Below are 144,179 nucleotides of genomic sequence, written 5' to 3'. Positions count from 1 at the left end.
TCAAGCTCGGACGAGTACGTTCGCTCATCTCTAATACCAAACATACAACTTAAATCATGGAAGAAAAAAGGCATAACATACGTATCTAATCTCTTCAATGGGAATGCCCTGATTACTTTTAAGACATTATTATCTAAACATAGCCTGCCTGAAACTGAGGCATTTAGATATATACAAGTATCATCCTTCCTACAGCTCTATAACTTGCAAGATCTAAAGGCCCCAGATTTAATTCTCTCCTTTCTGAATACTCTAAATAAAAAATTCCCTAGGCTTTTCTACGACGAGCTCACAGGGAACCTAAGAAACACGGGAAAATGTCACCTTATCGATTGGGAAAAGGATCTAAACTCAAAAATCCCCACGTCTGAATGGCTTAAAGCCTTCAAATGGGCGGGCCAATCATCACAAGGAGTTAGTCTGATAGAAACCCACCTAAAACTATTGACACGGTGGTATTATACTCCATCGATACTTGCCAGGAGAAACCTGATCTCTAACATAGAAGGCAGTTCTTTACTGTAAGAGCAGTGAGACTGTGGAACTCTCTGCCTGAAGACGTGGTGATGGCAAAACCCATGGAGGAGTTTAAGAGGGAACTAGACATTTTTTTAAAGCGTTATTTAAATAACATTTAACATTAAATAACCAGCGGGTTGTTGATCTAGGTCTTGGAGTCAGGTAGGAACTTTCAAACCTTGATCCAGGGATTATTCTGACTGCCATTATGGAGTCAGGAAGGAATTCCCCCCCACCCCACCGCAAAAAAAAATGCTAAATTGGCTTTTGTCTCATTGGGGTTTTTTGCCTTCCTCTGGATCAACGATGGGGGGACACAGGCTGAAATTGATGAACATTGTCTACTTACAGCCTAACATACTATATAATGCAGGACTGCAGAATGCCCGGCAGAGCTCCAGAGAGCATCGGGAGGAACCGGAGCAAGCATTTTAGGTAAGTATTCCCCTTTTTTTAGAGTGCAGCTAGGACTTAGTTTTGGATTAGAGCTTATTTCTATAATGTTAAAGTCGCATTGCACAAAAATGCAATTTTATGCGTTGCAATGTGACAAAAACAAAAGCTCCATAGGGAAATATGGGCTACAGAACATTGCAAATCGTGACAATATAGAGCATGCTGCGAGTTTTAAAATCCACACACAGGGCAAGAAAGCGTGTAGTGTAAAAGCAAAATGCTTTATTCAATGACACATGCAAAAATTTGGAATAAAGAATGCAATGTCCATAATGTTGGTAGGTCTGAAGGCTGGTTAAAAAAAAACATATACTGGTATGGCTTCTGTGTTGGCTGAATGTGGTGACGGTGCTTATTTGCACTGGATTCATGTTATTTACCTTTCTATCCATTGATTATGATTAGAGATGAGCAAGTAAACTCGCTAAAGGCAATTGCTCGAGCGAGCATTGCCTTTAGCGAGTACCTGACCGCTCAAGACAAAAGGTTCGGGTGCCGGCGGTGGGCAGGGAGCTGCAGAGGAGAGCGGGCAGGAACAGAGGGGAGATCTCTTACTCACTCTCTCCCCCCCCCCCCCCCCGCTCCCTCCTGCTGACTGCCGCTACTCACCGCTCCCCCGCGCCGGCACCCGAACCTTTCGTCTCGAGCGGGCAGGTACTCGCTAAAGGCAATGCCTTTAGCGAGTATACTCGCTCATCTCTAATTATGATAGATAACTGATATATATGTTTTGGTAATCAGTAGAGATGAGCGAGCACCAAAATGCTCGGATGCTCGTTACTCGGGACGAAATTTTCGCAATGCTCGAGGGTTCGTTTCGAGTAACGAACCCCATTGAAGTCAATGGGCGACCCGAGCATTTTTGTATATCGCCGATGCTCGCTAAGGTTTTCATTTGTGAAAATCTGGACAATTCTACAAAGTGATGGGAACGACACAGCAACGGATAGGGCAGGCGAGGGGCTACATGGTGGGCTGCATCTCAAGTTCCCAGGTCCCACTATTAAGCCACAATAGCGGCAAGAGTGCCCCCCCCCCGCACTGTCAGCGTAAAGATCGTTCTCCTCTGCCATAGCTATAACAGCTGTGGCAGAAAAGAACGATGTTTGCCCATTGAATTCAATGGAGCCAGCAATACAGCAGGTTCCACTGAAAGCAATGGGCTGCCGGCGATCGCAGGATGAATTGTCGGGAAGGGGTTAAATATATAACCCCTTCCCTGCAATTCATCCAGAAATGTGTTACAATAAAAATATATACCGGCGTATAAGGCGACGGGGCGTATAAGACGACCCCCCAACTGTCACCTTATACGCCGGCAATACAGTGGAGCAAAGAATAAAAATCATTACTTACTTCTTCTGACGTTCTGCGGCGCTCCTGCAGGCTGTTGCTCCCTCCTGGTCCACGGCAGAGTATTGCTTTCTGGAGGCAGGGCTTGAAATCCCCGCCTCCAGAAACACAGCCAATCACAGCCATTCAATGACATCATTGTCATTGGCTGTGATTGGCTGAAGGCACGTGTGTTTCTGGAGGCGGGGATTTAAAGCCCTTCGTAGAGAAATCAATGCTCTGCCGGGAACCAGGAGGGAGCAACAGCCTGCAGGAGCACCGCAGAACACCAGGAGGGAGTGACAGCCTGCAAGAGCGCCGCAGAACGTCAGAAGAAGTAAGTAATGATTTTTTTTCTTTGCTCCACTGTATTGCCGGCGTATAAGGTGACAGTTGGGGGGTCGTCTTATACGCCCGGTCGCCTTATACGCCGGTATATATTTTTATTGTAACACATTTCTGGATGAATTGCAGGGAAGGGGTTATATATTTAACCCCTTCCCGACAATTCATCCTGCGATCGCCGGCAGCCCATTGCTTTCAGTGGAACCTGCTGTATTGCTGGCTCCATTGAATTCAATGGGCAAACATCGTTCTTCTTTGCCACAGCTGTTACAGCTGTGGCAGAGAAGAAGGATTTGTCGTCTATATGTTCTCAATGGGGTCGGCGCTGCTGCCGCCGGCCCCATTGAGCACATATAGAGAAGATTTATGGCCTTAAGAAGGACCGTTGGGGTTCTTGAAACCTAAAATACTCCTAACACTCTCCCTATAGCAGCTCCAACACGATAGCACTTTCCCTGAACTAATGTCAGAATGCATCCGTAGCGAGCCGCGGGAGGGGCAGATTTCAATACTCGGGTGACACCTAATCTCGCCAGCCACTCACTGCAGGGGGGTGGTATAGGGCTTGAACGTTGCAGGGGGAAGTTGTAATGCCTTCCCTGTCTTTCTATTGGCCAGAAAAGCGCGCAAATTTCTCAGGGAAGAAAGTGAAAGTAACTCGAACATCACGTGGTGCTCGTTACGAGTAACGAGCATCTCGAACACCCTAATACTCGAACGAGTATCAAGCTCGGACGAGTATGCTCGCTCATCTCTAGTAATCAGCCTTCAGACATATCTACATTAAAGATTTTGCATTCTGTATATCAAATAAAGTTTTTTTATTTTTTTGCCCTGTGTGTGGATTTTATCCGGTGCTATATTTGTATGTACAGGGGCAAGTTATAACCATATGCTGGCGGTTCTTGTTGGTACAAGTATATGCGAACATACTAGTAGATATGATTATGCTACTATTCCCAATATTGCATGTGTTCATGGATACTTCAAAAGGAAATAGCGAGATCTCATATGTAACCCTATTTCTTTCAAAAGTAATAACTACAACCATATACTTATATTACTGCATGCAATACGTTGGCACTGGATTCTGGATTTACCTTCATTGTAAGTTTCCTTTCCTTGACTGAATGCCTTCCCATTGATTTGATTTTTTTTTATAATTTATTTTTTATTGAGATTTGCATAAGATAATAATCACAGGTTACATCAATTCTGGTATATAGATATATCAATATTTTAATTACTATTATCCTTATTTTTATATTTTACACTAAGATAAAGTTTGAACAAAGGAACTAGTTTGGAAAGGGAGCAACTGAGGGGGTAAGGGGTAAAACAGGGGGGGGGGGGGAATATTCATGTAGGAAAATGGGTAGTCCATGGGTTCCACATATTATTGTATTTTGAGATTGCATTGTTACAGATGGCTAAAATCTTTTCATATATACTGTGATACTCTGATATAAACCTAATCAATTCAGTCTTTGTTGGTGGGTTATGTGATTTCCAGAGTCTTGTGATGAGGAGCTTGGCAGCCATTACAATATGGGCCAGCAGCTCCTTTTGATGCGAAGAGATGCCGTTCATATCCAGAAGTAGCAACATATATTTTAGGTTGTGTGGTGCCCGCACACCCAGAATACACCTTATAAGTGATAGAACCTCATTCAAGTATATCCTCAGAATGGGACAGGAGCAGAAAACATGCAGAAAAGTTCCACTTGTCCCACAGCCTCTCCAGCATGCATCACTCTGACCCAGCCCTCATCTCGCTAATTCAGATGTGGTCAGGTACCATCTTGTCACTAATTTTATATGAGTTTCTATTAGGTTTGCAGCTCCAGAAGCCCGAGCAGCCTTCCCATGAAAATTGCTTCTCCTAGATCTCTATCCCAGTTAAGCAAATTAACTTTCTTTGCTAGTTTCAGATTACTCACCAAGTTATCATAGTAGAATCTCCTCCTTCTACTCAATGACTCATCTAAAAGACCTAGACAATGGGCTATCAACTCGGCTATAGAGATTGTATGGATTCAAGTAGCTATTAACATTGACCATATCTGACAATTTCTGATAAATTCAGAATGATCTAGGTTAAATTCTTCTTTCAAGGAGGCAAAGGACTTAGGGGAATCATCCTTTAAAAGATTCAAGATGTTTTTAATACCCCTGCCCACCCATGTGTTCATATTAAGATCAGAAATAAAATATTCCAATACTTCCAGGGGAATATACCCAAGTTGGTGTGAAGAGTCTCTATTAACGCAAGAGCACCACTTTTTCCAGGCGCCCAGGGGCGCCTCTATAGTGGGTGGAACTTTAAGTACCACCAAAAGCGATTTCAAGGAATCAGATTCTACTGCTAAAGTCACCGCAATCAAAAGCGACCTAAGGGATGTGAAGTTAATGGATTCCGATTCCATGGTAGGCCAACTAGTGGCAGGAGATTTCCTGATCCATGCTTTAATTTGGTTAAGTATTGCTGACACTCGGTAACCTTTTAGATTCAGCACATGTGCTCTTCCCTGAGTGTGGCAGAGAGACAATATTGGGAGGGTGGTCCTAGGTTTTCTGCCTTCCCAGACATAATCTGAGAGTTGTTTCTGGAATTTAGAAACTGTCACTATTTATTTTTTTTTAGACGTTTTGCAATTAGAGCTAAATTAATAAAAACATATTGAAAAGAAAAATAAAAGGAAATAGTAAAAGAAGGAAATATTATTATTACGGTGTGTTAAATGTTTAACTCGGTTAATACCGGTACTAAGTGCTAAGCCGGACAACGGTCAAGGCAGGACAACCAAAGTAATGTAATAATTATACCTGCGTGTTGTCTGTGTCCGGGTCCAGAACCTTCCTGACGATGTGACATGTATTTAGTGCGACTGGTTTCTGCAGTAACGTGAATATGTCTGAGTTCATATGTAAACTCTCTAGACTTTTGTGTAGTGTATGTGGTCCAACCCCGGAGATAGGAAGGATGACCGCCACAATAAGTACCCCGTCCATTCCCCACCGGCATCTTACCCCCTGCACCAGTTCAGTGTATGTAGTGATTTTCTCAGTGTATGTATTGTGGGTGTTGTGGGTGTTTGGGATGGATATGATGGATGTGGTTGTGTTATGTTAGTCAGTGACTGTGATGTCTGGTCTGTTGTGGTGGGTTGTGTTGTCTGTGATTGTGGCTGTCGTAGTACAATGTGTGCCTGCTAGGATGTCTATGGGGTGTATTTGTAGGATGGGATATGAGGGTCTGATAGTTTGTACATGTCTACCAGCTCTTGGTGGATTAGATTTGCTATCTGATTATGTCTGTAAACAATCTGTGCCGGAGGTGATGTGTTGTATGGTTTCTGCCACCATGGGGCATTTACTTGCTCATGTTATGAGTAAGGCCGCCTGCACAAGAACGGATTTGCATTGGGGAATCTGAGATCGGCATCTGTACTGTGGATCTGCAGCAAATACTATTCACTACATGCTATGGAAAAGTGCTTCATGCTGCACACTTGCAGAAACGAATTGTGATTTCTGCAAGTGGCGGAAAAATCACAGCATGTTCCATTTTAGTGCAGCTGCCGCACAGCCGGCTTCCATTGAAGTCAATGGCAGCCATCTGACCTGCAGCCCTTCCGCAATTCACATTGCAGAAAGGTTGCGGATTGTGTTGGAAAAATAAACATTTTTAAAAAATCTATACTGCACATGTCTGACGCCGGCTTGTCATGACCATCTGCAGTAGAGATAAAAGAAGAAAAAGACAGGTACGCTCAGACGCTGGCTGCTGTCAGGGTTGGATTCGTCTAGGGGCTTTCTCATGCGGAATCCGACTCGTTCATGTGCAGGCCGCCTAGGTGTGGTGACTGTTAGGATTTGTTTTCTGTAGGTTTTGTGTTATGACTCGATCCTGTATGGCAATCAGTTTGCTCAAAGAAGTTACCGCGAGGCAGCCAGCAGTTTGGTCAATGGCATGCCTACCATGGAGCTCCTTCTCAGCCCATGATTGCTTTAGGACGTTGGTGTTTTTCATGTGTACAATACAGGGATGTAAGTTTAGTGTGGTGCGGCTTCTGTCTGCTGGAGTTACTGCTTTATGTAGCTGGGATGTCTCTTGGTTTCTGTAAGAGAACTCTCGCATTGCCTGTATGTGTTTGTAGGATAAGTTTATTATGTCGACAAGCCTCGTTCATCCTCTTTACAAGGGAGAATTAGCCTCTCTATTATTATTAGTAGTATTGTTTTATGTTCAGTTCAGTCAGTGAACAGTTAATCACATAGACGTTCTTTCTCCATTCCGGAGCTCTATGTATACTCCCTATGGTTTTATTACAAAGTTGTAATAAAGAAATGACTTCATCAGTTCATTAGTGATAATTGGAAACAAAATAAAGTAATTAGCGATATCTAAATGTTCAGCCACAGGCCTGATGGGATACTTACCTTTATATTGAGCAATGCATTGTTAGTACTTATGGATCTATTTAGTGATCATATTAATAACATGTAAATAAAACATATTAACACAATGTAATAGAATGTAATACAATCTAACAGTAAATTCTCTGTGTGATCTGATGTAACTATTTCCCTCTATTACACTATTACATGGTACATTGTTTCTATCTATGTAATTCTCTGCCGTCTAATTAAACTTCTGGGGATTTCCCAGCATCACATTTGTTATTTCTGATTTCTCTAACCTGTAACTCTTCTGTCCCCATGAGGGAGACATGAATTTAGCAGTTCTGCTACACATAGAAAATCATAGAATCAATTATCTGTCCCTCAGCTGATAATTAGCGCTCTGCGTGTTTGTACTATTACTGTAAAGATGAAGCAACTTTGTTTTAGTTTATGTGAAGAATTTCATGTCCGTTCATTATAGTGAAGGCAAAAACATTCCACAAGTATTCTGATACATTGTATATTAAACACGGAGTGTAATAAGGTGCCTAATGTGAATTACAGTAATAAAGTAAGGATTTTAGAATAATGTGATTGTTCCCAGCAAGAGAAAGAAAGTAATCTTGTAGATATGATAACTTTTAATGTCTTACAAAAATACATGATGTTATAACAAGCTTTCGAACCTCTCAGGATTCTTCCTCAGGCATAATGAAATAAATCCAAAAAATGAATATATATATATATATATATATATATATATATATATATATATATATATATATACACATATATATATATATATATATATATATATATACACACACATGCTTATGCCCAGGCACAGACATGGATGTGATTAATTAGCACTTAAAAGAATATCACAACAGGGTGAGTAGAGAACTAATTAAATACTTAAATAATCCACTGATAAAGATGCAAAGGTTTTATGGTCCCTGAATTAGTGTTAGGGGGTCACCAGGCCTGTGTGTTATCTGTGCTACAGATGTCTCATACTTTCCATTCACGCATGAATCCTCTTGAACAATTTAACACTCTGTTGAAAGTGTCAAAAGCTGTTATAAATTTGTACTCCCAAATTCTTCTATGGTGTTGTGATTTGAAATTGCCTTTAAGTATAATAACTTTCATGTGTTCTATGTTGTGTTCGTGACTAGAGATGAGCGAGTTTACTCGTCCGAGCTTGATGCTCGTTCGAGTATTAGGGTACTCGAGATGCTCGTTATTTGAGGCGAGCACCATGCGGTACTCGAGTCAATTCCATTTCCTTCCCTGAAAGTTTTGCACCATTTTCGGGCCAATAGACATGCAGGGAAGGCATTACAACTTCCTCCTGTGACATTCCAGCCCTATCTCCCCCATGCAGTGAGTGGCTGGTGAGATCAAGTGACCGCCAAGTATATAAAGTAGGCTGCCCGCGGCTCGCCTCAGACACACGCTGGCAGAGATTAGGGAAGGTGCTGTTGCTCATTCAGGGATAGTGTTAGCGTCTACATGAACCCCAACAGTCCTTCTTAGGGCCACATCTTACCGTGTGCATTACTGTTGTGGCTGCTAGTTTTGCACCAACTTTTTTTTTTCATCTTGGGCTATGCAGACTATTGAGTTCTCAGTCTGCAGCCAATTATACAGAGTATAGGGGAAGTATTGGTGAGGCAGGGACAGTGGTAGTGTAGAATCCTGTCAACAAGTACCCCAAAAAAGCTCCTGCTTAGGGCTACTTGTGCGCGTGTGCATTACTGTTGTGGCAGCTGGGAGGTGTAGTGGCTCACTATTAGCCAGCTTGGCCTTTCTGCAGGCAAGCGTATAATTTTTTCGGCCTACAGTGTGCGTTACAGTACTGCTGTCAGCCTCCAAGTGCAGGCTAATAATTGCCTAATTTTTTACACCGCTCTGTGCGTCCCGTCAACTTCCCGCACAGCATACGCCCACCGCCACTGATAAAGGGAAAGACATATACACGCTATCTAGGCTGCTGTTTTTTTTTCAAAAACATCTGAAAAAAAAAATCCTCCTTAGGGCTACCTGTGTGCGTCTGCAGTTTATTGCGTGGCACCTAGGAGTTGTAGTGGCTCACTATTAGCCAGCTTGGCCTTCCTGCAGGCAAGCGTATAACTTTTTCGGCCTACAGTGTGCGTTACAGTACTGCTGTCAGCCTCCAAGTGCAGGCCAATAATCGCCTAATTTTTTACACCGCTCTGTGCATCCCGTCAACTTCCCGCACAGCATACGGCCACCGCCGCTGATGGAGGAAAAGACATATACATGCTATCCAGGCTGCTGTTTTTTTTTCAAAAACATCAGAAGAAAAAAAAAAACCTGCTTAGGGCTACTTGTGCGTGTGTGCATTACTGTTGTGGTGGCTGGGAGTTGTAGTGGCTCACTATTGACCACCTTGGCCTTTCTGCAGGCAAGCGTATAATTTTTTTGGCCTACAGTGTGTGTTACAGTACCGCTGTCAGCCTCCAAGTGCAGGCCAATAATCGCCAATTTTTTTACAATGCTCTGTGCCTGCTGTATTCGAAATACACCATGCTGAGGGGTAGGGGGAGGACATGACCGTGGACGCGGGCGAGGACGCGGAGGTCCAAGTGAGGGTGTGGGCACAGGCCGAGTTCCTGGTCCAGGTCCATCGCAGCTGCTGCGGGATTAGGAGAGAGGCAAGTTTCTGGGGTCCCCAGCTTCATATCACAATGTTGGGGTCCACGTGGTAGACCTTTATTACAAAATGAGCAGTGTGAGCAGGTCCTGTCGTGGATAGCAGAAAATGCATTCAGCAAGGTATCAACCACCCAGTCTTCTTTGCTGTCCACTGCTGCAACTCTGAATCTTCTCGCTGCTGCTGCTCCTTCCTCCCAGCCTCCCCACTCCATGAAAATGACACATTCTGTTGAGCAGGCAGACTCTGCTGTCCTCGACCCCATCCAGCAATGTCTCTCAGCGCAGCATCCAGCTGTCAGTAGCGCAAGCGCAAATACGCCGCCATGCACCCGCATGCTCAAGCATTAAAAGTGCACATTGCCAAATTGATCAGCCTGGAGATGCTGCCGTACAGGCTTGTGGAAACGGAGGCTTTCAAAAACATGATGGCGGCGGCGGTCCCACGCTACTCAGTCCCCAGTCGCCACTATTTTTCCCGGTGTGCCATCCCAGCCCTACACCAGCACATCTCCCGCAACATCAATCGTGCCCTCACCAATGCGGTTACTGGGAAGGTCCACTTAATCACGGACACGTAGACAAGTACTGGCGAGCAGGGCCACTATATCTACCTGACGGCACATTGGGTGAATTTGGTGGAGGCTGGGACCGAGTCAGAGCCTGGGACCGCACACGTCCTACCCACACCCAGAATTGGGGGTCCTTCCTCTGTTCTGGTATCTGCGGCGGTCTATGCCACCTTCTCTAAACCCTCCCCTTTCTCCTCCTCCTCCAACAATGAAAACATTCTTGGCAAATGCTTTCGCTTTGGTTCGTCTTGCGCCGCTCCAAGAATTTCACCTCTACCGGCACAATACGAATGCCCCTGGCAGTCCCTCTTAATCATGGCCACAGTTCGAAAACCAACAAAATGCAACCGTGGTCCTATTCCATTATTCCTAGCTGAAGCATTCAGCCGACCGGTGGAGCAATAGTGGCTTCCATCTTGTTGGTACTGATAATAGTTAAATATTTTAGTGTACAGCTGAGGTAGGAATAGAGTCGACTATAGAACACAGCATCCCTGTGTTGCAGCCATTCTGAGGCCTGGACCTTGCTTACAGGCCAGACCAGGTTTTGGGTGTGCCCTTGCTTCTCCGGGAGCTGAGGGGTGTGGTAGCTGCAGGAGTAATGCCAGTCAGCACGTGGTGCTGAGTAGCCTGGCTCCTACCTAAACAGTGCCAGCATTATCTCCTATGCTGGTCAATACTTCAGTTGCCTTTGGACAGCGACGGAGGAACACATCTTGGCTAAAGCTCTCCATGCTAGCTAAGTTTTTTTCTCTTTTGGGTTTTCTGTTTCCCCTTTCTTTTGTGCTAGGGCTCCCTGATAGGGACTAGTCAGTGGCCTAGGCACGCTCGCGGGCTTGCACTTGTCAGAGAAATCGGTCCACCGAATAGGCAGGGCCCCCTCCCGGGTTAGGGGACTATAGGGAGAGAATTCCCCCTAGTTTTATGTTTCCTTTGCACAGTTGTGCCTTTTGTTTGTGTTATTGAGGCTGCACGTCCTGAGGACGCAACACCCTGCAGGGCTGGGGACAGAGTAGCAGCAGGCACATATCCTTGGTGGAAGCAGGCCAGCTGAGATCCACATACTCCCGGACTGATTTTGGACTGATTGATGAGGCCTTTACTTGTGATCGTCTTTGGTAATTCCTGACAAAGATGAGTGGTATAGCCAGAAACTTGCATTGCTAACACTTTGAAATGGTCAACAGAAAACATATGAATGAAGCCTTTCCATATTTCTGATTGAGATGAGGAGGAGTTCAGACTTTTAGTACCTAGAATATCCTTTTCATTGCTATCAAATTCCCCTCTTTTCTCAGAAAATACTAGCTTTTCCGCATATGTGTTGTCGCTTCCACATTTGTTCTGTGGCTTTACCTTTGTCCATTGGCTCTTATTCGTATCTGAAGGTTTGATTTTGCCCATGGAGGCAAAGTTCAAGGTGAAGGCGCGGAACCGAGCCTGACCCTGGGCCCGCTAACGTGCTTCCCACACAGACTATAGCGGGTCCTGGGCATGGTGTCTTGGCCTTGTAATGCCACCTCCTCCTCCCTCTTGGGGTCAGGGGATCAGCAATGCGCATCATGTATTTTCTTTCGTGTTACCACAGTTATCGGAGAAACTTGTTTGGACCAAAGGAGAGGAGCGTAACTGCATTAATGTTACAGGGGTCTGCCTATACTTTAGCTGTGGAAATGTTACAGGGCTCTGCCAATACTGCTGCTACTGAAATGTTACTGGGCTCTGCCTATACTGCTGCTACTGAAATGTTACTGGGGTCTGTCTATACTGTTACTACTGAAATGTTACTAATACTGGGCTCTGCCTATACTGCTGCTACGGAAATGTTCCCTGGGTCTGTCTATACTGTTACCACTGAAATGTTACTAATATTGGGCTCTGCCCATACTACTGCTATTAAAATGTTACTGGGCTCTGCCTATACTGCTGCTACGGAAATGTTACTGGGGTCTGTCTATACTGTAACTACAGAAATGTTACTGGGGTCTACCTAGACTTCTGCAACATAACTGTTAGTGGGGTCAGCTTATACCTTTGCTACAGGAATATTACAGGGGTCTGTGCATAGTATGGGTGCACTAAGTTTTCCCATCGTAGTGTTCTACTTATCTGCCCCCCCCAAAAAAAACAGCCTGACAACGGCAAGCAGTGTGGGCCGAAACCAACCTTTTATCTCACGTTAGCTCAGCTATCCAGGGCACTGCAATAGGATTTATTAATGTACCGTCGGTGGCTTCCTGGGACCCACCCATGCTGTGGGTCCACACAGACTTCCCATAGCGGAGTTGTACCTGCCTGGCACTATGAAAAAACCCAGACTGACTAGGGCATGCAGTGTGGGCCGAAGCCAACCTGTATTTTATCTCACGTTAGCTCAGCTATCGGGGGCACTGCAATGGGATTTATTTATGTACCGTCGGTGGATTCCAGGGAGCCACCCATGTTGTGGGTGCACAAAGACTTCCCAAAGCAGAGTTGTACCTGCCTGTGACTATTTATAAAAAAAACCCAGTCTGACTGGGGCATGCAGTGTGGGCCGAAGCAAACCTGTACTTTATCTCACATTAGCTCAGCTATCCGGGGCACTGCAATGGGATTTATTTATGTACCGTCGGTGGGTTCCAGGGAGCCACCCATGCTGTGGGTGCACACAGACTTCCCATAGCGCAGTTGTACCTGCCTGTGACTATTAATAAAAAAAACCCAGTCTGACTAGGGCATGCAGTGTGGGCCAAAGCCAACCTGTATTTTATCTCACATTTGCTCAGCTATCCAGGGCACTGCAATGGGATTTATTAATGTACTGTTGGGGGCTTCCTGGGACTCACCCATGCTGTGGGTCCACACAGACTTCCCATAGCGGAGTTGTACCTGCCTGGCACTATGAAAAAAAATGAGACTGACAAGGGTATGCAGTGTGGGCCGAAGCCAACCTGTACTTTATCTCACGTTACCTCAGCTATCCGGGGCACTGCAATGGGATTTATTTATGTACCGTCGTTGGGTTCCAGGGAGCCACCCATGCTGTGGGTGCACACAGACTTCCCATACCAGAGTTGTACCTGCCTGCGACTATAAAAAAAAGGCCAGACTGACTAGGGAATGCAGTGTAGGCCAAAGCCAACCTGTATTTTATCTCACATTACCTCAGCTATCCGGGGCACTGCAATGGGATTCATTAATGTACCGTCGGGGGCTTCCTGGGACCCACCCATGCTGTGGGTCCACACAGACTTCCCATAGCGGAGTTGTACCTGCCTGTGACTATGAAAAAAGGCCAGACTGACCATGGCATGCAGTGTGGGCCAAAGCCAACCTGTAGTTTATCTCACGTTACCCAGTTATCCGGGGCACGGCAATGGCATTTATTAATGTACCGTCGGTGGCTTCCTGGGACCCACCCATGCTGTGGGTCCACACAGACTTCCCATACCGGAGTTGTACCTGCCTGGCACTATGAAAATAACCACAGACTGACTAGGGCATGGAGTGTGGGCCGAAGCCAACCTGTATTTTATCTCACGTTACCGCAGCTATCCGGGGCACTGCATTGGGACAAACAAGAGGAGCGATACAGCGCTAATGAGATGTTCACAGCTACGCTAGCATTGGAGTCCGCTCTAGGCCCGCGATTGCTAAGGGTTTGTGCAGAGGCCTATGTCCTGGGTGCAGTGAAAGTCCACTTCCTGCCTACGATTGCTGAAGCTTTTGGCCGAGGCCTATCTCCCGGGGGAACTGCAACTGCGCCAGGTTGGGGCTGTGCAACTTTTTCCTGGCTAATCCAGTCATTGGAACGGGGAAAGAAAATGTAACTGATTTACTGAGCCCGTCGCAGATGAACTAGCTTCAAAGTTCGCTGCATGCCTGCGTTTGCTGAGTGTGTGGGCTGAGGCCTATGTCCCGGGGGAAGTGCTAGTACGCCAGGTTGAGGCTGTGGAGCTTTTTCCTGCTAATCCAGTCATTGGAGCGATGAAAGGAAAGGTAACTGATTTAATGAGCCCGTCGCAGATGAACTAGCATCGAAGTTCGCTTCATGCCTACGATTGCTGAAGCTGTGGGCCAAGGCCTATGTCGTCGGCGCGGTCTAAGTCTGCTATGTTTGGCCGCTCTGATTTATTTATTGCTCATGTCTTGGGTTGCCTAGGACCCACCTATGCTGTTGGCGCACACTTAGTTCCCATCGCGGTGTTTGACCTGTCTGGCACAAAGACACTGACTGACTTGGGTAGGGGGCTGAATGCAGATGGCTTTCCCCTTGCGGTGTCAATTGAGCTATGCGACACCTAGACAGAATGAATACTGTGTGGCACATGGATTCCCCATAGCTATGTAACTCATGCCCACGTTTGCAGCTTCTGACAGAGGTGGCACAGGAGCACAGGAAGATCGAACGTCAATTTCTCATTGATTCTCTACAGCATTGTGAGCTATCGCCCCGCCCCTTTTAAAGAGGGTCGCTGCCTGGCCCTGCCAACCCTCTGCAGTGTGTGCCTCCGGTTCCTCCTCATGGCAGACGCACTTATAAATAGACATGAGGGTGGTGTGGCTATGAGGCCAGCGTGTGGAATGAGGGCAGCTTAAGGCTGTGCAGGGACACTTTTGTGTGCGCTGCAGATGCAGGGTCGTGCGGAGGGTTGGGCAGCATGTAACCCAGGAGAAGAGGCAGCGGTGTGTCCCGCAGGCTGTGATTGTGCTTTGTTTAAGGTAGTGTGGTGCTTAGCTAAGGTGTGCCTTGCTAATGAGGGTTTGTCCGAAGTAAAAATTGTTAGGGGGGGAGGGGGGGCACTCTTGCCACTATTATGGCTTAACAGTGGGATCTGGGAACCTGAGATGCATCCCTGCATGTTGCCCCTCGCCTGCCCTATCCGTTTCTGTGTCGTTTCCATCACTTTCTTGGGTTTTCCAGATTTTCACAAATGAAAACCTTAGCGGAGCATCGGTCATATACAAAAGTGCTCGAGTCGCCCATTGACTTCAATGGGGTTCGTTACTCAAAACGAACCCTCGAGCATCGCGGAAAGTTTGACTCGAGCAACGAGCACCCGAGCATTTTGGTGCTCGCTCATCTCTATTCGTGACTAAAAAAGTGCTTGGCCACAGATAATTCTGTCTTTCTCTCTTTAATTGTGTGGCGATGAGATCTTATCCTCACTTTTAATTTTTGTCCCATTTCTTCAACATAAAGACCACTAACAGGTCATTTACTGCACCGGATGAGGTACACAGCATTGGACATGGAACATGTGAATGCCTCTCTGGGATCTTATAGTTCTGTTATATGTTGGGCATTTGTATCCTGTCCTTGATCAGTACATGTGAGCAGGTCTGTCATTTCCTTTTTGTTTGTTGAAGGGCACTGCAATATGATGTTCAGACGGTCATCCTTGTGTAGTGTATGATAGGTTTTTTTTGTGGTTTTTCTTAGTACCTTTAACTGTGAATTGTAGGTCACTACCAGAGGTACACAATCGTTCCCTTCTTTCTCCTTGTATTGGAGTAGTTGATTTCTGGGTATCCTGGTGGCTCTGAGGATTTGGTCATCAATTGAGGTGGGATGGTAGCCCTGATTTAAAATGTCCTTTTAAGATGGTATAAATGTTCCTCTCTGAATGTAGACAATTGACTTTTTGATGTTTTAGGATGGAAACTGTCGCATCCTAAACACTTCAAAAAGTCCATTCGATTGCTAGATGGAGACCGGAGCAGTCACATATCTCTGAGCTCCGTGGAACCCGGCAATCTAAAGCGACCAAAAGCGACAGAAAGAGGAGAGACACAGCGATATAACCCCCAGAAGAAGCCTGATCCGGATGGCAGCACGGAGGAGGGCAAAAACGGGGCCCCAGAGGCTTACCTCGTTCTTCACAGCCCGACCGAGTGAAGGAGGATGAGGACAGGGAGATGCTGACAAGCGGGAGCAGCGGACCTCGACCGGAGCGGCGACCGGAGCGGCACCTGGAGGAAGCGTCTCTCAGAGAGGAAAAGGTAAGGGATCCCCCACCACTATCCCACCAATACATCCCCAGAAAAGAGCTGTGGAGGAGCGGGCAGCGCTATCCAAGATGGTGCCTGAAACGCCTGCATTAAATAAAGTTCCCGCGCCCCAGAAACAAAACCAGCAAGGGGTAGCAGAAGCAAACGCCCATAACATAATGTCACCAGTAGAGCTAGAGCCTCAAATCACTCACAATGCTGAAATAACATCAGCAGCTGTAGAAACTGACAATCCAATACTAAGCATGAGCTGCACAGAGCAAGCAGCATCAGAAATATTTATAAAACAAATGATAGTGGCATTAAGGGGGTCCCTACAAAAGGACTTAGTGTCTGCAACAGCAGCCCTTAACTCCTCAATAAATGATCTGGGCACAAGAGTGGATCATATGGAAAATAAATTTGATGAAATCACCTCTTCTCACAACGACTTGATAGACGCACACTATGGTTTGGAAGAGGAACTTGAAGCCCTTAAAAGTAAAGTAGCAGATATTGAGGACAGGAACCGGCGAAATAACTTAAAAATCCGAGGAATCGCTGAAACAGTTCCACAATCTGAGTTTAAAGGGTATGTCCAGAAGTTAATAAAACATATCCTACCAAACACCTCAGAGGAAGAAAGAATTATTGACAGGGCGCATAGACTTCTTTGCCCGAAAGCAATCCCAGACCACCTGCCCAGAGATGTAATTATAAGAATCCACTTCTTCCATGTAAAAGAAGCCCTGCTCTACGAAGCAAGGAAGAATGCAACCCTCCCTGCGCCCTATGAACATATAAAGCTGTTTATAGACCTCTCCCAAGCCACCTTGCAAAATAGGAGGAAGTATAGAAACATCACACAACTATTGAGAGACAACAAGATCCTATATAAATGGGGCTTCCCGACTAAACTAATCATCACAAGAAATGGGAAAACCTATGTAGTGCAAAAAACAGAAGAAGGACAGCAACTACTGAGCAGATGGGGTCTCATATCAGATAACCCGAACCCACCAGCGCAGCTAAGCACAGAGTGGGAAAAAGTAACCAAGCGCTGAATTAACAACAACCGATCCTTTCATATAAATCAGAAGCCGGAAAAGCCTCAAAAGATTTGTTCGTAACCTCTTCAATTTTCAGAATCTCTCTTCTAGCCAACACGACGGAAGCCGAAATTCCACATTGGCTGGACTGTTTCCCACCACAAGAAGTATCGGCCCCCTGACGTGGACAAAGATGGGTCCAGGAGGGGCAGCCGTTGCTCTAACCATCTTGAGTTTGTTTCTTTCCCCTTTGTTCAGGTTACCCCCCTTTTTCCCCCTTCAAGATAAAACAGTTGTGGTAAAAAAGAAACACAGCACCTCCGGACCCCCAGTTTCCCCCCCCCCCCCCTTCCCCCCTTCCTCTAAACACCTCCCTTACATCCCCGCCCACCCCCCCCCCCCCCCACTTCCTTCCCCAATTCTTTCCCCGCAGTTTACAAAAAAAATGCACAATGTTAAGGTAGATAACTAAGTTTAGGTTGTAATCCAACATACAGAGTACAAGCGGGATGTGTGGATACACAGGCGGTGGAAATGCAACCCAATGTTTTATGTACATTAAATGTATGAAGAAATACATGTCAGTTAAATGTAATCCAACTTTCTCTGTACAAACAATGTGTGAAGATATGTATGTATATATGTAACTACCAAGGTGCATAATAAAAATTATTGAAATTAAAAAGTCCATTCGATTGATCAGTACACATACCGTATATTCCGGCGTATAAGGCGACAGGGCGTATAAGACGACCCCCCAACTGTCACCTTATACGCCGGGAATACAGTGGAGCAAAAAAAAAAATCATTACTCACCTTCCCCGGCGTTCTGCGGTGCTGCTGCAGGCTGTCGCTCCCTCCTGGTCCCCGGCAGAGCATTGGTTTCTGGACGCAGGGCCGTCAGCCAATCACAGCCATTCAATGACATCATTGAATGGCTGTGATTGGCTAAAACACACGTGCCTTCAGTCAATCACAGCCATTCAATGATGTCATTGAATGGCTATGATTGGCTGACAGCGTGTGCTAGCCAATCACAGTATTAGCTTTCTGGAGGCGGGGATTTCAAGCCCTGCGTCCAGAAAGCAATGCTCTGCCGGGGACCAGGAGGGAGCGACAGCCTGCAGCAGCGCTGCAGAACGCCGGGGGAGGTAAGTACTGATTTTTTTGTTTTTGACACTTTCTTTTTTTTGTATTACCGGCGTATAAGACGACCGCCGAATTCAGAGCAGATTTTTCGGAGTTCAAACGTCGTCTTATACGCCAGTATATACGGTACCTCAGATGGAATATTTAAGTATTGATTTATTTCTCTATTCATCTTGTTGAGGTATACTTTTAAGTGCAAATTAATCACACTCATGTCTGTGCCTTGTCATAAGTATGTGTATATATATGCATGCCTCTTCGGATCTAGTTCGTTATGCTTGAGGAAGAACCCTGAGAGGATCAAAAGCTGCTGGATCATCATGTATTTTTTTTAGCGATGAAAAGGTATCATATCTACAAGATTATGTGGTTTCTCCTGCTGGGAACAATCAGATTTTGCTCTACTGGCTAACACGGTACCAAACATTTTTTATTGATTTTAGTGTAATAACTAGAGATGAGCGAGCACACGCAGTAAAAGCAGATACTCGAGCGAGCATCGCTCTTCTCGAGTATCTGCCTACTCGTCCGAACAAATGCGGGGGGAGAGGGGGCGGCGGGGGAGAGCGTGGGGTAGCAGGTGGGGGAGAGTGAGAGAGATGCCCCCCACTCACCCCCGCTGTCCTCCGCATTTGTTCAGACGAGTAGGCAGATACTCGAGAAGAGCGATGCTCGCTTGAGTATCTGCCTTTATGTTATGATGTTAAACATTTTATGTTAAACAGGACATCACATAATTGTGCCTCTCTACAACAATACATTTGACCACATTAACCCCGCCTGCTGCAGCCTTTTTTTGTTTTCTGGTTTTCATTTTTTCCTCCCCACTTTCAAAAAAATCATATTTTTTATTTTTCTGGTGATATTGCTGCATGAGGGCTTGTCTTTTGTGGAATAAGTTGTATTTTTCAATTTACCTTATTATGTACCAAAAAACTTTTAAAAATGCCTAAGGGCTCAGTCACATGGGCGTTTGTACGCCCGTATGATAGCTGCGTTTGCGATCCGCATCTATAGAGACCAAATGCTTTGCAATGGGAGCGGTCACATGTGCAAATTTTTCATGCTCACAAACACATGGGGCAAAAATTATAGGACACAATGATTTGAAGAATGCATGTAACTGCATTCTGCGGCAAATCGTTGTGTTCTGCGTATGTGCGCTCAATAGGGCCGGTGGCCCCATGAATGGGTGAGTGCTGCCTCTGATTGGTTGAATGCTGGGACCAATCAGAGGCAGCTCTCATCTGTCATTCAATAGCTGAGAGCAGCCTCTGATTGGTCACGTGCATAGCCAATCAGAGGCAGCCAATTCAGCAGGTGGGGATTTTAAATCCCCGGCTGCTGAATAATACTGAAAGCAGTTCAGGAAAAGAGCCAGTTGGATGCGGCTGAGCCCGGGCAGCTGCTGAGAGGTGAGTATAGATTTTTTTTTATGTTTTACACTTTTTTAGGATGGTATTCAAGGAAGGGCTTATATTTGAAGCCCTTCCCTGAAAATTACTACAGCGCTTGCCGGCAGCCCATTGCTTTCAATGGAGCCGACTGTATTGCCGGCTCCATTGAATTCAGTAGGAGAACATCACGCAGCTGTGGTAGAGGATAGCAGCCAGCGCTCTTTTTGAGCGTACAAACGCCCGTGTGACTGAGCCCTTTCAGTGGATAGATGCTGCTAGCCGTGCCGCCCGCTTTGGTCACATGATTTTTTGAGCACATCAGTTATGCGCACAAAAAATCATGAAACAAAACGCCTGTACGACTGAGCCCTGAGTGGGGAGAAATGGGAAAAAAATGCAACTGCACAACTTTTGGTGAGCAATTGTACTAACAACTTTCATGATACATTTAAACTTTTTAAATCATTTCTTCTTTCGTGTTAAGTTTGTAATTGTTTGATGGCTTCTACGGTATAATGTAATGTTATAGCATTATAAACTGCGCTCTGACAGGCAGTCTGTCAAGATATGCCGCAGGCATGCCTCGAAGGGCAGTCATTGTTGGTAGCCCTGGGTCCTTCAGAAGCCCCCAGGATGCATGGCAACTGAACGGCAACACCTGATTGCACTGTCAGGACACCTTTTTCTTTTGCAGTGATGCAGCGAGTGTCACATGAGAATAGTACATGCAGAAGTGGGGACAAGTGTCCGTGTTCTGTGTGGTGTGAGTCGACCTGAAAATGTCAGGCGTGACTCGCACTCATCTGCGTGAATCCACCCTAAGGGCTTATTCAGATGAACGTATATTGGCCGGGTATTCACGACGGCCTATATACGGCGTCTCTCTCTGCAGGGGGAAGAGGCTGGAAGAGCCGGGAGCAGTGTACTGAGCTCCCGCCCCCTCTCCGCCCCTCGACACTATTTGCAATGAGAGGAGGTGGGCAGGGGCGGAGCCAAGTCCCAGAGGGAGTTGGCTCCACCCCTGCCCCCACCCCCTTCCATTGCAAATAGTGTCGAAGGGCGGAGAGTAGGCAGAGAGGGGGCAAGAGCTCAGAGCACTGCTCCCGGCTCTTCCAGCCTCCTCCCCCTGCAGAGCGGGATGCCATATATCGGTCGTCTGAATAACCCCTTAAAGAAAGGACACATCTGTAGCCACTGTGATGACTCAGTCACCTGTCGGAGATTTACTGTGATTACCAGCCATTGGAGGGATTTACACAGACAAGTAAATTGCACAAGTTCTGTGCGGACGATGTATTAACCCATTGTTTGCAATTTGCTGTAAGATGAAAAAACAGGAGCATGTTCCATTTTTCATGAAGATCACTGAAAACTCGCCATTATTTGCTATGGGCCAGTTATAAATTGAGTTACACTTACATGATATGCACACGTGCATAGAAGTTACATACAAGTGAGATGCAACTTTTTATTTTTTCCTATTGAAGCAGCTTGAGATTTTAACGTGTGATACGTGCGTGACCGTAATGCAATAAAATGGGATTTTCTCACAAAAGCGCAGCACTCTTGCATAGAAATCATGGGTTAACCATGTGATATTGGTCCAGGTAAATGTGTCCTTAGGGCTGTTTTCACACGGGTGATCCTCTGGCATGGCTGAAAGGATGGGCAAGTGTTTCCTATTGTTTTCAATGGAAAACCTTGCATCGCACTCCAGTACACTTCAAAAACAATGGGTGAAGTGTTCCGAGGGAACCGGCTAAAATTAGGATGTACTGTGATCTTTTTCGCACAGCGTTGCAGAAAAACAGTCACTCGTGTATATGAATGTATTCAAAGAGATGGGGGTTATATTCCTGTGTCTCGCATTGTCCAAAACTCACGTGATTTCCACTGCTTTGCAAAAGTAGCCTTAGACTAAACCTACACATCCATTTTTGGCAGCAACAGGTGTTGCGGGATAAAAATTGCAGCTTGCTACAACCTTGACATTGCAGTCATAAAAAAAACCTGATACATTTTTTGCAACATTGCGGTCGCGGCAATCTGCTGCAACCCACCAACGATTTGCACTGCGACTCCATTGAATTCAACAGTTATGTGATTTTGCTATGCTACCCAATAGTTATAGTTCTATGACATTCATCATAGCCAAAATAACCATGCAGCGCTAGCCTTAGGCTGCCTATCCATGGGCGTTACTGCATTGCGTTATCCGCGGCAATAATCCGGCCACGGATAATGCAGTGCATGCTTTCCACAGCATTGCTATGGAAAGCGCAGCCCCCTGTCCACGAGCGGAGAACCATAGCGATTCTCCACTCGTGGGATTCAAGTCGCAGTATGCCGCGATTTGCTGTGATTCTCCGCAGTGAGCCTACCTGTCAGATAGACTTACCCCGGAGAACTGACAGGTCTCTCCCCTGCTCCTGGGCGGCAGAATACCGCTAGTGATATTCCGCAATGCCCGTGGACATGTAGCCTTACTCATGTATTAAAGGGTTTGTGCCAACATTCAGAAGGGCCAGCAGCTAATGACGATGGATCCTTCACTTAAGACCTCTCAGCAAGCAACTCCCAGTAGTGAGAATGTAGCATTACAGGACGACTGTTCACATGAATGGCCATCCTGTAATATAAAGACAACAAGAGTTACATATGTATAAGAGACGTTCTAAGGACGATGTCACACGAGAATATGGAAGAATCCAGCTCACAAAACGCGAAGAATACAATCTATTGATTTCAATAGGTCCATTCTCATTTCATTTTTTTTTTTTGCGGCTGTGGTTCTTGCAGGCACAAAAAATAGAGTTTGCGCTAAATTGTGCACATTTGTGTACCAAAGAGGCCAATAGAGGTCTATGGGAGGTGCACAAATTATTTACAACTGTACCTGTGAACACAAGCACCTTGTTTGGCTTAATAGCCATTTAAATCAGGGAGGAGCGATTCCTCAACCTGTTTGAACTAACAGTCCCTGTGCAAATATGATTGTTCTCTGCGTAAAAAGCTTTCCTCACAGAAAGGTTCCACTATCTGGCTTAGGGCATAACCATACGAGCCCATTTGCATGCGCAAAATATGTGCATGCTTTGCACAGGGAATAGAACCCGTTGTTTTCAGTGGGTTCATCCTCACTTTTGCTTTAGTGTGCGTATTTTACATTATGTACGCATTATCACATTTTGTCTGCTCACTTAGAGCACCATAGTAGTCTGTGGGGAAATCGATAATGTCTAATTTAGACACAATGATTATCTTGAGATGTCATTTGAGCGATAATCGTTGTCTGCATATACACGGCAAGATGACCGCTCAAAATTCGCTCAAACTTCGGTTTGAGTGACAGTTTTAGACGTTTACTTTGCTTAAGTGTGTATGCAGAAGACAAGCGGGACTGCTATTTTCTGCATGCAGGTGTTGTCTTCTCGGAGCGCTCAGCTGCTATTCAGCTGAGCGCTCTGTACGGGGTATGCAGAAGACAAGCTGGAACACTTGTCTTCTGTATACAACGGTTTTCTTCTCAGAGCGCTCAGCTGGTATACAACTGAACGCTCCAAGCGGGGTATGCAAAACACAGGCAACCCTGCAGTGATTTTCAGGGAAGGGCTTTAAATATAAGCCCTTCCCTGAAAATCATCCACAGCATGTGTAAAAATTAAAACAAAATGTATACTCACCTCACCGCCGCTGTCGGGTTCAGCCATGTGTAGCCGCAGCTTCTTCCTACACTGCTCTGATGTTCATTCATCATGCAGGGATTTAAAATCCCCCCTGCTGAAAGAGCTGTATCTGATTAGCTGAGTGCTCAGCCAATCACAGGCATTAGTCAGCCATTCAATGAATGACAGATGAGCGCTGCCTGTGATTGGTCCCTGCACCCAGCCAATCACAGGCAGCACACAGCCATCGGCAGAGAGGTGAGTATATATATATATATATATATATATATATATATATATATATATATATATTTACACTAGGCTTATATTTAAAGCCCTTCCCCTGAAATCACTGCGAGGGTGCTGGCATCCTATACTCCTGCTTTGTTCATAGAGCACATAGCTGATATACAGCTGAGTGCTCAGAGCAGGGTGGGCAGAACACAGCTGGACCGCTGCCTTCTTCATACTCCGGCTGTGTTCTCCGAGCGGGATACCAGCTGAAACAATAGTATCAGCAGTATCCCAAAGAGAACTCTGTGTGTGGCACTGAGAAGGCTCATTGTTCTCTTTCAGCTTGCTGAAAGAGAACGATGAATGACTCGTTAATGCAATCTACACAATATCCGTGCAGTTAGACCCAACGATTCCCACTTAAAAGATGGCTTTGAGCGACTTTTGAGCGAGAATCATTGGGTCTAAATGGGCCTTAACATCGGGGACTAATTAGGTTTTACAGGCTGTTCAATCATGGCGTGGGTGTGTCCCACGATGAGGTGAATGGTCCCCGACAGCACAGAGAGTACATTAAACAGTGACATTCACAGCATAAAAAGTTGTACTATCGCAAGTGTTTCTGCACCTATATTCATGTGAAGGAGCCCTTATAGAGGGGACTTTGTGGCTGATATCAACAGTTAACAGAACAGGAGATTCTACACACCCGGTAAACGGGATTAGAAACTGAGATAAGTTTATTGTCCAGTAATGGGTAAAAAACAGACAAGAGGAATGTCCATGAGCAAAAGTATTTTTCTTGCTAATGGGGTCATCTGCTCTTTTGTAAGGAAGGCATTTCACTATGGCCAGTTATTTGGGTGGCAGGCTAGCATCATTGAATTGCTTTATAATTAAGGTATTTGCCAGTTGCTTCCTTGCAGAGGTTCTCGACCCTCTGTGTCACCATGTGTGGCACAAATTGTATGCCACCACAAACCTATAACCGGAATAAGTATAAATGTTTTCATCTTTTCCCTGCAAGCTTCTGAGAGGGCTACTAACACATCAGGCTTAGCCAAAGGCTAAGTAATTGACTCGCCTTCATTACAGTCTGGTCATAAACAATGGCACAGGCTATGTGAGAGATACTCATATACGTAATAGTCCAGCGCATCAGATGGTAGGAATAAAAGCTTCCATCTTTAATAAAGCTTTTAAAGGCAGAGTACAAATATATTATGCGTCCTCTGACGGATTTCTCATAACTGTCCTTAGTCGTAGCTGTCACCATACTAAACATCAATAAATACAAGAATGCTACCATGAAAATTGAAACACAATTCTAATTAAAGTCTCATTTGGATGCACACATGTATTACCTTTCCTCTTCATCTCCATCAAACATGGCTGCCAAGCACTTTCTTTCCATTAACCCGGATGTAACTACATAGCTCAAAGTCAAAAAGTGTCTACAACCTAGCAAAATATGTATAGGTCAAGCAATACGGCTAAGTGACTGCTACTGCTAGATTTCTTTAGACTGCAAGATAAGAAATAATTTGGAATTCACAGCCACGGGAGATGAGCAAACTTGTGATGGCTTAAGTGAACAAGTCACATCAAGTGAACAAGTCACATGATGCACTTCAAACCTCACATTGGAAATGCTAGACCAATAGCAAGAAAGTTTTAACTTTTTGATTTGAGCAAGTTCCATGTGCATATCCTGGCTTTTATATGTTTGAACTGTGTGAGAGGTACCATGGTCAATGTGGAGAACAGACACATCCACAAAGAAGGTTAACTCAGCATTGGCTTGAATTTCCTCTGAGATGTGTGGAAAAGGAATGTAAAACATTTCAGTGATCTGAGTGGAATCATGAGCACTTTCACATTCCAGATTTTCTGTGGGTTCAGGCATCAGGATGTACACAAGTGCTTCATAGTTGTATATATCAGCACTCTGTGTATAGAGTGAGGATCCATAACCATCAGCTGGTTTCCCAGGACAATCTCATCTACCTTTTCAAGCATCATTGCAGTGGCTGCCACTCCTGAAGGCAAGGAGGAAAATCATATGCTATATAGTCCAGTTGTCAGCTGTAATAGCCCAGGAGTCTCTATTTCTCATTATTTCTCTGTGTTAGCACATCTGATGCATGTCTGTTTGTTTTATGGTAATACAGTGAGAAAGGCTTGTTGCAGTTTGGAAGTGGTAAAGTAGGGGGGAGTTATGTCTTCTTTAAAAAGTTTCACCTCCACTTCTCCCTACTTTTTTACTCACAAAATTGTGGTTTGGAAGAACCCCATTCCTGGCAATACTGCACCTTGTAAGCAAAGGGTTTACATCCAACTGTATAGAGAAACTATAGTAAGTTGGCTCTTTACAAAGTGCCTCACAGGCTAGCAAAAGGTCATCAATGTATTACAGAAGGATGCACCTGTCTGGTGATTGGCACCTCTTTAAATTACTGAGCAGTGTCTGAGAAAACTTTGAGGGACAACTGCCTAGTCCCTACAGGAATTTAGTCCAACTAAGCTGACTTTAAAGATGAAGGCTAATATGTGGTAGCAGCATGGATCCAAAGGGATGGAGAAGAAAGCATTAGCCAGAATGATCACTGTGGATGCTTTTACACTTTCTGGCATACTGGATAGCAATGTGTGTGGATTAGGCAACAAGCATACAATGATTGCATCACTTGATTCAATACTGTTAGGTTGTGCTGACTGGGATCTGTTGTGCTACATAGGTTTCTAGCAGCATAGCCTTACAGGTGTGGAATGATTGAGCTGAGGAAGCTGGTTTCCCTTCACTTTTGGGTTTGTAGGTTTTGCATGCCTGTAAAAGTGTTTTGTGTTTGAACAGGGGCTAGTCCAGTGTTTGGCAGGTGGCCAGACATTAGGTGTGGATAGCCCTGTTATGTGTATATGGTGTGAACAGTGTCAAGTTCTTATGTCAGAGCAGGTGGCTAGACATGAGGAGTGAACTACCCTGTTCTATGTGGTTGTGTGTCTGGCATGTGAACCCTAGTGTGTTGCTGTGTGAATGTTATCCTATGCTGCCTGTTTAGTGTCTTTCTAGAGTGGGGACTGCAAGACATGATCCCTCGCTTTTATATTCAGCTTTACCATCTGCTTTAGTGTGCGAGGTTGTGCGGTAAGCGAGTTTGTGTATTTAATGTATCTGTTTCACCAGTTTGAGAGTATCACCCTTTCAAGGAAAGCATAGCAGAGGTTCCAGTGGGCTGCTTTTATTAAGGTGATCGCCCTGTATAGTAGGTAGGGCCTTATCATCTTCCCTGTAGCATAGGGACAGTTGTCCCCTAACTCGTGTCTCCTGGGTCACGTTTGTGTGGGCCCGGTGCTTAGTTGCCCACATGAACATAACAATTGCACTCTTTTGTACCTGCTGTACTTCTAACTCATTTATCTTTTTAGCTACCGGCCTTTACTCTGCAACTTTTTTTTTAAATAAACCTATTTGCTTTCTATAATCTTACACCATGTGACCAGATTATTGCTTTTCACTTCCAATTCGCTGGAGAGTGCAGATAGTTTTCATACAAGCCATTAATATTGATCATTTTCTTTGTCAGACATGTATAAGAAAAAGGAAAATATAAATATATATGTTTTGTTATAAAAAGGTTAAATGAAAATAAAAAGGAATTTCATGCCCTTAGGGCTCTCACACGCTTGTGTCTTTTTAACGCTGCGGTAACGTTGTGGTTTTTTATGTGAATGTCAATGGGACTTTCTAATGTTAAAAACGCATTGCAACTTTGTGCAGTGCGATTTTTGTTTTTAACATTAGAAAGTCCCATTGACATTTGCGTTAAAAAATGCAGCGATATCGCAGCGTTAAAGAAAACGCAAGTGTGTGGGCGCCCCAACAGCACTAAAGAAACTGGAACAATGTTTGCTAAATCTTCCCATAATCCAATGTTTTATTCCACACTTTACTTTTCCTTGCTTCTCTCTTTATAAAACTCATCAATGCCATATTCTCACAATGAAGTTGGTAATTACAAGTTATTTTTATTTTTTTCATTTTGCTAAAACAAAGGAGACTCTAGAGACAAAGGCAAGGAATCTCCCAAGACCCCTGGCACCCTTCCTTTCTGCGTGTGTATATAAATATCTGTTACATTCCTTTCCTTGTGCCTGACGGCCGCACACTGTGGCAGCCATATCTAGGATTTACATTATTTTCCCCCAATACATTTCCTCACCGCAGAATTGAGATTTATGCAGGAAACTGGATTTCAAAATGAATTATGAGAACCAAAGAATATCTGAGGTAAGTGTTATAAGGAAACCATTGTTAGTCAACAGATGATAAATTATCATTGATAAAGTTCACTTAAAATGTCTGAAGTATATATTTATTGAAAAGCTAAATACGTAGATAATGGGCTTCAGGCCGTGTTTTTTTATTAACAATTTAACCTTAAAAAGGAAGCCCACAATTGCTGATAGAGATCTATAAGTTGAACTTGGCTCTTTATATATTTCCTTAACATCGGCCGCTCTGCCTGGGTCAGATAGAAGTCTGCTGCCATGCCAGTTATTGCACTTTCAAAGTTCAGCCTTTTTTAGCAACTGTAAAATAACTCCTCTTGTCAGTCACTTGTCCGGCAAGCATTGAAGATGCCGGTGAGATCATTAATCAAGGTTGGATTGTGGAGCTTCAGTATTTCTGGGCCGATCTTAGCACCAGCAGCCTTGCCATTTCTGAGGGTCTTTACTACTGACTCAACCTCAATGCTGTGATCAGTCTGATATTAACAGGAATCTCCACAGCTTCGGCAACCAGCGCATCTTCTGGTAATAGAATCAAAGGAGCAGGCTAGTTTAACCCCTTAAGGACACGGCCTATTTTGGGCTTTAAGGACGCAACGATTTTTGGCGGATTTTCTTTTCTTTGCCAGTGTCTGGCATCCTGTTGCCATTGCAACCAGTTGGGCTCTCTGCGATTATAAACCGAGAAATCAGTGACGTCACAGAGGGAGCACAGCAGTGAAGGCATTAACAGTGGGGGGCGCATCTCTGATGCATCCACGCTGTTGCAGCGGGAGGCCGGCTATGACTGACAGCCGGCTCCCGCTGCGGGATGGCGCGAGATCATAAGTGATCCCGCACTATCCCCAGGATGTAAGTTTACGCCCTGTTGCAGGAAGTACCCCGCTGCCAGGATGTAAATTTACGCCCTGGAGTGAGTGGGTTAAAGTTCTTTAAAGGGCACATAGATGCATATTTATTTCTGATGTTGAGCCAGGGTTCTGGCATAAATTATGCCCACTTTGGCAAAAAACAAGTTGGACAAATTTACTATTTTGATTATGCAGATAAAATAACAAATGTTACTCTTTACTCTCTACTTTGTGTACTTTTGTAGAAACCGGGGAACATTTTGAGTGGATTGAGGTTTTTAAACAGATTTAAGGACTGCTATTTTTTTTTTAAGTCCCACATTTTGTTGCACTCTCACTCCAGTAGCTGGTAGTGTACAAAGTAAATCCATATCTGTAGACATATTCTAGTAGTTTTAGGATTACACAGTAGTTTGTAAAGGTAGTAAAAAAACACATACTTTTTTAAATTGTGGTCTAAAGGGCTTTACACCAGGTCCAGTCAATGGGATATCTACAGATTGAATGTCTTACCAGGTATATGTTCTATAAAACCCCACAAATAAAATTCCCACCCAATTTTAACCCTGCCCCACCCCCACTGTAGCTCTTTTTGCTTTTTTTTTTTCATTCTCATTTGTTACACCCCAATTTAAAAAAAAAATCATAATATTTTTTTCTTTGTTAGGCGACATAGCTATATGAAGAATTGCTTTTTGTATGGGATGAGTTCTATCCTTCAGGGTGCGTTCACACAAGCGTGTTTTTGTGCGTACATACGCACACACAAAAACACGCTTCTATTTGCAACAATGCATTCCCTATGGTGTGTGCACATGTCCGTACTTTGCAGGTGCGTGCCTGCAGATATAGGACATGCATGCACCGTAGGAAATGCACTAATTGTTTTCGAAGGGAGGTGAGTATTGGTTTTTTTTTTATACACTTTTAAAATGGGTTTTCAGGCCATTGACAGGATGCCGGCAGCAGGATTCTCTACCGCAGCTGTCATGTGTGACAGCTGCGGTTGAGAATGGAAGAATTCCCTTTGCTGCGTCTGCCACAGATGTGGCAGATGTAGCGGCAGGGAATTCTTTTAACTAGCGGGGGTGAAGGAAACATTTGCCGCATGCGGCAAATGTGTTCTTCATGCCCGCGGGGGTCACAGCAGCGGCAGACAGGTAAGTTTTTTTTTTTTTTTTTTTTTTTTTTGCACTAAAATGTTTCTTTTTCAGGGAAGGGCTTATATGTAAAGCCCTTCCCTGAAAAAGAATGCAGGGGCTCCGGCAGACCATTGTTTTTAATGGAGCTGCCGGCAGCAGCCGCGGCTCCATTGACAACAAGCACGCAGCTGTGTTCACGTGTGTTTTTGCTGGTACCTGGGTGCGGATGTATGTACGCACCTAAGTACGCACAAAAACACGCTTGTGTAAACGCACCCTCAGTGGTTCCATTTAACATGCCATACATTCTTTTTAAATCACTTTTTATTCAACTTTTTTCTGTAAACAGGGTTACCAAAAAGTGCAATTCTGGCCTTGTGTATTTTTTCTACATTTTTACTGATGGTATTCATCATGCGGAAATAGGAATGTTATATTTTAATGGACAAATACAGCAATACCAATTGGCACACGTTTGGAAGGGATTCAAGCATTATCTATAGACCTGAGTAGGATAGCATGCTTTCTTCTCTTTTTACCAAAGTCTAATAGTGATATGGGTCTACTTAATTTAAAGTTTTATTATGGAACCTCCCTTTTGCAAAGCGTCCTAGACTAGTGTAGACATAGGTCCATTAAGCAATGGATGTCCATAGAGCAATGTCTTTCTTCATTTCCACTGCACCTAATTCCTGGGATCGATTCCATACTCCTGTTTCATTGAAATTGCATCCAACTATAAGCCCTGCACTCCCAGAATTCATGAAACCATTCAACATAGTAGCAGCTTCTCCTTCCTTTTCATCAATATTTTCTAGTTTGGTTAACCTGCAGTTTTCCGCAGACACTACTCCTGAAGCTGCTATAATTTAGCATTCAGCTTGCAAGTGCAGGACCTTCCACTTCATGTCTAAAGACCCCTGAGTTATTGGCTATGTCACAATATGTCCCACAGGATACCCAAATATTAATGCAAATTTCTGATTTCTTATGCTTGTTTCTGCCTCCAGCAAAGTTCCATAGCTGACTGACTGATTCCCTTTGTAAGAGCATACATTGGAACTGGCCAAATTGGCCACTCCCTGTCATATTGCTTTCTCCACCACAGGATTTTTAATCTCCTTAGCTGATTGAAGGCTTATTGCACCAAATTTTGATCTGAGATCAACAAGAGTTTATCAAAGAAAAAGTGGAAACATGTTGCCCCAGTATGGTTTAACCTGTGATTGGGATTCATATCTGGCTTCAATTTCATTCCCTGATTTTGGCGGATAAAACTAGTTGAACTTAGTTTAGCAGCCAAAATCCAAGATGGTGGTCAAAGCTGGTAGCCTGACAGGCTTTTCCTAAGTTATGAAATTGCACCCACATTTTTTGCTGATTGAAGATGTTTTCACTATCACTATGATTGCTTTGATAGCTGGAAAGATCACCTGACTACAATCACCAATCAACATGCACAATATATTTCTTTTAGGTTTTACCCTCAATCACTTGAACTTAGCTTCGTCAATCTTAGATTAAAAAGCATTGGCGCAGCACTTTTTACTTAAAGCAGGTTCAATAGTTGACCACAGTTTAACAAAATCAGGATCAACAGCATGGTTGGTGCAACCAGCCTTAAATGGGAGAATAAGCAAAGTTAGCATAAAAAATGTCCTTGCTCCTGGTGGCTCGGTGATATGAGGAATTTCAGACAAACAATTGAGAAAAAAAAGTTACTTTATAGAGGAGTCCACAATGCCAGTGGGATGCCGCTATAATCGAGGTCAGCTTACTTGGGTAAGCCCAATTGGCTGGAAGAAGGAGATTTATTGCCTCAGAAGCGTGTGGTATGCATTATACTATTAACATGCATATACTATAAATGTGTGTCTTTTTATTACTATTTTTTATACATACATTTTTTATATTTTTTGTTCCTGTTTGTTTAAAATAGTAATAAAAACATTTTTTAACTGTTGTTATTTTTAGCCATTTAGTCATTCACGACCCTCGGCGACCCTAAAGGCGAGCTCCCTCCATGTTTTTTAGTTTTGCACGGCTTCTTTCAGTTGTGTGATATCCATGCCAGTATCAGCTTTGACAGTATCAAGCCAACACATTCTTTGGCTCCAGGTCTTCTTTTGCCACTAATCTGTGCCAACATTATAGATTTTTCTAGTCACTCTGATCGCATTACATGGCCAAAATATGTAAGCCTGAGCCAGGCCATCTTCCCATCCAGTGATATATCGGATCTTATATGATTCAGGACTTCTCTTCTTGTTACTCTTGCTGCCCAGGGTATATATGCAGCAACTTTGGCCAGTGCCACAGCTCAAACGCATCAATGTGTCTTCTTTTAGCTTTTTTCGCAGTCCAGCTTTACATCCATAAATGGCTCTGGGGAGAATGAGGGTTTGCACTTTCCTGCGTTTAGTTGCTATACTGATATCCCTACTTTTCCAGATTTTGTCCAAGTTTAGCATTGCGCTTTGCCCCAATACTATCCTACGTTTTATCTCTGGCATAGATTCTCCAGCCTGGTCAATTTTTTAACCAACGAAGAAAAAGGTCTTGTACGCATTCTATGACCTCATTGTCAATTTTGATTTGAATTTCACCATTTTTTGCAGTTGACATAATTTTAGTCTTTTATTTAAATTCAGGTAGAGACCCATTTTTTCACTTACAGTTTTAATATTACATATCAGTGCTTCAGACTGGCTTCTGTTTTGACTCTTACAACAGCCTATCGGGGTTTCTTGGAGCTGACCTGGATTATAGAGGAATCCTCTACGAAGTAAATTGATAACTTTATTTTTGCCATTGTTTGTCTGATATACTCCATATATCCGACCCACCAGGAGCATGGGAAGTTTTTACTTTAACTTTGCTTTTTATAAGTCTGAGGTGTTACCACAATCTGGGGATTTCTTGTGATGCTCTCCCTGCGTACTAGGATGCCTTTCAAGGATTTGGTGGTTGTTTGGCTTTTACTATCAGAGTACGTTAAGCGCAACCTTGGACGCCTGTCAACTGTCGTGTGTTAAACATCAGGTGAGTCCATTCTAAACTCCCAATTTTTTCCATTGTCTGGAGCGCTATCCATACTTATATTTGTTTATAAATGGAAAAATGGTCTTGACATCGTTTTTCTTCTCCTGCCCAGTTGGATAGCATATATTAATTGGCACAAAAAATCCTCCAATCCCGACAAATGCCAGGAGATGAGCTATAAACTGCTCATTATTGCATGCCTTTTAAATTGCACAAAATATATTTTTCATCCACTTCAGCATGCTGGTGATGTGGTGACTTAAAGTGCACCCTTATCACATTTTCTGGAATTGCCCACACGTAATGGGATTTGTATGGTATGTATTGTCCTATTTGCTAAATCCTTCATCTACAAGTTCCCAAAACTCCAGTCTTCTTCTTTATGAACTCCCTCTGAGTACCTACCATAAGTCACTACTCAAATATTTTATTAATGCTGCAAACTCCTGTATCCTAACTCACTAAAAGTCCACTTTATCACCCTCCATGGCTCAATATGCTCATAAGGTTGAAGATGTTCAGAAGATGGAGGAGCTTACCACTTTAATCCACTCTAAAACTGAACTCCTTGGTTCTCTTTTTTATTTCTTTCCTTCTTGCTCATTTGTGCTTAAGGCATTAAAGTTGGCTCTTTGTTAACATGTATACGTGAAATTACACACTTTTTACAATTACTTTGAGGTACTTACTCATTTGATTGGTTTTCTGTACCCACTCTCTGGTTGACCCTACTCATGTCCCCACCAAAACAATCTTTATTGAGGACTTTTGTGCATTGCTTAATACAGTATCTCTGAGTTAAATATTGCTTAATCTGTTGTTTTGTGTATTTTCTAATGTTTGAAAATGTTCTAAAATACAAAATATTTACAAAAATATCTAGTTAATCTAGAAGGGAATCATACAATGTTGTTCTTAATAACTGTCTACTGCACACATATTTCAATATATTGCATGTCCAATTCAGGGTTATTTGGTCTAGGGGAACGTCTATGACAATTATTTTGGGAGTTTGGGTATGTAATATGCACAAAAAAGCACATTTTAAAAAGTCTACACATCCCTGTTAAAATACAATGTTTTGCTAAAAAATAACAACAAAGATGAATTATTTTAGATCTATTTTCATCTTTGATGTGACCTATTACCTATGCAATTCCATTGAAAAACAAGATGAAGTCTTGTGGGGTGAAAAGATAAAAATAACAAAACTAAAAAAATGTAATTGATAAGTATGAACACCCTCGTATTTTGGGGGACGTGGTTATGCTCAGAATAAGCCAATCACAGTTAGGCCTTAGTCACACAGGCGGTTTTTTCCTGCGATTTGCGGATCCATGACGGATGCGCATCCGCAAATCGCGTGACCGGGCCCCAAAAAATCGCCCGAAAAAACTGCTCCTAGCCGTGTTTCAATAGAAACGGGCCGTAGCAGTTCAGCGCTGTCCAGCGCATTGAATTCAATGGAGCCGGCAATACAGCTGGCTCCATTGAAAGCAATGGGCTGCGGGCGATCTCACGATGAATTTTCGGGAAGGGCTTAAAAATATAAACCCTTCCCGGAAATTCATCCAGGAATGTGTAAAAATAAAAAAAATATATACACTCACCTGGTCCCGGCAGACAGAGTTCAGTCGCGGCCGGCCGGCAGTTCTCCTGAACTGCTGTGAGTAGTATTCAGCAGCCAGGGCTTTAAAATCCCCGCCTGCTGAATGAGCTGCCTGACCAATCAGAGGCAGCTCTCACTCACCCATTCATGAATTCATGAATGGGTGAGTGAGTGCTGCCTCTGATTGGCTCAGCGCAGGGAGCGAGCGAGTAGTGCCTTATGCGAGTACCTCCCCACTCGTCTCTAAAAATTTGGGTGCCAGCGGGGGAGAGGGGTGAGTTGTGGGAGTGAGCGGGGGGGGGGGGGGGGGTAGAGTAAGAGAGAGTTCTCCTCCCCCCATTCCTCCTCGCTCTCTCCCGCTGCTCCCCGCCCCCCGCCGGCACCCGAATCTTTAGAGACGAGCGGGCAGGTACTCGCATAAGGCACTACTCACTCGAGTAGTTTGCCTTAGAGAGTATGCTCGCTCACCTCTATTGATCAGCAAGGGTCTGCCAACCAGGACCTTTGCTGAGCAGCTGTTCACTGGGCCATTGTTCTTGTGCATTGAACTAATTTTTGCAGGAAATAGACAGTTTTATTCCCACTGTAGTGGCCAGGCTTAGTATTATAGGCAAAGTTCCCATTGAAGTGAATTATCCCTTTCCATCCCATCCCATGGTAATCCTCTACTTGTGAATTGGAACCCTTAGGAGCACAGATAATTTTTTCTATTTTTTTCATTTTGCACTTTACCCACATTCTACTGGATGTGGGTTCTTCTCTTGCTGCACTCCAAGCCATGGATTCTCCGTGGGATGTAAGGTTATTTAATAATAATAATAATAATCTTTATTTGTATAGCGCCATCATATTCCGCAGCGCTTACATAGACGGGGGATACAGAAAGACAAAAGTACAAACATTACAGAACCACGGTTACATAGTAATCGATTGATGGAAACAATAGGGGTGCGGGTCCTGCTCCAACGAGCTTACATACTTCAAGTAATGGGGTGATACAGAAGGTAAAGGGGCTGGAGATGTGCACGGTATGGCGAGGTGGAGAGTGAGCGATGTTATACACATAGACAATGGTCAGACATTTAGCCGTGTGATGGCAGAAACAGTATGACTGCAGGAGCGGTTTTTGATGGCTAGCAGGGATTGCAGTCAGTAGGTCAGGGAGCATGTTATCAGGCGGAGTACAGAGGGGTTTGTTTAGGGAATTCGGTATGCCTCCCTGAAGAGGTGCGTTTTTAGGGCACGCCTGAAGTTCTGCGAGTCCTGGATTGCTCGGGTAGCCTTTGGTAGTGCATTCCAGAGGACCGGTACTGCTCTGGAGAAGTCTTGAAGGCGGGAATGAGAAGTTCGAATTAAAGGGGCGCTCAGTCTGGTTTCATTAGCAGAGCGGAGAGCCCGGGCTGGTTGATGGATTGAGATGAGGGAGGCGATATAGGGGGGCGCTGCACTGTGGAGGGCTTTGTGGATGAAGGTGGCGAGTTTAAATTGAATTCTGTATTTAACAGGCAGCCAGTGCAGTGACTGGCACAGTGCAGAGGCATCCGAGTAGCGGCTGGACAGGAAGATGAGCCTGGCTGCCGCATTCAGGATGGATTGGAGGGGGTAGAGTCTGGTGCAGGGGAGGCCGAACAGCAACGAGTTGCAATAATCGATAATAATTATTACAAAGCAAACCAGGACTTCATTTGCTAGGGGGTCAGTCCTCCACCAGGGACTTCCCCGCTTGTGCGACATAAGTCCCTTTCCTTTTAAACCTATCGTCTATTTGGAGGTGCTGTACTATTTGTACATTGCAGTGAATTGGAATTTTGCCTGTATTACCAAGTCAGTCCATAGCAGTGAAAATGGGGCTAAATTATTCCTGAAGAAATCAGCTTAGTACATGAGCACACTGGCCTGGTGTACATCTGATCTGCAAGGGTCCAGGGTGGTAGACCTCTGCCAATCTGTAATTGATGGCCTATTCTACAGATAGGTCATCACATGTTTACAACTGGCAACCATCTTTAAGTCTTCCTTTAACTCTTACTAAATTATATACTTTATTTTCTCTTCTTATTCTGTGAAGAAAATTTTTTACCAACTTAATAAATCCCATGCCCTCAAAATGAAGCTGTTCATTATTTATTTCTTTTTTTCTCAATTTTCAAAAACAAAGGAAACTCCTGAGAAAAAGGCAAAAACTCTGCTCAGAGTTATGTTACCTGGCCTTTCATTTTGTACATAAATATCATAAATTAAACTGGAATGTTGTCTAAATTTTGCTTAAGCAATCTCTTTTTATTAGGAAGTATGTAACAAGACATACAAATATCAAGGCAGATTACTCAACTGTACAGGAAATATGTATGCTTGTAATCAAGATATGCAGGTCCCACAGGAGGTACAATATGATGCAGTTTAAACACCTAGGAGTATTCTTATAGGTATTTTAACCCTGAACGGCTTATGTCTTTTAACTTTATCATAAAACATAAAACTATAAAACGATAACCTATAAATCATAGGATAGGGATGTAGGAGGACGGAGTCGTCTAGGCAGGTTCTTAAGAGTTCCTGGTCTGGAGACTTTCTATTTTATTATTTATGAGGTTTATTTCTAATGACTTTGTGTAAGGCTTTAAGTGGATGAGGGAGGTGTGTTTGCGGTGAAGCGGAGATGGGTTACCCAGATTAGTATTAGTATAACCATACGTTATTTTTTATATTTAATTGATGGTGACCATGTTGTTAGGAATTTAGTTCTGGTGCCGTTTTCCAAGCACATGAGTTCCTCAAAGTAGAATATTGGATGAATTTTATTTTCCCATTGGGTTAGAGAAGGGGGTTCACTGTTTTGCCACATTAGAGGGGTGAGTAGCTTGGCTGTGGATAGTAAGATTGTTGGCAAGGTGTTTTTTCTTGGTATAAAGTTTTTAGAAGGTTGCCACAGTAATACCTCCTCAGGTGACAAGTTTAGTGAGGTCAAGCAAATTTTGTTGATTTGGGAAAATATCGGTTTCCAATATGGAACTATGCCTTGGAACTCCACCAAATACGTAAGACGGTGTCCCCTGAAGGCCACATCTTCAACAGCTATCAGAGGGTGTTAAGTTCCATTTGAATAGTAATGTGGTGTTTCGTACAGTCTCGTTCAAAGTTTAACTTAATTTTCTTGAATGCAAACTCATCTTGAAAAACCATGAGAATTGCTTAGGATTTTGTCTGTATTTTCTTTAGACAGGGTAATGTTTAATTATTTTCCCCATTCTCTTAAGAACCATGGTTTGTGTGTGGCTGAGTCTAGCAGCACTCCTTTGTGAAGCTTAGAGTTTAATTTTTTGCAAGGTTTGGCGAGAGATAGATTTGAACCATAATGGATGTAATAATGTATTGTGTTATAGATCATGGGACCTTGTGAGTAGTTTATAAAGATTTAATGCTTCTAAGAAATTGGGTTTGTAGTTAGGGGTGAGAGGTTCATTTTGTTCTATTTTAATAATTGTAGGGCCTTTTAGGATTTCATATATTGTCATGGACATTCTGTTCCAGATGTGAGAGGATGGTGAAGGTTTTTTGCTAATGATGAGAGGTATTAGGGAAGCTGCTGTCTAAATTTTTAATCATTTTCCCTGATTCTTCAGAATATAGTTGAGATTAATGCAGGAAACTGAACTTAATAAATATATTTGAGAGCTAAAGGATATCTGATGCAAGTGTTGTGAGTAAACCTTTGAAGCAATAGATGTTAAAGTCTATTTAATGCAACTCTCCAATCTAGAGCTCAAAATTGGTATATACATCGGAACTAGAGATGAGTGAGCATACTCGTCCGAGCTTGATGCTCGTTCGAGTATTAGGGTGCTCGAGATGCTCATTACTCGAGACGAGCACCACGCGGTGCTCGTCTCGATTAAACGAGCACTGACCATTGAATTCAATGGAGCCGGCAGTATAGCCGGCTCCATTGAAAGCAATGGGCTGCCGCCTAGCGCGGGATGAATTTTCGGGAAGGGCTTAAAAATATAAGCCCTTACCTGAAAATCATCCTAAAATGTGTAAAAAGTAAAAAAAATATATATACTCACCTTGTCCCGGCAGAACGATGTTAGCCTATTGAATTCAATGGAGCCGGCAATACAGCCGGCTCCATTGAAAGCAATGGGCTGCCGGCGATCGCACAATGAATTTTCGGGAAGGGCTTAAATATATAAGCCCTTCCCTGCAATTCATCCAGAAATGTGTAAAAATAAAAAAAATATATATACTCACCTGGTCCCGGCAGACGGAGTTCAGCTGCGGCCAGCTGGCAGTTCTCCGGAACTGCTTTCTGTAGTAGTCAGCAGCCGGGGATTTAAAATCCCCGCCTGCTGAATGAGCTGCCTCTGATTGGTCACAGCCTGACCAATCAGAGGCAGATCTCACTCACACCCATTCAGGAATTCATGAATGGGTGAGTGAGTGCTGCCTCTGATTGGCTCAGCGCAACTCTCAGCTGAATGACAGCAGTTCAGCACCACAGTGCAGGGGACAGCAGGAGAAGACGCGGCTGTGCCCCGGCAGCTGAAGGGAGGTGAGTATCTATTTTTTTTTGTTTTTTAAATCACTTTTAATTCATTTCCAGGGAATGGCTTATATGTAAAGCCCTTCCCTGAAAAAGAATTCAGGTGTGCCAGCGGACCATTGTCTTCAATGGAGTCGCCGGCAGCAGCGGCTCCATTGAAGAGAATGCCTGCATCTTTATTCGTTTTTACACTAAAATCTTTCTTTTTCAGGTAAGGGCTTATATTTTTAAGCCCTTCCCGAAAATTCATCCCGCGCTCGCCGGCAGCCCATTGCTTTCAATGGAGCCGGCTGTATTGCCGGCTCCATTGAATTCAATGGAGCCGGCTGTATTGCCGGCTCCATTGAATTCAATGGGCTAACATCGTTCTTCTCTGGCACAGCTGTTACAGCTGTGACAGAGGAGAACGATCGTTATGCTGACAGTGGGGGGGGGGGTCTCACTCTTGCCACTATTGTGGCTTAACAGTGAGACCTCGGAGCCCGAAATGCAGCCCTGCATGTTGCTCCTCGCCTACCTAATCCATTTCTGTGTTTTTTACATGACTTTGGTGATTTGCTAAGATTTTCACAAATGAAAACCTTAGCGGAGCACCAGTCATATACAAAAATGCTCGAGTCGCCCATTGACTTCAATAGGGTTCGTTACTCGAAACGACCTCTCGAGCATCACTGAAAGTTCGACTCGAGTAACGAGCACTCGAGCATTTTGGCGCTCGCTCATCTCTAATCGGAACCTATTGAGGATTATCACCAGTTATTTATACTTTTTTCAGCTCTTGGTCTTTGACTGCATTTTAGCTCAGCTTTTTACATCCCCTAACTGCTAAGGACGCAGCCTGTACCAATGATGACACAGGGAGTGTGTCTTAGACTACTTCAGATTATGCACTGTAGCTAAACTATAGTTAGAGATCACAGCTTTGTTGTAATAGTGATGAGCTAAAAAGTAGCCAATGAGCAATATCGAAGGCAAAATAAATAGCAGATGATCACCCCCTGTATGTACTGACTTGCATATGAATACTAAGTTCCCGAGTGGAGGATCATTTTAAGATTATGCACAAAGTGTCAGGAATATATATATAAAATACATTTACTAGAGTTAGATAAAAATGTACCATACTTATTTAGAGCTACTAAATATGTTGCATCAAGGTGTATTATTTCTCTTTTTTTGCAATTGAGAAAACAGTCCGTGTGCTGAATTTAGAGAGTAGAAAGTATACTTTACTCAGTGACTAAGTAGATTTTCTTTTTCTTTTAGGTTCGATGGAGCAGTCAAATGGTTTAGATTCCTCAAGTAAATGACAAGTAATGGATTATCATCACAGAAATTCTAAGGTATTAAAAGTATTTAGATCTGGTTCTTTTTTTCCTTTTTTCCTCTCTTGGGAAGGATGGGCAGAGGGCTTTGAGTTTGTGGTTTTATATGATTTTTTTTTGTTTAGGTTTTGTATAATAAAATTAAATTATGGAGCTTAACTGGTTGAGGTCTGGTTTACTTTGAGCCTTCTGGACCAGACATGAATTCCACTATATACAAAAAAATCATCAGTTACTCAATGATTAACCCCTTAGTCACGAAGCCTGTTTGCGCCTTAGTGACGGAGCCAAATTTTGGAAATCTGACATGCGTCGTTCAACGTAGCATAACTCCGTAAAGGCTTTACATATCCAAGTGATTCTGACATTTTTTTTTTTCGCCACATGTTGTACTTCATTTTGGTTGTAAAAAGAGACCAATATAATTTGTGTATATTTATTGAAAGTACCAATATTGGAAACATTTTGAAAAAATTGTCATTTTTTCACATTTTCAACTGTAATATCTCAAATATGTCCAAACATACTGTACAAATTTTTGATAAGATATATATTTCCATATGTTTACTTTATTCTGAATGCACACTTGAAAAACGTTTGTGTTTTTTTTAACCATTTATAGGGCGTACAAATTTAACATTACTTTTCAGCATTTTGAGGAATACTTTGCTTTCCTGCACCAAGCCAAGTTTGCAAAGGCTCATGAGTGTCAGAATAATAGATACCCCCCCAAATGACCACATTTTAAAAACTACATCCCTTAATGTATTCACTGAGGGGTGTCATGAGTATTTTGACCCTACCAGTTTTTTTCAGGAATTAATTCAATTTAGAGGAGAAAAAATAAAATTTCATATTTTTGCAAATATGTCATTTTTAAAGACATATTTTTTCCTATAGTGCCAATGAAAATGAGGATTTACACCCCAAAATGGATACCCCCTTTTCTCCCGTGTTTAGAAACATACCCATTGTGGCCCTAATCTTATGTCTGGATGCACAACGGGACCCAAAATGAAAGTAGTCGGTGTCTTTCAGAACATAAATTTTGCTTGAAGGCGTTTTAGGCCCATAGAACTTTGTAGAGCTCTTGAGCAGCCAAAACCAAAGAGCACCCCCACAAGTGACCCCATTTTGAAAACTAGACCCCTTAATGATTTTATCTAGGGGTGTACTGCCCATTTTGACCCCACAGTTTTTGAATGAATTCAAGCAAAGCAAAAGGAAAAAAATGTGATTTTTTTTGGCAATTCTGTCGTTTTAAAAACTGCTTTTTTTGTACAACACACACATGAATGAAGACTTGCACCCCAAAATGGATACCCCTGTTTGTCCCGTGTTCAGAGACATACCCATTGTGGCCCTAATCTTTTGTCTGGATGCACAACGGGGCGCAAAATGAAAGAAGTAGTCGGTGGCTTTCAGAACAGAAATTTAGCATGAAAGTGATTTAGGCCCCATTGCCCACTTGTAGAGCCCTTGAGCGGCCAAAACGACAGAGAACCCCCACAAATGACCCCAATTTGAAAACTAGACCCCTTAATGAATTCATCTAGGGGTGTACTGTGTATTTTTACCCTACAATTTTTGAATAAATCTAAGCAAAGCAGTAGGAAAAAAAATTACAATTTTTATTTTTTTGGCAGTTGTGTCAATTTAAAAACAGTTTTTTTTGTACAATGTACAAAGGAATGAAGACTTTCACCACAAAATGGATACCCCTGTTTGTCCTGTGTTCAGATACATACCCCTTGTGGCCCTAATCTACTTAAAGGACACATGGCTAGGCCTATAATGGAAGGAGCACCCGTTTGATTTCAGGGTACAACGGAATAAATTCCAGGCCCAATCGCCCACTTATAGAGCCATTGAGCAGCCAAAACGATAGAGAACCCCCACAAATGACCCCATTTTAAAAACTAGACCCCTTAATGAATTCATCTAGGGGTGTATTGTGTATTTTGACCCCACAGTATTTGAATAAATGTAAGCAAAGCAGAAGGAAAAAATTACGATTTTCATTTTTTTGTCAATTTTGTCAATTTAAAAACTGTTTTTTTTGTACAGTGTACATAGGAATGAAGACTTTCACCCCCAAATGGATCACCCTGTTTGTCCCGTGTTCAAAAACATACCCATTGTGGCCCTAATCTACTTATAGGACACATGGTTAGGCCCATAATGGAGGAAACACCCGTTGGATTGCAGGGCACAACTGAATAAATCCCAGGCCCCATTGTTCATTTGTATGGAATAAAAATTGACTCCCTAAAAATATCCCCCCCCCCCCCACACACCCCTAGCCCTCCGCGCCCTTTTCGGCGTTCCCCAAATCTTAGATAAAAGTAATAATGTTAGCTGTGTAGTATTTCCGAAGACAGGAGTAATTACGGAGGCTGGTTGGGATGGGTACATGGGGCAATAAAACCGGGTATCTCCTCCCCTCTCCTCATGCTTTTTTGGGGGTATTTCGTGACCTCAGTGATGGGTATGGGGTGTAAAAAGTGGCGCTCTGTGAGTCTCCGTAAGCTTGATGAGGTGCGGCGGTCTCGCACAGAAGGCGCTCAACAGAAGGCGAGCGTTCCCGGGGCTTCTTGTAAAATACGTATCACAGGTAGCGGTCTGAATAACGCCGGGCTCACGCAGCCGTAGGTGGAATCCGCTTGCAGAGGCCCGCAGCGGATCCCAGCTGTGAGCCCGTCTGTGACCCTGTGTACGGCCGCGTAATGTACTGCGCATAACTGCGTACTCACACAGGCGGTCATGCGCAGTACCTTTTTTTTGTTTGTATTTCCCCACCGTCACTTAGCGATGACGCTTGGTACCCGCAGCCCGTATACAAGGTAGTTGCGTATGGGCTGCGGGTATATCCGCGACCATGGAGCACAATGGGCTCTATGTTGCAGATATCCGCGGTAAAATAGAACCTGCTGCGTTCTCTTTTCTGCGAGTGGATTACACAATTCCGACCCAATAATGTTAATGTAAGCGGAATTGTGTAATCCAATGCGATTGATCTGCGTATTAGCGAGGATCAGACGCATGCAGAATCCGTAATTCCTATCCGGTCATGTGAGACCGGCCTAAGGTAGATCGCTACCTTTTTATCACAAACAAAAGAAAATTAACCAGCGCTCCGGTGTTACGGAAAAGAACAGATCATCCAGGTTAATAAGAGGAGTTCGTGTAATAACGGATATTACTTACTTCGCAGGGGTGCTAATGATTAAGCACCCCTGAATCCAAGATGGCATATAGGATTCAGAAGATGTGTACGAAAAATTATTTTATTGCGACGCGTTTCGGCCGTAATCTCGGCTTTTCTCAAGCATAAAAAACACATACAACATACCTGCATTATATAGTGCAGGTAATGGACACATAATTGCATGACCTGCACAGATGGTGTTACAATGGGTAAAATAAAAAACATGGAATGGATAATGCATCAGCAAATCTAAGTTAATTGTCCTTTAATAGAATATATATATATATATATATATATATATATATATATATATATATATATATATATATTAGCTCATATGTAAGGTAGTCAGCTTGTTTATATATTACTCCATTGGTCGCTGAGAGCAAGGAGATTTTAAATTTCCTGGGCTCACCGACTCCTGCACATGTGTCCGGTGTTTTGCCGGCGGTCGCATGCCCAGGATCCGGGAAAGTTCATGGGAGAAGATCGCATCGGGGTGCAAATACGGAGGCCTCCAGTAAAAAGTTTCATCTCCTCTCACCGATCGCATCGGTGAGGGGAGATGAACCTTCACCTTTTTTTTACTTTTGCGCGTTCGCCATTATCCATTGGATAACGGCGAACACGTGACGAGGAACCGCTTACTGCGGTCCCCCGTGAAATCTTCAGGCTCTCGGCTAAGTTTTGTAGCCAGGAGCAGGGAGATTTTCAATTATCCTGGCAATCCACGGCTTTTGCGCATGCGTCCGCCATTTTGGCGACGGGCGCGTGCACAGAAGCTGGGGTAAGGTCCGCGGATAAATCTGCGGGCCTTAGGTACGTCATTTCATCCTATCTCACGGATATGATCCGTGGGGGGAGATGAAACGCAAGCTTTTTTAAAACTTTTTTTACACTTTTTTTTTACTTTTACACTTTTTTTTCACTTTTTACAGTTTTTTTTTAACTTTACATGATCACTGTCATCCATTGGATAACAGTGATCATGTCCCCGGTATAATCTCTCTGCTTCGGGCTACACATGGCAGCCAAGAGCAGAAGGATTTTAAATTTCCCGGGGCTCGAGCCCGTCTGGGCACGAGCCCGATGTCAATCATCGGGCGCGCATGCGCAGACGGGGATTCGGGTCCCCGGACATCGGGACATCGGGGAGGACTTAGGTAAGTATTTTCACCTCCCCTCATGGATCAGGTGAAACTGACTTTTTTTAAACTTTTTTTTTACTTTTTCGTGATCGCCGCTATCCAATGCATAGCGGCGATCGCGTGCTCGGGGACCGCTCACAGCGGTCCCCGGTAACACCTCCTGGTTCCCGGCTACCTTCAGGAGCCGGGAGACAGGAGATTTAAAATTTGCCAGGGGCTCCCGGGCTTCTGCCCATGCGCCTGACGTCATCGGCTGGCGCGCATGCGCAGAAGACCGCCGGCGGGTCCGGGAGGACCCGATCTCCGGGGGACACCGGGGACAAGCCGCGTGAGTATTTTCAACTGCTCTGATGGATCCTATCCATCAGGGCAGCTGAATATTTACTTTTTTGCACTGTTTTATTTACTTTTTTGCGATCGGCGCTATGCATTGGATAGCGCCAATCGCAATGCCGGTGGGGACTGCCCGTATCCTGGGATAACAGCTCCATGCTGTCGGCTACCAGCGGGCACTGACAGCATGGAGCTGTCACATCCTCAGGCAAGTGGGCATCAATCCAAAGAGGATGCATAAAACTATGTCCTCTAGGATTAAAGCCTACTTACTGAGGACGTAGTTTCCCGATGGGGCAGTCGTTAAGGGGTTAATGCTCAGACTTGTGTAGTTTTCATTCTGAGATGTACAGTAGACTAACAGATCATTTCACGTGCATCATTTTGATCCAGTTCACATCTTTTTCAAGGAAATCTAGAAATGTATGTATTTACATTTATCATGTTATAATAATTTAGCTACAAGGTGCTGCAATGCTGTAAATTGTATCCTCAAATGTATCAGTCACGATAATTTCCGTATATAGTATATAATAAATGTAATGTTGTGCATGGTGGAAGACCAGAAAAACAAACAATGTCAGGAATTTCAGAATGAAAAGTATACAGGCATACACCACTCTTCTGCTCTGCAGGCGATTTGTGTCCTCCTTGAGCTTCCATTAAGATACCAGCATTAGGTTTTCAGATTCAAGATTCCAATTTACCACTTTTCTCTAAGTATTTGCCATATGTGCTTACTATGTGTACATATGGTATGCTTCCTAATATTTATTCTATGGATGCATTAGCACTATCAGAATCAACAGTATGGATTTGATACCATAGTTTATTATACCGTATGTGCATGTCATTCTCTTCCAGTGATCTATTATACTGATGTATTATGACTGTACCAGCAGCATGTTTGTGATTTCAGGCTTCAGCCATTATACATTAAAAAGGCATTCTTATCTCTGACAAACATAGCTGAGATGAGAACAGCCATTCTAATGTCCCATTCACCCATGACCAGACTTAAAGAAGCCACCAACGTATTGCTGCAGGTCTTTACAGTCACTCATGGGATTTTGACCACCTGTGTCTTCAGGAATCTGGTGGCAGCTGGTGATAGCTTCCTCTTTCTGCCATGTCAGGTAGTATAGCCAGTGTTCTTTTAACTTTGAACTTGTGAAATGATGCCAGCTGTATTTCTAGGAACATTCAGTGCCTTTCCTATCAATTTGTATCAATTTCCTTTTTTGTACAAGGCAATGATCTTTTTCTAAGCTTTTTGGACCACTGTCTTGATTAAACCACATTTACTGCATGCAATTAAACATCACAGTCAATAAAATATTTTGAATTCTACTGTAAGTCCACAGCCTGAAATAGAAAAACTATAAGACCTAATAGACTGACAGTGGTTATAATGGCACACTAGGACTAGGAGAAGGACTTTAGAAGCTTTCTTCAATTCTAGCTGTTAATTAATAAGAGAAAACAAATCTTTTATTTTGTTTATTACTGTTCTTTTAATTACTAGTTTTTCTGTATGTAGGCAAACAATCTGACTGAGGTCACAGAATTTTTCCTCTTAGGATTTCAAGTGAGCCATAGTTTAAGAATTTTGCTATTTTCTCTTTTCCTGGTGGTTTACTGTGGGACAATATGTGGGAACCTCCTGATCATCACTCTGGTGTCCACCAGCAAGACCCTCCACACTCCAATGTACTTCTTCATCTCACAACTGTCCATCAGTGACATCTTGGTCATTACAGATATTGTCCCCAACATGCTTCATGTGCAAATGAATAATGGAGGCACGATTACTTTTACGGGTTGTCTGATTCAGCTTTATTTCCTTGGCAGCTCAGAAATATTTGAATGTTATCTTCTCACAGTGATGTCTTTTGACAGATATGTGGCCATCTGTAATCCTCTCCGGTACACTTCCATCATGACAAATACATGTTGTGTGATATTGACCATCATCTGTTGGTTGCCTGGGTTTTCCATCACTTTGTTTTACACCATAACTATAGCAAAGCTAAACTTTTGTGGACTAAATATTATTGACCATTTATTCTGTGACCTTGTCCCCTTACTAGAACTTGCATGCTCTGAAACCTTCAGTGTCCACTTGCAGATTTATGTATTAGGCATTCCAATTGTAATAATCCCAACCACAATCATTGTAGTGTCTTATACTTATATTATTATAACAGTCCTAAGTATTCCATCCATCACTGGTAGACATAAAGCCTTCTCCACCTGCAGCTCCCACCTCATTGTAGTCTCCATATTCTACTGGACTATTTTCAGCCTTTATATTATTCCCCAAAAAAGTCAAACTTTCTCCAGGAGTAAAATCCTATCCCTACTATATACTATGTTTACTCCTTTGATCAACCCCCTTATATACAGTCTGAGAAATAAAGACATTAGAAAATCCGTACAGGAAACACTTCATAAATCTTTTACATGTGGTAATTGTCCCTAAATGAATGTGTTAAGGTTTCACCTACAAATACACCTGCACCATCTCAGATTACTAACACTATAAATTAATTTAGGTTAAATAACAATTCACTTGTTGTCATCAAATTCCACCATTAGGCATATACAGTATAAGTATAAGTTTTATGTTTTTATATATAATATGTATAGTTTTGGATTATAGGACACATACTGTGATGGTTTTGGTTGGCATCAGCTGTGGGTCATTTTCTTTTTTATGTATATATTTTTATTTTATTCTGTATTTTTGTAACTTATTTTTGTAACTATTTGTTTAAACCTTTATGTCACCTATGACATAATATAAGTCCTCTGGGTGTCGCTCACATTGTCTGTCTTAATAGGAGCCCCAGTTACAGGTAAAAACTTCCCCTGTAGTGACAGTCACTAGCAGATCTGATCAGGATCTGCTAGGACCCTGCAGCGCAGCTTTAACAGGGTGGCACCAGGTGGTGATGTGATCACTGGGTCGCATAGTAGAAGTTGCACTTCTGCTTTCACTTTTTAGTACATAATGCTTATTGAGTGCTATGGACTTGGGAAAGGAGAAGGCAGAAGCGGTTAAAAATCTAACAGATGAGAACCCAACCTGCTCCTGCTTGATCACAGGAGTGAAGGCTTTAATCCTGTGCCATACTTTTGCTGTCAGTGGAGATTAAAACCCAGGACCAAGCGCCATATAATAACGATGCTTGGTCCTTAAAGGGGTTGTCTCGTGGCAGCAAGTGGGGTTATACACTTTTGCATGGCCGTATTAATGCACTTTGTAATGTACATCGTGCATTAAATATGAGCCATACAGAAGTTATTCACTTACCTGCTCCGTTGCTGGCGCCCCCGTCACCATGGATCTGTCTAATTCTGATGTCTTCTTGCTTTTTTAGACGCGCTTGCGCTGTGCGGTCTTCTTCCTTGTGAATGGGGCTGCTCGTGCCGGAGAGCTGGTCCTCGTAGCTCTGCCCCGTCACGTGTGCCGATTCCAGCCAATCAGGAGGCTGGAATCGGCAATGGACCGCACAGAACCCACGGTGCACCATGGGAGAAGACCTGCGGTGCATCGTGGGTGAAGATCCCTGCGGCCATCTTGGTGAAGGAAGAAGAAGGAAGACGTCGCAAAGTGGGGATTCGGGTAAGTAATAAATTTTTTTTTTTTTAACACATCCTTTGGGGTTGTCCTGCGCCGAACGGGGGGCCTATGGAAAAAAAAACCTGTTTCGGCGCGAGACAACCCCTTTAAAGGGTTAAGAACCACGAGTCTATGAAAGATGAATATATTGGATCTTTTGGAAGTTTTTGACCAACTTCTAAAAAGCTCTGAAATGAAAGCTTGTGAAATAACTCGTTAATATTCCCTGTTTTTTACACTTATAATCATGCCACAAACCATGGAAAAAGTTATAATAAAAACCTTAGTCTGTTTTCCACAATAATTTTTTAGGCCTTAATCCAGGGTTGGACTGCATAGAAAAGGCAAGAGCAAATTCAGCTTGCCAGCAAACTGAATAGACAAAACAAGGAGACGTTCGACCAAAAGGTGTACAGAAAATGTAGTAGAAAAAATCCAGCTTATCGAAAAGTTTGGAAAAATATTTTAAAAGTAAAAATCTTTACTGGGAAATCGTTAAAAAATTCATTTTGAGTACAGAAAAGATGACCACACTGCAAACAAGTATTAGTTTTGCATGTATATATTTTAGTCATTTTTCCTACACTCAAAGGACATTTTTTAATGATTTCCTAAAAAAAAAGTTTTTGTTTGTTTTAAAATATTTTTGCAAACTTTTGGATAAGCTGGGCTCTTTCTTCTACATTAGGCTAAATGGCTCTGCACTTGTGGCCCTTCTGACCCTATCTGCATTTTTTTTTTCCATACTCAACTCCCTTCATCTACTTAGGCTCTTCTTAGGTCCAACTCCTGGCACTATTGATGTATTAAGCAGGCAGTTCCCACCAAATGCTCTCAATGGGTGTTGTCTGACTGTTAATCAATTTCAGTATGAGCCACTAAAAGGAGGCAGTGGAGAATGCCAATTGATGCACTGAGTGTGCCAGAAGGAGCATCTAAGAAAAGCCTTACCAAGTAAAGGAAGGCAATTGTGGAAAAAATGAGGATAGAGTCAGTAGAATGGATAGCCAAACAGCCAGCCACACTGATTCTATCCAGTGATAGGTCCCTATTTATAACTTTTGTATTAATTGAAACAGCACTAAAAACTATTCAGCAAATATAAATAATGATTCGAGAAGAGTTGCATAAAGAATATGAGAGCTAAGCAGCCACCAAAGTTTACAAAAGACATTGGCACTAGTATATTTAGTCATAAATGTAGGAATTAATAATGATACATTATAGCTTAGGGAATAATCGTGAAAAGTGAGTGACTTATTCTTCATAATCCAGAGAGCCAAAGGCAAGAAGATAGATACAAATGATGATCTTACCATCCATAGAATGGAAATAAAAAAACTAAAGATGCATGTGCCAGAGACGACAAATTGTGTAGAGTCCATGTGTACTATTGTACTAATTCATAAAGCACATTAAGAACCACTTATAGAAAACCATGAGTTAAGACAAGAGCCCAAATGCATATTTTGCCACAGAAGACTATGTTTACCATAAAAGACTTTTGTCAGTTCTTCTTGGATAGTTGGAGAGCCTTTTTTCACTTGGACTCCAAATTCTCCTTTGTGGAATTAGATGTCATCTTTGCATAACTTGAGACCATCCTCTGGTGAGCAATCAAGGAAATCAAACTAATTCTTAGCGATCAAGAGTTTTACTGAAAGACCTTATTTGTATAATATATATTCTTCCCAAAAAAGTTTGGTTCTGGGTCAAAGTGTTCTTCTTTGTGCCAAGGTTGCAGTCAAAAGATCTGTAGGAGAAAATTTAGCAACCTCTATTAACTTCTCTTTCACATGGGAAAAAAATTATGCAAACTATGAAATCTCTTGGAACGGAGGTATGGAGTGACGTGGACTTTGAAAGATGGTGTGCTTATTCAATTACCAAATACTGGTATCTGGAAGAAAAGCAGCAAACTCCCTGAACTCCCTGATTTCCTCATTTCAAGTGATTTAAGTATACCCCTGAAGTGGAGTTTGTTGTGTTTGGTTCAATGTTGGTAAGCTTCCTTTTCATAATTTCCATTTCCTCCTCCATTGAATTATAATGTCCATCATTATGTGTAGATGAGTGTGTTAAGATCCCGGTTTTAACTGTCCATCTTGTTTCCAGTCAGCCATCTTATAAGCTTCAAATTAATTCTCTTTCCAAAGTAACTAGTGTTTCCTTTAAGTATCTCATGCCCTTTCAATTCTTTTACAAATTGAGATATGGATTTTCTAGGTGTGCAGCCAGCATCACTAGTGCAGCAGATTCTCAGACTAGCATATCTATTTGTTATGTCTTAAGGTTAGTGAGAAAATGTATTGTTTTATCTGTTTTTCTTTTTTTTTTAAATCAAATTTTTTATTAAGAATTTGATTTTCCATATTATTTTCAATGCTTACAATTCACTCAATAATTTCTCTTGAAATCACAGAAATAAAACATCATTTTTGCACCTGTTAAGGTGATAATACAGTAAGACAGTAAACAGTGCAACAATGAACTTCGGGAGTGACTCTCGTGGCCCACCAGCCTTATCTTCCCAATCTATGTACGAGATTCATGGCTCCACTAAGTGAAGCCAAGTGGCTCTTCTAATAATTTCCGGGCTGTATCTTAGCGAAAACTGCCCGTCCATTTCTTATTAGTTCTGGTTGGCGTCACGAGGGAACACCCCCGTCCACAACATCCTTAATAGTGTTGTGTATACATCTTGGGTTATAATTTAGCATTGCAGCAAGTTGCATCAGTCTAGTAGACAAATGTGTTGAACAAGTTGGGTCTATAAGGGGAGATTGGGTGAGGGGGGAGAGGTAGTGAAGAGCAAAGAGGGAGAAAGGTGGGAAGACGGGGGGGGGGAAAGGAGGGGATAGAGGGGAACTAGTCTGGTTACAGACTGTGTACAGGTGAGACACTATATGAAGCTCCTAATCACCTGGATGGCTCACTCACCTCTGCTCCGGCCACCTTCCAGCGGGTGGGCGCGGGTGTGTCTCCGTGTTCAACGCCCGGGGTCCTTCCCGTCCGTCCCTGCCGAGACTTCCTTTGCTAAAAGGAATTATCGTCTATATCTGCGTATTATGTTTTATTCTTTCCAGGAAAGCTTGTTGTAAGCTAGTGGTCCTTCCTAGCCTCTCTCCAGGGATGCCAGGTTAAGATAAAGTCTTCATTAGTCCCCCTATTCCAGCTTGTTAGCTCTTCCATACAACATATCATGTCTGCTTTTTCCCTCCACTGTGAAACCGTTGGGGTTTTTTGTTGAAGCCAGTTAAGAGGGATCAGCGCTTTCGCTGCATCCAATAAGAATGCTATTAATTTGTTTTTGAAAGGATGAAAGTTAGAGGAGGGCCTCCAGAGGAATATCATCTCTGGTGAAATTGTTATACCTGGTGAAAAGACCTTCAAGTCCTTTTCTACCTCTTTCCAGAAAGGAATGATTCCCGTGTACTCCCACCATATGTGGAGATATGAGCCCGTTGTGGCCCTACATCTCCAGCATTTATCATCAGGGGCTAATTTATAGTCGTGTAGCCATTGGGGGTTTTTATACCATCGGACTAAAAGCTTGTAATGGCTTTCCTGCATCAAAACACATGGAGAGAGGCCATATGCCAGTCTTAGGATTAACTTAGCATCAGCTGTGGAGAGGGTAATTTTTAACTCCTTTTCCCAAGACGTTAGAAAGGTTGGTTTGGAAAATAGCGGTGGTGTTATGAAATTCTTTCTGATATTAGAGATTTTCCTAGCACTGGGTTTGTCTTCTATTAAGGCTTTTTCGAAGTCTGTTTTAGGTCTAACCGATTTGTATTTGGACAGGAATTCTTTTATTACTTTTTCTATATGTACCCGCTGCAGGAGCGAAAGTTTGGAGCTAGTGACCAGTATGGTCGCAATTTCTTCTGGTGTTTTATGCCCTTGGGTCTGCAGATCTTCCACTCTGCTGCCTTGTATCTGTTTCCAGATACTCTGGGAGCCTGGGTCTGGGGGGATTTCAAGAAGCCTACACAAGCTTCGGGTGGGTATCAGTGGGGAAGGGGTAGGGGCTAGTGCCTCTCTAGTTTTGTCCCAAATTTCACAGGGGCCTTTAAGGAGGGGATTGAATCCCTTAGCTCTATATACGCTCTTTTTTGGAAGCCACAGGTCATCCGTCAAAGATTCCCCATGTGACGCTTTCACCAGGTCGTATAGTATCGGGTCTCTTGACGGACGGGTCAGATCCATCCAGTATCCGATCTGAGTGGAATAGTAATAGTCCTGGACGCTCGGCAAGTCCATCCCCCCCTCCGATCTCCTCTTAGTCATGAGCTTAAATGCCAGTCTGGGCCTTTTTTGTCTCCACACAAAGTTCGAAAACATTGTTCGTAGAGATTTAAAGAACGTTAACGGGAGGTGTATTGGGATCATACGCAGCTTGTAAAGTATAACAGGCAGGACATAGGATTTTAGGATATTTTTCCTACCAAACCATGAAAGGAATGGAAGGTCATATTTTCGTAATAGTGTTTTTATTTGGGCGTTTAAAGGGTCAAAGTTTTTCGAGAAAAGATCTCCAGTTCTTTTCGTAAGTTTTATACCAAGATAGTCCACCACTGTCTCGGACCATACAAACGGGGAGTTAACCCTCAGCGGCCTGCATCTAGCTTCGGGGATCGTTATGTTTAGAATCGTTGATTTTTCGAAGTTGACTTTAAAGTTTGATAAAGATCCGAAGTCTCGTAAGATTTAGGCCAGTCTCGGAAGGCTCCTCTCTGGTTTAGTAATCACGAACATGACATCGTCCGCAAATGCTGCTGATGACAAGCAACCCGACTGGACACTAAGTCCTTCCATAATCGGGTCCTGTCTCACCCATTGTAACAATGGTTCTATCGTGAGGATAAATAATAACGGGGATAGGGGACAGCCTTGACGCGTCCCATTGCTAATTTCAAATGGTGGGGACAGCGACTCATTTATTTTTAGCCTAGCGTGTGGACTTGAATACAGTGTCAATATAGCCGCGATGAGGGCAGGGGGAAGTTAAAGTTGAGTAATGTTCTTTCCATAAAGACCCAGTCTACCCTATCGAAGGCCTTTTCAGCATCAGTGCTTACTAGGGCCATCGGTATTTTACGAGTTTGGGCATATTGGATTGCGTGTAGTAGTCTGTGACAATTTCCCTTCCCCTCTCTGCCCTTAACGAAGCCCGCTTGCTCCGGGTCTATCAAAGTCGGGATGAACTCACTCATTCTCTTCGCCAGCAATTTGGCCCAGATCTTGACATCTAAATTGATGAGTTATATAGGCCTATAGCTACTACACTGTGTCGGGTCCTTGCCCTCCTTCAAGATAAGGGTAATGTGAGCCTCCTGAGCTTGTCTAGGTAGAGTGGCTCCTTCTAGTAGTGCGTTGAACGTTTCGGTGAGTCTGGGAATCAGTTGCTTCTTGAAGGCTTTGTAATAGGTAAGTGAAAGACCATCAGGCCCGGGGCTTTTGCCATGAGCAAAAGAGTCAAGAACCTCCTCTACTTCTTTCCCTGAAATTGGGGTCAGAAGGGATGTCGCCTCTATGTCACTTAATTTTGCTATTTTTAGGGATCTCAGAAACGCGTCCACCCTCTCAGACAGAATCTGTTTGGCCTGGGGGGATGGTCTTTCTTCGAGATTATACAGTTTTGAGTAGAAGAGTTGGAATTCTCTAGCTATATCTGGTGTCGAGGAAACTCGCGACCCAGATTGTGTTTTTATACTTAAGATAGAATTCCTTGTCTTCATTTTTTTAAGAAGCGAGGTCATGAGTTTACTGCCTCGGTTGCCGTGTGCGTAGGCAGCATGTTTAAAATAGATGTGCTTTTTGTTAAACTTCTCAGTTAAGCAGCATTTGAGGCGGTGCCGAAGAGAGGTAAGTTCTTCGAGGTTCTGTTTAGTCTGGGATTGTTTTGTTGTGTGTTCAAGTTTTGTAATTTGGGATAGTAATTTGTCAATTTCTTTTTGTTTTTGTTTTTTTACCTTTGAGCCCAAGGCTATCAACAATCCTCTGACAAATGCCTTATGAGCTTCCCACACCATAGGCGATTCTACACTACCATCTGTGTTATTCTTGAAGTATTCCTCAAGATGCTCTTCTATATTTAGTCTTTCCTCCAGGGGATCTAGAAGGGAGTCATTCAGACGCCATCTCCATTCTCCCGGGACAATGTCCGGTAAATTGATGTCTAGATGGATTGGAGCATGATCCGAGACAGTGATGGGGTCTATATCTGCCCTTTTCAGATAGGTCAAGAGACCCGTGGAGATCAGTATATAGTCCAGCCTTTGGAAGGAAGAGTGGACTTGAGAATAATGAGAAAAGTCCTTTGTGGAGGGGTGGAGGGAGCGCCAAGCGTCCAGGACCCCTAACTCTAACATAGCACGTTGTAACCTTTTTAGTTTTACCTGTGAAATTTGTGAGCGACCTGTTGAGGAATCTAGGATCGGGTTTAATGTAATATTCAAGTCTCCTCCTACTATGATGTGTCCAATGGCGAATTGCTTAAGAGTATCCATCTGCTTTATCAGCCAAGGGATCTGATCGGAATTTGGAGCATAGATATTTGCAATTGTCAGCTTTAGGTTGTTAATGGAGCCCCTTAGAAAAAGGATCCTACCCTCCTCGTCTTGGAACTGTGCATCCAGTTTAAATGGAATTGATTTGTGGAATCCTATGGTTACCCCTTTAGATGCTGAATTTGGGTGTGAATTGTAAAAGTATTGCTGAAACCCCAACCCCGGGAGTGTAAATTGTCTATCTTTTTTAAAATGTGTTTCTTGCACAAAAAGAATTTTTGTCTTACATTTTTTTAGCAGGTGTATCACGTTGTGTCTCTTGTGCGGCGAGTTTAGACCCCGGGCGTTAAATTAAGTAAAACGGGTGAGAGCCTTCTTAGCTGCTTCCTCCTATTCTGTGCCTGTATTTTTAAGAAAGACAAGATAAATCAACTCAGTTAAATATTAATCGGTACAGATAAGTTTCTTTTCCTGTCAAGGGTAGAGGAGGGTGGGTAAGTGGGTGTGTTAAGGAAGGAAGTGGGGATGCGGGTATGGGGGTTGAGGTAGTTTACAAACAAATCAAAAGTGTGTCAGTTGAGAGGTCTTCCTCGGAATACCGCAGATAATCCAATCAAACTGCTCCCACACTCAGTATATATTCAGAGAGTGTGATGTTTCTACCTATGAGCTCTCAACTGAGACAGCCTTCAAACCAATGAAAAGAAAAACAGTAAGTAACTATCTTTAAGTGGGCCTGTGCCATGTGGTCAGGCCCCATCACTTATGCAGAATATGCAGAGACAAAGTTCTTTTTTTTATGCCAACTGACAACTATAGAGGTTCCTTTAAACATAAGCAAGGAACCTCTACTCTCCGATAAGTAAGGTTAACGGCTCCCATCCTTCTCAGGTGTCTTCCCTTGGTGGGCCATCTTTGGGTCTTTTCTTTTTTTCCCTAGGTGATCGTGAACGTCCTTGGGGTGGCTCTGTATCCGCGCTAGGTAGCTCCGGGAAAGTCGGCGGCTCAGGTAGCGGTAACCAACACGGGATCTCCATTGGCTCAATTTCTAGTAGGTGCCAGCATTTTTGTAGATCCTCAGGGGAACGGATATTTATCCTTCGGCCTTTTAGATTTATTCCCAGTCCGAACGGGAAGAGCCAAGAGTAGCGAATGTCTTTGGCCCGAAGTGCCTCTAATAATGGTCTCATCAGCCGACGCTTAGCCAAGGTTGTTGGTGCAAGATCTTGATACACTTGTATAGGTGCCCCTTCATATTGTAAATCTTTGGTGGTTCTGGAGGCGTTTAAAATCGCTTGAGTATCTGGGTAGTTTAAGAGTTTGCAAATTATATCTCTTGGCGGTTCTGAGCTTGTGGGTGTAGGTCTCAAGGATCTGTGGATCCGCTCTATAGAGATAGATGATGCTCTGTCTTGACCTACAAGAAGGGTGAACAGTTCTATCGCAATTTTTGGTAATACTTCGGACGCCCACGATTCTGGAAGACCTTTCAATCTTATATTATTCCGTCTATTACGGTTTTCAATGTCTTCTTGTAATATAAGAACTTGGTTTAGATGTTGGTGGTGTTCTCTTACCAGTTGGGCTATTTCGGTGGAGTGTTGGATGATCTTGGAAGAGGAAGATTCGAGGGTCTCAACCCTTTTTGTCATGGCCTTGATTTCCTCTTTGATCTCTGAGAGATCATTTCTGATTGGCCGTAGAGAATTAGACATTAGATCCCTCATAAAGCTTTTTGATATTTGGCCGTTGTCTTCCTCCTCTGAGGACTCTTCTCCTTCTCTTTCACTGCTTTGCGGGGCCGGGGCCGTTAGATTCAATGACTTTTTGCTGGAAGGATACGGGGATCTTGAAACTCTTTCTTTTAAGAATCTTTGCATATCTGATTGACTCTTAGAAGGACGTGGTGTAGATAAGGAGTCGTTGCTTTTGTCTCTGCTGTTTTTACCCATTGCGAGGGTTACGATTTAGTCTTGATTATGCGATGGGGCCCTTCACCCAGCCTGCCCTTTTACGGGGCCATTTGGGAGATGTGGTTCTTGGAGGAAATGTTTGGTTAGTTGCAGAATACTAATAACTTTAAAGAGACAAGCAGGTTTAGGCGATGCGATTGGTTCGGATTGTCTTTCAATCTACAGCGACCCCCCAAAAGTGTCAAATGGAGCGGTGCGCGCCTGATCGAGGCTCTTGAAGTAGTTGCTTCGGAGAACTGCAGTTTGCGGTTCTGCAAAAAATTCAGGCTATGCCTGTGGGGAGATTAGCTTTATTGCCAATTCCAGAGCCCACGGGTTAGTAGGATTTCTCTGAGTGAGATTGGGAAGGGGTGCTTTAGTCTGCAAAGCCAGCTACAGGGTTCTGCAGTGATGTAAAAATTCAGGCTAGGCCTGTGAAAGGTTTAAGTTGTTGGGATATCAGTCCCTCTTCAAGGGTCAGCCCGATAGATAGATAGATCAGTTATAATTGAGCTGGTTTGGTTTGAAAAGCTGCAACTCTCAGTACTATTTGGTGCTTTTAATGCTTGTCAGCTCTTTAACTTTAGAACTTTAGTAGTGCACAGTGTCTCTTGTTATGGGTCGTAGATCTGCTTCAGGGAGTCAGACTGTGTAAGACCTTTCTTGTTCTAATCTTGTTTTGTATGAGTGCAATTTATTCAGACCGCAGATGGAGGGGGGAGGGTGTAGCACCCGGCTCCAGTGGCAGACTCCTGATGGGTATTTATCTGTTGCCTTTGGGTGGCAGTTATTCACCACTCCCAGGAACTAGTAATAGTGCTCCCAGTCCGTATCGGGGATGTTTCCCCTGACTCTCGCCTTAATGGCGCCTCCGCCGCCTCTTCACTCCTTTCCCACCTATACACAGGCCTCCGCTGTGCCGTGCTCTGGGAGACGAGCGCGCCCCCCACAGCCTGCTCCAAACCTGGTCCTGGAGGTCCTTCTCCGGGTTCCGGGTGGTATCCTGCCGCTGGTACTGACTGGCGTTTATTCGCACCCACGGCGCACCGCGCGCCTCCCGGCCCTCCGGTAATTTAGAATGTTGGGGGGGGGTGTGATGCGATGGCAGGTATGGTGAGGCGAGGAGGGAAGCGTGGTACTTGTTGTTCCTCTAGGGTAGGGTAGAGGACTGCTTTTAACTTTTTGTATGAGGGAAGAGGCGATTGCAGCTGTGCGATGGTGCGCTCAGATGGAAGGCTCCGATCGTACTCTCCTGGATGGGCCAGCGGTTTAGGCTAAGTATAGCCTTTCTTTCACCATCCCACTCCCCAGCGTGCGGGGGGGAGGGGGGAGGGGGGGCGCCGCGGGTCCCAGCGCTGTTTTCTCCTACCTTCTGCCTCTTCCCCCGTCGCCTCCTCTCCCTCCGCAGACCTCTCACTCCCCCGTCCAGGGCTCTGGGGGCAGCCGCTTGTTGTTAAATAGCCGGCGCTGCGATGTTTTCCCGAGCGCGCCCCACTTCCGGTCCGCTCTGCCCCACTTCCGGTTTGAAATCTAGGCCCCGGCTTCACTGGTGGTAGTAGGCCCCGATCTTTAGCGGCGTCACTCAGCCCTCCGGAGCATCTCTTTTCGATCCTCAGCTTGCAGAGCTGCTAAAGCAGTTGTTCAGCAGTGTCTCCCTCGGACGGTTGTGCCTGAAAAAGAGGTTTTATCCGCCCGGGTCACAGGAGCTGAGCTTCTGTGCGACCACTTCCTCTGCTGGCTCGTTTTATCTGTTTTTCAATCAAATGTCTGTTTCTCATGACTACACTTTCTATCTGTGAGAAATGACTTGTATACAGCTTTGGCAAAAAGCCACTTTTTTTTTTGAAATGCCTAAAATTTTTTGTACATATGATACATATTGCTCAACCAAGAAGCTGGGTAAGGGATTGTCCATTTTTTTGAGTGCTCCTTGCAGCCAGGTGTTATTTGATCCAATTTTTTAAAACTGCTATTTATATTATTTTATCTCTTCTATGTTCATACCTGTTTTGTGTATATATCATATGTCCCCTAACATTTTTGTACTTTTTGTATATATATATTTTTTTATAAAAGCACTGCTACCTTTTTGAATGAAGCCTTAAATTTTGTTAGTTGGTCCTTGTGTCTCTAAAATAATAAATAGACCTCTGATGGTGTGGTAATTGGTTTTTGGCTGTGGGAAACTGGGAAGGCTTGTCCATACAGAAAGAAGAACCAGTGCGGCTGACCTACCTGGCAGTCATGGAGAAGTGTTTTGATGCATGCAAGACCAGTTCCAGGAGTGATTTAGTCTCTGGTCCAGTCTGTGGTTTGACCCAGTGCCATATGTTACGATGCGCATAGTTCTTACATTTGTGGTGCGTAGACATGTTATTTTCCGCTTGCAGATCCAGTAAGTCATGTTTTGTTTCTCCAGGAAGATTCAAAAAAATTGCCACTTGTCAGAGTACTGTAAAGAGATTTAATTACCACCATACGAGCTTCCACCTCCTCTGGCAGGCTTTCAACTAGAGACTACATCGGAAGCAGTAGTGTTACTCTCACCTGCTCCTGAGCTGATTATACCGGCAAGCCTACCCCTGGGATGTTTTGCAGATGCTGAGTGCCTACTTTGGCTCAGGTCCTTATCATGGCCAGTGATGCCACTACTCTTCTGTGACAACATCTACACCTCATTGTCACCTGGCTTCAACATCTTGTCTAAAATTACCCTATTATCATAGTCTTCATTATTTCTGCCACTTCCCTCAGACTCATTCTGTTCTGATGTCATGTGAGCTCCCCTTCCCTCACCATACCCAACTTTATAGCTGCCAATACCACTATGGTTACCACTGAATTAAAGTAACATTAGAGTCATCCTCCTGAGAGGACCAAGATTGAGCCAACCAGTCCACAATGGCTGTAGTATTCTCCAGAACAACATGCTCACTAGAGAGGATGGGAAACCCTGGTTTTCTGCTGCTACTAACAGGTACATGCCATTTTTCCCCGAAAATAAGACAAGCCCCGCAGAATGTTTATAAGATAAGATTTTGCTATTCATCAATGAATAGCTAAGAGCTATCTGCCATTGGCTAAGCACTCAGCTAATAGCTAAGCACTAGCTGCTATTGGCTGAGCCCTCAGTAGCAGTGCCGGGGAGCCAGCCGGAGGAGGACGCGGCTGACAGCAGGAGAGGTGAGTAACTTTTTTATTATTTTTTTAACCACTTTTTTATGATTATCGGGGAACGGCTTATATTTCAAGCCCCTCTCCGATAATCATTCTGCAGGGCTTGTCAGAAACCACTGCTTTCAATGGGATTGGCAGCAGTGCCGATCCCATTGAAAGCAATGGGATAGCATACCGCTGACTTCTGCCACAGCTGTGACAGAAGTCCATTGCATTCTTTGAATCTTTTCAATGGGGCTAGCACTGCTGCCACTGGCCCTATTGAGAAGACTGTCGCAGTGATATCGCAGCGATTTTCTCGCACTGCTCTGCAAGAGTTTTCACTTACTCTCGCAGCGCAGTGGAGAAAAAAACGCTAGCGGGTGGGAGCCATTAAAGCTACCTAAATATAATTCTACTATACAAACCGCTCTAGAAGAATATTTTAAAAACAATGACACTCCAGATGTCTTCCGACTCACAATATGGGATGCCCACAAGGCTGTTATAAGAGGGGTTCTCATTAAAAATGGAGCACAACATAAAAAGGAAAAAACCCAAACAATCAACAAACTCCTGACTCAGATATCCAAAAATGAAAAACAACTTTTATCAAATCCCTCCGAGACCCTCCATACGGAACTATTCAACCTGAGACAAGAACTAAGGGACAGACTAATGGATAGTTACTAGAGATGAGCGAGCACCAAAATGCTCGGGTGCTCGTTGCTCGGGACGAAAATTTCACGATGCTCGAGGGTTCGTTTCGAATAACGAACCCCATTGAAGTCAATGGGCGACCCGAGCATTTTTGTATATCGCCGATGCTCGCTAAGGTTTCCATTTGTGAAAATCTGGGCAATTCAAGAAAGTGATGGGAACGACACAGCAACGGATAGGGCAGGCGAGGGGCTACATGTTGGGCTGCATCTCAAGTTACCAGGTCCCACTATTAAGCCACAATAGCGGCAAGAGTGCCCCCCCCCCAACAACTTTTACTTCTGAAAAGCCCTCATTAGCAATGCATACCTTAGCTAAGCACCACACTACCTCCAACAAAGCACAATCACTGCCTGCATGAGACACCGCTGCCACTTCTCCTGGGTTACATGCTGCCCAACCCCCCCCCCCCCGCACGACCCAGTGTCCACAGCACACACCAAAGTGTCCCTGCGCAGCCTTCAGCTGCCCTCATGCGACACCACCCTCATGTCTATTTATAAGTGCGTCTGCCATGAGGAGGAACCGCAGGCACACACTGCAGAGGGTTGGCACGGCTAGACAGCGACCCTCTTTAAAAGGGGCGGGGCGATAGCCCACAATGCTGTACAGAAGCAATGAGAAATCCAATCCTGTGCCACCTCCATCTGGAGCTGCACACGTGGGCATAGCAATGGGGAACCTATGTGCCACACACTATTCATTCTGTCAAGGTGTCTGCATGCCCCAGTCAGACCGTTTTTATAAATAGTCACAGGCAGGTACAACTCCGCAATGGGAATTCCGTGTGCACCCACAGCATGGGTGGCTCCCTGGAACCCTCCGGCGGTACATAAATATATCCCATTGCATTGCCCATCACAGCCCATCACAGCTGAGGTAATGTCATGTTTAATGCAGGTGGGCTTCGGCCCACACTGCATGCCCCAGTCAGACTGGGGTTCTTTAAAAGTGGACACATGCAGTTACAACCCCGTGTGGACCGGCAGCATGGGTGGCTCCCTGGAACACACTGGTGGTACAAAAATATATCCCATTGCAGTGCCCTGGACAGCAGAGCTAACGTCTGATTAAATACAGGTGGGCTTCGGCCCACACTGCATGCCCCAGTAAGACTGGGGTTCTTTAGAAGTGGACACATGCAGTTACAACTCCGTGTGGACCGACAGCATGGGTGGGTGCCAGGAAGCCACCTCCGGTACATAAATATATCCCATTGCATTGCCCATCACAGCTGAGGTAATGTCATGTTTAATGCAGGTGGGCTTCGGCCCACACTGCATGCCCCAGTCAAACTGGGGTTCTTTAGAAGTGGACACATGCAGTTACAACCCTGTGTGGACCGACAGCATGGGTGGGTGCCAGGAAGCCACCGGCGGTACATAAATATATCCCATTGCAGTGCCCAGCACAGCTGAGGTAATGTCGTGTTTAATGCAGGTGGGCTTCGGCCCACACTGCATGCCCCAGTCAGACTGGGGTTCTTTAGAAGTGGACACATGCAGTTACAACTCCGTGTGGACCGACAGCATGGGTGGGTGCCAGGAAGCCACCGGCGGTACATAAATATATCCCATTGCATTGCCCTGCATAGCTGAGGTAACGTCAGATAAAATACAGGTGGGCTTCGGCCCACACTGCATGCCCCAGTCTGACCGGGGTTTTTAATACATAGACACAGGCAGGTACAACTCCCTAATGTGAGGTCCGTGTGGACCGACAGCATGCGTGGCTCCCTGGAACCCACTGGCGGTACAAAAATATATCCCATTGCAGTGCCCTGGACAGCAGAGCTAACGTCTGATTAAATACAGGTGGGCTTCGGCCCAAACTGCATGCCCCAGTCAGGCTCGAGTTTTTTATAAGTATACACAGGCACGTACATCTCCCTAATGGAAAGTCCATGTGGACCGACAGCATGGGTGCATCCCAGGAAGCCACCAGTGGTACATAAATATATCCTATTGCAGTGCCCAGCACAGCTGATGTAACATCAGCTATAATGCAGGTGGGCAAAAAATTAATTGGATTACACTGTAGGCGAGGGCCCAAAAAAATTGGTGTACCAACAGTACTAATGTACCTCAGAAAAATTGCCCATGCCCAACCAAGAGGTTAGGTGAAACCCATTAATCGCTTTGGTTAATGTGGCTTAATTTGTAACTAGGCCTGGAGACAGCCCAGTTAAAATAAAAATTGGTTGAGGTGCAAGTTTCAACACTTTAATGAGCATTGAAACGTATAAAAATTGTTTACAAAAATTATATGACTGAGCCTTGTGGGCCTAAGAAAAATTGCCCGTTCGGTGTGATTACGTGAGGTTTCAGGAGGAGGAGCAGGAGGAGGAGGATGAATATAATACACAGATTGATGAAGCTAAAAGGTCCCCGTTTTTGATGGTGATAGAGAACGATGCTTCCATCCGCGGGTGCAGCCGACGTATTGCTTAGGTATCGCTGGTGTCCGCTGGTGGAGAAGAGAAGTCTGGGGAAATCCAGGCTTTGTTCATCTTGATGAGTGTAGGCCTGTCGGCTCTGTCGGTTGATCTGTGATGATTCCCCCAGCCGCACTAAACACCCTCTCTGACAAGACGCTAGCTGCAGGACAAGCAAGCACCTCCAGGGCATAGAGCGCGAGTTCAGGCCACGTGTCCAGCTTCGACACCCAGTAGTTGTAGGGGGCAGAGGCGTCACCGAGGACGGTCATGCGATCGGCTACGTACTCCCTCACCATCCGTTTACAGTGCTCCCGCCGACTCAGCCTTGACTGGGGAGCGGTGACACAGTCTTGAGGGGGGGCCATAAAGCTGGCAAAGGCCTTGGAGAGTGTTCCCCTGCCTGCGCTGTACATGCTGCCTGATGTCCGCGCCTCCCCTGCTACCTGGCCCTCGGAACTGCGCCTTCTGCCACTAGCGCTGTCGGATGGGAATGTTACCATCAGTTTGTCCGCCAGGGTCCTGTGGTATAGCATCACTCTCGAACCCCTTTCCTCTTTGGGTATGAGAGTGGAAAGGTCCTCCTTATACCATTGGTCGAGCAGTGTGTACACCCAGTAATCCGTAGTGGCCAGAATGCGTGTAACGCGAGGGTCACGAGAAAGGCATCCTAACATGAAGTCAGCCATGTGTGCCAGGGTACCTGTACGCAACACATGGCTGTCCTCAATAGGAAGATCACTTTCAGGATCCTCCTCCTCCTCCGCCTCCTCAGGCCATACACGCTGAAAGGATGACAGGCAAGCAGCATGGGTACCCTCAGCAGTTGGCCAAGCTGTCTCTTCCCCCTCCTCCTCCTCCTCCTCCTCCTCCTCAACGCGCTGAGATATAGACAGGAGGGTGCTCTGACTATCCAGCGCAAAGCGTCTGCCTTTATGCTTTGCAGGGAACTTCTCAAGAGGCATAGCAGAGGAATGGTGACGCTAATGATTGCAACATCCCCGCTCACCATCTGGGTAGACTCCTCAAAGTTTCCAAGTACCTGGCAGATGTCTGCCAACCAGGCCCACTCTTCGGTAAAGAATTGAGGAGGCTGACTCCCACTACACCGCCCATGTTGGGGTTGGTATTCCACTATAGCTCTACGCTGCTCATAGAGTCTGGCCAACATGTGGAGCGTAGAGTTCCACCGTGTGGGCACGTCGCACAGCAGTCGGTGCACTGGCAGATTAAACCGATGTTGCAGGGTGCGCAGGGTGGCAGCGTCCGTGTTGGACTTGCGGAAATGTGCGCTGAGCCGCCGCACCTTTCCGAGCAGTTCTGACAAGTGTTGGTAGCTTTTCAGAAAGCGCTGAACCACTAAATTAAAGACGTGGGCCAGGCATGGCACGTGCGTGAGGCTGCTGAGCTGCACAGCCGCCACCAGGTTACGGCCGTTGTCACACACGACCATGCCCGGTTGGAGGCTCAGCGGCGAAAGCCAGCAGTCGGTCTGCTCTGTCAGACCCTGCAGCAGTTCGTGGGCCGTGGGCCTCTTCTCTCGTAAGCTGAGTAGTTTCAGCACGGCCTGCTGACGCTTGCCCACCGCTGTGCTGCAACGCCGCGCGACACCGACTGCTGGCGACGTGCTGCTGCTGCTGACACATCTTGATTGCGAGACAGAGGTTGCTTTGGAGGAGGAGGAGGAGGGTGGTTTAGTGGAGGAAGCATACACCGCCGCAGATACCACCACCGAGCTGGGGCCCGCAATTCTGGCGGTGGGTAGGACGTGAGCGGTCCCAGGCTCTGACTCGGTCCCAGCCTCCACTAAATTCACCCAATGTGCCGTCAGGGAGATATAGTGGCCCTGCCCGCCTGTGCTTGTCCACGTGTCCGTTGTTAAGTGGACCTTGCCAGTAACCGCGTTGGTGAGGGCGCGTACAATGTTGTGGGAGACATGGTCGTGCAGGGCTGGGACAACACATCGGGAAACGTAGTGGCGACTGGGAACCGAGTAGCTCGGGGCCGCCGCCGCCATCATGCTTTTGAAAGCCTCCGTTTTCACAAGCCTATATGGCAGCATCTCCAGGCTGATCAATTTGGCTATGTGCACGTTTAACGGTTGAGCGTGCGGGTGCGTGGCGGCGTACTTGCGCTAGCGACGGCTGGACGGTGCGCTGAGACATTGGTGGATGGGGCCAAGGACAGCGGAGGTGAGGGTGTGGGTGCAGGCCGGGAGACGGTAGTGCTTGTGTCCTGAGAGGGGGGTTGGATCTCAGTGGCAGGTTGGGGCACAGAGGGAGAGGCAGTGGTGCAAACCGGAGGCGGTGAACGGCCTTCGTCCCACCTTGTGGGGTGCTTGGCCATCATATGTCTGCGCATGCTGGTGGTATTACGAGTAGAGCAGAAACAGAACGCTGTAATTAAATGTGCCACTTATTGGCCTGTGTTTGGAGGCTGACTTCGCTTACAGAACGCACAGCAGAGCCAGGAAAGAATTTTGCGCAAGCCTGCTGTAACACTTTGCTGGCTGCGTATTAATTAGGACTACTACCCCCAGCAGAGACGCAGTACACTCAGGACGGTCACAGGCAGCCCAAATAGAATTTTTTCCCCATATTTTTTGGAAAAGCCCACTGCCTATATAGACAGTATATCTCTTTCACTGTCCCTGCCTCAGCACTACTGGCCCTGGACTATGTAAAATTACTGCAGACTGTTTCCCTCTGGACAGGATGACAGCGGTGATGTGACGGGCAACGCAGAGCCAGGAAAGAATTTTGCGCAAGCCTGCTGTAACACTTAGCTGGCTGCGTATTTATTAGGACTACTACCCCCAGCAGAGACGCAGTACACTCAGGACGGTGACAGGCAGCCCAATTTTTGGACTATGTAAAATTACTGCAGACTGAGGACGCAGTGCTCTGCACGGCCGATATACAAAAAAAAAATGTGCAACACTGCAAAAAGCAGCCTCAACAGTACTGCACACGGTCAGATGTGGCCCTAAGAAGGACCGTTGGGGTTCTTGAAGCCTAAAATAACTGATAACATTCTCCCTATAGCAGCTCCACCATCAGCAGCACTTTCCCTGAGCTATGTCAGAATGCATCTGTGGCGAGCCGCGGGAGGGGCCGATTTATATACTCGGGTGACACCTGATCTCGCCAGCCACTCACTGCAGGGGGGTGGTATAGGGCTTGAACGTCGCAGGAGGAAGTTGTAATGCCTTCCATGTCTTTCTATTGGCCAGAAAAGCGCGCTAACGTCTCAGAGATGAAAGTGAAAGTAACTCGAAGATCGCGTGGTACTCGTCTCGAGTAACGAGCATCTCGAACACGCTAATACTCTAACGAGTATCAAGCTCGGATGAGTACGTTCGCTCATCTCTAATAGTTACTAGAGATGAGCGAGTATACTCGCTACAGGCAATTGCTCGAGCGAGCATTGCCTTTAGCGAGTATCTCCCCCGCTCGAGACTGCAGGTTCGGGTGCCGGCGCGGGGGAGCGGTGAGTAGCGGCTGTCAGCAGGAGGGAGCGGGGGAGAGAAGGAGAGAGAGATCTCCCCTCCCTCACTCGAGCAATTGCCTTTAGCGAGTATACTCGCTCATCTATAATAGTTACAATAGAGAAATGATCTCTTCAAAAGCCTCCTTTTATGCGTCCAATAATAAACCTTCCAAACTTATGCCTAAGCTAGTCAAAAAACAGATACAAAAAGCCAAAATACCATTTATCCTCGACCCTGCGAACCCATCTGTTAAAATACACCATCCCTCTCGGATTATAGAATCCTTCCGTCAATATTATGAGGGACTTTATAATTTGAAAGACGATGCGGACACTATCCAACCAATACAGATACAGATATCCAAAACTTCTTAAAAACATTAAACTCCCCACTTGAACGGAACCCCAATTGAAATCACTCAACAGCCCTATTCACCTCTCAGAGATTCTAAACACTATCAAAACCTCAAAATCTCAAAAGGCCCTAGGACCTAATGGTTTTTCCAATGAGTACTATAAGCAATTTTCTAAAATATTGGACCATCATATGACCCACGCTTTTAACCAGGGAATCTCAGATAGATATTTCCCTAAAGAATCTCTGGAGGCGGTAATAGTGACAATTCCCAAACCTGGTAAAGAACCTACCTCTCCAAATTTCAGACCTATCTCCCTCTTAAACTGTGATATTAAAATATATGCAAAAACTCTAGCAAAGAGGATCCTCAATATTTTACCTGAAATTATCCACTCAGATCAAGTGGGCTTCATAAAAGGGAGACAAGCTCCAGACGCGACTAGGAGAATTCTAAATCTTCTCCACAAGCTCGAATGTACAAAATCCACAGCAGTTCTGGTCACTTTGGACGCTGAAAAAGCATTCGACCAACTGAATTGGAATTACGCATTTGCCACTCTTCAAAAATTTGGAATTACGGGTAATATCCTAAACGCAATTAGAGCCTTATACACCAATCCCTCAGCAAAAGTTCTCGTAAACTGCTTACTTTCCAATTCATTCCCCATTTCAAATACCTAGTGAAGAACGCGAACAAAAACACAACCAAACCCTTGACAATTGTACCCCTGGAAACACTGGAGTATTTTATATACCAAACATACAACTTAAATCATGGAAGAAAAAAGGCATAACATACGTATCTAATCTCTTCAATGGGAATGCCCTAATTACTTTCGGAACATTATTATCTAAACATAGCCTGCCTGAAACCGAGGCATTTAGATATATACAAGTATCATCCTTCCTACAGCTCTATAACTTGCAAGATCTAAAGGCCCCAGATTTATTTCTCTCCTTTCTGAATACTCTAAATAAAAAATTTCCTAGGCTTTTCTACGACAAACTCACAGGGAACCTAAGAAACACGGGAAAATGTCACCTTATCGATTGGGAAAAGGATCTAAACTCAAAAATCCCCACGTCTGAATGGCTTAAAGCCTTCAAATGGGTGGGCCAATCATCACAAGGAGTTAGTCTGATAGACACCCACCTAAAACTATCGACACGGTGGTATTATACTCCATCGATACTTGCCAGGAGAAACCTGATCTCTAACATAGAAGGCAGTTCTTTACTGTAAGAGCAGTGAGACTGTGGAACTCTCTGCCTGAAGACGTGGTGATGGCCTAACCCATGGAGGAGTTTAAGAGGGGACTAGACATTTTTTTAGAGCGCTATTTAAATAACATTTAACATTAAATAACCAGCGGGTTGTTGATCTAGGTCTTGGAGTCAGGTAGGAACTTTCAAACCTTGATCCAGGGATCAGTCTGACTGCCATTATGGAGTCAGGAAGGAATTCCTCCCCACTCCACGCCAAAAAAAAATGCTAAATTGGCTTTTGTCTCATTGGTTTTTTTTTGCCTTCCTCTGGATCAACGATGGGGGGACACAGACTGAAATTGATGAACATTGTCTACTTACAGCCTAACATACTATGTAATGCAGGACTGCAGAATGCCCGGCAGAGCTCCAGAGAGCATCGGGAGGAACCGGAACAAGCATTTTAGGTAAGTATTCCCTTTTTTTAGAGTGCAGCTAGGACTTAGTTTTGGATTAGAGCTTATTTCTATAATGTTAAAGTCGCATTGCACAAAAATGCAATTTTATGCATTGCAATGTGACAAAAACAAAAGCTCCATAGGGAAATATGGGCTACAAAACATTGCAAATCGTGACAATATAGAGCATGCTGCGAGTTTTAAAATCCACACACAGGGCAAAAAAGCGTGTAGTGTAAAAGCAAAATGCTTTATTCAATGACACATGCAAAAATTTGGAATAAAGAATGCAATGTCCATAATGTTGGTAGGTCTGAAGGCTGGTTAAAAAAAAACATATACTGGTATGGCTTCTGTGTGGGCTGAATGTGGTGACGGTGCTTATTTGCACTGGATTCATGTTATTTACCTTTCTATCCATTGATTATGATTAGAGATGAGCAAGTAAACTCGCTAAAGGCAATTGCTCGAGCGAGCATTGCCTTTAGCGAGTACCTGCCCGCTCAAGACAAAAGGTTCGGGTTCCGGCGGTGGGCAGGGATCTGCAGGGGAGAGCGGGGAGGAACAGAGGGGAGATCTCTCACTCACTCTCCCCCCCCCCCCCCCCCCGGCTCCCTCCTGCTGACTGCCGCTACTCACCGCTCCCCCGCGCCGGCACCCCTGTGGTGGAAGCCCAGTATATATCTATATGGATCGGTGGGCCTTGGCAGTAGACAGTTGTCAATTTAACATTCTGTATACATATTTGCTTTCTGTCTTGCTACAAATTTAATGTTCTTACAGTTATGCAATAGGTACTTCCGCTCATATGAAAATATCTGTTTTATAACTCTGCTGACATGGGGAAGCCAACATGAAACTTATGTTCTCAAAACGCTGACAAGATAATATATAGTATAAACACGTCACGTTTTCCATCTGTTTTGCAACTTTGGAAGACAGTTAACTCAGACATGGACAACCGCAGTCTGAAACAGCTACCGCAGAAATTACCCAAGCAATTTTACTGGAAACGTATGTAAATAACATGGGAGGTCTATGCTATTACTAACTCATGATGTAACCCAATTATATCAAAGGAACTACACGTGGGCCTAAGACAACCCACTCATTTCATCCACCACCTCATGGCCAATCACAGATGACCGGAGGATGAAAGAATTGCAAGATGGTTATCCAATAATTAAACAATATGTTGTATCTATGTAATCTTTTGACCTGCCCAGATGTTAAACTCTTAAAAGAGGCTACACGCCCAACATTAAAGTTAGAATTGAGGAAGCTATACATGCTGAACCTTGTGTCAGTGTGAAAACTTCTTATGCGCATTATCAATTCAGAATTAATATGGAAGGGTGTAAACATTCCAAATTGAGTAAGCCGTGGTTCCACAAAGGAATGCCACGACAGCTGGTGGCCCGTACGGGGAGTGATCGATAGGTTCCATAGAGTGCGGACAGAAGACACGGACATATGCGACCTTGGACTTGGTGGGCCCAAAATATCATCAGAACACGGTAAGATAAATTAATTATCTATACCTGTGTGGCTAAGTCCAGGCTCGCCTATGTGCTGTGTCAAGGCCGAACGATTTGGAACTGCACGACAGGTACTTTTAAGTCTCGATCACTCGATAAGAACCTGTCATAAGATATAAAGGAATGTTTACATGCCTGTCGTTTTGAGAGTACTGGTCGGTTGGCAAGGTCAGTGAATTGCTTTAAGGGGGAGGTTGACCCTGCGCAGGTGTCCCGATTACTCGGGTCAGGTTTGGTTACAAAACCTAAGAGTAAAGGACCTGTGAGGGTAGTTTGGCTGAGGTGTTCCTGCTCTGGTCCGGTTTGGTTACAAAGCCTAAGGGTCAGGAAGCCGTCAAACGTCTGGGCAGGTATCGCTACTTCGGTAAAGTCTGGTAAAAGGCTTCCGAAGAAAGGGAACTGACAGACCGGATCCCGAGGGGCAGTTTAGACTAAACCAGCCGTACTGGTGCTCCGTCTATTTGTCTGTCTAATTGTATGGGTATACCACCCATGTCTTGCCCAAATTGCCAAAAAGGATTGTTATTGACGATAAGTACCCTCGGATGGGAGATCTGTAGTCAGAATAATCCCTACCCCGCCCACCCCTTTGGTTACGGTCCACTGTTTGAGGATGATGGTCCGCAAATATTTGTTTATCGTTTAAACGTGCACGAGTAGATCCCTCTATCTGGGGGTAGATTGATAAACTGTGTAGCGACAGAAATGCTAGAGACTCTAGGGCGGGGCATATTGTGTCTGGCGTCTGAGGAGACTTCTATAATCATAAATCTGGCAGCCATGATTGAAATTGAAAGGCAACAAACATTGTACCAAGGTCAATTCTTACACGCTCCAGAAAAGTGTGGAAGGGGTGGAGAGTCAAGTTATCATTGATTAATCAAGCAATCTTCCTGTGTGTCCTACCTGTCTTTTATATAAAGTTAGTGTGCTTGTCTGTTGTGTAGAGCTAATCCTGCTGAGTTGTTATATAGGAATAGTCTGTTTGTCTGTTATATAGAATTAGTATCAGTCCTGCTCAACTGTAAGAAGGGATTGTCGACAGTGAGAACGCATTGGCTGGGTTATAGCCAAGATAATGCACCATACACAGCGGCGCGCTGTGGGGTTGGACTTCATAGGTTAGAGGCAGACTACTAAACTGTGTTGCCTTTGAATTGTTAAACGTTAATAATAGCATAGACCTCCCACCCACAATCCCTGGCTTAGGATAGAAGTAATAACATAGAAGTATAGGCTTGTGCCCGTAAGTGAAAGTATAATTGTTTAGGGGGAAAGAAAAAAAAAAAAGCTGCTAACTTCATTTAAAAAGAGGAAGTGGAACTCTTAATAGAAGCGAAGCAAATTCATGCGCTGTAACAAATAAACTATACATCCGTCATACAAATGTAAAAAGTTATATGCCACTCACATCCTGAGGGGGCTCTTAAGAATACAAACTGTAACAAACTGCGTAGCCCGCCATGCCCACAAGAAAATACATCTATGTTTGCCAAGTCCCCAATTCAATTGTAACCACATACAATGTTAGGTGGTCAACGCTGTGAACATAACATTTATGCATTAGACGTTAGAATTTCCCTAAATGTCAGAAAGAGGAAGAGAAGGTGGGCTGAAATGGCGTCTGTATTAACACATGCCAAAGACACCAGCGTTCAATATAACAGTTTAGTAAATAGGGAGAATTGCAGTACATTACCAATCAGATGGAGATGCCCGGCATCTAAGACTGCATCTGCCCGGTCGCCGGAAGTCTGGGACAAAAACTGTTGTAAAAGTAAAAATTAGCCACGTTCTCCCTTGTAATCCTGTCGCTGGGCTGTCACGGGAGCGAGAGATTCTGAAAAGAGGAAGTTACTAGCCCTGACAGCGTCCCAGCACCAGTAAAGTTCATTCGCAGACAATATAAAATAAATAAATATACTACAGGGAGTAAGAGAAACTGCAGAGAAGCCAAGGAATAGGAAACAAGCAGGTAACGATAAGGCCAGGTATCCACAGGAGGAACGGGGCAGATTGACCCGTAATTTGTAAAATGTAAATTGTGTGATGCATAAGACTTTATCTTTATTGGGTTGTGATGTGTATCCAAGGACTGCCAACCTTGAATGAGAGAATAAGGAAGTAAGGGATTAGCCTGATTCAGAGGGGTGGAGCTAGATGATGCAAGAACATGTCTCTTATCCAAGGAGGTGGTAAGAATCATAGCTAGCCAGGAAGGAAAAGTTTTTTGTTTTTTCCTCCTGTCTCAAACTCAGCTTTCCACGGTTCCTGACAAATTATGGGCCACCTACAAGACAGACGTAGGGAAATTGAATGTATCCACCATGATAATATATACGAGACCCAGATACACACCCCTGGGTCAAACAGTATCCCCCTAGTTAAAAAAAAAAAAGGGGGTGAAGGGTCAGCCACGCATGTTAGGTGCTGTGTACTGATGCTTTGGAAAAACTGCCAACCGGCCACAATTTCACTGTTAATTTCTCTTGCAGAAGGCTGTAAGGCCTGGAGGCCTCCAAAGACTAACCAAGTTCTGCAGACCATACCTGTACATACACCCGTTGCCAAATTCCGCACCTTTCTGGGCCTTGTTTCATGCTGCCGCCCATATGACAGTATTGACACAAAAGCACGGAGGACAACCACAGCCATGAGGTTAGATCCAGTGATTCGAGGAGCTCCATCTGCTTGTGCGGTGGCAGCAGTACAGGCAATGGTTGACAAATCTTCTAAGTTGGTATTGGACTACCCCCTAGTGGTCCACACCCCAAATGACACCCAGAACATACTCATGCAAGTGCAACCCAAGCACTTATCTCTGGCCTATTAGATCCGGCTACAATGTGCTCTTTCCATGCCTCCCCCAATATTTCTTCCCAATGTTGTAATACCTTGAATCCGGCTACTCTTCTTTTAATCAGGTATTCCGGTTCAAACGGGGGAGGGGAGGCATAGGTGATCTGAGTATGGCAGATCAGCTATTTTTTAAAATTGTTTAAAATTCTGTGCAACAAGATTCTGACATTATTGTAGTGATGTACACACTGTTAATGATGCATATTTTGAGTTTTCTTTTGTAGATGGTATCAGGGTGAGGATTGATGATTCCGAACCAGATATGCAGAGGTAACACAACAAGATGTCCTAAACGCAGAAGCTCTGCCTCCGCATGTCTCAGGGCAAGAAGCGGAACCGGAGGCCCTCACTGAGGCGTGTGGAGTGGTAGAAGGTAAGTCGGCAACTCTTTACACTGACTCCTGGAATGCATTTGGCATAGCTCATGATATGGCCCAATATGGAAGGCCAGACAGTTTGTTACCTCAGCAGGACAGCCAATTAAGAATGGTGCAGCGGTGCAGAATCCCATGCAAAACCCTACTACTACTACCTGGCAATGGAGAATTCACACCGATTTCTACAATGGAGAAGCGAGAGGTGACACCCTCGCCGACAACACAGCAAAGGCAGCGGCCCTCAAGCCGTGGAAGAAAGAAGAATAGCTACTGACAGCATGAGTCAGTGACAAAGACTTTGGACTTTGATAAAGACTTTGGACTTTGATAAAAACTTTGGACTTTGATAAAAACTTTGGACTTTGATAAAGACTTTGATATGTCAAGGACTTTACAGTTACAAGTCAACGAGGAAGGAAAGCAAATGGGCTAAAAGACGGGAGCAACAGAACAGGACGGCGTATGGCGAACAATCAACAGAAATCGCCTACAGAGGTCCCTGTCCCCCATGATGGCCCAACTGGTACACAGAATCAAAAGCAGCGATGACGTCGACACTGAACAAGAATGGGTGACACCTAGGTTCTCTGCAGCTGCTGCATCATTTGTCCAGTTAGCATGATCTTTGCCATATGTGAGTCCGGACAGAAGTAAGGTGGCCATATTACACTTGCCTTGACCACTCTACCCATTTCAGAGATTGCCAATTTGACCAAATTCAGCTCACACCTGTTGGGGAGTATGAATATGTGCTTGATGTTGCTCGAGTCTTTTTCAGGTTGGAGGCCCACCCTGATACTAAGGTAAATGAGCAGATAACCGCACAGAAGCTCATGAATGAGGTAATCTGCAGACACAGGGTACTGGAAGTGAATGAGGTAAACGAAGGTACACACTTCACAGGTAAAATAATGTGACATCATGTCTAGAAAGTAATAACAGGGGAGTGTGTCTTAGTAAAGCCCTTATGCTCCTCCACATCCTGTCAGACAGCATTGAAGATAATGAGGTTACCCCCAATAGTTACTTTATCCTGATCCAACTCTGCTGTGTTCTGTAGTTATCCTGTCATGTTGGTCTACCCTTGTTTTCTGCATAGGTATGACGGCTCTTTCCAGTCTTGTCACTAGGTAGTGTAGGGTCAGGGTAGGCGGCCTGGACGTGTTCACCATTAGGACTATCTCCAGGAGGGACAGTGGTGTGGGTGAAGATCAGGGAATCCCAATCCGTGCGTACCTGTGCACACTACTAGTATTGTAACAGCACACTAGAGTGAGAAGAGAGGCTCCTGGTGGTGGTTTTGACCTACACGTGTACGTTGACGTCATAAGACAGCCAAGGGGGGTACCTGACGAGTTTTTTTAAAAATTTTCCTGATTATTATGGTAAATAAAATGTTGACTGGATTAATTATGTTTATTATAATTAGCAGTAGTTTATAAATTATACTAGAAACGCCTTATAGGGACTAGTCGACCAATAGGACCTACCTCGACTATGACTTTTCAAAATAGAATGGCACTAGGTACGATTTTAGCCAAAAAAGGGAGTGTCTGTAAGATGATAGGGTTGACTTGTACCTACATTCCAGACAACACGTGACCCGCGGGTAAAGACGCAGTTGCCATTAAGAAGCTGACCGCACTAACTAAAAAGAGCTAACCTTAGTCTGTTTTCCTCAGTTAGGTACCTAACAGGAGAAGGGAAAAATATATAAAATAAGTTTTGAAACATTGTGTATTTAGAACACTGTGATAGGTTTTCGCTAAGATTTTGCTTTATTTTATCTGCAGTGCACTCTGCTTATGTCCACGCAACATACCGGTGTTACAACGCCCGTGGTCCTGTTACCTTGCCGCCTCTGGAAAAGGGAAGTGGGAATAATCACCTTGTAGCTCTTTCTTTCCAGATTGATATATATGATAATGCACTTACTAATGAGACAAAGATTCAGTCATGTTGATCAGTCATTAGATAGTCCTGACTTTGCAATCTTGTTGATGAATCGAGGTAACGTCAAGAAGGCGGGGTTCTATACAAGTTATGCAGTGTTTACCTGAAATAGTAAAAGTCGCACCTCTCCTAACCTAATTATATTTGTCACCTTTATAGTCATCCTAATTTCTGTTTGTCGTTGCATACAGTGTATTCCGACCCTGATGACTGCCTGGTCCACCTGTCCCACTACGACGTCCAACAAAAAGCCCACTGTCAGCGCAAACGTCGTCATCATGGATCCAGAATGTGATGATGTCGAACCATCCTATACCCCCATGACAGCAATAGCTCCAGTGTACAACACAATGCGAGTCTAGGGTCAGCAGTGGGGGTGGGGCGGAGCAGGTCGAGTTTAGTGAAACAGATAGTTTCAAGGGGGGTCTGTGGTGGAAGCCCAGTATATATCTATATGGATCGGTGGGCCTTGGCAGTAGACAGTTGTCAATTTAACATTCTGTATACATATTTGCTTTCTGTCTTGCTACAAATATAATGTTCTTACAGTTATGCAATAGGTACTTCCGCTCATATGAAAATATCTGTTTTATAACTCTGCTGACATGGGGAAGCCAACATGAAACTTCTGTTCTCAAAACGCTGACAAGATAATATATAGTATAAACACGTCACGTTTTCCATCTGTTTTGCAACTTTGGAAGACAGTTAACTCAGACATGGACAACCGCAGTCTGAAACAGCTACCGCAGAAATTACCCAAGCAATTTTACTGGAAACGTATGCAAATAACATGGGAGGTCTATGCTATTACTAACTCATGATGTAACCCAATTATATCGAAGGAACCACACGTGGGCCTAAGACAACCCACTCATTTCATCCACCACCTGATGGCCAATCACAGATGACCGGAGGATGGAAGAATTGCAAGATGCTTATCCAATAATTAAACAATACGTTGTATCTATGTAATCTTTTGACCTGCCCAGATGTTAAACTCTTAAAAGAGGCTACACGCCCAACATTAAAGTTAGAATTGAGGAAGCTATACATGCTGAACCTCGTGTCAGTGTGAAAACTTCTTATGCGCATTATCAATTCAGAATTAATATGGAAGGGTGTAAACATTCCAAAATGAGTAAGCCGTGGCTCCACAAAGGAATGCCACGTCAGCCGAACCTTTCATCTCGAGCGGGCAGGTACTCGCTAAAGGCAATGCTCGCTCGAGCAATTGCCTTTAGCGAGTATACTCGCTCATCTCTAACTATGATAGATAACTGATATATATGTTTTGGTAATCAGCCTTCAGACATATCTACATTAAAGATTTTACATTCTGTATATCAAATTTTTGCATGTAGTTTTAACTCTTTGTGTTATTGAATAAAGTTTTTTTATTTTTTGCCCTGTGTGTGGATTTTATCCTGGGCTATATATGTATGTACAGGGGCAAGTTATAACCATATGCTGGCGGTTGTTGTTGGTACAAGTATATGCAAACATACTAGTAGATATGATTATGCTACTATTCCCAATATTGCATGTGTTCATGGATACTTCAAAAGGAAACAGCGAGATCTCATATGTAACCCTATTTCTTTCAAAAGTAATAACTACAACCATATACTTATATTACTGCATGCAATACGTTGGCACTGGATTCCGGATTTACCTTCATTGTAAGTTTCCTTTCCTTAACTGAATGCCTTCCCATTGATTTGATTTTTTTAAATAATTTATTTTTTATTGAGATTTGCATTGGATAATAATCACAGGTTACATCAATTCTGTTTTATAATCACAAAGAGTAATACATAGCATTTATGACATATATGTAGACCTGGGTTATGATGAGTAAAACATAGATATATCAATATTTTAATTACTATTATCCTTATTTTTATATTTTACACTAAGATATAGTTTGAACAAAGGAACTAGTTTGAAAAGGGAGCAACTGAGGGGGTAAGGGGTAAAACAGGGAGGGTCAAAATATTCATGTAGGGAAATGGGTAGTCCATGGGTTCCACATATTATTGTATTTTGAGATTGCATTGTTACAGATGGCTAAAATCTTTTCATATATACTGTGCTCTGATATAAGCCTAATCAATTCAGTCTTTGTTGGTGGGTTATGTGATTTCCTGAGTCTTGTGATGAGGAGCTTGGCAGCCATTACAATATGGGCCAGCAGCTCCTTTTGATGCAAAGAGATGCTGTCCATATCCAGAAGTAGCAACATATATTTTAGGTTGTGTGGGGCCCGCACTCCCAGAATACACCTCATAAGTGATAGAACCTCATTCAAGTATATCCTTAGAATGGGACAGGAGCAGAAAACATGCAGAAAAGTTCAACTTGTCCCGCAGCCTCTCGAGCACGCATCACTCTGACCCAGCCCTCATCTCGCTAATTTGGATGTGGTCAGGTACCATCTTGTCACTAATTTTATATGAGTTTCTATTAGGTTTGCAGCTCCAGAAGCCCGAGCAGCCTTCCCATGAAAATTGCTTCTCCTAGATCTCTATCCCAGTTAAGCAAATTAACTTTATTTGCTAGTTTCAGATTACTCACCAAGTTATCATAGTAGAATCTCCTCCTTCTACTCAATGACTCATCTAAAAGACCTAGACAATGGGCTATCAACTCAGCTATAGAGATTGTATGGATTCAAGTAGCTATTAACATTGACCATATCTGACAATTTCTGATAAATTCAGAATGATCTAGGTTACATTCGTCTCTCAAGGAGGCAAAGGACTTAGGGGAATCATCCTTTTAAGATTCAAGATGTTTTTAATACCCCTGCCCACCCATGTTTTCATATTAAGATCAGAAATAAAATATTCCAATACTTCCAGGGGAATATACCCAAGGAAGGTCTGTTGACCGAAACGTTGCTTGTTTGTTATGGGGTAAATAAACGCTTTTGTATTTTTCCATACCTTGGATTGCTGCCAGTCATTCTAATTACGTGGAATACATCCAGCATTAAAACATGTTATGTGCTTTTTTTGGAATAAAACTTTGTTGTGTGGTACAACCTCACTTCCTGATATTTTGTATCTTTTTGTGGAATGTTGAAGAAGCACTCGCAATAATTGCCTCATCAATTTAATTGGACTACATAAATTTATGGCTTTTTAGTTATCACCTGGACAAAATATTGATGTTGACAATACTAGCTTGAACCTTGGAGTGCCAATATCTTGGTCCGGGTGACATACAAGCCCATTCTAGATTTGTGCCTATTTTTGCAAAACTCAATCAGCTGAGATTATGTCCACTCATTTTTCTTACCTTTGCTTTCATCTTTTTGATACGCATTAGGTTTGGAACTCACTTTGCTTAGATAGCGCCTCAACTCATCATTATTCCTACTCCTGCAGGGTCCAGCTATTGACAAGGCCTTATACATAAAAGAGATCATTCATTAACCCACTTAAAGGTTTAGAATTGACAGACCTACAACGGAGTATAGTGATCGGGTGTCACCAGAGCAACCAATCAGAATCGGGCACTGCAGTGGTTTTGATTAGAGATGAGCGAGTATTCTCGACCGAGCTTGATGCTCGTTCGAGTATTAGGGTGCTCGAGATGCTCGTTACTCGAGATGAGCACCACGCGGTACTCGTCTCGATTAAACGAGCACTGGCCATTGAATTTAATGGAGCCAGCAATACAGCCAGCTCCATTGAAAGCAGTGGGCTGCCGGCGAGCGCGGGATGAATTTTCGGGAAGGGCTTAAAAATATAAGCCCTTCCCTGAAATTCATCCAGAAATGTGTAAAAAGTAAAAAAAATATATATATACTCACCTCGTCCAGGCAGACGGAGTTCAGCCGCGGCCGGCCGGCAGTTCTCCTGAACTGCTGTGAGTAGTATTCAGCAGCCGGGATTTAAAAACCCTGCCTGCTGAATGAGCTGCCTCTGATTGGTCCCTGCGCTGAGCCAATCAGAGGCAGCACTCACTCACCCATTCATGAATTCATGAATGGGTGAGTGAGTGCTGCCTCTGATTGGTGAGGCTGTGACCAATCAGAGGCAGCTCATTCAGCAGGCGGGGATTTTAAATCCCCACCTGCTGAATACTACAGAAAGCAGTTCAGGAGAACTGCCGGCCAGACGCGGCTGAACTCCGGCTGCAGCGTAAAGGTGAGTATACATTTTTTTTTTTTTTTTACACATTTTAGGATGATTTTCAGGTAAGGGCTTATATTTTTAAGCCCTTCCTGAAAATTCATCCCGTGCTCGCCGGCAGCCCATTGCTTTCAATGGAGCCGGCTATATTGCCGGCTCCATTGAATTCAATGGGCTAACATCGTTCTTCTCTGCCCCAGCTGTTACAGCTGTGGCAGAGGAGAACGATCTTTATGCTGACAGTGCAGGGGGGGGGGGTATCACTCTTGCCACTATTGTGGCTTAATAGTGAGACCTCGGAGCCCGAAATGCAGCCCTGCATGTTGCTCCTCGCCTGCCCTATCCATTTCTGTGTTTTTTACATGACTTTGGTGATTTGCTAAGATTTTCACAAATGAAAACCTTAGCGGAGCACCAGTCATATACAAAAATGCTCGGGTCGCCCATTGACTTCAATGGGGTTCGTTACTTGAAACGAACTCTCGAGCATCACTGAAAGTTCGACTCGAGTAACGAGCACTCGAGCATTTTGGTGCTCGCTCATCTCTAGTTTTGAACCATCCAAAGTCCACTGCTAGCTATGTTATTTGCAAATGGAATAATAATAATCTTTATATAGTGCCAACATATTCCGCAGCGCTTACAATACAGGGGAAATAAAGCAAGACAATGGTGGAAAGAGTAGAAGTGAAGGTCCTGTTCTAACGAGCTTACATACTACAAATATTGGGGTGATACAGAAGGTAAAGGGGCTGGAGATGTGCATGGTATGGCGAGGTGGAGAGTGAGGGATGCTATATACACAGACAATTGTCAGGCCGTATAGTGGTGGAATCAGGATGACTGCAGGTGCCGGTTGATTATGGCTAGAAGGGATTGCAGTCTGTGGGACAGGGAGTATGTTATCAGGCAGAGTACCGAGGGGTTTGGTTTAGGGGATATGGTATGCCTCCCTGAAGAGGTGCATTACTAGAGCACGCCTGAAGTTTAGTGTGTCAGTGATTGCCCGGATATTTTTTTGGTAGCACGATCCAGAGGATAGGTGCTGATCTTGAGAAGTCTTGGAGGCGGGAATGAGAGGTTTGAATTAAAGGGGCACTCAGTCTGATTTCGTTAGCAGAGCAGAGGGCACGGGTTGGCTGGTGGATTGAGTTGAGGGAAGCAATGTAGGGTGGGGCAGTGCTGTGGAGGGCTTTGTGGATGAGGGTAGTGAGTTTAAATTGTATTGTAATGGAACACATCTGGTGTGTGTGCAGTGCAGTCATATTCAGGGAGAATGTGGACAATGAAGCTTTGTACGAGCTGTGAATACATCCCACAAATCATCTGGCAAAATACTCACTGAGGAGGTTTCACAGACCTGTGCATTTTCTATTTGCACAAGAACCATCAGTAGGGAACTCTATGACAAGGATTATCATGGACAAACTGCACACAAGCCCAACATCACAGCAGTGAATGCACAGAGGTGACTACGATGGGGCATAGAGCATCATTCTTAGACTGTAAATGAATGAAAGCAAGTATTTTAGACAGAGGAATCACAGAACACTATCTTCCAATCAGATGACACATGGATGTGGCAGTTGCCTGGAGAGTGGTTTCTACACAACTGCATCATCCCAGCAGTGAAGTTTGGAGGAGGTTCTGTTATGGTGTGGGGTTGTTTCTCCTGGAAAGGACTAGGGATATTGGTTATAGTGAAGTCCACCCTCCACGCCAATGGGTACAGAACCATTCCAGACAATGTGGAATGATCTACACTGTGGAAATACTTTGGTACAGTTCCTTGTCTCTACCAACATGACCAAGAACTATGTCATAAAGCATTCAGTATTGAGGAGCAGAACATCTGCAAACTTCAATCAAAAGTCTGTATCTCAATTTCATTGAGCATCTTTGGAATGAACAAGCACTCTGTATCCATGCACGCCTAACACGCTCATCATCCCCAGCATCACTGTCTGAAGCTCTTGTCGAGGAATATCGTGAAAAGCATGTCTAGAAGGGATATTGCAGTCATTGAAGCCAAGGGTGGTTCAACACTGAAATGTCAATAAAATGTCATTTATTTTCCTATGTGTGTCTCAATACTTTTGTCAACACATATATCTATATTGACTTTTTAAGTATAAACTATAAATCAAAAGCATTCTTTTTTCAGAATGTTTAGTTGGATATTGGTAGAGTCTATCTTAATAGACAAAGTTTTAATCTGAACTTATGCTGCTTCTTGGATTCCTTGGAGCCCTGTTGAATTTGTTTGTAGATTTCTCAATGGACCAAAGTACTAACTAACTCTAGACAAAGTCTCAGTCTCTTAGCTGCTTAATTTTGCCTTTTCCCTTCATATTGTGTATAAATAGGGGCACCCTTTGTAATCCATGTTATATGTCAGGTCCCTGCATTGTGTTTTTATGTAGCACGTCACACACGGAAAAACCTGTAAGAACATGTGACTCTGTAATCGGGCACCTCCAGAAATAGTTCTAATTGAGGTATGGAAAATTATTACAAGGAAATCAAAATCATCTTTAAGCACATAAAATGGCTGTTATAGGAGGATGAGAACCACAAATGTATGTAAGTACAATTATATAGGTGCAGAGAAATCCAATGACCCTCTAGAATCCTTACTTGTGTTATTTTTATATTTTTACTTGTTTATTATCTGTCTTAGAATAATCTTTTTTGTCCTGTGGTGTTTTGCGTCTCCCCCTTATATTTAAAAGGACTATCCAGTTATAAATTATTGATTGTCTATATTCTGGTTAAGTAATAAATTGTAGATCAGCTGGGTTCCGCTATGTGGGATCATCTTTTTTGGTCTAGTGCACTGAGTTTGTTTCTGCAGGAAGCAGACAGATGCATTCTCACTACAATAGCCAGGCTTGATATTGCAGCAAAGTTCCCATTCATTTCAAGCCTGCAATACCAAGCATGGCCACTATAGTGGGAATTGAACTGTCTGCTTCCAGCAATATAACCCCTGTAATGGCTTTACTTTTTGAGAAAGTGTCCAATTATATAAAATAACAGCAGCAGCAAAAAATACATTGCCACCCAGTCAGAAATAATGACAGAGAGAATGGTATAAATTGATTTGATCTCTTTTGTTGGTTTTCTTGCAGGAGAATAATCTTACTACAATGACAGACTTCTTCCTTACAGGATTTCAAGGCAGCCACTATGTGAGAATTTCCCTTTTCTGTTTTCTCTTAGTTTTTTTTGGCGCCACAATATTTGGGAATCTTCTGATCATCACCCTGGTGTCCACCAACAAGAACCTCCACACGCCAATGTACTTCTTCATCTCACAACTGTCCATCAGTGACCTCTTGTTGACTTCAGATATTTCCCCCAAGACGCTCCACATTCTACTAAAGGATGGGGGTGCCATTTCGTTTATTGGCTGTATGACTCAGCTTTACTTCTTCCTTGTCTCTGAAGCATCTGAGTGTCTCCTTCTCACAGTGATGTCTTATGACAGATATGTGGCCATCTGTGATCCCCTCCATTATACATCTAAAATGACTAGATCCTTTTGTGTAATATTGGCTGCCTTTTGTTGGTTTCTGGCCTTTTCCATTTCACTCACCTACAGACCATCAACTTTAACCTTTTGCAGACAAAATATAATTGACCATTTCTTTTGTGATATTATTCCCTTACTAGAAATTGCCTGTTCTGGTATTTACATTGTGCAACTAGAAAACTTCATATTAAGCATCCCGTTAGTTTTAGTCCCAAGTTTAATAATTACATTGTCTTATGTTCAAATTATATCTACCATCTTAAAGATTTCATCTAATATCAGTAGACAGAAAGCCTTCTCCACCTGTAGCTCCCACCTCATTGTGGTCTCCATATTCTACTGGACTCTGTTTAGTGTTTATGTTATCCCGACAAGAGGACAATCAATGACCACCAGTAAGGTCCTATCACTGCTATATACTGTATTTAATCCTTTCATCAACCCCATCATATACAGTCTGAGAAATAAAGACATTAAAAAAGCTGTAAATGAAGCAATATTCAAACACATCTAGATAGAGATGACCAAATATCTTTGACTGCATTTGCCACTTGGAACAACCCATGTTCATATCAAGATATCTTTTCTGTGCTGTTCCAAAGAACTGCCAGTTAATTTGTTGAATTATCAGAGAAATCATTGAAAGTAGCCATATACTTACTAAATGTACAAATAAAAGAGGGAAAGTAGAAGCACCACATCCCCAACATGCAGGCAGCCAAACTACTATATGGAGGAGCTATTGCACAGGCGCAAGGCACTCATGAGCAACCACTCCTACATCTTCCATATATTGAGGGGGATGGCTGCTTAGTACTATACTTGCACACAAGTGTAGTGGCCCAAAGTAGCGACCCACACAGCACCTATGTGACTGATCTCATGTGGTGTATATTTGTCTGATTGTGTGTATTGTTACATGTGGCACATTTATGTGCATTGGCCTAGCCAGGTCATTTACACGTCATTGTCCGGTGTTGGCATTTTCTAACTTGTGTCTGTTGGTGGTGTATATTCCGTTAGCTCAAGATTGGTTGAGGGGAAAGGTAATAAAAGGGCCGACATTGGGTGAGGAAAGGGGAGTGGAAAAAGGAAAAGAAGAAAGGAAAGGGGAGAAAAGGGAGGCGGAGGAGAACGCCTTAGTGATAGTCAGGCCCTTGAGGTATCTTATTAAGCCAGAGCTCAAAATCCAACTGAAGCTCATGTCAGATCCAGCTTGACCAGAGACGGATCTTTTGCTTCTTTTATGGGAGTTTGCTTATTGTGTCGTAAGGAAATCTCTACTTTTTATGCTTGTTCGTAAAATAGCAAACATAGTTGTTAAAGTTTAATATTGGCTGTCAATAATTGGCAATAGATGGAATGATGATTGGGATGATTTAGTGATCCTGCACTAAAGGAATTGCCCAGTTACTGGACACCATTCCAGAGCATTATCCCTCTAGCTTTAGGCCTCATGTCCACGGGGAAAATCAGATCCGCTGCAGATTCTACATGTAGAATCTGCAGCGGGTCCCTCCTGCCCCGCGGACATGAGCGCTGAAAATAGAAATTTAAAAGCATTTACCTATCCGTAGCGTGCGGGGAAGGTCAGCTGTTCCTCACGGCCGGATCTTCATTTTCGGCTGGCGGATGAATTCCTGACGCCGGCGGCACGTCGCCGGCACGTCGTCGACGTGCCGCGCGCATGCGCCGGGCACATCCGCCGAGCCGAAGCAAGGGAGATGCGGCCGTGAGGAAGAGCAGAGCTTCGCGGTCCGCTGCGGGTGAGTAAATGCTTTCAATTCCTATTTTAGGAATCCGGACGGCTTCCATAGGCTTCAATAGAAGCCCGCGGGAGCCGTCCCCGCGGGAGACCCGCATGAAAATGGAGCATGGTCCAGATTTTTTCATGCTCCATTTTTTTTTAAATGCCTTTTATTGACGATCCGCGGGTATTTATCTACCCGCGGGTGGTCAATGCATCCCTATGGGGTGCGGATCCGCGCGCGGGAGATCCGCTGCGGATTTTAAATCACATTTTGCCCGTGGACATGAGCCCTTAACTGTGTAAAATAAGAAAAATAGCTGTACTTACCTGTCTTTTGTTGCAGAGATTTAGCACTGTAGCCTGCCTTGGTCCCAGAGTTTTGTGTTGCTTTTGATGTCATTTTGATGTCATTTGAAATCACATGACTGTGAGGCTACATTGTCATCCTTCTGAACTCCTGGTATCATGGAACCTAGGACATGACTGATGATCTCAGGAGAATAGGCAGTGATGCTGCAGCCTGATTGACTGCAGCAGTCAGGTGCCTTCCGATGACCTCACTATCAGCAACAAACACCAGGAACACGGTGAGGCTACAGCACTGGATCCTTGTGGGAGAGGACAGGTATATACTGTTCACACGATCAGGAGCTGCATGTTGCGTGTTATCCAGCTCCCATAGGATTCTATGGAAACTCTATTGCAGCACGAACCAAAGATAAGTCAGGTCCTATCTTTTCTCGCAGCATGAACCTTAAATGTGTGCATTGTAGCCACGCATGTCCTATCTTTGGAAGGTGGAAGTTTTTTCCTTCATCTGAATGTTTCCAAGCTATATTTGTATGTACATGGGGCAAGTTATAACCATATGCTGGCGGTTTTTGTTGGTACAAGTATATGCAAACATACTAGTAGATATGATTATGCTACTATTCCCAATATTGCATGTATTCATGGATACTTCAAAAGGAAACAGCGAGATCTCATATGTAACCCTATTTTTTTCAAAAGATATAACTACAACCATATACTTATGTTACTGCATGCAATACGTTGGCACTGGATTCTGGATTTACCTTCATTGTAAGTTTCCTTGCCTTGACTGAATGTCCTCCCATTGATTTTTTTTATAATGTAATTTTTATTGAGATTTGCATAAGATAATAATCACAGGTTACATCAATTCTGTTTTTATATTTTACAATAAGATATAGTTTCAACAAAGGAACTAGTTCGAAAAGGGAGCAACTGAGGGGGTAAGGGGTAAGACAGTGGGGGCAAAATATTCATGTAGGGAAATGGGTAGTCCATGGGTTCCACATATTATTGTATTTTGAGATTGCATTGTTACAGATGGCTAAAATCTTTTCATATAAACTGTGCTCTGATATAAGCCTAATCAATTCAGTCTTTGTTGGTGGGTTATGTGATTTCCAGAATCTCGTGATGAGGAGCTTTGCAGCAATTCCAATATGGGCCAGCAGCTCCTTTTGATGCGAAGAGATGCCTTCCATATTCAGAAGTAATAACATATATTTTAGGTTGTGTGGGGCCCGCACTCCCAGAATACACCTCATAAGAACCTCATTCAAGTATATCCTCAGAATGGGACAGGAGCAGAAAACATGCAGAAAAGTTCAACTTGTCCCACAGCCTCTCGAGCACGCATCACTCTGACCCAGCCCTCATCTCGCTAATTTGGATCAGGTCAGGTACCATCTTGTCACTAATTTTATATCAGTTTCTATTAGGTTTGCAGCTCCAGAAGCCTGAATAGCCAGTCTAATGGCTTTCAGCCATTTTTCCATGGAAATTGCTTCTCCTAGTTCTCTTGAAAAAGGCCATTGCATGGGCCGAAACGTCATGTTTTATCTGGAGGCAATAAAGTGGCATCTTCTGATGCATTTTTAAGAATTTTCCATTTCTGGCACCTCTCCTTTATATGGATTTGATGGACTACATTTGGAGGAGCCAAGGGAATCCGGCTCCTTGAGTGAGCTGTGCGCATTGTTGTCTTCTCCACCTCCCAGTATCGTGGTTATACGGTGTGGAGTGCTGATGTGACACATTTCTCGAGGATACCTCATCGACAACGCAAGGGGTAAACCATCTGCACTCTGCACCCTACTCAAGTCTGTCAGTGTTTTGGGGACAGACAGGTACAACCCCACTATGGCAAGTCTGTGTGCACCCGCAGCATGGGTGGCTAGCAGGAACACACAGACAGTACAAAAAGAAATCCCATTGCAGTGCCCGGATAGCTGAGGTTACGTGAGAGGAAATACATGTTGGCTGCGGCCCACACGCCATGCCCTAGACATTCTGTTTTGGTTTTTTTTAAAGTGCCAAGCAGGTACAACTCCGCTATGGCAAGTCTGTGTGCACCTGCAGCATGGGTGGCTAGCAGGAACACACATACGGTACAGAAAGAAATCCCATTGCAGTGCCCCAGATAGCTGAGGTTTCGTGAGAGGAAATACATGTTGGCTGCGGCCCACACGCCATGCCCTAGTCAGTCTGGGTTTTTTTTCGGGCCAGATAGGTAGAACACCGTGATGGGAAGTCTTAGTGCACCCACAGTATACACAGACCCCTGTAATATTCTTGTAGCAAAGGTATAAGCTGACCCCAGTAACAGTTATGTTGCAGAAGTCTAGGGAGACCCCAGTAACATTTCTGTAGTAACAGTATAGACAGACCTCAGTAACATTTCATTAGCAGAAGTATAGGCAGACCAAAGTAACATTTCTGTAGCAGCAGTATAGGCAGACCCCTGTAACATTTCTGTAGCAGCAGTATTGGCAGACCCGTGAAACACTAATGTAGCAGCAGTATATGCAGACCCCTGTAACATTTCAGTAGCAGCAGTACAGGCAGAGCCCAGTATTTGTAACATTTTAGTAGTAACAGTATAGACAGACCCCAGTAACATTTCTGTGGTAACAGTATAGACAGAGCCGAGTAACATTTCTGTAGTAACAGTATCGGCAGACCCCAGTAACGTTTCTGTAGCAGCAGTATAGGCAGACCCCTGTGACATTCATGTACCAGCAGTATTGGCAGACCCCTGTAACATTTCAGTAGTAGCAGTATATGCAGACCCCTGTAACATTTCAGTAGCAGCAGTACAGGCAGAGCCCAGTATTTGTAACATTTCAGTAGTAACAGTACAGACAGATCCCAGTAACATTTCTGTTGTAACAGTATAGACAGAGCCGAGTAACATTTCTGTAGTAACAGTATAGGCAGACCCCAGTAATGTTTCTGTAGCAGCAGTATAGGCAGACCCTTGTAACATTTCTGTAGCAGCAGTATAAGCAGACCCCTGAAACATTTATGTAGCAGAAGCATAGGCAGACCCCTGTAACATTTTTGTAGCAGCAGTATAGGTAGACCACAGTACCATTTCTGTAGAAGTAAAGGCAGACCCCAGTAACATGTCTGTCGCCGCAGTATAATCAGACCCCTGTAAAATTTCTTTAGCAGAAGCATAAGCAGACCCCTGTACCATTTTTGTAGCAGAAGTATACGCAGACCCCCTGTAACATTTACGTGGCAGAAGTATAGGCAGACCCCAGTTACATAATTGTAGCAGAAGTATAGGCAGACTCCAGTAACATTTAAGTAGCAGCAGTATAGGCAGACCCCTGTAACATTTATTTGGCAGTAGTATAGGCAGACCCCAGTAACAGTTATGTAGCAGAAGTATAGGCAGACCCCCTGTAACATTCAAGTGGCAGCAGTATAGGCAGACCCCTGTAACATGTAAGTAGCAGCAGTATAGGCAGACTCCTGTAACTTTCTCGTAGCAGAAGGCAGACCCCAGTAAAGTTTCTGTAGTAATTGTATGGCCAACCTCAGAAACATTGGGATACCATGAGCGTCGGCGAAGGCCGGAAAAATTAGTTGGATAAGAGTGTAGGCGTGGGCCCCAAAAATATATGTTACGCATACTGCAGTCCGCAAAAAATTATACGCTAGGCTGCAAAAAGGCCTAGCTGGGTAATAGTGAGCCACTACAACTCCCAGCAGCCACACAGTAAAATGCACACGGTCCCAAGTAGCCCTAAGAAGGAGCTTTTTTTCAAATTTCTTTGAAAAAGCAAACAGCCTAGATAGCATGTACATGTCTTTCCCTCTATCAGCGGCTGTGGCCGTACGCTGTGTGTGAAGTTGACGGGACGCACAGAGCGGTGTAAATAATTAGGCAATTATTGGCCTGCACTTGGAGGGTCACAGTGGTTATGTAACGCACACTGTAGGCCAAAAAATATATACGCTGGGCTGCAGAAAGGCTAGCTGGCTAATAGTGAGCCACTACAGCAGTAATGCACACGGTCACAGGTAGCCCTAAAGAGGAGTTTTTTTCCAGATTTTTTTGAAAAAAACAGCAGCCTAGATAGTGTGTATATGTCTTTCCCTCTATCAGCGGCTGTGGCCGTACGCTGTGCGTGAAGTTGACGGGACGCACAGAGCGGTGTAAATAATTAGGCAATTATTGGCCTGCACCTGAAGGGTCACAGCGGTTATGTAACACACACTGTAGGCCGAAAAAATTATACGCTGGGCTGCAGAAAGGCCTAGCTGGTTAATAGTGAGCCACTACAACTCCCAGCGGCCACAACAGTAATGCACACGGTCACAGGTAGCCCTCAGGAGGAGCTTTTTTGGGGTACTTGTTGACAGGATTCTTTACTAGCACTGTCCCTGCCTCACCAGTACTGCCCCTATATTCTGTATAATTGGCTGCAGACTGAGAACTCAATAGTCTGCATAGCCCAAGAGGAAAAAAAAAGTGCAAAACTGATCCCAGCTGCCACAACAGTAATGCACACGGTCAGAGGTAGCCCTAAGAAGGACCATTTGGGTTCTTGAAGACGCCAACACTCTAACTATAGCAACAGCAGCACCCTCCCTAATCTCTGCCAGCGTGTGTCTGAGGTGAGCAGCGGGCGGGACTGCTTTATATACTCAGCGGTCACTTGATCTCGCCAGCCACTCACTGCAGGGGGGTGGGATAGGGCTGGAACGTCACAGGAGGAAGTTGTAAAGCCTTCCCTGCATGTCTATTGGCCAGAAAATGGCGCAAAAAATGCAGGGATGGAAATGGAATTGACTCAAGTACCGCATGGTGCTCGTCTCGAGTAACGAGCATCTCGAGTACCCTAATACTCGAGCGAGCATCAAGCTCGGACGAGTACGTTCGCTCATCTCTACTCGGTAACCTTTTAGTTTCGGCACATCTGCTCCTCTCTGAGTGTGGCAGAGAGACAATATTGAGAGGGTGGTGCTAGGTTTCCTGCCTTCCCAGACATAATTTGAGAGTTGTTTCTGGAATTTAGTAACTGTCACTATTGATTTTTTTTAAACGTTTTGCAATTAGAGCAAAATTAATTAAAACATATTGAAAAGAAAAATAAAATGAAATAGTCAAGAAGGAAATATTATTATTACGGTGTGTTAAATGCTTAACTCGGTTAATACCGGTACTAAGTGCTAAGCCGGACAATGGTCAAGGCAGAACAACCAAAGTAATGCAATAATTATACCTGCATGTTGACTGTGTGTCCAGATCTAGAAACTTCCTCATGATGTGACCTGTATTTAGGCCATTGTTGTTATGGATAGGAACAAATACATTGGCGAAATTCAACACCAACTTGATGATGTGAACACCAATGAAAGGTTGAGACATGACCCCACCCTCTGTTTTCAGGCTCAATTGAAATTTCTGATTAATGAAGCAGTTAACAATGCCAGAATTGACCTACAATTTGTAGATTACCTACTAGTATTATATCCGATTACACCTACAATCTATATCTTACCAAAAATCCATAAGGACCTAGAAAACCCTCTCGGAAGACCTATTATTTCCGGTCGGAACAACATATCTCGGTTCTTTAACCATATTTTACGAGACTTCGCTACGTGCACTAAGTCGTACGTACGTGATACTAGTGATTTCCTTAACAAAATTAAGGAAGTAACAGTCAGTGAGCTCACTGTATTAGTGTTATTTGATGTAGTATGATTATATACTATTATTGCTCATGATAAAGGGTTGGAGGCGGTGAGAGAATGTCTGTTGGGATCTGATCTGACTAATAGTGCTATGCAATTTATCTTGTCATTGTTAGAATTTATTTTGACCAACAACTTCTTCCTCTTTGCTAACACCTTCTATCGTCAATGCGGGACCACAATGGGCTCAAACGTGGCCCCGACATACGCGGTCATCTTTATGATTCATATTGAGAACACCAGAATTTATGCCTCCCTATCCTGGCGACATGTACGCGGATGGTGGAGGTATATTGATGATATTTTTATGACTTGGGAGGGCTCACATGAGGAATTGATATTTTTTTATAACAAACTTAATGAGATTCTTCCTGAACTCACATTTACCATGTCTATGTCGACTATTGAATTACAATTTTTGGATGTGCTGGTTTTTAAAAAGGATACTACCTTAGATACAGACATCTTCGTTAAGACTACTGACAGAAATAACCTACTGACATTTAGTAGTTTTCATCCCAAGAGAACAATTGAATCTTTACCTTGGAGCCAACTCTAATGAGTACGGCGGATTGTCAGTGATGACAGAGTAGATGACAGATTAGATCAAATGTGTTCCAAATTCTTAGCAAGGGGATACCCTTTGGGTCTAGTAGGCCCTAGGTCAGAAAGAGCCCGTCTATTATCACATGATCAAGAATCAGACATCTCGTGTATCCCTTTTGTGTCGACCTACATCCCCATCAGTGGACAGATTGCCAATATAATAAGACGCTATTGGCCTCTATTATCAAAAAATTGTTTGAATATTCCCGAATTTCAGATTTTTTTTCTTTAATGTCCCACTGCCGCGGCTGCAATCTTAAGGACCAATTGGTCCAATCATATCTACCTGATGTTAGCCCCACTAGTAAACGAGTTCTTTGGCCAGTCAAAAGTGGGAACTTCCCTTGCCTCAGTTGATCATGTTGTGGTAACATGAGCCGAGGAAAGACATTTAGCCATCCGAGAACGTGTAAGATTTTTCAAATTAAACACAGGTATACTTGTAAATCATCCTTTGTTGTGTATTTAATATCGTGCCCCTATGGCCTCTGTTATGTGGGGGAGACCATTCAAGAGATCTGTTCAAGAATTACTAAGCATAAGTGTACCATTAGAACAAAAAATGGTGAGCTTCCAATTCCGAAACATTTTTTGGCAGCTGGGCATAGCATTAGTCAGCGAAAATGTAGAATAATAGATCATGTCCCAGAAAATATTTGCGGTGGCGATCGGGCCAAATTATTGAATACAACACCTTGATTGGCTGGAATCGGCACATATGACGGGGCGGAGCTACTCGATGAGGCGTACAAGGGAGCGGAGCCAGAACGCCGCTGCTGCCGGACCGAGTCGAAGGGAAAAGACCCATCTGCGCAAGCGCGTCTAATCGGGCGATTAGACGCTGAAATTAGACGGCACCATGGCGACGGGGACGCCAGCAACGGAGCAGGTAAGTGAATAACTTCTGTATGGCTCATATTTAATGCACGATGTATATTACAAAGTGCATTCATATGGCCATACAGAAGTGTATAACCCCACTTGCTATCGCGGGACAACCCCTTTAAGTGCATACACTCTCATTGTGAATTAGCTTGGCAAAGACCAAGACATAGGGTCGAAATGTCGCAATTTTCTGTAGGATTATGAGGAATAAAGAGGGATCCTGATTAGAGATGAGCGAACGCGTTCGTCCGAGCTTGATATTCGTGCGAATATTAGGGTGTTCGGGATGTTCGTTATTCGTAACGAACACCATGCGGTGTCCGGGTTACTTTAACTTTCTTCCCTGAGACGTTAGCGCTTTTTTTTGGCCAATATAAAGACAGGGAAGGCATTACAACTTCCCCCTGCAACGTTTAAGCCCTATACCACCCCCCTGCTGTGAGTGGCTGGGGAGATAAGGTGTCACCCGAACATAAAAGTCGGCCCCTCCCGCGGTTCGCTATGGATGCATTCTATATGCGCTCAATGGGGCCGGCGGCAGCAGCGCTGACCCCATTGAGAACATATAGAAGACAAATCCTTCTTCTCTGGCACAGCTGTAACAGCTGTAGCAGAGAAGAACGATGTTTGCCCATTGAATTCAATGGAGCCAGCAATACAGCAGGTTCCACTGAATGCAATGGGCTGCCGGCGATCGCAGGATGAATGGTCGGAAAGGGGTTAAATATATAACCCCTTTCCTGCAATTCATCCAGAAATGTGTTACACTAAAAATATATACCGGCGTATAAGGCGACCGGGCGTATAAGACGACCCCCCAACTGTCACCTTATACGCCGGTAATACAGTGGAGCAAAGAATAAAAATCATTACTTACGTTTTTAGATGATCTGCGGCGCTCCTGCAGGCTGTCACTCCCTCCTAATCCACGGCAAAGTATTCCTTTCTCCACGAAAGGCTTTAAATCCCTGCCTCCAGAAGCACACGTGCCTTCAGCCAATCACAGCCAATGACAATGATGTCATTGAATGGCTGTGATTGGCTGTGTTTCTGGAGGCGGGGATTTCAAGGCTTGAAATCCCCGCCTCCAGAAACACAGCCAATCACAGCCATTCAATGACATCATTGTCATTGGCTGTGATTGGCTGAAGGCACATGTGCTTCTGGAGGCAGGGATTTAAAGCCTTTCGTGGAGAAAGGAATACTTTGCCGTGGATTAGGAGGGAGTGACAGCCTGCAGGAGCGCCGCAGATCATCTAAAAACGTAAGTAATGATTTTTATTCTTTGCTCCACTGTATTACCGGCGTATAAGGTGACAGTTGGGGGGTCGTCTTATACGCCCGGTCGCCTTATACGCCGGTATATATTTTTAGTGTAACACATTTCTGGATGAATTGCAGGAAAGGGGTTATATATTTAACCCCTTTCCGACCATTCATCCTGCGATCACGGGCAGCCCATTGCATTCAGTGGAACCTGCTGTATTGCTGGCTCCATTGAATTCAATGGGCAAACATCGTTCTTCTCTGCTACAGCTGTTACAGCTGTGGCAGAGGAGAACGATCTTTATGCTGACAGTGGGGGGGGGGGGGGCACTCTTGCCGCTGTTGTGGCTTAATAGTGGGACCTGTGAACTTGAGATGCAGCCCAACATGTAGCCCCTCGCCTGCCCTATCCGTTTCTGTGTCATTCCCATCACTTTCTTGAATTGCCCAGATTTTCACACATGAAAACCTTAGCGAGCATCGGCGAAATACAAAAATGTTCTGGTCACCCATTGACTTCAATGGGGTTCGTTGTTCGAAACGAACCCTCGAACATCGCGGGAAGTTCGTTCCGAATAACGAACACCCGAACATTTTGGTGTTCGCTCATCTCTAATCCTGATGGATTCAGAGAGCTTTTGCACCTGAACCTGCTGCCTTGCCTACTTTATTGGACTGTATTTAGTCCAGCAGGTTTCTGCAGTAATATGTATATGTTGGAGTTTATATGTAAAGTTTCTAGACTTTTGTGTAGTGTATGTGCTCCAACCCCGGCGGTAGGAAGGATGACCGGCACAATAAGTATCCCGTCTGTTCCCCACTGGTTCCCACCTCCTGCACCAGTTCAGTGTATTTATTGATGTTCTCAGTGTATGTATTGTGCATATCGTGAGTGTTTGGGATGGATATCTATGATGGATGTGGTTGTGTTATGTTAGTCAGTGACTGTGAGGTCTGGTCTGTTGTGGTGGGTTGTGTTGTCTGTGATTATGGCTGTCGTAGTACAATGTGTGCCTGCCAGGATGTCTGTGGGGTGTATTTGTAGGATGGGATATGAGGGTTTGATATTTTGTACTTGTCTACAAGCTCTTGGTGGATTAGATTTGCTATCTGATTATGTCTGTAAACAATCTGCCTGTGACGGGAGCAGCCGGAGGTGATGTGTTGTATGGTTTCTGCCACCATGGGGCATTTACTTGCTCATGTTATGAGTAAGACCGCCTTCACAGAACGAATTTGCCTTGGGGAATCTGCAGTCGGCATCTGTACTGTGGATCTGCAGCCAAAAGCATTCACTACATGCTATGGAGAAGTGCTTCTTGCTGCACACTCGCCCTCTACGGGCTCTTGCATGCAGATTCCAGCCCGTTCATGTGCAGGCGGCCTAGTTGTGGTGACTGTAGGGATTTGTTTTCTGTAGGTTTTGTGTTATGACTCGATCCTGTATGGCAATCAGTTTGCTCAAAGAAGTTACCGCGAGGCAGCCAGCAGTTTGGTCAATGGCATGTCTACCATGGAGCTCCTTCTCAGCCCATGATTGCTTTAGGACGTTGGTGTTTTTCATGTGTACAATACAGGGATGTAAGTTTAGTGTGGTGCGGCTTCTGTCTGCTGGAGTTACTGCTTTATGTAGCTGGGATGTCTCTTGGTTTCTGTAAGAGAACTCTCGCAGTGTCTGTATGTGTTTGTAGGGTAAGTTTATTATGTCGACAAACCTCGTTCATCCTCTTTACAAGGGAGAAATAGCCTCTCTATTATTATTATTAGTATTATTATTAGTAATGTTTTATGTTCAGTTCAGTCAGTGAACAGTTAATCACACAGACGTTCTTTCTCCATTCCGGAGCTCCATGAATACTCCCTATGGTTTTATTACAAAGTTGTAATAAAGAAATGACTTCATCAGTTCATTAGTGATAATTGGAAACAAAATAAAGTAGTTAGAGATATCTAAACGTTCAGCCACAGACCTGATGGGATACTTACCTTTATATTGAGCAATGCATTGTTAGTACTTATGGATCTATTTAGTGATGATAATAATAACATGTAAATAAAACATATTAACACAATGTAATAGAATGTAATACAAAGTAACAGCAAGTGATCTGATGTAACTATTTCCCTCTATTACACTATTACATTGTACATTGTTTCTATCTATGTAATTCTCTGCCGTCTAATTAAACTTCTGGGATTTCCCAGCATCACATTTGATATTTCTGATTTCTCTAACCTGTGACTGTTCTGTCCCCACGAGGGAGACATGAATTTAGCAGTTCTGCTACACATAGAAAATCATAGAATCTATTAAGACTGTTATCTGTCCCTCAGCTGATAATTAGCGCTCTGCTTGTTTGCTCTATTACTGTAAAGACAAAGCAACTTTGTTTTAGTTTATGTGAAGAATTTCATGTCCGTTCATTATAGTGAAGGCAAAAACATTCCACAAGTATTCTAATACATTGTATATTAAACACGGAGTGTAATAAGGTGTCTATAGTAATTCACATTAGACTGTACTTTATTACTGTAATAAAGTAAAGATTTTAGGAAGATGTGATTGTTCCCAGCAAGAGAAAAAAAGTAATCTTGTAGATATGATAACTTTTAATGGCTTACAAAAATACATGATGTTATAACAAGCTTTCTAAGGAGGATTCTTCCTCAGGCCTCAGTCACACGGGCGCATCGGCACCCGTACACCGGCGCCGATGCGCCCGTGTGACTGACACCAGCAGACGGACGTACCTGCAGACGGCCGTCTCTCTGCAGCGCTGGAGGAAAGAACATGTGACCGGCTTCATTGCCGGTCATGTGTTCTTTCCTCCGGCGCTGCAGAGAGACGGCCGTCTGCAGGTACGTCCGTCTCCTTTCTGCAGTCACCCGGGTGCATCGGCGCCGGTGTATGGGTGCCGATGCGCCCGTGTGACTGATGCCTCAGGCATAATGAAACAGATCCAAAAAAAAATAAATATATATATATATATATATATATATATATATATACACACAGACACACACACACACACATGCTTATGACAAGGCACAGACATGGGTGTGATTAATTTGCACTCAAAAGAATATCACAACAGGGTGAGTAGAGAGATAATTAAATACTTAAATAATCCACTGATAAAGATGCAAAGGTTTTATGGTCCCTTAATTAGTGTTAGGGGGTCACCAGGCCTGTGTGTTATCTGTGCTAGAGATGTCTCATACTTTCCAGTCACGCATGAATCCTCTTGAACAATTTAACCCTCTGTTGAAAGTGTCAAAAGTTGTTATAAATTTGTACTCCCAAATTCTTCTATGGTTTTGTGATTTGAAATTGCCTTTAGGTATAATTACTTTCATGTGTTCTATGTTGTGTTCGTGACTAAAAAAGTGCTTGGCCACAGATAATTCTGTCTTTCTCTCTTTAATTGTGTGACGAAGAGATCTTATCCTCACTTTAAATTTTTGTCCCATTTCTTCAACATAAAGACCCCTAACAGGACATTTACTGCACCGGATCAGATACACAGCATTGGACGTGGAACATGTGAATGTCTCTGGGATCTTATAGTCCTGTTATGTGTTGGGCATTTGTATCCTGTCCTTGATCAGTACATGTGAGCAGGTCTGTCAGTTTCTTTTTGTGTGTTCAGACGGTCATCCTTGTGTAGGGTATGATAGGTTTTCTTTGTGGTTTTTCTTAGTACCTCCAACTGTGAATTGTAGGTCACTACTAGAGGTACACAATCGTTCTCTTCCTTCTCTGTGTATTGGAGTAGTTGATTTCTGGTATGCTGGTGGCTCTGGGGATTTGGTCATCAATTGAGGTGGGATTTAAAAATGTCTTTTTAAGATGGTATAGATGTTCCTCTCTGTCTGTTGCGTTGGAGCAGATGTGGTTGTATCTGATGGCCTGACTGTAGACAATGGACTTTTTGATGTGTTTAGGATGGAAACTGTCCCATCCTAAACACTTCAAAAAGTACATTCGATTGATCAGCCCACATACCTCAGATGAACCATTTAAGTATTAATTTATTTCTCTATGCATCCTGTTGAGATATTTTTTTAAGTGCTAATTAATCACACCCATGTCTGTGCCTTGTCATAAGTAAGTGTATATATATGCATGCCTCTAGTTTATTATGCCAGAGGAAGAACCCTGAAAGGTTCAAAAGCTGCTGTAACATCATGTATTTTTGTTAGCGATGAAAAGGTATCATATCTACAATATTACTTGTTTTTTCTTGCTGAGAACAATCACATTTTGCTCTACTGGCTAACACGGTACCAAACGTTTTTTGATTTTAGTATAATAACTAGACATGAGTGGGGGCACACTTGGTAAAAGCAGATACTCGAGCGAGCATCGCTCTCCTCGAGTATCTGCCTACTCTTCCGAGCAAATGCGGGGAGGGGGGCCAGCGGGGGTGAGTGAGTGGTAGCAGGCGAGGGAGTGAGAGAGATCTCTCCCCCCCCCCCCGCTCACCCTCACTGCCCCCTGCATGTGCTCAGACAAATAGGCAAATACTCGAGAAGAGCGATGCTCGCTCGAGTATCTGCCTTTATGTTATGATGTTAAACAGGACATCACATAATTGTGCCTCTCTACAACAATACATTTGGCCACATTAACCCCGGCTGCTGCAACCTTTTTTTGTTTTCTGGTTTTAATTTTTTCCTCCCCACTTAAAAAAAAAATCATATTTTTTATTTTTCTGGTGATATTGCTGCATGAGGGCTTGTCTTTTGTGGAATAAGTTGTATTTTTCAATGTACCTTATTATGTACCGGAAAACTTTAAAAAATGCCTAAGGGCTCAGTCACACAGGTGTTTTTACGCCCGTATGACAGCTGCGTTTGTGATCCGCATCTATATAGACCCAATGCTTTGCAATGGAACAGTCACATGTGCAAATTTTTCATGCACACAAATGCATGCGGTGAAAATTACAGGACACAATGATTTGCAGAACGCATGTAACTGCATTCTGCAGAAAATCATTGTGTTCTGTGTATGTGCGCTCAATAGGGCCGGTGGCCCCATGAATGGGTGAGTGAGTGCTGCCTCTGATTGGTTGAGTGCTGGGGCCAATCAGAGGCAGCTTTCAGCTGTCATTCAATAGCTGAGAGCAGCCTCTGATTGGTCACAATGCTCAGCCAATCAGAGACAGCCCATTCAACAGGCGGGGATTTTAAATCCCTGCCTGCTGAATACTACTAAAAGCAGTTCAGGAGAAGAGCCTGCTAGACGCAGCTGAGCCCCGGCATCTGCAGAGAGGTGAGTATAGATTTTTTTTTTATGTTTTACACTTTTTTAGGATGGTTTTCAGGGAAGGGCTGTATTTGAATCCCTTCCCTGAAAATTAGTACAGCGCTTGCCGGCAGCCCATTGCTTTCAATGGAGCCGGGTATATTGAGTTCAATGGGATAACATCGCGCTCCCCTGTGACAGCTGTGGCACAGCTGTGGCAAAGGATAGCGGGCAGCGCTCTTTTTGAGCGTACAAACGCCCGTGTGACCGAGCCCTTTGGGTGGATAGATGCTGCTAGCAGCGTTTTTTCTGCTGTGCCGCCCGCTTAGGTCACGCGATTTTTTGAGTGCATCAGTTATGTGCACAAAAAAATTGTGCAACAAAACGTCCGTGTGACTGAGCCCTGAGTGGGGAGACATGGGGAAAAAAATGCAACTGCACAACTGTAACAACTTTCATGATACATTTAAACTTTTTAAATCATATTTCTTCTTTACTGCTAAGTTTGCAATTGTTTGATTGCTTCTACAGTATAATGTAATGTTATAGCATTATAAACTGCGTTCTGACAGGCAGTCTGTCAAGATATGCCGCAGGCATGCCTTGAAGGCCAGTGCTTGTTGGTAGCCCTAGGTCCTTCAGACGCCCCCAGGATGCATGGCAACTGAACGGCAACACCTGATTGCAATGTCAGTACACTGTCACATGAGAATAGTACATGCAGAAGTGTGAACAAGTGTCCGTGTTCTGTGTGGTGTGGGGCAACCTGAAAATGTTGACGCTCACTCCTCTGTGTGAATCCACCCTAAGGGCTTATTCAGACGACCGTATATCGGCCCGGAATTCACGCCAGTCGAAATACGGCGTCTCTTTCTGCAGGGGGAAGAGGCTGGAAGAGCCAGGAGCAAGGCACTGAGCTCCCGCCCCCTCTCCGCCTCCTCTCCGCCCCTCGGCACTATTTGCAATGCGAGGCAGGCAGGGGCGGAGCTAAGTTCCAGAGAGTTGTCTCCACCCCCTCCCATTGCAAATAGTGCCAAAGGGTGGAGAGGATGCAGAGAGGAGGCGGGAGCTCAGTGCACTGCTCCGGGCTCCTCCAGCCCCCCCCCCACCTGCAGAGAGGATTGCCGTATATGGGCTGGCATGAATACACGGTCGTCTGAATAACCCCTTAAAGAAAGGACACATCTGTAGCCACTGTGATGATTCGGTCAACTGTCGGAGATTTACTGTGATTACCAGCCATTGGAGTGATTTACACAGACAGGTAAATTGCACGAGCTCTGTGCGTACGATGTATTAACCAATTGTTTCCAATTTGCTGCAAGATGGAAAAAAAAGGAGCGTGTTCCATTTTTCATGAAGATCACTGAAAACTTGCCATTATTTGCTATGGGCAAGTTAAAAATTGAATTACACTTGCATGATATGCGCATGTGCATAGAAGTTTCATACAAGTGCGATGCAACTTTTTATTTTTCCTATTGAAGCAACTTGAGATTTTAATGTGTGTGATAAGTGTTTGTACCATAATGCAATAAAATGTGATTTTCTTCATGGGTTAACCATGTGATATTGGTCCAGGTAAATGCATCCTTAGGGCTGTTTTCACACGGGCAATCCTCTGGCGTGGCTGAAAGGATGGGCAAGTGTTTCCTATTGTTTTCAATGGAAAACCTTGCATCGCACTCCAGTACACGTCAAAAACAATGGGTGAAGTGTTCGGAGGAAACCGGCTAAAATTAGGATGTACTGTGATCTTTTTCGCACAGCGTTGCGGAAAAACAGTCTCTCGTGTGTATGAACGCATTCAAAAGGATGGGGGTTATATTCATGCATCTCGCATTGTCCAAAACTCACGTGATTTCCACTGCTTTATAAAAGTAGCCTTAGACTAAACCTACACATCCATTTTTGGCAGCAACAGGTGTTGCGGAATAAAAATTGCAGCTTGCTACAACCTTGACATTGCAGTCATAAAAAAACCTGATACATTTTTTGCAACATTGTAGTCGCGGCAACCTGCTGCAACCCACCAACGATTTGCACTGCGACTCCATTGAATTCAACAGTAATGTGATTTTGCTATGCTACGCAATAGTTATAGTTCCATGACTTTCATCATAGCCAAAATAACCATGCAGCGCTAGCCTTAGGCTGCCTATCCACGGGCGTTACTGCATTGTGTTATCCACGGCAATAATCCGGCCACGGATAATGCAGTGCACGCTTTCCACAGCATTGCTATGGAAAGCGCAGCCCCCTGTCCACGAGCGGAGAACCATAGCGATTCTCCACTCGTGGGATTCAAGTCGCAGTGTGCCGCGATTTTTTGTGATTCTCCGCAGTGAGCCTACCTGTCAGATAGGCTCACCACGGAGAACTGACAGGTCTCTCCTCTGCTCCTGGCCAGCAGAATACCGCTAGTGATATTCCGCAATGCCCGTGGACATGCAGCCTTACTCATGTATTAATGGGTTTGTGCCAACATTCAGAAGGGCCAGCAGCTAATGACGATGGATCCTTCACTTAAGACCTCTCAGCAAGCAACTCCCAGTAGTGAGAATGTAGCATTACAGGACGACTGTTCATATGAATGGCCATCCTGTAATATAAAGACAACAAGAGTTACATATGTATAAGAGGCGTTCTAAGGACGGTGTCACACGAGAATATGGAAGAATCCAGCTCACAAAACGCGAAGAATACAATCTATTGATTTCAATAGGTCCATTCTCATTTCTTTTTTTTTTTTTGCGGCTGTGGTTCTTGCAGGCACAAAAAATAGAGTTTGCGCTAAATTGTGCACATTTGTGTACCAAAGAGGCCAATAGAAGTCTATGGGAGGTGCACAAATTATTTACAACTGTACCTGTGAACACAAGCACCTTGTTTGGCTTAATAGCCATTTAAATCAGGGAGGAGCGATTCCTCAACCTGTTTGAACTAACAGTCCCTGTGCAAATATGATTGTTCTCTGCGTAAAAAGCTTTCCTCACAGAAAGGTTCCACTATCTGGCTTAGGGCATAACCATACGAGCCCATTTGCATGCACAAAATATGTGCATGCTTTGCACAGGGAATAGAACCCGTTGCTTTCAGTGGGTTCATCCTCACTTTTGCTTTAGTGTGCGTATTTTACATTATGTACGCATTATCACATTTTGTCTGCTCACTTAGGGCACCATAGTAGACTGTGGGGAAATCGATAATGTCTAATTTGGACACAACGATTATCTTGAGATGTCATTTGAGCGATAATCGTTGTCTGCATATACACGGCAATATGATCGCTCAAAATTCGCTCAAACTTCGGTTTGAGTGACAGTTTTAGGCGATTACTTTGCATAAGTGTGTATGCAGAAGACAAGCGGGACCGCTATTTTCTGCATGCAGGTGTTGTCTTCTCGGAGCGCTCAGCTGCTATTCAGCTGAGCGCTCTGAGCGGGGTATGCAGAAGACAAGAGGAACGCTTGTCTTCTGTATACAACTGTTTTCTTCTCAGAGCGCTCAGCTGGTATACAGCTGAACGCTCCAAGCGGGGTATGCAAAACACAGGCAACCCTGCAGTAATTTTCAGGGAAGGGCTTTAAATATAAGCCCTTCCCTGAAAATCATCCACAGCATGTGTAAAAATTAAAACAAATATATACTCACCTCAGCGCCGCTGTCGGGGCTCAGCCATGTGTAGCCGCAGCTTCTTCCTACACTGCTCTGATGTTCATTCATCATGCAGGGATTTAAAATCCCCCCTGGTGAAAGAGCTGTATCTGATTGGCTGAGTGCTCAGCCAATCACAGGCAGTAGTCAGCCATTCAATGAATGACAGGTGAGCGCTGCCTGTGATTCGTCCCTGCACCCAGCCAATCACAGGCAGCACACAGCCATCGGCAGAGAGGTGAGTATATATACATATATATTTACACTAGGCTTATATTTAAAGCCCTTCCCCTGAAATCACTGCGAGGGTGCTGGCATCCTATACTCCTGCTTTGTTCACAGAGCACATAGCTGATATACAGCTGAGTGCTCAGAGCAGGGTGGGCAGAACACAGCTGGACCGCTGTCTTCTTCATACTCCAGCTGTGTTCTCAGAGCGGGATACCAGCTGAAACAATAGTATCCGCGGTATCCCGAAGAGAACTCTGCGCCTGGCTCTGAAAGGCTCATTGTTCTCTTTCAGCTTGCTGAAAGAGAACGATGAATGACTCGTTAATGAAATCTGCACAATATCCATGCAGTTAGACCCAATGATTCCCACTTAAAAGATGGCTTTGAGCGACTTTTGAGCGAGAATCATTGGGTCTAAATGGGTCTTAACATCGGGGACTAATTAGGCTTCACAGGCTGTTCAATCATGGCGAGGGTGTGTCCCACGATGAGGTGAATGGTCCCCGACAGCAGAGAGAGTACATTAAACAGTGACCTTCACAGCATAAAACGTTGTACTATGGCAAGTGTTTCTGCACCTATATTCATGTGAAGGAGCCCTTATAGAGGGGACTTTGTGGCTGATATCAACAGTTAGCAGAACAGGAGATTCTACACACCCGGTAAACAGGATTAGAAACTGACATAAGTTTATGGTCCAGTAATGGGTAAAAAGCAGACAAGAGGAATGTCCAGTGGGGGGAATGCAGTTCTCCCTGATACTCCATGAGCAAAAGTATTTTTCTTGCCCATGGGGTCATCTGCTCTTTTGTGAGCTAGGCATTTCACTATGGCCAGTTATGTGGGTGGCAGGCTAGCATCATTGAATTCCTTTATAATTAAGGTATTTGCCACTTGCTTCCTTGCAGAGGTTCTCGACCCTCTGTGTCACCATGTGTGGCAAAAATTGTATGCCACCACAAACCTATAACCGGAATAAGTATAAATGTTTTCATTTTTTCCCTGCAAGCTTCTGAGAGGCTACTAACACATCAGGCTTAGCCAAAGGATAAGTAATTGACTCGCCTTCATTACAGTCTGGTCATAAACAATGGCACAGGCTATGTGAGAGATACTCATATACGTAAAAGTCCAGCGCATCAGATGGTAGGAATAAAAGCTTCCATCTTTAATAAAGCTTTTAAAGGCAGAGTACAAATATATTATGTATCCTCTGACGCATTTCTCACAACTGTCCTTAGTCGTAGCTGTCACCATGCTAAACATCAATAAATACAAGAATACTAACATGAAAATTGAAACACAATTCTAATTAAAGTCCCATTTGGATGCACACATGTATTACCTTTCCTCTTCATCTCCATCAAACATGGCTGCCAAGCACTTTCTTTCCATTAACCCGGATATAACTACATAGCTCAGATGTGAAAAGTCAAAAAGTGTCTACAACCTAGCAAAATATGTATAGGTCAAGCAATACGGCTAAGTGACTGCTACTGCTAGATTTCTTTAGACTGTAAGATAAGAAATAATTTGGAATTCACAGCCACGGGAGATGAGCAAACTTGTGATGGCTCAAGTGAACAAGTCACATCAAGTGAACAAGTCACATGATGCACTTCAAACCTCACATTGGAAATGCTAGGCCAAAAGCAAGAAAGTTTTAACTTTTTGATTTGAGCAAGTTCCATGTGCATATCCTGGCTTTTATATGTTTGAACTGTGTGAGAGGTACCATGGTCAATGTGGAGAACAGACACATCCACAAAGAAGGTTAACTCAGCATTGGCTTGAATTTCCTCTGAGATGTGCGGAAAAGGAATGTAAAACATTTCAGTGATCTGGGTGGAATCATGAGCACTTTCACATTCCAGATTTTCTGTGGGTTCAGGCATCGGGATGTACACAAGTGCTTCATAGTTGTATTTATCAGCACAGCGTGTATAGAGTGAGGATCCATAGCCATCAGCTGGTTTCCCAGGATAATCTCATCTACCCTTTCAAGCATCATTGCAGTGGCTGCCACTCCTGAAGGCAAGGAGGAAAAGCATATGCTATATAGTCCAGTTGTCAGCTGTAATAGCCCAGGAGTCTCTATTTCTCATTATTTCTCTGTGATAGCACATCTGATGCATGTCTGTTTGTTTTATGGTAATACAGTGAGAAAGGCTTGTTGCAGTTTGGAAGTGGTAAAGTAGGGGGGAGTTATGTCTTCTTTAAAAAGTTTCACCTCCACTTCTCCCTACTTTTTTACTCACAAAATTGTGGTTTGGAAGAAACCCATTCCTGGCAATACTGCACCTTGTAAGCAAAGGGTTTACATCCAACTGTATAGAGAAACTATAGTAAGTTGGCTCTTTACAAAGTGCCTCACAGGCTAGCAAAAGGTCATCAATGTATTACAGAAGGATGCACCTGTCTGGTGATTGGCACCTCTTTAAATTACTGAGCAGTGTCTGAGACAACTTTGAGGGACAACTGCCTAGTCCCTACAGGAATTTAGTCCAACTAAGCAGAATTTAAAGATGAAGGCTAATATGTGGTAGCAACATGGATCCAAAGGGATGGAGAAGAAAGCATTAGCCAGAATGATCACTGTGGATGCTTTTACACTTTCTGGCATACTGGATAGCAATGTGTGTGGATTAGGCCACAAGCATACAATGATTGCATCACTTGATTCAATACTGTTAGGTTGTTCTGACTGGGATCTGTTGTGCTATATAGGTTTCTAGCAGCATAGCCTTACAGGTGTGGAATGATTGAGCTGAGGAAGCTGGTTTCCCTTCACTTTTGGGTTTGTAGGTTTTGCATGCCTGTAAAAGTGTTATGTGTTTGAACAGGGGCTAGTCCAGTGTTTGGCAGGTGGCCAGACATTAGGTGTGGATAGCCCTGTTATGTGTATATGGTGTGAACAGTGTCAAGTTCTTATGTCAGAGCAGGTGGCTAGACATGAGGAGTGAACTACCCTGTTCTATGTGGTTGTGTGTCTGGCATGTGAACCCTAGTGTGTTGCTGTGTGAAAGTTATCCTATGCTGCCTGTTTAGTGTCTTTCTAGAGTAGGGACTGCAAGACATGAGGAGCCTTGTCAGGGCCTTGCAGCTTACGCTCATTGGCCAATGTATGAACTAATCCCTCGCTTTTGTATTCAGCTTTACCATCTGCTTTAGTGTGCGAGGTTGTGCGGTAAGCGAGTTTGTGTATTTAATGTATCTGTTTCACCAGTTTGAGAGTATCACTCTTTCAAGGAAAGCATAGCAGAGGTTCCAGTGGGCTGCTTTTATTGAGGTGATCGCCCTGTATAGTAGGTAGGGCCTTATCATCTTCCCTGTAGCATAGGGACAGTTGTCCCCTAACTCGTGTCTCCTGGGTCACGTTTATGTGGGCCCGGTGCTTAGTTGCCCACATGAACATAACAATTGCACTCTTTTGTACCTGCTGTACTTCTAACTCATTTATCTTTTTAGCTACCGGCCTTTACTCTGCAACTTTTTTTTTTTAAATAAACCTATTTGCTTTCTATAATCTTACACCATGTGACCAGATTATTGCTTTTACTTCCAATTCGCTGGAGAGTGCAGGTCGTTTTCATACAAGCCATTAATATTGATCATTTTCTTTGTCAGACATGTATAAGAAAAATAAAAATATAAATATATATGTTTTGTTATAAAAAGGTTAAATGAAAATAAAAAGGAATTTCATGCACTTAGGGCTCTCACACACTTGTGTCTTTTTAACGCTGCGGTAACGTGTTTTTTTATGTGAATGTCAATGGGACTTTCTAATGTTAAAAACGCATCGCAAGTTTGTGCTGTGCGATTTTTGTTTTTAACATTAGAAAGTCTCATTGACACTTGCGTTAAAAAATGCAGCGATATCGCAGCATTAAAGAAAACGCAAGTGTGTGGGCACCCTAACAGCACTAAAGAAACTGGAACAATGTTTGCTAAATCTTCCCATAATCCAATGTTTTATTCCACACTTTACTTTTCCTTGCTTCTCTCTTTATAAAACTCATCGATGCCATATTCTCACAATGAAGTTGGTAATTACAATTTATTTATTTATTTCATTTTGCTAAAACAAAGGAGACTCTAGAGACAAAGGCAAGGAATCTCCCATGACCCCTGGCACCCTTCCATTCTGCGTGTGTATATAAATATCCGTTACAATCCCTTTCCTTGTGCCTGACGGCCGCACACTGTGGCAGCGATATCTAGAATTTAAATTATTTTCCCCCAATACATTTCCTCACCGCAGAATTGAGATTTATGCAGGAAACTGGATTTCAAAATGAATTATGAGAACCAAAGAATATCTGAGGTAAGTGTTATAAGGAAACCATTGTTAGTCAACAGATGATAAATTATCATTGATAAAGTTTACTTAAAATGTCTGAAATATATATTTATTGAAAAGCTAAATAAGTCGATAATGGGCTTCAGGCTGTGTTTTTTTATTAACAATTTAACCTTAAAAAGGAAGCCCACAATTGCTGATAGAGATCTAGAAGTTTAACTTGGCTCTTTATATGTTTCCTTAACATCAGCCGCTCTGCCTGGGTCAGATAGAAGTGTGCTGCCATGCCAGTTATTGCACTTTCAAAGTTCAGCCTTTTTTAGCAACTGTAAAATAACTCCTCTTGTCAGTCACTTGTCCGGCAAGCATTGAAGATGCAGGTGAGATCATTAATCAAGGTTGGATTGTGGAGCTTCAGTATTTCTGGGCTGATCTTATCCCACAAGCAGCCTTGCCATGTCTGAGGGTCTTTACTGCTGCCTCAACCTCAATGCTGTGATCAGTCTGATATTAACAGGAATCTCCACAGCTTCGGCAACCAGCGCATCTTCTGGTAATAGAATCAAAGGAGCAGGCTAGTTTAACCCCTTAAGGACACGGCCTATTTTGGGCTTAAGGACGCAACGATTTTTGTCATTCAGCTGAGAGCTGCCCCTGATTGGTCCCTGTGCTGAGCCAATCAGAGGCAGCACTCACTCACCCATTCATGAATTCATGAACGGGTAAGTGAGAGCAGCCTCTGATTGGTGAGGCTGCAACCAATCAGAGGCAGCTCATTCAGCAGGCGGGGATTTTAAATCCCCGGCTGCTGAATACTACTCAGAGCAGTTCAGGAGAACCGCCGGCCGCGGCTGAACTCAGTCTGCCGGGACCAGGTGAGTATATATATTTTTTTGTTTTTACACATTTCCGGATGAATTTCAGGGAAGGGCTTATATTTTTAAGCCCTTCCCGAAAATTCATTGTGCGATCGCCGGCAGCCCATTTCTTTCAATGGAGCCAGCTGTATTGCCGGCTCCATTGAATTCAATGGGCAAACATCATTCTTCTCTGCCACAGCAGTTACAGCTGTGGCAGAGGAGAATGATTTGTCTACAATATGTTCTCAATGGGGTCGGCGCTGCTGCCGCCTGCCCCATTGAGCGCATATAGAGAAGAGAACAGGAATCGCAGATAGGTGCGATCTGCGATTTCTGTTCCATAATTTATCGGACGAGCGCATAAAAAGCGCTCATGTGTCCGATACCATTGCAAAGCAATGGTTCTCTAAGATCGCAGATCGCATGCGCAGGCACAGGACGCACGGAAAATCTGTGTGACCGAGGCCTTAGAATGCAGTACTTGTTTAGTAACCTGCATGTTAGTGCTATTTAAGTGTGTGTAAGTGTGTGTGTGCGTTGCAAGGCTAGGGTTCAGTCAGACGAGCGCTCCACGGATGAACAAAATGCGCGTGACCTAAGGTCTGTGCATATGCTTTGTTCCCTTGCAGAAGCACAGCTGCTCCAGGAAGGTTCCCTCATCACTGAACACTGTGACAGTACTATAAGAGGACACCCTGCGGCACTGGACCACGATGCTGTGTCAGTGGACCGCGAAGCTATTGGATTGCTTTCAATGGGACCGGCGCTGCAGCCTGCCCCTTGAAAGTAATGGGCTTGAAATATAAGCCCTTCCCCGAAAATAAGCCCCTGCTTAGCTGTCAATTAATGGCTGAGCGCGGCCTCTGACTAGTCACAGTGCTCAGCCAATCAGAGGCAGTGCTTTATGGAGGTGGGGATTTTTAAATCCCTGACCACCAGAATGCAGAAGGAGAACTGCCGGGGAGCTGCACAAAGAAGCTGTGCCGGAGCACTTGGTGATGTATTAGGTTTTTTAAATTTTTTTCTGTCAGCTTTGGCTTATTTTCAGGGAAGGGCTTATATTTCAAGCCCTCCCCCGAAAATCACTGAGGGGGTTTCCTGCAGCTCACTGCTTTCAAGGGGCTGGCTGCAGCGCATTGGAGAAATGGATGTCCTATCTTTTGCAGATGTGCATATTTTGTGCCTGTAAAAGACAGATATCTGACCAGTGCCATAGGGAACCAATGGTTCTAATAGACACACTTTTTTTCCGCACATAGTTGCGCGCAAAAAAATGCTAGCTTGACTGAGCCCTTTGGCAGCAAATCTGCTATCAGTCTACAGCCACCAGCACAGAGAGAACTGAGAATTAAAGGTGCTGTCTGCAGTGGGTAAATGTGCTAAATCCAGTATACAAGTCATATAATGTGAAGGTATGCTTTCAATGGGGAAAATAAAACAACTTTCATGTACTATCAGCACTAAAGAAACTAAAACAATGTTTGTTAAAGGGATTGTCCAGTGGTAAACTACTGTTAGCCTACCTTTAGAATAGGTCATCAATGGCTGATCAGTAGAGATGAGCGAGCATACTCGCTAAGGCAAACTACTCAAGCGAGTAGTTTCTTATGCAAGTACCTGCCCGCTCGTCTCTAAAAATTCGGGTGCCAGCGGGGGAGATGGGTGAGTTGCGGGAGTGAGCGGGGGGGATAGAGTGAGAGAGATCTCTCCCCCCCCCCATTCCTCCCCGCTCTCCCCTGCTGCTCCCTCCCCCCCCCCCTGCCGGCACCCGAATCTTTAGAGACGAGCGGGCAGGTACTCGCATAAGGCACGACTCGCTCGAGTAGTTTGCCTTAGAGAGTATGCTTGCTCATCTCTATTGATCAGCAAGGGTCTGCCAACCAGGACCTTTGCTGAGCAGCTGTTTACTGGGCCATTGTTCTTGTACATTGAACTAATTTTTGCAGGAAATAGACAGTTTCATTCCCACTGTAGTGGCCAGGCTTGGTATTATGGGCAAAGTTCCCATTGAAGAGAATTATCCCTTTCGATTCCATCCCATGGTAATCCTCTACTTGTGAATTGGAACCCTTGGGAGCACAGAGAATTTTTTCTATTTTTTTCATCTTGCACTTTACCCACATTCTACTGGATGTGGGTTCTTCTCTTGCTGCACTCCAAGCCATGGATGCTCTGTGGGATGTAAGGTTATTTATTACAAAGCAAACCAGGACTTCATTTGCTAGGGGGTCAGTCCTCCACCAGGAACTTCCCCGCTTGTGCCACATAAGTCCCTTTCCTTTTAAACCAGGCGCCTATTTGGAGGTGCTGTACTATTTGTACATTGTAGTGAATTGGAATTTTGCCTGTATTACCAAGTCAGTCCATAGCAGTGAAAATGGAGCTAAATTATTCCTGAAGAAATCAGCTCAGTACATGAGCACACTGGCCTGGTGTACATCTGATCTGCAAGGGTCCAGGGTGGTAGACCTCTGCCAATCTGTAATTGATGGCCTATTCTACAGATAGGTCATCAAATGTTTACAACTGGCAACCATCTTTAAGTCTTCCTTTAACTCTTACTAAATTATATATTTTATTTTCTCTTCTTATTCTGTGAAGAAAATTTTTTACCAACTTAATAAATCGTATGCCCTCAAAATGAAGCTGTTCATTATTTATTTCTTTTTTTCTCAATTTTCAAAAACAAAGGAAACTCCTGAGAAAAAGGCAAAAACTCTCCCCAAAGTTATGTAACCTGGCACCTGGCCTTTCATTTTGTACATAAATATCATAACTTAAACTGGAATGTTGTCTAAATTTTGCTTAGGCAATCTTTTTATTAAGAAGTATGTAACAAGACATACAAATATCGAGGCCGATTACTCAACTGTACAGGAGATATGTATGCTTGTAATCAAGATATGCAGGTCTCACAGGAGGTACAATATGATGCAGTTTAAACACCTAGGAGTATTCTTATAGGTATTTGAACCCTGTACGGCTTATGTCTTTTAACTTTATCATAAAACATAAAACTATAAAACGATAACCTATAAATCATAGGATAGGGATGTGGGAGGACGGAGTCGTCTAGGCAGGTTCTTAAGAGTTCCTGGTCTGGAGACTTTCTATTTTATTATTTATGAGGTTTATTTCTAATGACTTTGTGTAAGGCTTTAATTGGATGAGGGAGGTGTGTTTGCGGTGAAGCGGAGATGGGTTACCCAGATTAGTATTAGTATAACCATACGTTATTTTTTATATTTATTTGATGGTGACCATGTTGTTAGGAATTTAGTTCTGGTGCCGTTTTCCACGCACATGATTTCCTCAAAGTAGAATATTGGATGAATTTTATTTTTCCATTGGGTTAGAGAAGGGGGTTCACTGTTTTACCACATTAGAGGGGGAAGTAGCTTGGCTGTGGATAGTAAGATTGTTGGCAGGGTGTTTTTTCTTGGTATAAAGTTTTTAGAAGGTTGCCACAGTAATACCTCCTCAGGTGACAAGTTTAGTGAGGTCAAGCAAATTTTGTTGATTTGGGAAAATATTGGTTTCCAATATGGAACTATGCCTTGGAACTCCACCAAATACGTAAGACGGTGTCCCCTGAAGGCCACATCTTCAACAGCTATCAGAGGGTCTTAAGTTCCATTTGAATAGTAATGTGGTGTTTCGTACGGTCTCGTTCAAATTTTAACTTAATTTTCTTGAATGCAAACTCATCTTGAAAAACCATGAGAATTGCTTAAGATTTTGTCTGTATTTTCTTTAGACAGGGTAATGTTTAATTATTTTCCCCATTCTCTTAAGAACCATGGTTTGTGTGTGGCTGAGTCTAGCAGCACTCCTTTGTGAAGCTTAGAGTTTAATTTTTTGCAAGGTTTGGCGAGAGATAGATTTGAACCATAATGGATCTAATAATGTATTGTGTTATAGATCATGGGATCTTGTGAGTAGTTTATAAAGATTTAATGCTTCTAAGAAATTGGGTTTGTAGTTAGGGGTGAGAGGTTCATTTTGTTCTATTTTAATAATTGTAGGGCCTTTTAGGATTTCATATATTGTCATGGACATTCTGTTCCAGACGTGGGAGGATGGTGAAGGTTTTTTGCTAATGATGAGAGGTATTAGGGAAGCTGCTGTCTAAATTTTTAATCATTTCCCTTGATTCTTCAGAATATAGTTGAGATTAATGCAGGAAACTGAACTTAATAAATACATTTGAGAGCTGAAGGATATCTGATGCAAGTGTTGTGAGTAAACCTTTGAAGCAATAGATGTTAAAGTCTATTTAATGCAACTCTCCAATCTAGAGCTCAAAATTGGTATATACATCGGAACCTATTGAGGATTATCACCAGTTATTTATACTTTTTGCAGCTCTTGGTCTTTGACTGCATTTTAGCTCAGCTTTTTACATCCCCTAACTGCTAAGGACGCAGCCTGTACCAATGATGACACAGGGGGTGTGTCTTAGACTACTTCAGATTATGCACTATAGCTAAACTATAGTTAGAGATCACAGCTTTGTTGTAATAGTGATGAGCTAAAAAGTAGCCAATAAGCAATATCGAAGGCAAAATAAATAGCAGATGATCCCCCCCTGTATGTACTGACTTGCATATGAATACTAAGTTCCCGAGTGGAGGATCATTTTAAGATTATGCACAAAGTGTCAGGAATATATATATATATATATATATAAAATACATTTACTAGAGTTATATAAAAATGTACCATACTTATTACGAGCTACTAAATATGTTGCATCAACGTGTATTATTTCTCTTTTTTTGCAATTGAGAAAACAGTCCGTGTGCTGAATTTAGAGAGTTGAAAGTATACTTTACTCAGTGACAAAGTAGATTTTCTTTTTCTTTTAGGTTTGATGGAGCAGTCAAATGGTTTAGATTCCTCAAGTAAATGACAAGCAATGGATTATCATCACAGAAACTCTAAGGTATTAAAAGTATTTAGATCTGGTTCTTTTTTTCCTCTCTTGGGAAGGACGGGCAGAGGGCTTTGAGTTTGTGGTTTTATATGATTTTTTTTGTTTAGGTTTTGTATAGAGATGAGCGAACGTACTCGGATAAGCACTACTCGTCCGAGTAATGTGCTTTATCCGAGTACCGCTGTACTCGGGGCTAAAGATTCGGGGAGCGCCGCGGAGCGGGGAGCTGCAGGGGAGAGCGGGAAGGAACGGAGGTAAGATCTTTCTCTCCTTCTCTCCCGCCCGCTCTCCCCTGCTCCCCGCCGCCACTCACCTGTCAGCAGCGGCGCTCCCCGAATCTTTAGCCCCGAGTACAGCGGTACTCGGATAAAGCACATTACTCGGACGAGTAGTGCTTATCCGAGTACGTTCGCTCATCTCTAGTTTTGTACAATAAAATTAAATTATGGAGCTTAACTAGTTGAGGTCTGGTTTACTTTGAGCCTTCGGGACCAGACATGAATTCCACTATATACAAAAAAATCATCAGTTACTCAATGGTTAATGCTCAGACTTGTGTAGTTTTCATTCTGAGATGTACAGTAGACTAACAGATCATTTCACGTGCATCATTTTGATCCAGTTCACATCTTTTTCAAGGAAATCTAGAAATGTACGTATTTACAGAAGTAGAAAACATTTACATTTATCATGTTACAATAATTTAGCTACAAGGTGCTGCAATGCTGTAAATTGTATCCTCAAATGTATCAGTCATGTATATAGTATATAATAAATGTAATGTTGTGCATGGTGGAAGACCAGAAAATCAAACAATGTCAGGAATTTCACAATGAAATGTATACAGGCATACACCACTCTTCTGCTCTGCAGACGATTTGTGTCCTCCTTGAGCTTCCGTTAAGATACCAGCATTAGGTTTTTAGATTCAAGATTCCAATTTACCACTTTTCTCTAAGTATTTGCCATATGTGATTACTATGTGTACATATTGTATGCTTCCTAATATTTATTCTATGGATGCATTGGCACTATCAGAATCAACAGTATGGATTTGATACAATATTTTATTGTACCGTATGTGCATGTCATTCTCTTCCAGTGATCTATTATACTGATGTATTATGACTAGAGATGAGCGAACGTACTCGGTAAGGCCGATTTCGCAATCGAGCACCACGATTTTCGAGTACTTCACTACTCGGGTGAAAAGATTCGGGGGTCGCCGGGGGACGTGGCGTGGTGGAGCGGGGGGGGGGGGAGCAGCACGGAACAGGTGCGAGCTCTCTCTCTCTCCCTCTCCCCCCCACTCCCCTCTGCAACCCCCCGCTCACCCACGGCGCCCCCCGAATCCTTTCACCCAAGTAGTGAAGTACTCGAAAATCACGGTGCTCGATTGCGAAATCGGCCTTACCGAGTACGTTTGCTCATCTCTAATTATGACTGTACCAGAAGCATGTTCGTGATTTCAGGCTTCAGCCATTATACATTAAAGAGGCATTCTTATCTCTGACAAACATAGCTGAGATGAGAACAGCCATTCTAATGTCCCATTCACCCATGACCAGACTTAAAGAAGCCACCAAAGTATTGCTTCAGGTCTTTACAGTCACTCATGGGTTTTTGACCACCTGTGTCTTCAGGAATCTGGTGGCAGCTGGTGATAGCTTCCTCTTTCTGCCATGTCAGGTAATATAGCCAGTGTTCTTTTAACTTTGAACTTGTGAACTGATGCCAGCTGTATTTCTAGGAACATTCAGTGCCTTTCCTATCAATTTGTATCATTTTCCTTGTTTGTAATAATAATAATAATAATAATAATCTTTATTTGTATAGCGCCAACATATTCCGCAGCGCTTACATAGACAGGGGGGAATACAGAAAGACAAAATACAAACATTACAGAACCACGGTTACATAGTAATCAGTTGATGGAAACAATAGGGGTGAGGGTCCTGCTCCAACGAGCTTACATACTACAAGTAATGGGGTGATACAGAGGGTAAAGGGGCTGGAGATGTGCACAGTATGGCGAGGTGGAGAGTGAGCGATGCTATACACATAGACAATGGTCAGACATTTAGCCGTATGACGGCAGAAACGGTGTGACTGCAGGAGCAGTTTATGATGGCTAGCAGGGATTGCAGTCAGTAGGTCAGGGAGCATGTTATCAGGCGGAGTACAGAGAGGTTTGTTTAGGGAATGCGGTATGCCTCCCTGAAGAGGTGCGTTTTTAGAGCACGCCTGAAGTTCTGCGAGTCCTGGATTGCTCGGGTAGCCTTTGGTAGTGCGTTCCAGAGGACCGGTGCTGCTCTGGAGAAGTCTTGGAGGCGGGAATGAGAAGTTCGAATTAAAGGGGCGCTCAGTCTGGTTTCATTAGCAGAGCGGAGAGCCCGGGCTGGTTGATGGATTGAGATGAGGGAGGCGATATAGGGTGGCGCTGCACTGTGGAGGGCTTTGTGGATGAAGGTAGCGAGTTTGAATTGAATTCTGTATTTAACGGGCAGCCAGTGCAGTGACCGGCACAGGACAGAGGCGTCCGAGTAGCGGCTGGACAGGAAGATGAGCCTGGCTGCCGCATTCAGGATGGACTGGAGAGAGTAGAGTCTGGTGCAGGGGAGGCCGATCAGCAACGAGTTGCAATAATCGAGCCGGGAGTGGATGAGAGCGACAATAAGCGTTTTTAACGTCTCCACAGTGAGAAAAGAGCGGATTCTTGTGATGTTCTTGAGGTGCAGCTGACATGTTCGGGCCAGAGATTGGATGTAGGGGGCAAAAGAGAGATCAGAGTCAAATATGACCCCAAGGCAGCGGGCGTGTTGTCTAGGAGTTATGGTGGCGCCACACACTGAGATGGAGATGTCAGGAGGAGGTCGGTTAGTGGAGGGTGGAAATACCAGTAAGTCAGTTTTAGAGAGGTTTAGTTTTAGGTAGAGAGAGGACATGGTGTTAAAGACAGCGGACAGACAGTTAGTGATGTTTTGGAGGAAGGGTGCAGAGATGTCACGGGCAGAGGTGTATAGCTGGGTGTCATCAGCGTACAGGTGGTATTTGAGGCCAAAACTCCTGATGGTTTGTCCAATAGGGGCTGTGTAGATAGAGAAGAGAAGGGGGCCAAGGACCGAGCCCTGGGGGACCCCAACAGCAAGGGGAAGAGGAGGGGAGGTAGAGCCAGCAAAGGAGACACTGAAAGAGCGGTCAGATAGGTAAGAGGAGAACCAGGAGAGGGCAGTGTCCTTTAGGCCAATGGAGCGTAGCATACTGAGGAGGAGTTTGTGGTCAACAGTGTCAAACGCTGCAGAAAGGTCGAGGAGGATCAGTAGGGAGTAATCGCCCCTCGATTTGGCTGTCAGTAGGCCATTGGATACCCTAGTAAGGGCAGTTTCTGTCGAGTGTTGAGGTCGGAAGCCAGACTGTAGGGGGTCTAGGAGAGAGTTCTCTGATAAGTAGCTTACAAGGCGGGAGTAAACTAGGCGTTCTAGTAGTTTGGAGATGAAGGGGAGGTTTGAGATGGGTCGGTAGTTGGCAGCATCAGTCGCGTCCAGAGTCGGTTTCTTTAGCAGTGGGGATATGATGGCGTGTTTGAAAGAAGAGGGAAAGATGCCAGAGGTCAGAGAGAGGTTGAATATAGTGGTGAGATGGGAGATGACCACTGGGGAGAAGGAACGGAGGAGGTGGGAGGGGAGAGGGTCGCTAGCGCAGGTGGTGGGGCGAGCAGAGAAGAGCAATTTGGAGACTTCTTCCTCTGTCGCTGGTCTGAGTACAGACAGTGAGCAGGAGCTAGATGCAGTGCTGACAGGACTAGGGTCAGGGCTAGTCTGGGATTGGGAAGTTATTTCCTGACGGATGTCGTCTATTTTCTTTTTGAAGTAAGCAGCCAACTCTTCAGCACTGAGATCCGTCACTGGGGGCTGCGGTTTTGGGCTGAGAAGGGAGTGAAAAGTATCAAAGAGCCGTTTAGGGTTGTGCGATAATGAGGAGACTAGAGAGGTGAAGTAGACTTGTTTGGCATGGTGGAGGGCGAGGTTGTAGGTTCTGAGCATGAATTTGTAGTGGAGGAAGTCTGGTGCCGTTTGCGATTTCCTCCACAGCCGTTCAGCACTTCTAGAGCACCGCCGGATGAAGCGTGTATGAGGTGTGAGCCAGGGTTGCCGTGGTCTACATCGAATGGCTCGGGTTCTGGGGGGCGCTGCTTCATCCAGGGCATGTTTGAGAGCGGTGTTGTAGTGAGCGGCAGCCAGGTTGGGGCAGGAGAGGAGAGAGATGGGTGACAGAGAGGACTGTAGGGATTCAGCAAAGTCCTGGGTGTGAATGGCCTTAAGGTTCCTGTAGGTACTGTAGGTAGGTGGGTCTGGAGAGATGGTAGGGAGCGTGACAGAGAAAGAGAGGAAGTTATGATCTGAGAGTGGGAGAGGGGAGTTAGTGAAGTTGGAAACAGAGCAGAGACGGAAGAAGACCAGATCAAGAGTGTTGCCATCCCTGTGAGTGGGAGAGGCTGTGAGTTGAGAGAGACCAAGGGAGGAGGTGAGCGAAAGAAGCTTAGAGGCAGATGGGGACATAGGGTCATTAGTGGGGATGTTAAAATCACCTAAGATGAGGGTTGGAATTTCATAGGATAGGAAGTGGGGGAGCCAGGCAGCAAAGTGGTCCAAAAACAGGCGAGGAGCACCTGGGGGGCGATAGATAACTGCTACTCGCATGGACAGCGGGCGGAAAAGCCGTAGCATATGTACCTCAAATGATGGAAAAGTGAGTGAGGGTACAGTGGGGATGACCTGGTAGGTGCATTTCGGGGAAAGAAGAGCACCTACTCCTCCGCCACGCCTGTCATCTGGTCTCGGGGTATGGGAGAACTGCAGGCCATTGTAAGACAGTGCAGCAGGGGAGGCCGTGTCAGACTGCTGTATCCACGTTTCTGTGAGAGCTAGCAGGTTTAAAGATTTAGCAGTAAAAAAGTCATGGATGGTGGGGAGTTTATTACATGCTGACTGGCAGTTCCAGAGGGCACATTTAAAGGAGTCAGGGGAGGCTATGCATGGGCTATAAGTTGGGCTTGGGGATTTTCTTAGTGAGTCAGGTAGGGGGTGATAGCTAGGAGCAGTGGAGGGTGGGCCAGGATTGGGAGAGATATCCCCAGCAGCTAGTAGCAGCAGGGTAGAGAGGGTTAGCAGATGGCTAGGAGATTTATGAGGGCGGCTGTTATTTTTGTTAGTGGCACTAGGGGGTTTGAGGCTAAGCAAGAAGGTAAAGAGTGCATGAGAGCTGTGCATAGGCGAGGACAGGAGAGAGGGGCTAATGTGTATAGAGTGCCCCAGAGGTGGGCACTTAAGAGAAGTTCTGAAACTGAGAGCAAGAATGAGAACAGAGGTGACAGCATTAGCGATAGCTTTGAAGTGCAAAGTATTTGTACAAGGCAATGATCTTTTTCTAAGCTTTTTGGACCACTGTCTTGATTAAACCACATTTACTGCATACAATTAAACATCACAGTCAATAAAACATTTTGAATTCTACTGTAAGTCCACAGCCTGAAATAGAAAAACTATAAGACCTAATAGACTGGCAGCGGTTATAATGGCACACTAGCCATTTATAATTTTTAAAAAATCACTAGAGAAGGACTTTAGAAGCTTTCTTCAATTCTAGCTGTTAATTAATAAGAGAAAATGAGTCTTTCATTTTGTTTATTACTGTTCTTTTAACTACTAGTTTTTCTGTATGTAGGCAAACAATCTGACTGCGGTCACAGAATTTTTCCTCTTAGGATTTCAAGTGAGCCATAGTTTAAGAATTTTGCTATTTTCTTTTTTCCTGGTGGTTTACTGTGGGACAATATGTGGGAACCTCCTGATCATCACCCTGGTATCCACCAGCAAGACCCTCCACACTCCAATGTACTTCTTCATCTCACAACTGTCCATCAGTGATATCTTGGTGATCACAGATATTGTTCCCAACATGCTTCATGTGCAAATGAATAATGGAGGGATGATTACTTTTACGGGTTGTCTGATTCAACTTTATTTCCTTGCCAGCTCAGAAATATTTGAATGTTTCATTCTCACAGTGATGTCTTATGACAGATATGTGGCCATCTGTAATCCTCTCCGGTACACTTCCATCATGACAAATACATGTTGTGTGATATTGACCATCATCTGTTGGTTGCCTGGGTTTTCCATCACTTTGTTTTACAACATAACTATAGCAAAGCTAAACTTTTGTGGACCAAATATTATTGACCATTTATTCTGTGATATTGTCCCCTTACTAGAACTTGCATGCTCTGAAACCTTCAGTGTTCAATTGCAGATTTATGTATTAGGCATTCCAATGGTAATAATTCCAACCGCAATAATTGTAGTGTCTTATACTTATGTTATTATAACAGTCCTAAGTATTCCATCTAGCACTGGTAGACAGAAAGCCTTCTCCACCTGCAGCTCCCACCTCATTGTGGTCTCTATATTCTACTGGACTCTGTTCAGCATTTATATTATTCCCAAAAAAAGTAGAACTCTCTCCAGGAATAAAATCCTATCCCTACTATATACTGTGTTTACTCCTTTGATCAACCCCCTTATATACAGTCTGAGAAATAAAGACATTAGAAAATCCGTACAGGAAACACTTCATAAATCTTTTATATGTGGTAATTGTTCATAAATGTATGTGTTAATGTTTCACCTACAAATACACCTGCACCATCTCAGATTACTAACACTATAAGTTAATTTAGGTAAAATAATAGAGATGAGTGAACGTACTCGTCCGAGCTTGATGCTCGTTCGAGTATTAGCGTGTTCGAGATGCTCGTTACTAGAGGCGAGTACCACGCGATGTTCGGGTTACTTTCACTTTCATCTCTGAGACGTTAGCGCGCTTTTCTGGCCAAGAGAAAGACAGGGAAGGCATTACAACTTCCCCCTGCGACGTTCAAGCCCTATATCACCCCCCTGCTGTGAGTGGCTGGCGAGATCAGGTGTCACCCGAGTATATAAATCGGCCCCTCCCGTGGCTCGCAACAGATGCATTCTGACATTGTTCAGGGAAAGTGCTGTCTTGCTGGAGCTGCTATAGGGAGAGTGTTAGGAGTTATTGTAGGCTTCAAGAACCCCAACGGTCCTTCTTAGGGCCACATCTAACCGTGTGCAGTAGTGTGGAGGCTGCTTTTTGCAGTGTTGCACTTTTTTTTTTTTTTGTATATTGGCTGTGCAGAGCATTGCGTCCTGCAGTAATTTTACATAGTCCAGGGCCAGTAGTGGTGAGGAAGGGACAGAAGACATATTTAGTGTATATAGGCAGTGGGCCTTTCCAAAAACATTTGGGGAAAAAAATCTATTTGGGCTGCCTGTGACCGTCCTCAGTGTACTGGGTTTCTGCTGGGGGTAGTTGTCCTAATTCATACGCAGCCAGCTAAGTGTTACAGCAGGCTTGCGCAAAATTCTTTCCTGGCTCTGTGTTGGCTGTTACATCACCGCTGTATTCCTGTCCACAGTGCAACAGTCGGCAGTAATTTTACATAGTCCAGGGCCAGTAGTGGTGACGCAGAGAGAGAAGACATATTTAGTGTATATAGGCAGTGGGCCTTTCCAAAAACATTTGGGAAAAAAAATCTATTTGGGCTGCCTGTGACCGTCCTCAGTGTACTGGGTCTCTGCTGGGGGTAGTTGTCCTAATTCATACGCAGCCAGCTAAGTGTTACAGCAGGCTTGCGCAAAATTATTTCCTGGCACTGTGTTGGCTGTTACATCACCGCTGTATTCCTGTCCACAGTGCAACAGTCTGCAGTAATTTTACATTGTCCAGGGCCAGTAGCGGTGAGGCAGGGACAGAAGACATATTTAGTGTATATAGGCAGTGGGCCTTTCCAAAAACATTTGGGGAAAAAAATCTATTTGGGCTGCCTGTGACCGTCCTCAGTGTACTGGGTCTGAGCTGGGGGTACTTGTCCTAATTCATACGCAGCCAGCTAAGTGTTACAGCAGGCTTGCGCAAAATAATTTCCTGGCTCTGCTGTGCGTTCTGTAAGCGAAGTCAGCCTCCAACCACAGGCCAATAAGCGGCACATTTAATTACAGCGTTCTGTTTCTGCACTACTGGTAATACAGCATGCTGAGGGGTAAGGGTAGGCCTACAGGACGTGGCCGTGGACGCGGGCGAGGACGCGGAGGCCCAAGTCAGGGTGTGGGCACAGGCCGAGCTCCTGATCCAGGTGTATCGCAGCCGACTGCTGCGGGATTAGGAGAGAGGCACGTTTCTGGCGTCCCCACATTCATCTCACAATTAATGGGTCCACGCGGTAGACCTTTATTAGAAAATGAGCAGTGTGAGCAGGTCCTGTCGTGGATGGCAGAAAGTGCATCCAGCAATCTATCGACCACCCAGAGTTCTGCGCCGTCCACTGCTGCAACTCTGAATCCTCTAGCTGCTGCTCCTCCTTCCTCCCAGCCTCCTCACTCCATTACAATGACACATTCTGAGGAGCAGGCAGACTCCCAGGAACTGTTCTAGGGCCCCTGCCCAGAATGGGCAGCAATGGTTCCGAATCCTCTCCCACTGGAGGAGTTTGTCGTGACCGATGCCCAACCTTTTGAAAGTTCCCGGGGTCCAGGGGATGAGGCTGGGGACTTCCAGCAACTGTCTCAAGAGCTTTCAGTGGGTAAGGAGGACGATGAGGATGAGACACAGTTGTCTATCAGTGAGGTAGTACTAAGGGCAGTAAGTCCGAGGGAGGAGCGCACAGAGGATTCAGAGGAAGAGCAGCAGGACGATGAGGTGACTGACCCCACCTGGTTTGCTACGCCTACTGAGGACAGGTTTCAGAGGGGGAGTCAAGAGCAGCAGCAGGGCAGGTTGGAAGAAGCAGTGCGGTGGCCAGGGGTAGAGGCAGGGCCAGACCGAATAATCCACCAACTGTTTCCCAAAGCGCCCCCTCGCTCCATGCCACCCTGCAGAGGCCGAGGTGCTCAAAGGTCTGGCAGTTTTTCACTGAGAGTGCAGACGACCGACGAACAGTGGTGTGCAACCTGTGTCGCGCCAAGATCAGCCGGGGAGCCACCACCACCAGCCTCACCACCACCAGCATGCACAGACATATGATGGCCAAGCACCCCACAAGGTGGGACGAAGGCCGTTCACCGCCTCCGGTTTGCACCGCTGCCTCTCCCCCTGTGCCCCAACCTGCCACTGAGATCCAACCCCCCTCTCAGGACACAATCACTACCGTCTCCCGGCCTGCACCCACACCCTCACCTCCGCTGTCCTCGGCCCCATCCACCAATGTCTCTCAGCGCAGCGTCCAGCCGTCGCTAGCGCAAGTGTTTGAGCACAAGCGCAAGTACGCCGCCACGCACCCACACGCTCAAGCGTTAAACGTGCACATAGCCAAATTTATCAGTCTGGAGATGCTGCCGTATAGGGTTGTGGAAACGGAGGCTTTCAAAAGTATGATGGTGGCGGCGGCCCGGCGCAACTCAGTTCCCAGTCGCCAGTACTTTTCCCGATGTGCGGTCCCAGCCCTGCACGACCACGTCTTCCGCAACACTGTACTGCCACGTCTTCACCAACGCGGTTACTGCCAAGTTCCACTTAACAAAGGACACGTGGACAAGCACAGGCGGGCAGGGCCACTATATCTCCCTGACGGCACATTGGGTGAATTTAGTGGAGGCTGGGACCGAGTCAGAGCCTGGGACCACTCACGTCCTACCCACCCCCAGAATTGCGGGCCCCAGCTCGGTGGTGGTATCTGCGGCGGTGTATGCTTCCTCCACTAAACCACCCTCCTCCTCCTACGCAACCTCTGTCTCGCAATCAAGATGTGTTAGCAGCAGCACGTCGGCAGCAGTCGGTGTCGCACGGCGTGGCAGCACAGCGGTGGGCAAGCGTCAGCAGGCCGTGCTGAAACTACTCAGCTTAGGAGATAAGAGGCACACGGCCCACGAACTGCTGCAGGGTCTGACAGAGCAGACCGACCGCTAGCTTGCGCCGCTGAGCCTCCAATCGGGCATGGTCGTGTGTGACAACTGCCGTAACCTGGTGGCGGCTCTGCAGCTCGGCAGCCTCACGCACGTGCCATGCCTGGCCCACGTCTTTAATTTGGTGGTTCACCGCTTTCTGAAAAGCTACCCACGCTTGTCAGACCTGCTCGGAAAGGTGCGCCGGCTCTGCGCACATTTCCGCAAGTCCCACACGGACGCTGCCACCCTGCGCACCCTGCAACATCGGTTTCATCTGCCAGTGCACCGGCTGCTGTGCGACGTGCCCACACGGTGGAACTCTACGCTCCACATGTTGGGCAGGCTCTATGAGCAGCGTAGAGCTATAGTGGAATACCAACTCCAACATGGGCGGCGCAGTTGGAGTCAGCCTCCTCAATACTTTACAGAAGAGTGGGCCTGGTTGGCAGACATCTGCCAGGTCCTTAGAAACTTTGAGGAGTCTACCCAGATGGTGAGCGGCGATGCTGCAATCATTAGCGTCACCATTCCTCTGCTATGCCTCTTGAGAAGTTCCCTGCAAAGCATCAAGGCAGACGCTTTGCGCTCGGAAAGAGAGCCGGGGGAAGACAGTATGTCACTGGATAGTCAGAGCACCCTCCTGTCTATATCTCAGCGCGTTGAGGAGGAGGAGGAGGAGCATGAGGAGGATGAGGAGGAGGGGGAAGAGACAGCTTGGCCCACTGCTGAGGGTACCCATGCTGCTTGCCTGTCATCCTTTCAGCGTGTATGGCCTGAGGAGGAGGAGGATCCTGAAAGTGATCTTCCTAGTGAGGACAGCCATGTGTTGCGTACAGGTACCCTGGCACACATGGCGGACTTCATGTTAGGATGCCTTTCTCGTGACCCTCGCGTTACACGCATTCTGGCCACTACGGATTACTGGGTGTACACACTGCTCGACCCACGGTATAAGGAGAACCTTTCCACTCTCATACCCGAAGAGGAAAGGGGTTCGAGAGTGATGCTATACCACAGGACCCTGGCGGACAAGTTGATGGTAAAATTCCCATCCGACAGCGCTAGTTGCAGAAGGCGCAGTTCCGAGGGCCAGGTAGCAGGGGAGGCGCGAAGATCAGGCAGCATGTACAGCACAGGCAGGGGAACACTCTCTAAGGCCTTTAACAGCTTTCTGGCTCCCTAGCAAGACTGTGTCACCGCTCCCCAGTCAAGGCTGAGTCGGCGGGAGCACTGTAAAAGGATGGTGAGGGAGTACGTAGCCGATCGCACGACCGTCCTCGGTGACGCCTCTGCCCCCTACAACTACTGGGTGTCGAAGCTGGACACGTGGCCTGAACTCGCGCTGTATGCCCTGGAGGTGTTTTCTTGTCCTGCGGCTAGCGTCTTGTCAGAGAGGGTGTTTAGTGCGGCTGGGGGAATCATCACAGATAAGCGTACCCGCCTGTCAACCGACAGTGCCGACAGGCTTACACTCATCAAGATGAACAAAGCCTGGATTTCCTCAGACTTTTCTTCTCCACCAGCGGACAGCATCGAAACCTAAGCAATACGTAGGCTGCACCCGCGAATGGAAGCATCCTTCTCTATCACCATCAAAAACGGGGACATTTTTGCTTCATCAATCTGTGTATAATATTCCTCCTCCTGCTCCTCCTCCTGAAACCTCACGTAATCACGCCGAACGGGCAATTTTTCTTAGGCCCACAAGGCTCAGTCATATAATTTTTCTAAACAATTTTTATACGTTTCAATGCTCATTAAAGCGTTGAAACTTGCACCTGAACCAATTTGTATTTTAACTGGGCTGCCTCCAGGCCTAGTTACCAATTAAGCCACATTAACCAAAGCGATTAATGGGTTTCACCTGCCCTCTTGGTTGGGCATGGGCAATTTTTCAGAGGTACATTAGTACTCTTGGTACACCAATTTTTTGGGGCCCTCGCCTACAGTGTAATCCAATAAATTTTTTGCCCACCTGCATTAAAGCTTCCTGGCACCCACCCATGCTGTCGGTCCACACGGAGTTGTAACTGCATGTGTCCACTTCTAAAGAAACCCAGTCTGACTGGGGCATGCAGTCTGGGCCGAAGCCCACCTGCATTAAACCTGACATTAGCTTTGCTGTACAGGGTACTGCAATGGGATATATTTATGTACCGCCGGTGGGTTCCAGGGAGCCACCCATGCTGTTCGTCCACACAGACTTCACAATACGGAGTTGTACCTGCCTGTGTCTACTTATAAAAAACCCCAGTCTGACTGGGGTATGCAGTGTGGGCTGAAGCCCACCTGCATTTAATCTGATGTTAGCTCTGCTGTCCAGGGCACTGCAATGGGATACATTTATGTACAGCCGGTGGGTTCCAGGGAGCCACCCATGCTAAGGGTGCACACGGAATTCTCATTGCGGAGTTGTACCTGCCTGTGACTATTTATAAAAAAACGCGGTCTGACTGGGACATGCAGACACCTTGACAGAATGAATAGTGTGTGGCACATAGGTTCCCCATTGCTATGCCGACGTGTGCAGCTCCTGATGGTGGTGGCACAGGATTATATTTCTCACTGCTTCTGTACAGCATTGTGGGCTATCGTGCTGCCCCTTTTAAAGAGGGTCGCTGCCTAGCCGTGCCAACCCTCTGCAGTGTGTGCCTGTGGTTCCTCCTCATGGCAGACGCACTTATAAAGAGACATGAGGGTGGCGTGGCATGAGGGCAGCTGAAGGCTGCGCAGGGACAATTTGGTGTGTGCTGTGGACACTGGGTCGTGCGGGGGGGGGGGGGCAGCATGTAACCCAGGAGAAGTGGCAGGGGAGTGTCATGCAGGCAGTGATTGTGCTTTGTTGGAGGTCGTGTGGTGCTTAACTAAGGTATGCATTGCTAGTGAGGGCTTTTCAGAAGTAAAAGTTGTTGGGAGGGGGGGGGGGCACTCTTGCCGCTATTGTGGCTTAATAGTGGGACCTGGGAACTTGAGATGCAGCCCAACATGTAGCCCCTCGCCTGCCCTATCCGTTGCTGTGTCGTTCCCATCACTTTCTTGAATTGCCCAGATTTTCACAAATGGAAACCTTAGCAAGCAAGTGTTTCAATGGGGTTCGTTATTCGAAACGAACCCTCGAGCATCGCGAAATTTTCGTCCCGAGTAACGAGCACCCGAGCATTTTGGTGCTCGCTCATCTCTAATATATATATATATATATATATATATATATATATATATATATATATATATATATATATATATGTAATCCTAAAAAAATTTTTCAAAATGATGTAAAATATAGAATACAGTTAATGTCTTTTAAATCTCTATTAAAAATTAATTATTATAAACATACTTATAATGCATATACAGTTCATATATCTTATTTTTATTGTATAAAAGGGTTTAAGTTGATATATAATTTTCTTAAGAGGGTACTTATATATTTTATAGTTAAAAAATATCTCTTATCTTTCACATTTTTATCCACATAAATAATGTACTGTAATTCCTACCTAATGAATAATGTGTCCTACAATAAATATCTCTATGTGTTTCTGTTTATATATTATTTCTCTATATGTTATTGTTCCTTATATTTTTCGTCCCGAGTAACGAGCACCCGAGCATTTTGGTGCTCGCTCATCTCTATTAAATAACAATTTGCTTGGTGTCATCAAATTCCACCATTAGGCATATACAGTATAAGTTTTATGTTTTTATATATAATATGTATAGTTTGGGATTATAGGACACATACTGTGATGGTTTTGGTTGGCATCGGCTGTGGGTCATTTTCTTTTTTATGTATATATTTTTATTTTATTCTGTATTTTTCTAACTTATTTTTGTAACTATTGTTTTAAACATTTATGTCACCTGTGACATCATATAAGTCCTCTGGGTGTCGCTCACATTGTCTGTCTTTTTTTTTTTTTATTTCACACTTCATAGGAGCCCCAGTTACAGGTAAAAACTTCCCCTGTAGTGACAGTCACTAGCAGATCTGATCAGGATCTGCTAGGACCCTGCAGCGCAGCTTTAACAGGGTGGCACCTGGTGGTGATGTGATCACTGGGTCGCATAGTAGAAGTTACACTTCTGCTTTCACTTTTTAGTACATAATGCTTATTGAGCGCGATGTACTTGGGAAACGAGAAGGCAGAAGCTGTTAAAAATCTAACAGATGAGAACCCAACCTGCTCCTGCTCGATCACAGGAGCAAAGGCTTTAATCCTGTGCCATACTTTTGCTGTCAGTGGAGATTAAAGCCCAGGACCAAGCGCCATATAATAACGACGCTTGGTCCTTAAGGGGTTAAGAATAGAGATGAGCGAACGTGTTCTTCCGAGCTTGATATTCGTGCGAATATTAGGGTGTTCGGGATGTTCGTTATTCGTAACGAACACCATGCGGTGTTCTGGTTACTTTCACTTCCTTCCCTGAGAGGTTTGCGCGCTTTTCTGGCCAATTGAAAGACAGGGAAGGCATTACAACTTCCCCCTGTGACGTTCAAGCCCTATACCACCCCCCTGCTGTGAGTGGCTGGGAAGATCAGGTTCACCCGAACATAAAAGTCGGCCCCTCCCGCGGTTCGCCTCAGATGCCTGGTGAGTTAGATGAGGGACAGTGCTGTTTGTACCGGAGCTGCTGTAGGGAAAGAATTGGTAGTTAGTGTAGGCTTCAAGACCCCCCAAAGGTCCTTATTAGGGCCACTGATAGCTGTGTGTTGGCTGCTGTTAGCAGTGCCATTTTTTTTTTTCTCAAAATCGGCTCTGCAGAGCGTTGCACCTGGCATTAGGGACAGAAGTGCTGCATAGGCAGGGAGAGTGTTAGGAGTGAGTGTAGCCTTCAAGAACCTCAACGGTCCTTTCTAGGGCCATATTTATCCGTGTGCAGTACTGTCCAGGCTGCTGTTAGCTGTGCTGCATTTTTTTTTGGCTTCTCAAAATCGCCTCTGCAGAACATTCCACCCTCCATTGATACTGCAGGGAAAGAATTGTATAGGCAGGGCCACAACACAGTTATTATTCATAGAATATACGCAGTGCTGCCTTTTGGTGGAAAAAAACTGAAAACAAATCTATTTGTCCAGCCTCTGTCCGTCCTAAGGGCTGTGGACACGTGTGAGCTGCGTGAAAAACATTGCTAAATCAGACGCACCCAGCTACGCTTTACTGCTGGCTTCGCCATTTGCTTTCCTTAATTGGGAAAAAAATACCTGCTCTGCCAGAGTTATAATAACTCTGCTACCCTCACGTTCTGTGACACATTAGCAGGGACACAGCACAGTTATTAAACTTCTCATGTTCATTGAATATACGCAGTGCTGCCTTTTGGTGGGAAAAAACTGAAAACAAATCTATTTGTCCAGCCTCTGTCCGTCCTAAGGGCTGTGGACACGTGTGAGCTGCGTGAACAACATTGCTAAATCAGACGCACCCAGCTACGCTTTACTGCTGGCTTCGCCATTTGCTTTCCTTAATTGGGAAAAAAAATACCTGCTCTGCCACAGTTAATAACTCTGCTACCCTCACGTTCTGTGACACATTAGCAGGAAAACAGCACAGTTATTAAACTTCTCATGTTCATAGAATATACGCAGTGCTGCCTTTTGGTGGAAAAAAACTGAAAACAAATCTATTTGTCCAGCCTCTGTCCGTCCTAAGGGCTGTGGACACGTGTGAGCTGCGTGAACAACATTGCTAAATCAGACGCACCCAGCTACGCTTTACTGCTGGCTTCGCCATTTGCTTTCCTTAATTGGGAAAAAAATACCTGCTCTGCCAGAGTTATAATAACTCTGCTACCCTCACGTTCTGTGACACATAAGCAGGGACACAGCACAGTTATTAAACTTCTCATGTTCATTGAATATACGCAGTGCTGCCTTTTGGTGGAAAAAAACTGAAAACAAATCTATTTGTCCAGCCTCTGTCCGTCCTAAGGGCTGTGGACACGTGTGAGCTGCGTGAACAACATTGCTAAATCAGACGCACCCAGCTACGCTTTACTGCTGGCTTCGCCATTTGCTTTCCTTAATTGGGAAAAAAAATACCTGCTCTGCCACAGTTAATAACTCTGCTACCCTCACGTTCTGTGACACATTAGCAGGAAAACAGCACAGTTATTAAACTTCTCATGTTCATAGAATATACGCAGTGCTGCCTTTTGGTGGAAAAAAACTGAAAACAAATCTATTTGTCCAGCCTCTGTCCGTCCTAAGGGCTGTGGACACGTGTGAGCTGCGTGAACAACATTGCTAAATCAGACGCACCCAGCTACGCTTTACTGCTGGCTTCGCCATTTGCTTTCCTTAATTGGGAAAAAAATACCTGCTCTGCCAGAGTTATAATAACTCTGCTACCCTCACGTTCTGTGACACATAAGCAGGGACACAGCACAGTTATTAAACTTCTCATGTTCATTGAATATACGCAGTGCTGCCTTTTGGTGGAAAAAAACTGAAAACAAATCTATTTGTCCAGCCTCTGTCCGTCCTAAGGGCTGTGGACACGTGTGAGCTGCGTGAACAACATTGCTAAATCAGACGCACCCAGCTACGCTTTACTGCTGGCTTCGCCATTTGCTTTCCTTAATTGGGAAAAAAATACCTGCTCTGCCAGAGTTATAATAACTCTGCTACCCTCACGTTCTGTGACACATTAGCAGGGACACAGCACAGTTATTAAACTTAGATTATTCATTCACTAGAGGCAGTGGGGCCTTTCGTTTTCCAAAAAGTGCAAAAATTATATTTGGCCTGCAGTCTTGCGCCAATTTATTTCCTGCCTGTGAAATCAAATCACTGGTAATACAGCATGCTGAGGGGTAGGGGTAGGCCTAGAGGACGTGGACGCGGCCGAGGACGCGGAGGGCCAAGTCAGGGTGTGGGCACAGGCCGAGCTCCTGATCCCGGTGTGTCGCAGCCGACTGCTGCGCGATTAGGAGAGAGGCACGTTTCTGGCGCCCCCACATTCATCGCCCAATTAATGGGTCCACGCGGGAGACGGTTATTAGAAAATGAGCAGTGTGAGCAGGTCCTGTCCTGGATGGCAGAAAGTGCTTCGAGCAACCTATCGTCAACACGCAGTTCTGCGCCGTCCACTGCTGCAAATCCGAATCCTCTGTCTGCTGCTCCTCCTTCCTCCCAGCCTCCTCACTCCACTACAATGACACCTGCTCAGGAGCGGGAAGACTCCCAGGAACTGTTCTCGGGCCCCTGCTCAGATTGGGCAGCAGCGGTTCCTCTCCCACCAGAGGAGTTTATAGTCACTGATGCCCAACCATTCGAAAGTTCCCGGGGTCCGGGGGATGAGGCTGGGGACTTCCGCCAACTGTCTCAACAACTTTCTGTGGGTGAGGAGGACGATGACGATCAGACACAGTTGTCTTGCAGTGAGGTAGTAGTAAGGGCAGTAAGTCCGAGGGAGCAGCGCACAGAGGATTCGGAGGAAGAGCAGCAGGACGATGAGGTGACTGACCCCACCTGGTGTGCAACGCTTACTCAGGAGGACAGGTCTTCAGAGGGGGAGTCAAGGGCATCAGCAGGGCAGGTTGCAAGAGGCAGTGCGGTGGCCAGGGCCAGGGGTAGAGGCAGGGCCAGACCGAATAATCCACCAAGTGTTTCCCAAAGCGCCCCCTCGCGCCATGCCACCCTGCAGAGGCCGAGGTGCTCTAAGGTCTGGCAGTTTTTCACAGAGACGCCTGACGACCGACGAACAGTGGTGTGCAACCTTTGTTGCGCAAAGCTCAGCCGGGGAGCCAACACCAACAGCCTCACCACCACCACCATGCGCAGGCATATGATGGCCAAGCACCCCACAAGGTGGGACGAAGGCCGTTCAGCGCCTCCGGTTTGCACCCCTGCCTCTCCCCCTGTGCCCCAACCTGCCACTGAGATGCAACCCCCCTCTCAGGACACAGGCACTACCGCCTCATGGCCTGCACCCACACCCTCATCTCCGCTGTCCTCGGCCCCATCCAGCAGTGTAGTTCAGCGCACCGTCCAGCCGTCGCTTGCGCAAGTGTTCGAGCGCAAGCGCAAGTACGCCGCCACGCACCCGCACGCTCAAACGTTAACCGTCCGCATCGCAAAATTCATCAGCCTTGAGATGCTGCCGTATAGGGTTGTGGAAACGGAGTCCTTCAAAAGTATCATGGAGGCGGCGGCCCCGCGCTACTCAGTTCCCAGTCGCCACTACTTTTCCCGATGTGCCGTCCCAGCCCTGCACGACCACGTCTCCCGCAACATTGTACGCGCCCTCACCAACGCGGTTACTGCCACGGTCCACTTAACTACGGACACGTGGACAAGCACAGGCGGGCAGGGTCACTACATCTCCCTGACGGCACATTGGGTGAATTTAGTGGAGGCTGGGACAGAGTCAGAGCCTGGGACCGCTCACGTCCTACCCACCCCCAGAATTGCGGGCCCCAGCTCGGTGCTGGTATCTGCGGAGGTGTATGCTTCCTCCACTAAAGCACCCTCCTCCTCCTCCTCCTCCTCTGTCTCGCAATCAAGATGTGTTAGCAGCAGCATGTCGCCAGCAGTCGGTGTCGCGCGGTGTGGCAGCACAGCGGTGGGCAAGCGTCAGCAGGCCGTGCTGAAACTACTCAGCTTAGGCGATAAGAGGCACACGGCCCACGAACTGCTGCAGGGTCTGACACAGCAGACCGACCGCTGGCTTGCGCCGCTGAGCCTCCAACCGGGCATGGTCGTGTGTGACAACGGCCGTAACCTGGTGGCGGCTCTGCAGCTCGGCAGCCTCACACACGTGCCATGCCTGGCCCACGTCTTTAATTTGGTGGTTCAGCGCTTTCTGAAAAGCTACCCACGCTTGTCAGACCTGCTCGTAAAGGCGCGCCGGCTCTGCGCACATTTCCGCAAGTCCCACACGGACGCTGCCACCCTGCGCACCCTGCAACATCACTTTAAGCTGCCAGTGCACCGACTGCTGTGCGACGTGCCCACACGGTGGAACTCTACGCTCCACATGTTGGCCAGGCTCTATGAACAACGGAGAGCTATAGTCGAATACCAACTCCAACATGGGCGGCGCAGTGGGAGTCAGCCTCCTCAATTCCTTTCAGAAGAGTGGGCCTGGTTGGCAGACATCTGCCATGTCCTTGGTAATTTTGAGGAGTCTACCCAGGTGGTGAGCGGCGATGCTACAATCATTAGCGTCACCATTCCTCTGCTATGCATCTTGAGAAATTCCCTGCAAACCATAAAGGCAGCTGCTTTGCGCTCGGAAACGGGGGCGGGGGAAGACAGTATGCCGCTGGATAGTCAGGGCACCCTCCTATCTATTTCTCAGCGCGTACAGGAGGAGGAGGAGGAGCATGAGGAGGATGAGGAGGAGGGGGAAGAGACAGCTTGGCCCGCTGCTGACGGTACACCGGCTGATTGCCTGTCATCCTTTCAGCGTGTATGGCCTGAGGAGGAGGAGGAGGAGGAGGAGGAGGAGGATCCTGAAAGTGATCTTCCTAGTGAGGACAGCCATGTGTTGCGTACTGGTACCCTGGCACACATGGCTGACTTCATGTTAGGATGCCTTTCTCGTGACCCTCGCGTTGCACGCATTCTGGCCACAACGGATTACTGGGTGTACACACTGCTCGACCCACGCTATAAGAAGAACCTGCCCACTCTGATTCCCGAAGAGGAAAGGGGTTCGAGAGTGTTGCTATACCACAGGACCCTTGCGGACAAGCTGATGGTAAAATTCCCAGCCGACAGCGCTAGTGGCAGAAGGCGCAGTACCGAGGGCAAGGTAGCAGGGGATGTGCGTAGATCGAGCAGCATGTGCATCCCAGGCAGTGCAACAGTCTTTAAGGGCCTGGCCTGCTTTATGGCTCCCCACCAAGACTGTGTCACCGCTCCCCAGTCACGGCTGAGTCGGCGGGAGCACTGTAAAAGGATGGTGAGGGAGTACGTAGCGGATCGCACGACCATCCTTGGTGACGCCTCTGCCCCCTACAACTACTGGGTGTCGAAGCTGGACACGTGGCCTGAACTAGCGCTGTATGCCCTTGAGGTGCTTGCTTGTCCTGCGGCTAGCGTCTTGTCGGAAAGGGTGTTTAGTGCGGCTGGGGGAATCATCACAGATAAGCGTAGCCGCTTGTCAACCGACAGTGCCGACAGGCTAACACTCATCAAGATGAACAAAGGCTGGATTTCCCCTGACTTCTGTTCTCCACCAGCGGTCAGCAGCGATACGTAAGCAATACGTAGGCTGCACCCGCGGATGGAAGCTACGTTCTCTCTCACCATCCAAAACGGGGACATTTCTGCTTCATCAATCTGTGTCTAATATTCCTCCTCCTCCTCCTGCTCCTCCTCCTGAAACCTCACGTAATCACGCTGAACGGGCAATTTTTCTTAGGGCCACAAGGCTCACTCAAATAATTTTTCTGAACAATTTTTATAAGTTTCAATGCGCTTAAAAGCGTTGGAACTTTAACTTGAACCAATTTTTCGTTACACTGGGCTGCCTCCAGGCCTAGTTACCACTTAAGCCACATTAACCAAAGCGATTCACCTGCCATCTTGGTTGGGCATGGCCAATTTTTACTGAGGTACATTAGTACTGTTGGTACACCAATTTTTTGGGGCCCTCACCTACAGTGTAATCATAGTAATTTCTATGTTCTTCGCCTGCACTCATGGTACAGAAAGGTGTGTGGGGTTGGCCTACACTTTAGCTACATAAATGTAACTTGTGCCTTGGCTATACTAAGGCTACTGAAATGGAACTAAGACTGCGCTCCCGCTATACTGCTGCTTCAGAATTGTTACTGGGGCCTGTCTTGAGTGCTACTATTGCTTACATGGAACGAAGACTGCGCTCCCGCTATACTGCTGCTTCGGAATTGTTACTGGGGCCTGTCTTGAGTGCTACTATTGCTTACATGGAACGAAGACTGCGCTCCCGCTATGCTGCTGCTTCGGAATTGTTACTGGGGCCTGTCTTGAGTGCTACTATTGCTTACATGGAACGAAGACTGCGCTCCCGCTATACTGCTGCTTCGGAATTGTTACTGGGGCCTGTCTTGAGTGCTACTATTGCTTACATGGAACGAAGACTGCGCTCCCGCTATACTGCTGCTTCAGAATTGTTACTGGGGCCTGTCTTGAGTGCTACTATTGCTGACATGGAACGGACACGTGGAGAGGACACGTAGTGCCTCAAAAACATCCCCCTCCTCCTCCAACAGGGAAAACATTGTTGGCAAATGCCTTTGCATTGGTTCGTCTGGTGGCAGTCCAAGAATTTCACCTTTACCGACACTACAAGAGAGCCCCCCCACCATCCCCCCGCCACGGCCTACTTAATCCTGGCCACATTCCGAAAACCAACAAAATACAACCGTGCTACTAGGTCTGCAGTCACCACCACATTACCACCAACGCGGTTACTGTTAAGGTGCATATTACCAGTCTGACTGGGGCATGCAGACACCTTGACAGAATGAATAGTGTGTGGCACATAGGTTCCCCATTGATATGCCCACGTGTGCAGCTCCTGATGGCGGTGGCACAGGATTCTATTTCTCATTGCTTCTGTACAGCATTGTGGGCTATCGCCCCGCCCCTATTAAAGAGGGTCGCTGCCTAGCCGTGCCAACCCTCTGCAGTGTGTGCCTGCGGTTCCTCCTCATGGCAGACGCACTTCTAAATAGACATGAGTGTGGCGTGGCATGAGGGCAGCTGAAGGCTGCGCAGGGACACTTTGGTGTGCGCTGTGGGGGGGAGGGGGGGGCGGTTGGGCAGCATGTAACCCAGGAGAAGTGTCAGTGGAGTGTCATGCAGGCAGTGATTGTGCTTTGTTGGAGGTAGTGTGGTGCTTAGCAAAGGTATGCCATGCTAATGAGGGCTTTTCAGAAGTAAAAGTTGTTGGGAGGGGGGGGGGGCCACTCTTGCCGCTATTGTGGCTTAATAGTGGGACCTGTGAACTTGAGATGCAGCCCAACATGTAGCCCCTCGCCTGCCCTATCCGTTGCTGTGTCGTTCCCATCACTTTGTTGAATTGCCCAGATTTTCACACATGAAAACCTTAGCGAGCATCGGCGAAATACAAAAATGTTCTGGTCGCCCATTGACTTCAATGGGGTTCGTTGTTCGAAACGAACCCTCGAGCATCGCGGGAAGTTCGTTCCGAATAACGAGCACCCGAACATTTTGGTGTTCGCTCATCTCTAGTTAAGAACCACGAGTCTATGAAACATGAATATATTGGATCTCTTGGAAGTTTTTGACCAACTTCCAAAAAGCTCTGAAATGAAAGTTTGTGAAATAACTTGTTAATATTCCCCGTGTTTTACACGTATAATCATGCCACAAACCATGGAAAAAGTTATAATAAAAACCTTAGTCTGTTTCCCACAATACTTTTTCAGGCCTTTTCAATCCAGGGTTGGACTGCATAGAAAAGGCAGGAGAAAATTCAGCTTGACAGCAAACTGAGTAGACAAAACACAGAGACGTTCGACCAAAAGGTGTACAGAAAATGTAGTAGAAAAAATCCAGCTTATCGAAAAGTTTGGAAAAATATTTTAAAAGTAAAAATCTTTACTGGGAAATCGTTAAAAAATTTCTTTTGAGTACTGAAAAGATGACCACACTGCAAACAAGTATTAGTTTTGCATGTATATATTTTAGTCAGTTTTCCTACACTCAAAGGGAATTTTTTCATGATTTCCTAAAAAAAGTTTTTGTTTGTTTTAAAAATATTTTTGCAAACTTTTGGATAAGCTGGGCTCTTTCTTCTACATTAGGCTAAATGGCTCTGCACTTGTGGCCCTGCTGACCCTATCTGCATATTTTTTTCCATACTCAACTCCCTTCATCTACTTAGGCTCTTCTTAGGTCCAACTCCTGGCACTATTGATGTATTAAGTAGGCAGTCCCCACCAAATGCTCTCAATGGGTGATGTCTGACTGTTAATCAATTTCAGTATGAGCCACTAAAAGGAGGCAGTGGAGAATGTCAATTGATGCACTGAGTGTGCCAGAAGGAGCATCTAAGGAGAGCCTTACCAAGTAAAGGAAGGCAATTCTGGAAAAAATGAGGATAGAGTCAGTAGACTGGATAGCCAAACAGCCAGCCACACTGATTCTATCCAGTGATAGGTCCCTTTTTATAACTTTTGCATTAATTGAAACAGCACTAAAAACTATTCAGCAAATTTAAATAATGATTTGAGAAGAGTTGCATAAAGAATATGAGAGAACTAAGCAGCCACCAAAGTTTGCAAAAGACACTGGCCCTAGTATATTTAGTCATAAATGTGGGAATTAATAATGATTAGAGATGAGCGAACGTACTCGTCCGAGCTTGATACTCGTTCGAGTATTAGCGTGTTCGGGATGCTCATTACTCGTAACGAGTACCACGTGATGTTCGGGTTACTTTCACTTTCATCTCTGAGACGTTAGCGCGCTTTTCTGGCCAATTGAAAGACAGGGAAGGCATTACAACTTCCTCCTGCGACATTCAAGCCCTATACCACCCCCCTGCAGTGAGTGGCTGGGGCGATCAGGTGTCACCCGAGTATATAAATCGGCCCCTCCCACGGCTCGCCTCAGATGCGTTGTGACATAGCTGAGGGACAGTGGTATCGTGTTGGAACTGCTGTAGGGAGAGTGTTAGGAGTTATTGTAGGCTTCAAGAACCCCAACGGTCCTTCTTAGGGCCACATCTAACCGTGTGCAGTAGTGTGGAGGCTGCTTTTAGCAGTGTTGCACTTTTTTTTTTTTTGGTATATCGGCCGTGCAGAGCATTGCGCCCTGCAGTAATACTCCAGGGACAGAATTGTGTAGGCAGGGCCAGAAGACATATATTATAGATTGAATATACGCAGTGGTCCTTTTCAAAAAAATATTGGAAAAAAATCTATTTGGCCTGCCTGTCACTGTGCTCAGTGTTCTGGGTCCGTGTCTGCTGGGGGTAGTAGTTCTCCAAAATCATACGCAGCCAGCTAAGTGTTACAGCAGGCTTGCGCCAAATTATTTCCTGGCTCTGACATCACCGCTCTGTCGCAGTTAATAACAGTGCAACACTGCAGTTCCGTGACACACTCCAGGGCCAGAAGACATATATTAGTGATTGAATATACGCAGTGTGGTCCTTTTCAAAAAAATATTGGAAAAAAATTTAATGGCCTGCCTGTCACTGTGCTCAGTGTTCTGGGTCCGTGTCTGCTGGGGGTAGTAGTTCTCCAAATAAATACGCAGCCAGCTAAGTGTTACAGCAGGCGTGTGCCAAATTATTTCCTGGGGTTCCGTCAACGAAGTCAGCCTCCAACCACAGGCCAATAAGCGGCACATTTAATTACAGCGTTCTGTTTCTGCACTACTGCTAATACACCATGCTGAGGGGTAGGGGTAGGCCTATAGGACGTGGACGCGGGCGAGGACGCGGAGGCCCAAGTCAGGGTGTGGGCACAGGCCGAGCCAGTGCGGTGGCCAGGGGTAGAGGCAGGGCCAGACCGAATAATCCACCAACTGGTTCCCAAAGCGCTCCCTCGCGCCATGTCACCCTGTAGAGGTCAGGGTGCTCTACGGTGTGGCAGTTTTTCACAGAGACGCCTGACGACCGACGAACAGTGGTGTGCAACCTTTGTCGCGCCAAGATTAGCTGGGGAGGCACCACCACCAGCATGCGCAGGCATATGATGGCCAAGCACCCCACAAGGGGGGACGATGCCCGTTCACCGCCACCGGTTTGCACCACTGCCTCTCCCCCTGTGCCCCAACCTGCCACTGAGATCCAACCCCCCTCTGAGGACACAGGCAGCACCGTCTCCTGGCCTGCACCCACACCCTCACCTCCGCTGTCCTCGGCCCCATCCAGCAATGTCTCTCAGCGTAGCGTCCAGACGTCGCTAGCGCCACTGTTTGAGCGCAAGCGCAAGTACGACGCCACGCACCCGCACGCTCAAGCGTTAAACGTGCACATTGCAAAATTGCTCAGCCTAGAGATGCTGCCGTATAGGCTTGTGGAAACGGAGGCTTTCAAAAGCATGATGGCGGCGGCGGCCCCGCGCTACTCGGTTCCCAGTCGCCACTACTTTTCCCGATGTGCCGTCCCAGGCCTGCACGACCACGTCTCCCGCAACATTGTACGCGCCCTCACCAACGCGGTTACTGCCAAGGTCCACTTAACAACAGACACGTGGACAAGCACAGGCGGGCAGGGCCACTATATCTCCCTGACGGCACATTGGGTGAATTTAGTGGAGGCTGGGACAGAGTCAGAGCCTGGGACCACTCACGTCCTACCCACCCCCCGAATTGCGTGCCCCAGCTCGGTGGTGGTATCTGCGGGGGTGTATGCTTCCTCCGCTAAACCACCCTCCTCCTCCTCCTACGCAACCTCTGTCTCGCAATCAAGATGTGTCAGCAGCAGCAGCACGTCGCCAGCAGTCGGTGTCACGCGGCGTGGCAGCACAGCGGTGGGCAAGCGTCAGCAGGCCGTGCTGAAACTACTCAGCTTAGGAGAGAAGAGCCACACGGCCCACGAACTGCTGCAGGGTCGGATAGAGCAGACCGACCGCTGGCTTGCGCCGCTGAGCCTCCAACCGGGCATGGTCGTGTGTGACAACGTCCGTAACCTGGTGGCGGCTCTGCAGCTCGGCAGCCTCACGCACGTGCCATGCCTGGCCCATGTCTTTAATTTGGTGGTTCAGCGCTTTCTGAAAAGCTACCCCCACTTGTCATACCTGCTCGGAAAGGTGCGCCAGCTCTGCGCACATTTCCGCAAATCCCACACACACGCTGCCACCCTGCGGACACTGCAACATCGGTTTAATCTGCCAGTGCACCGACTGCTGTGCGACATGCCCACACAGTGGAACTCTACGCTCCACATGTTGGCCAGACTCTATGAGCAGCGTAGAGCTATAGTGGAATACCAACTCCAACTTGCGCGGCGCAGTGGGAGTCAGCCTCCTCAATTATTTACAGAAGAGTGGGCCTGGTTGGCAGCCATCTGCCAGGTCCTTGGAAAATTTGAGGAGTCTACCCAGATGGTGAGCGGGGATGCTGCAATCATTAGCGTCACCATTCCTCTGCTATGCCTCTTGAGAAGTTCCCTGCAAAGCATAAAGGCAGACGCTTTGGAATCAGAAACGTAGGCGGGGGAAGACAGTATGTCGCTGGATAGTCAGAGCAACCTCATGTCTATATCTCAGCGCGTTGAGGAGGAGGGGGAGGAGCATGAGGAGGAGGGGGAAGAGACAGCTTGGCCCACTGCTGATGCTACAGATGCAGCTTGCCTGTCATCCTTTCAGTGTGTATGGCCAGAGGAGGAGGAGGATCCTGAAAGTGATCTTCCGAGTGAGGACAGCCATGTGTTGCGTACAGGTACCCTGGCACACATGGCTGACTTCATGTTAGGATGCCTTTCTCGTGACCCTCGCGTTACATGCATTCTGGCCACTACGGATTACTGGGTGTACACACTGCTCGATCCACGGTATAAGGAGAGCCTTTCCACTCTCATTCCCGAAGAGGAAAGGGGTTCGAGAATGATGCTATATCACAGGGCGCTGGTGGACAAACTGATGATAAACTTCCCATCCGACAGCGCTAGTGGCCGAAGGCGCATTTCCGCGGCCCAGGTAGCAGGGGAGGCGCAGAGATCAGGCAGCATGTACAGCGCAGGCAGGGGAACACTCTCTAAGGCCTTTGACAGCTTTAAGGCTACCCAGCAAGACTGTGTCACCGCTCCCCAGTCAAGGCTGAGTTGGCGGGAGCACTGTAAAAGGATGGTGAGGGAGTACGTAGCCGATTGCACGACCATCCTCGTTGACGCCTCTGCCCCCTACAACTACTGGGTGTTAAAGCTGGACACGTGGCCTGAACTCGCGCTGTATGCCCTGGAGGTGCTTGCTTGTCCTGTGGCTAGCGTCTTGTCAGAGAGTGTGTGTAGTGTGGCTGGGGGATTCATCACGGATAAGCGTACCCACCTGTCAACCGACAGTGCCGACAGGCTTACACTCATCAAGATGAACAAAGCCTGGATTTCCCCAGATTTCTCTTCTCCACCAGCGGACAGCAGCGATACCTAAGCAATACGTAGGCTGCACCCGCGGATGGAAGCATCGTTCTCTATCCCCATCCAAAACGGGGACCTTTTTGCTTCATCAATCTGTGTATAATATTCATCCTCCTCCTCCTGCTCCTCCTCCTGAAACCTGACGTAATCACGCCGAACGTGCAATTTTTCTTAGGCCCACAAGGCTCAGTCATATAATTTTTCTAAACAATTTTTATACGTTTCAATGCTCATTAAAGCGTTGAAACTTTCACCTCAACCAATTTTTATTTTAACTGGGCTGCCTCCAGGCCTAGTTACCAATTAAGCCACATTAACCAAAACCATTAATGGGTTTCACCTGCCCTCTCGGTTGGGCATGGGCAATTTTTCTCAGGTACATTAGTACTGTTGGTACACCAATTTTTGTGGGCCCTCGCCTACAGTGTAATCCAATTAATTTTTTGCCCACCTGCATTACAGCTGACATAACATCAGCTGTGATGGGCAATGCAATGGGATATTTTTATGTACCGCCGGTGGGTTCCAGGGAGCCACCCATGCTGTGGGTCCACAGGGAGTTGTAACTACATGTGTCCACTTCTAAAGAACCCCAGTCTGACTGGGGCATGCAGTGTGGGCCGAAGCCCACCTGCATTAAACATGACATTATTACCTCAGCTGTGATGGGCAATGCAATGGGATATATTTATGTACCGCCGGTGGCTTCCTGGCACCCACCCATGCTGTCGGTCCACAGGGAGTTGTAACTACATGTGTCCACTTCTAAAGAACCCCAGTCTGACTGGGGCATGCAGTGTGGGCCGAAGCCCACCTGCATTAAACATGACATTATTACCTCAGCTGTGATGGGCAATGCAATGGGATATTTTTATGTACCGCCGGTGGGTTCCAGGGAGCCACCCATGCTGTGGGTCCACAGGGAGTTGTAAATGCATTTGTGTCCACTTCTAAAGAACCCCAGTCGGACTGGGGCATGCAGTGTGGGCCGAAGCCCACCTGCATTTCATCTGACGTTATAAAAAACCGCGGTCTGACTGGGGCATGCAGACACCTTGACAGAATGAATAGTGTGTGGCACATGGGTTCCCCATTGCTATGCCCACGTGTGCAGCTCCTGATGGCGGTGGCACAGGATTATATTTCTCATTGCTTCTGTACAGCATTGTGGGCTATCGCCCCGCCCCTTTTAAAGAGGGTCGCTGCCTAGCCGTGCCAACCCTCTGCAGTGTGTGCCTGCGGTTCCTCTGGCAGACGCACTTATAAATAGACATGAGGGTGGCGTGGCATGAGGGCAGCTGAAGGCTGCGCAGGGACAATATGGTGTGCGCTGTGGGCACTGGGTCGTGGGGGGGGGGGGGGGTTGGGCAGCATGTAACCCAGGAGAAGTGGCAGCGGAGTGTCATGCAGGCAGTGATTGTGCTTTGTTGGAGGTAGTGTGGTGCTTAGCTAAGGTATGCATTGCTAATGAGGGCTTTTCAGAAGTAAAAGTTGTTGGGGGGGGGGCCCACTCTTGCCGCTATTGTGGCTTAATAGTGGGACCTGTGAACTTGAGATGCAGCCCAACATGTAGCCCCTCGCCTGCCCTATCCGTTGCTGTGTCGTTCCCATCACTTTCTTGAATTGCCCCGATTTTCACAAATGAAAACCTTAGCGAGCATCGGCCATATACAAAAATGCTCGGGTCGCCCATTGACTTCAATGGAGTTCGTTATTCGAAACGAACCCTCGAGCATCGCGAAAAGTTCGTCTCGAGTAACGAGCACCCGAGCATTTTGGTGCTCGCTCATCTCTAATAATGATACATTATAGCTTAGGGAATAATCGTGAAACGTGAGTGACTCATTCTTCATAATCCAGAGAGCCAAAGGCAAGAAGATAGATACAAATGGTGATCTTACCATCCATAGAATGGAAATAAAAAGCTAAAGATGGATGTGCCAGAGATGACAAATTGTGTAGAGTCCATGTGTACTATTGTATTAATTCATAAAGCACATAAAGAACCACTTATAGAAAACCATGAGTTAAGACAAGAGCCAAAATGCATATTTTGCCACAGAAGACTATGTTTACCAAAAAAAGACTTTTGTCAGTTCTTCTTGGATAGTTGGAGAGCCTTTTTCTTCACTTGGACTCCAAATTCTCCTTTGTGGAATTATATCCCATCTTTCCATGACTTGAGACCATCCTCTGGTGGACAATCAAGGAAATCTAACTAATTCTTAGCGATCAAGAGTTTTACTGAAAGACCTTATCTGTATAATATATATTCTTCCCAAAAAAGTTTGGTTCTGGGTGAGTGTTCTTCTTTGTGCCAAGGTTGCAGTCAAAAGATCTGCAAAGAGCAATATATCCTTAAAGCGATCAGGCACTGTAGGAGAAAATCTAGCAACCTCTATTAACTTCTCTTTCACATGGGAAAAAAAATTATGCAAACTATGAAATCTCTTGGAACGGAGGTATGGAGTGGTGTGGACTTTGAAAGATGGTGTGCTTATTCAATTACCAAATATTGGTATCTGGAAGAAGAACAGCAAACTCCCTGAACTCCCTGATTTCCTCATTTCAAGTGATTTAAGTATACCACTGAAGTGGAGTTTGTTGTGTTTGGCTCAATGTTGGTAAGCTTCCTTTTCATAATTTCCATTTCCTCCTCCATTGAATTATAATGTCCATCATTATGTATAGATGAGTGTGTTAAGATCCCGGTTTTAACTGTCCATCTTGTTTCCAGTCAGCCATCTTATAAGCTTCAAATTAATTCTCTTTCCAAAGTAACTAGTGTTTCCTTTAACCCCTTGAGTGGCGGGTTTCCTACCACCCTGTCGTGCCCACCAGGGCAGGTTTTTTTAAAATGGTCTAATCATTGAATTTCAACTAATTTTGCAGTTGCGTCTCAAGAGCCATAACTTTTTCATTTTTCCATTGACATGGCCATATAAGGGCTTGTTTTTTGCGGGACAAGTTGTGATTTTTTAAACGGGGAGGAAAAAAAGAAATGGGGAAAAAAGAAAAAAGGGGCCTTGTCATTAAGGGGTTAAAAAATGTATTAACTTCCTTCTCTGGGTCATTACGACGCATGGATACCACATGTGTGATTGTATTTTTGATTTTTTACAAAGTAAAGGGAGACAAGTGTTTTTATAATTTTTTTTATAATTTTTTTACTTTTTTATTTTATTTTTTTGTCCCTTTAGGGGACTTCCACAGGGACCCATCAGGACCCCCTGATCACATTCCGGGGGTCACATAGACTGCAGCATGTAAAGGGTTAACACAGCGGAGATCTGAGATTTTCTCAGATCTCTGCTGTAAGAGCTGGTACCTAGGTGTCCTCTCACAGCCAAGCACCAAGCTCTCCCTGCCACAGAGACCATTGGCTTGCTTCTGACAAGCCGATGGTCTCTATGGCAACCTGTAAACAAAGCAGGACATTGCCGGCATATCGGCAATATCTTCTGCTGGCTTTTCAAAGTCCTTGCTTTGTTCTCTGTGGGTCTGCTCAGGCAGAGCACAATGTCACAGCTTGTGGCACTGTGCTCTGCAGCTCCCATAGTGATACATAGCCCGGAAATCTTCCAGGCTATGTCGCTATGAACAGTGGAGCTCGTCCCGGAAAATTTCCGGGCGTGCCACTCAAGGGGTTAAGTATCTCATGCCTTTTCGATCCATTCTCTTTTACAAATTGAGATATGGATTTTCTAGGTGTGCAGCCAGCATCACTAGTGCAGCAGATTCTCAGACTAGCATATCTATTTGTTATGTCTTAAAGTTAGTGAGAAAATGTATTGTTTTATCTGTTTTTCAATCAAATGTCT

At 44.9% G+C, this 144,179-nt stretch overlaps 2 protein-coding genes and 1 pseudogene across 2 annotated transcripts; all 3 read left to right on the top strand.

The window, feature by feature from the left end:
• The first annotated feature begins 28,035 nt into the window (after positions 1 to 28,035).
• Positions 28,036 to 47,750, top strand: LOC136610430 (olfactory receptor 1500-like). Its single transcript, XM_066589658.1, has 2 exons — positions 28,036 to 28,065; positions 46,809 to 47,750. Exons 1-2 carry the CDS (start codon positions 28,036 to 28,038, stop codon positions 47,748 to 47,750), a joined length of 972 nt encoding a protein of 323 aa, XP_066445755.1.
• Positions 47,751 to 69,134: 21,384 nt separating this feature from the next.
• Positions 69,135 to 84,096, top strand: LOC136610428 (olfactory receptor 8A1-like). The gene is made up of 3 exons (XM_066589657.1): positions 69,135 to 69,187; positions 80,667 to 80,790; positions 83,179 to 84,096. Exons 1-3 carry the CDS (start codon positions 69,135 to 69,137, stop codon positions 84,094 to 84,096), a joined length of 1,095 nt encoding a protein of 364 aa, XP_066445754.1.
• A 34,973-nt stretch (positions 84,097 to 119,069) lies between these two features.
• LOC136610427 (olfactory receptor 10A7-like) lies at positions 119,070 to 120,017 on the top strand (annotated as a pseudogene).
• The last annotated feature ends 24,162 nt before the right edge of the window (positions 120,018 to 144,179 follow it).

This window comes from Eleutherodactylus coqui, chromosome 2 (genome assembly GCF_035609145.1).
Source record: "Eleutherodactylus coqui strain aEleCoq1 chromosome 2, aEleCoq1.hap1, whole genome shotgun sequence".
NCBI classification, from domain to species: domain Eukaryota; kingdom Metazoa; phylum Chordata; class Amphibia; order Anura; family Eleutherodactylidae; genus Eleutherodactylus; species Eleutherodactylus coqui.
This window is presented reverse-complemented; position numbering and strand designations above follow the sequence as displayed.

Coding starts and splice junctions, on each gene's coding strand:
- LOC136610430 (XM_066589658.1), top strand. CDS start 28,036: ATGAATTATGAGAACCAAAGAATATCTGAG. Junction 28,066..46,808: donor AGAACCAAAGAATATCTGAG/GTAAGTGTTATA, acceptor TTCTGTATGTAG/GCAAACAATCTGACTGAGGT.
- LOC136610428 (XM_066589657.1), top strand. CDS start 69,135: ATGCCCGGCAGAGCTCCAGAGAGCATCGGGAGGAACCGGAACAAGCAT. Junction 69,188..80,666: donor AACCGGAACAAGCATTTTAG/GTAAGTATTCCC, acceptor ATCTTTATATAG/TGCCAACATATTCCGCAGCG. Junction 80,791..83,178: donor ATATTGGGGTGATACAGAAG/GTAAAGGGGCTG, acceptor GTTTTCTTGCAG/GAGAATAATCTTACTACAAT.